Genomic DNA, 119537 nt, shown 5'->3' on the forward strand with positions numbered 1-119537 from the left:
CAGTCCTCAAATGCTGACAACTAGGATAGTCAGGAAACTTTATCCTAGGGACCCGAAGCACATCCGTAACAAGTTGCGGTGTGATAGGAATGCGTGTACCTCAAACGGGAGTGAAGAAAAGAGGTACTGAACGATTAATCCCATGCATGTTGGAGTAAAACTCCTAAATAAGCATGAGAGGACAGGTGACCGGGACGTCACACAGTGACTCCCATCCCTTACTGTGAATGACAGAGGGAAGGTCGGTGTTGGCAAAGTCCGACAGAATGACTTGGCGTTCCGAATGAATGCCTCGTCTAGAAATGTTTTGCGAAAATGCTTTAAAGGCATCATCATCACGGAACCGGATATGAGATAGAGTAGGATCAGATGATGAGGAAGCACCGGAATGAAGAGGGTTTCGTGCAGGAGTGGATTTACGCTTAGGTGCCATAGACACGACTAACGTAAACTAACAGAGAGGGAGAGAAAGAATGACAATCAGAAAAGTCCCACACAAAATCAAATATAACAAGTATATTGAAAAAGAGTACGTATGCATGGGAAATGCATGAACATGTGACATGCAAAAGAAATTGCATCATGGGCTCAGCCCAATCCAAACCTATCAGCACACAAACATATAACACATATCTAAATGCATGACAATATCATTATAATGCTAATGTGATGCAATGTATGAGGTTTTAAATTCATTTAAGTGAAAACCCATCCCAAAATTTCAATAATAACTCATCAATTTTGAAAAACCCTAAAATTTTTCAAGAAACCCCAAAACCTAGGTTTCAAAACATAAAATGCACGAATGTGAGAGGATTGGAAGCTTACCAAGGGAAGAAATTCTTGAAAAAGCTTGAAGAATCCTTGAAGAACAAAGTTTGGAGTGAGATGAGAGTGTTTTGGGAGAGAAAACAGAGAAGTATCGAGAGAGAGATTGATTGAAATGAGAACCGGATCGCACAGGGAGCTTAAATAGGACAAGCAGTAAATCTCGACAGATGCAGGTATCGAGGTATCTGTCGAGGAGGTATCGAGAAAATGCATGTCGACAGCTGAGGTGTCAAGGAGGTATCGAGGAACAACTCATCAGAATCAAGAACAGAAGCTCGATCGATCCACCAGGTATCGAGAAGCTATCAAGGATGCAGAACCATTCTCAATCGATCCACCAGGTATCGAGAAGCTGTCGGGATTGCAATTAGAAAAAGCTGAAGAAGCTCGACAGACAGCTAGGTATCGAGGAGGTATTGAGGAGGTGTCGAGCTGCATTTAAAAGCAGTTTCTCAAGATGAGAAAAACACAGACATGAATGCAATCCAACATGCAACTCAACCAATGATCCAAACAACATATTAAGCTCTCAAAATCATCTCTCAATTAAAAATTAAGCACATGGATCTTCAAAAAAAACACACACACACACACACTAAACACGTCTAACCAATTTTATATTTCAAAAACAAGTCCAGACAGTTTAGTGAGCGTACATCAACACATGTAAAACCTTTGTGATGGCCAAATCACATTGTACCTGCACATGTATCAAGAATAGCTAAGAATATTGCATGTTGTGTGTGAAAAATATCGCAAGATTGCATAAGTGTATACATGCTATGACGATTTGAGATATGAGAAAATCACTTTAACTCACACACAATCATAACTGCTTGATGGAGATTATCACTTTTGAGGTACATCTTATAACTCCCATATCTCCTAGAATACACGCTTGCAATCATATTTAAAGTATTTTTGATTTTTTTGCTTTTGATTTTTCTTTGCATATTTTTCTTTTAAGCATATCATGCATGGGCATATTAGAGAGTGAAAAGAAATACCCAATGATATTTGACATTTCAATTTTGCTATGCCTAAACACACGAATGTCATTGACACTGCACTTTTGCTATGCCGAAGCATACAGGTGTCATATTATTATTGGTGGGTAACAGTGGTGAGATGGTTATTTATGCCTATCTCTTAGGATTTTTTAGTCCTTCCCGTCAAAAAGAGTGGTATGAGTGTTAAGTATAAGAGACAACTTAATCTTACTCATCACAAACACGAGCCACAAAGCTCACTTGCTTAGTTGTGCATAGAGATGCTCATCTAAGCTACAGATGATACAAAGTTTAGAAGACTTTGTTTCAATGGCCATCCAAGGTACACAAGTACCAATGTACACAAAACACACACTGTTTTTGTATTTTTCTGATTTTTCAATTTTTTTTTATTTTTATATGAAAAAAAACAAAGCAAAATTGAAAAATAACCAAACAAAAACATATTAAACACCCAAAGCATAAAAACTAGACTGACTCAAAAATTGAAAGCAAAACACATAAGTAATGCACACACAAAAACAAGAAGAGAGAGAGAAAAATGAAGAAATCACTTGGAGCCCTTTTTCTTCCACACCTTGGAAGAACCTTTCCGTCTAGCAAACCCTTGAACCGGCGGTAAAGGGGAAGAATTAAAATTGTTCAAGTTCGCAAGGAACATGAGGGCTTTAAGAAGATCTCTAAGTGGAGCTAGAGAGGATTGAAGCTGATTTTGGTTCTCAGATGCTATCATGCTGTTGCTCTGTTGAGTGGCAAGCCACTTGTAGCAATTTGGTTGAGTATGACCGAAAGCTCCACAATGATGACAGAGATGCTGTTTCTTTTGTTTAGGCTTTTGAGAGTTAGCCTTCTTAGCCTTAGGGTTTTTAACATCTTTCTTCTCAAACTTAAGGGGTACTCTTAAGATAGATTTACCCTTATCTATGTTCTCACTAGCTAATTCAGTTTTAATCTCATTGTTCTCAGTTTTAACATTATTAGCAGGAGGAACAAGAACAGTAATACTAGAAGAAGCAGTATTAGAGGAAGAAAGTCCATACCCTAAAACTGTTCGATCTGAAGCAGATTTCTGAATGCTGAGCATTTCATCAAGCTTTGCACTTGAAGTCCTCTCCAATTGAGCTCTGACTTGAAATAGCTCCGCTTCAAGCTTCTTGGTCTTCTTAGCCAAGAAATTGTTCTCGAACCTCAGTGCTCCAATAGTTTGATTCGCTTCATCAAACTTTGTGGAAAGCTCCTCACAATCAAGTTCCACGTCACTGAGCTTCTTGGTGGTTAGCATATACAGTTTCTCATGCTTCTCAGAAAGCTTGTACAACTTTTCATAGGCTGTATGGATGTCATCTTGATCATCCATCTTCTCAAATTTTGATTCCACCAATTCCTCTTCTTCAACCACATCTTCAACAATCCCATCAGTAGGATCAACAGTGGCAGTGAAGGCATTCAAGATTCCGTCATCCTCAAGCTCGGTGTCACTTAGGGTAACAGTAAGTGCCTTGCTTTTCCCAATGATCTTGAGATATGTAGGACACTCATGCTTTATGTGACCGAAGCCTTGACACCCAAAGCACTTAGGTCCTCCAGGAACAATGTACTAACCACCCTCCTTAGCATCCTTCTTCCCTTTATCTTGGCCTTTAAACTGAGAAGAACTAGATTGCCTATGGTCCTTGTTAAAACCCTTTCCATTAGCGTTCTTCATAAACTTCTTGAACTGCCTGGTGATGTAGGACTTCATCTTGGAATCTTCATCATCAGAAGATTCGTCTGTTTCACTGCTCTTGGCCTTCAGTGCCATACTCTTGCTTTTACCTGTCTTGCCAATTCTAGTCAACCCTAGCTCGTAGGTTTGCAAGTTTCCAACCAGCTCAGTCAAAGGAATCTTATCAATATCCTTTGATTCCTCTATTGCCGTGATCTTGGCACGAAATCTCTCAGGTAGAGATCTGAGCACCTTCCTTACAATCTTGGGTTCAGGGATGGTTTCCCCAAGATTGAAGGCTGAGTTCACTATATCCTTTAGCTTGGCATAGAACTCATCGAAAGACTCATCCTCCTCCATTTTTATCTCTTTAAAGCTTGTAGTGAGCCTCTGAAACTTTGAATCTTTTACAGCCTTTGTACCCTCATAGATTGTCTGGAGGATGGTTCAAGCTTCCTTGGCAGTTTCAGTTGAGGATATCTTCTTGAACTTCTTATTGGTGACTACACTAAACAATGCATTCAATGCTCTGCTGTTGAAGTTTGCCGCCTTAATCTTGGCATCATCCCAGTCGGCTGGCGCTTCTGTAGGCTTAGTCCAGCCTATCTCCACAGCTTGCCACACTTTCTCATCTAAAGACTGCAAGAAAGCTCTCATGTGTACTTTCCAGTATGCATAGTTAGTGCCATCGAATAAAGGAGGTATGATTAATGACTGTCCTCTATCCATGACAAACAGGGGTTAACGGATCAACACAACAAATATTAAACCCTAATCAGAGTGTGCCTGCTCTGATACTACTTGATAGGCCACAAACTGAATGACCCCTTGTGATAGAAATTAATTAGCCAAGTTATTAATTAATCAATTTATCATGCAAACACGTGGTAGCACAAACAAATCACCAATAAACTAATTATGCAGCGGAAAATAAATAACACGGTGATTTGTTTATGAATGGGGAAAACCTAACGGCAAAAACCCCACCAGGTGATTTTCAGGTCACCACTCTCGAAACTCCACTATTATCACAACAAGCGGTTACAAGTAAAGGAATCCCAAGTACCTTACCAACTTATAGTTGAACCCTTACCCCAATACCCAATTGGACTTGTTCTGTAGTGACAGTTTCCCTTTCAGATGCACGACTCCTAAGTACATGACTAACCAATTGCGCGGATCCCAGTACGTGACTTCAATCACCAACTAAGAAGGTTGTTGGTTGCAAAGTTCTTTAGTTCATCCACACAATGAAGATCAAGAAGATGCTTGGTCACAAAACCCTACGGTGCACATACACAACAACTTCTTCAAGAGAAAGAGATGAACTAGCGCAAGAACTTCGTCTCCGGTCACAATTTGCTTGAACAGAGTTTACTCAATGCTTATACAACTTGTGAACACTTTGACGGCCCTTAAAACAATCCTTTTATATGTCTAGGGTTAGGAGAAAAGAAGGCCCAAAGACATATTCACGGATCCCAAGAAAATCACATTTGAATTCTGAAAATCTTAAACCTCGACAGATAGGAGATGTCAAGAAGCTGTCAAGAAGGTGTCGAGCACATCGAATCTTTGAACAGCTTTCTTAAGCTCGATAGATACAGCTGTCGAGCTTTAATGATTTTGCACTATGAACTTGTTTTCTTGGACAGACTTGAAAGCTTCAATACTTGATCTTGAAACATGGTTTCTTGAAGTATTTAAACACATCCTAAATCTACCCAAATACAAGCAAAGTGCGTTTTGTCAAAGGATAAGCCAATTACATAAAATCATGACATATGTTCTTAACATGTGAAACACATATGTCCTAACAAGCCACATAAATTTTTACCAATTATATGACTTGTTCAAATGATTTAATGAAGTAATTAAGCATATGTGGATGGTCATTTAAGTGCCACATAATTTGTTGGAAGAGATTCTTCAAAACTTTGTATAGGAAAACTTTGTCCTTTCTCTAGTATGTTCCAAATATTGAAAAAAATATTACACTTATTGGGACAGCACAAGGGTGTCAAATGAGTTGGGAGCAAGCCTTCCCAATCGGGCTAAGAATGCCATGGGTGTGAGTCTAAAGCTCTCTCTCCTTGTTGCAGTTATACTTGTTTTGGCTATTGGATTTGGTCACAAAACATGGGTTGATTTCTTCAGAGATAGTTCAAATATCATTAAGCAATTTACATGAATGATTCCTCTGCATTTGATTTCAATTTTCATTGATTCAGTGCTAGGTGTCGTATCAGGTATGAATCTTACAATTTTATATGCCACATCATTTCAATTATATATTCTTAGTTTCAATGCTATTGATTTTGATACTACAGGGGTGGCCAGAGGATGTGGCTGGCAGCACTTGGCTGTCTATGTTAACTTCGCAAACATCCACATGAACTTTGAAAAGAAAGTTCTTGGGTTGGGTAGAAGTACAAATTTAAATAAATTGTTAGGTTCTAAATGTTTAGGATTAAATATTTAGATTTCTATTTTTATGTGTATTGGCAAACCGCGATCAAAACATGTCTAGATTATGTATTAGACATTGCTCATGAACTTACAATCTGTAGAAAGGAGAAGTTAATTTCAATGAGGTTTGACTGATCGAAATTAAGCTTTAACCAATCGAAAATCGCAGTCAGGATTTTATCTACAGAATTTTATTTCAGCCTAGGCACTATAAAAATGTCTAGGGTTTTAAGTCAAACTTGGTATAAAAGGATAACCCTAACTACAATTTAGAGGTTCTTGGATGACTTTGGAGGTGCTCTTGTGGGATCTAAAAGGTACTATGCCTTCTCCTGTCAAAGTCACTACCAAAAATCATTCCTATACCATTAGAACTAGTAAATCTGAAGTTGCTGCAACAAAAATCATACATTTTTGACGATTTAAACCTTCAAGGGTGGTCTTGGAGTCACAAACTGAAGAGTTTGTGTTGCTAAACTTTTGAATAGGATCTCAGAGTCACAAATGGGGAGTTTGTGTTCAACAAATCTCAGATAGAAGAGTCCGTGGATTCGAAGCTGCATATGGTCGTATTAGTAAGTTTTACTTGAGGTAACTTTAGATTTAGGGTTTAAATCTATTGTAATCTTCCATTCTATCATAGTGGATTTGTTTACTTTGAGGATAACTAAGTTAAATTATCCCCAAGTTTTTACCTTGAAACGGTTGGTTTCATTGGTTTTCTTGAGTAATCATATTACTGTCTTCTTTATTTTTCCCCACTAAGTAATATGTTTGCATGTGTTTAACTTAGATATCATAATTAACCTAAGTAAATACTTGGCTAATTCATTAGGTTAAACAAATCTGGTTTGTAGGGATCTAAACAAACAAACATAAATGATTCAAAAGAAATATTTATTCAATTCTGCATAGTCCAACATGCCCAATTGTGGGGCAGACCATTAAATGGACCATCCTGAGCACAAGATGGGCTTGATATCAGAGAATCAATTACAAATTTGGCATCACCTTTAAAGAGAATGGATTTACATCCTTGATTTGCTACAATGGAGGCCAAGAGTAAGGCTACCCTTAGCTTTGGCTTGAGCAGGGGAAGATGTGGAAATCTTTTCAATGCATCTTTTATTTTAGGGACCCAAATGATGAAATCTTTAGATGGGGTTGATGGAATATGGATTTTTTGAATGTGGATGGCTGTATTGGTGTAAAAAAAAAATAAAACAAATAATTGCAAAGAAGTCATTGTTCCATTGCAATGAAGTAGGGAGGATGAGGTTTGCCAGATGGTTAGTTTCTAGGATTGGTTGGGACTTGGGAGGGTGGAGAATGGAGGTAGTTGTTGGGGATTATATGGACCCATGGATCAGTCCATATATAATATATTGGTATTTGAGCCTGATCCAATGCGGTGGTACAGACAAACCCTTTTTATTGTTAAGCAATGGAATTGAGTTGTGAATTCCTTTCTAGTTGGGAGATGAACCCACGTCTTGTCTGCATTAGAAGCTACAGATCAACCAAACTTAAAGATCAAGGCTTTATTTAGATCATCAGTTCTTTTGAGGCCAAGACCTTCAACTACTCTCGGGTATAGTTGCCTATCTGAATAGCTAAAACCCCAGAAAAGTATGCTGTCTATTTTGTGGTAGATGCTCTTTCAAATTAATAAGAATGTTCATTTGTTATTGGTAGGTGCCTGAGAAATTGCTATTGATACTCTTTGCAAATAATTAAACCCCTGCTAACCAATTTTAAGTCATAATCACTTTTACCCTAAATTAACCACTAATGCTTAATATAAGTGATTAACCAATTTTCATTAAATATAAAGTGCGGAATAAAAGAAGGGAAGGAAGCCAAAAATAACACCTGATGTGTTATTGAAGAGAAAATCAGAGTTCCTGATGACAAACCTCTTCTAAGCACCACCATTGAATCTCCACTAGTGAATAGTTGCAATGTTGGTTTCCTAAAGACCATCCAAGCCTAAAGTTCCCCTAGCACTTGAGCCCTCCAATTTCCAGCTATAACCAAATTTATCGTAGTCCTTTCTTCACCTAGTATTGGAGTCCATGCATTGAGAAGCCACAGTAAGCCACCAAGACCTCTTGGATATGTGGTGTAGCTTCTCTAATAATTTCCAGCACCAATCACTCAAGGAATATCACTCAAAGGTTACATGGAGTGTTTGGAAAATTACCTCTCAAGATATGGAAATGGTGAGAGGGAAAGAGAAGAAAAAAGGCTATGGATTCACTCAAGGAATATGGGTTTTCTCCCTCTCAAAAGATTAGCACAATAAACTCTCACAATGGTTCACAATCTGCTTTATAAGGTTTTCTCTCTAGCTCTCTTGCAGATTGGAATGGGTTGTTTTTTGGATAAGAATGATATGGCTGCAAATAAGAATGTAGTGCTGAAAGTCTGTCCTCGAGTAGGTTGCAACTTGCATAAATACAAATGCTTCCTTTTTTTTGCCACACGTCCACCTTACAACCTAGGATGCAGCTTGCAAGGGCAACTCGAACTACTCAACAACAGCAGCAAAGGCTCAGCCTCTAAAGTAAATCTACCCCAATAAATTGCAATCCCCCATCAAAATTAAGAAGATTTACAAATAAATTTGGTATGAAATAAAGCCAACAAAACATGGAATTTATAGGTGCTATAAAGTTAGCATTTTAAGTGTACCAAGAAGAGAATATGGTTTAATGGTTTTTTTTCTTCTTAGATTGGACTAACAGTGGGCATTGAAGAGGTAATAGAGAAGGCAGTATTTACACCATATGAGATTCTTAGGAAAGTGTGCAAAATGAATATAAAACCTCAAGATTATGATGTCAATAACAAATGCTATCTATCGACCTTGAATCATTGTAATTGTAACATTGTTAACTGAGCATTTTCTTTGGCTAAGTTTAGAGGACTCTGTATCTAACCCAATCTCCCTTTCAGTAAACGCTGGTTTCTTTGGATGGGGAAGATCAACAATCTCACTTTTAAGCATGGAAATTACAGTAGATGTAGTTGGCCTATCTTTGGCAAATTCTTGCACACACAATAAGCCAACATGTATGCATCTCAAAATCTCCATTTCATAGCATGGTTCAGATATCATTGGGTCTATTAAGGCCAAAATGTTGTCTGCTTTCCACAATTTCCATGCCTGGAAACATAAAAAGAGGATTGAAATTCTTAGCATCAATAATAAAACTTAAAAGAAACAAGCATTAGAGGTTGTAAACGGTAAAGGAATGAGATAAGGATGACTTACATGTCCTAAAAGGCTCATGGATTGCTCATCATGATAAAAGCTAGAGTTTTTTCTTCCACTAACTATCTCTAGTAACAACACTCCAAAGCTGAAGACGTCTGATTTCTCTGAAAATCGTCCTTCCATTGCATATTCAGGAGACATGTAGCCACTAAATTTCAACAAAACACAACCAAATCTTGTAATCTCTAATATTAGCATTAGTATCTAATCAAATTGGCAAATCTAAAAGGTACTTACTAAGTTCCAACAACCCTATTTGTATTGGCTTGGTCTTCATTACTTCTAAAAATCCGGGCCATACCGAAATCTGATATTTTTGGATTTAGATATTTATCCAACAAGATGTTACTTGCCTTTAGATCTCTATGAATAATTCTTAATCTAGAATCCCTATGAAGATATAGCAGACCTCTACCAATTCCTTCTATAATGTTGAAGCGTTTTCTCCAATCTAGCAGTATTTCTTTGTGTGAATCTATTGAAGTTGAACAAAAGAAACAAGAGAAAAAAAGTGAGGTTTAAACTTACAAGGTGAATGAACATGAAGAAGTTCATTTGGTTGAAATCATCAAAAAACTGTTTCAAGTGAAGTACCACAACAAAGAATATTGTTCGATTGTCTCAAAATACACTACTTTTGTCCACAATTTTATTTTTTTTTAAAAATAATGTAAAATATTTTTATAATAAGATATGATATCAAAATTAACTAACCAAAGAGAAATGCATCCAAACTTTTGTTTGGCATGTATTCATAGATTAACATCCTCTCTTCTCCTTCAACACAACAGCCAAGAAGCCTAACAAGATTCCGATGTTGGAGCTTAGAAATTACTACCACCTCATTCATAAACTCTTCCAACCCTTGTCCAGAAGTTTTGGAAAGTCTTTTTATTGCAATTTCTTGTGCATCTGAAAATTTTCCCTACAAACAAACATCAAATCGTTAAAATACATATTCACTATCTGACAAGAAACTCTATAAGAGCAACCATTACTCTGTATACGGGACCAAATCCACCCTGCCCAAGCATGTTAGATTCATGGAAGTTGTTTGTTGCACTTGCTAGCTTCACAAAATTGAATACTGGTAGTTCCTGGACTTTCACTTGGTTCAGATTGTCTCCAAGCATGTCTTCACTTGGAAATTTTTTACATGCTTCTCTATTGAACATTAAAATCTCCTTCTCTTTCTTTCTCCTTGCTGATTTCCGCTAACATTTGTGAGTATAATATATAGCAACATTTCCAAGTACATTGTTTAAGTTCTAGTTAGAATATTACCTTTGTGTTTAGCAATCCACCTCCACAATAAGTACATGAAGATTGAAATGAAAATTGTTCCTATGATAACTGTAATAGTGACAATTTTCCTCACATCTCCATTTGTATCTGTAAATCGTAAAATCATATTACACTAATTAAAAAAAAAAAAAAAAGATAACTAATTATGTTTTCTTTTCCATTTGGGGGTCAAATAAATTGTATTTTACAAGGATTTCATTAGGCTTTTTTTTTTTTTGGTGGTGGGGGGTGGGGGGTGTTCGTTATGGGTGCATGATTTGAAGCATAAGATAAATTTTTGACAGAGAGCAAAACAACTCACCAAGTTCCAAATGGGCAACACGAATATAAAGATCATCTCCGCTACCATTAGAGAATTTCTGTGTGTCAATTAAGGTTCGAGTCCATGTCATACAACCTATACCTGAATCAAATGCATAAGCTATACAAGAACAATTCTGCAAACACTGCTGCCTGCAATCATCTGCCTGAGCAGCTGACCATTCTGCAAAGTCAGGCACCTTCATCATGTTCAATTTTGAAAACCCATCCATTTTGCCAGCTTCACCACTAGTGTTCACCCTTCCACACTGCAACAGTGTCCTCCTCACACATCCACTAGTCCAATTTTGTCTATTCCATTCTTCTGTGTTCTTTGGCTCAAACCCCTCTAAACAACTGCAAATTGGGGAACTCATTGAATTACAGCTTCCAAATGCACCACACGTACCATAAACATCACACACACTGAGCATAGCTTTCCACACAACCTTCCAATCCTTCTTCTCACTATCCCAATATCTTGCCTCTGTATTTCCTTGCGTAGTCAGGACAGTGTGTGACAAAGAATCTTTGACAGAAGTAGTAGTTAAGTAAGAAGTCCCATCTTGATTATCTACAAGACTATATCTGTCGCGAAATACAGAATTTATTTGTGTTCCAATGAATGTCAGACCATTCCATGGACCACTGCGGAAATATGGTCTACCATCTTTCCAAATGAATGCCTGAGTAAGACTTTGACGAGAAATTCCAACAGAGAAGCTTCCAATTGATGGATTAGAAGGGCTTTTCCATGATGTCAACTGCACTTTCTCACCTGTTCTTTCATTAGTACTTAATTTCATCTCAGGTAAGCTTGTATCAGAAGGATTTTTGAAACTCTCCCATAGGATTGTCCCTATAGTGTTTTCTTTTAAGACAAGGTTCCCCGAATCTAAAAGCTGGGCACTTGAATTGGCAATAGAGTTGTTAACATTCGATGACCAAAGAATCTCCTTTTGTCCGTTTAATACTACAACGTTGCCGTCCTTAGATATAGTAAGAAGTCCAGAAGAATCGTTGAGGGGTTTCTGTCTATTCGCTACCCATACGATTGTGAATGCAGAAATGTTGTTATACCATATCCCTAGGTAGCGGTTGGTAGAATTCACTGGGCTGAAGAATCCCAGTTTGAAAACACTTCCATTGGAGATCATGTAGTCAGAGTCTTTGTCTTTGATGAATTGAGAAGATCTGATGGTGTCTACAGCAACAACGCCTAAGTTTAAACAAAGACCACAAAGGACAGACAACAAGATACTCCTGCTAAGACATCCCATAACTTCGTTTGAACCTACTTTGTGTGAGAATTTAGTAAAGGGATTGGGGAGGCCCTGTTTATCTAACTATTTATGGTGAATTTGCTTTCATTTCTTCTCTGCATCACAAAGTTCGAAATCATGATTTTTATGCAAAAGTGGCTTATGTGAAGTGTGTGTAACTAACATGCTACTCCAGACTTTCGTGAGTCTAACATCTTAAAAAATAAGTCAAGTCTTTGTCCCTAGTGTTAGGTGTCACATCCCAAATCCGATACCCGGATTCGTGACCATGATCGGCATACTAATATCAAGCCTAAACCTGATATTAACAAGAACCAACTTAACTTTTACAAAACTTTTACAAAAGCTTCCCTCTTTCTTTTCATTCTTGTTTTCTTACTTAAATGATATAACTTTTCATTTGACATTCAGAGCATCTACATTGTACTCCAAGAATAACATAAACCACCAATCATCCAATTTCCACACTTTCACAAAATACATCTCTTAGTACTTTAAGGTACACAACTTTCACTGGATCCTAAATGCACCATACTACAAATCTAAACATCATATTGCTAATTTAGGATCTATACATATAAAACTAAAACCAGCTCCTTCCAAAACTTGACTAAGGCTCCCTCTGCTCCAAAATAAAACCTGTTGACTAAAAGAGTGGAAGGGGTGAGCTACACAGCTCAGTAAAGGTAAGATACATGAGAATTTAATAAGGATGCATGTAAATCAAATCATTTCATTCTATGAATATTTAGATAGGAGAACATCTTTTCATGCATAGTATCTTATACTATTCATAATAATAACTTATATGCTTTTCATAGGTAAATAATTGTTCTCTTTTTTCTTATCAAAATAATATTACCAAAACCTTTCTAATTTAATTTCTTTCATTTCTTACAAAGTCACCAAATATAATATTGATTGTTTAAAATCAATATATATGCATTCTCATTACAAAATAATCATTTTAACTTAAATCAGGTAATTGGTAACTTTGTTTTAAACTAGAAACATCTTAAAGAATAACAAAACTTTTCTTCATAAATTTCTTCTCATAAAATATTATAACTTTCATAGTCATAAAACTTAATGTTTCATAAAGAACAGATATCTTATAACTTTTTAACATAAACTTGTACTTTCATCAAAAGTTTTATCTTTAAAGCGTAACAAAACTTCGGAAACTCTTATCTTTAAAGAACAACTTTTCTTTTCATCATAAACTTCTTTTCATGAGAACTTTTAACTTTTCATAATGCATTTAAATAAAATCATTCCATCATGATTAATAACATAGTATAGCTGTTCATAAATAACTTATTGGTTAGTTCATATCTGATAAGTCTGTACTTATTTGGGAGGCTTCTAGCACCACGGTGCTAGGCATCCAGCATTCCCTACAATGCCAAGTATTCTCGAGATCACATTATAATACATATATTCAACCATGGGGGTCGGTTGACTTCCTCCACAAGTTGGCCATAACCAACAAGGGCGAGTACAACAGAGCCAGTCCCACTTATAATGGCCAAACAGATAACATTTTCCATGGAAAGCTAGTAATTAACCCCTACTGACAGAGTTCAGATCATTAAAGGACATAACCTGAAAACATTTCATACTTATGCATCATACTGAAATTCATAGTTTGCATAGCATTTCATGATAAAAGCATTTCCATTATTTTCTTTAAACATCATGTTCGTGGAATTAGTAATAGCATCAATATGCTTAAATCATATACATAGGATTTCGAAAGCTCACGAACATATCTTTGTCTAAAACATGATTACATGCCATATCTCTAATCAAAAACCTTTTAATGCATAATATACTTTAAAATAACCTCTTGACTTACCAAATGCCCATATAACTTGTCCCTTACCTGAAAGCAGAGGAACCGAGAGCCTACAGTCGAAGGAGCTTAGACTTGGAAATTGGTAACACCTAAACCAAATATCAAAACTTATTACTTACTATCAATAATTATTCTCTATCATAAACTTACATGTTCATCTCAAAACCTATATCTTAAAATCAAGGAAATCCTAATCCCATCTCAATGAGGTTCCCACAAACACAACATACATTCATCAAACAACTTGATGTACCAAATCATAGACAAACCATTATTTTAATGTTCATATTTAGATCATGCCAATCATCTTTAAAATCAATTCAAAATATGTTTGAGAATGGAAGCAATGGTGCATGCATAAACTTACACAAGGCAACATACAACATGAATAAAACAACTTCATAAAAACAACAGTTGATGATTTAGAACCCCTCCTTTGAGTACTACACCTTGAACCAAGTTATACAAAATATATCTATGATCCAGACATACCAAATGATAAGCATAATAAATTATAGCTCAAATCATTCACCCAAACTTTAGAATTAAATCCTTAAACTTGGGCATATCCCTTACTGTTCACTGTTTTATTCCAGCAGCATATACTTCACTTATAAAATACAAATGGGCTATCAATTCACATCCAAACTTCATGAAATTTTAGAGAAACTCCTCTAGATGTTTAGTAAATACTATATCGATTTCGGAGTCAAAGCATAAAACTATAATTTACTAAAAATCATACAATATAGAATACTCAAATCTGTTCTGGCAGAATTTCATGCAAATTAGAAATTATACCATTATTTTTATATTAATCCAAATTCTGTGAGACCACTTTCATTACAACCATATATGTCTTAGATTTCATAGGAAATATCCTTAGAATCCAAATTCACTGTATACAATTTAATACATAATTTACCATGCGTAGACACAGAATCTGTTACAGAGGCAGCTCTGAAACATTTTCTTGTAAAATCATAAAATGATTGCAAATATTCTTATTATCATATGGGGATTTTTATACACTCATTAGACATGTTAGAAAACACTTATATACAGTCATTTAACCATTTATAGGAAAATTACATACAACAAAAATCCCAGCAGTAACATCAAAGTACTCATCTTAACTTTTTCTTACTTCCTTCATCATGTACAATCATTAATTAGTTAAAACCCTAATCTACCTTCAACAAACCATCATCATAGTTTCAAACCTTCTTAAAACAGCACATATATATAGACTTACAAATTCATGATTTCCTAATTTCACAAACCACAAATACCATTACTAAAATTCTTTAAAGAAATCATGGATTCTAAGATGAGAGTAGCTAAAACTCTTACCAAGTTTATGGTTCATGAGGGGAAATAGACATAGAATCACTCTTGCATGAAAGGATTTCCCTTTCCTAGTGGCTGAACCTGAGTATGAGAGGCAGAGAGCTTGAGAGTCTCTTTTCTTTCTTTTGGTGTTGGACCGTGGGTATGAAAGAGGGAGAGAGCTTCTTGAGTTTTCAGTTTCTTTGAGAGAGTGTGAAGAATAAATAAGATGGAGTCTTGTCTTTCTTTCAAAGTGTGGACCCGTGGGTTTGACAAAAGGGACATAAAAGAGTTCCTAGCTCTTTCCTTAAGAGAAAAGAGTGTAAAGTGAGGTGAGAATTCTGATTTTTTGCATGGACCCATGGGAATTGAGGGGTAAAGAGCTTCTTGGATGTTCTAGTTGCTTGAGAAAGTCAAAGAAGAGGTGAGGTGGAGCTTGTTCATTGGATGACCAAGTCTTGGTCTTTGGGGCTTATCAACATGCGTGGTTCTTTGGCTTTACATGTGTTGGATTTCAATTGGTTGCATGTGGGTGGAATTTCCACTATAACATCTCATGCATCATACTTAATTAAAACACCACCGACTATGCATCAAATAACTTAAACCACTTAAATATAGTTCTGTACATACTTAGTATATATATACATAATACAAATAGTCATTCAATTATTTATAATCTTTACAATTCTTATTCAATGACATTATATAATAATATGCTTATTAAATACTCTTATATTAATTTTAGAAAGTAAGCGACTCAAAATAATAATTAACCACTTAAATACATAGGTTAACTATAAAGTTGGGTCGGGGTGTTACATTAGGGGTGTGCAGAAAACTAGCCAACCCGCCAAACCCGACCTGACCCTACCCAACCCGCTGGGTTAGGTTAGTTTTTAAGGCTTGGTGGGTTGGGTTGGGTTGGGTTACAATTTTTTTTTAATAGCGGGTTGGGTTGGGTTTGGGTCATAAAATTACAAAACCGCCAAACCTAACCCGACCCACCCATATTTTAATATATGTTTAAAATTTATTATTTATTTAATAAATTAAAAAAAAAAAACAGCGGTAGAGCACTTCCTTGGTTCCTACTATCATATATAATATAAAATCCTATTATTTCTTTTAATATATATTTAAATATATTATATAATTAATAAAAAAATTTTAAAAATTTCAGATATATATTTTTTATAACTAAGTTAGAAACTCATGTATATTTTGTTTATAAGTGAATTAGGATACTAGTTCATTTATATTTTGTTTATCAACTCAGTTGGATACTTAAACATATTTTGTTTACAACTAAGTTGGAATATTAGTTTATATATTAATTTATATTCTATTTATCAACTCAGGTGGCAAAATGTAATATATTTTTTCCTGCTCAATTTAATAATAATAGTAATAAAAAAAAAATTGTTCAGCCCATGGGTTCCATCTGACCCAACCCAGCCCATGTGAGTTGGGTTGGGTTGGGTTGGGTTGAATTTTTTTTGACCAGCCATGGTGGGTTGGGTCAAAAAATCTCCTCAACCCGATCCATGCACACCCCTACCTAGTGTAGACTACAATTTGCATTTTTATTTTCGTAAAATGTGGAGGAGGAGGATTTAATTTAAAATTGAAATCTTTATGTAACAAAAACAAATTAGTTATAATGAACTAGAAAGCTCTTGACTAAATTGAAAAAAGAATACCGCTAATTATTTGGACTAGTCTATCTATATATTACTAAAAGCTGGAGTGTAGCATTTATTGTTGCTACGCTCTAGTTGAGCCACGACATCATCCATGTCATCTTTTTATTTTTATTTTTTTCCTTTTTTTTGTTAATTTATTACATTTTTTAAAAGAATGCAAAATATATGACGACTTTACATATTCTCATGACTTTACACATTCTAAATAGTCTTTATTCTTTTGCTTTGCTACATATTCTCATGACTTTACAATATATTATGACTTTACATATTCTCATGACTTTTTTGCATTAAATTATGCTCTCCTCCTGTAAATCAAACCCTCTTTTTTTTTTTTTAAAAAAAAAAAAAAAAAAAAAAAACCCAACTATCCATTGAATGTTTTCCTATTTTTCAACTTCCTCAATTTATTTATTTATTTTTGCATAGAATATGTAGAATCCTTTCTGTAAAGTTGAATTTATTCAACTATGTGTTGACTTTATTCCGTGTCAAATTTGCTTATAATTCATCATTTAGAAACCCTGTATTTAGGTGGGAACAATGTAAAGGTCGTGTGTGAGAGAGTGTGAAGATTTGATTAAGAGTGTGCAACGAGAAGGTGACTCGCGACTAACTCGCGAGTGGTGACTCTTCAAAATGAAGCATACGTGTGAAGCATGCAGAAAGATGAAGAGCCAGGACAGCTAAATCATTACAGGACAAAAAGTACAGTCTAGCCTAGTCTGATAACTGGCGACTGGAACTCGCAACTCATCCTAGTTGCGAATGACTTCGCTAGTGACTCGAATTTGTTGAAAAGTGACTTTTCACATTCTATCTCATACCCTACTATAAATACTCTTATACCCACGAAATGTATAGAGCTTCTAGAGAAAATTTTGAGAGAGAAAACCCTAGAGAAAAAAAAAAGATTGATTTATCCACAATTTTATACTCTTGATTCTCCAAATTCCTCTACTCTCATCCTCTCCATTGTCATACCCATGAAAGGATTATAATCCAAGTCCTTACCTCACCAAATTTAGAGCAACAAGAAGGTTCTTGGTGTTTGGGAAGCAGTTCAAGAGAGAACCAATTCATATTGGTTGATGCAATAGGCTAATTGTGTGATCTGGTAAGCTAGAGAAGACATGGTTCGGCGTGACCTTGTTAGAGCAAGAAGCTTGGAGGGCTTAGGTGCATTGGGTAAATTAGGCTTGGAGGGTCTATTGCTATTCGTGTATTCCAACTAATTTTCTACTAGATCATTTACCACTTAGAGGGCAGTGGAGAGGTTTTTCGCCGAGTTTTTCGATTTCCTCTTCGATAACACGTGTCAGTGTTATCTTGTGTTTGCATCTCTCTTTCCCTTACTCTTAGCTTTTAATTTCTACTAGTTGTGATTAATTAATGGCTTAAAGTAGTTTGCTAATTTGGGTATTGCTTATATTTCATATTCCGCACATATATTATTTGAATATAAGCTTGTATTGGAAATTTTGTAATTGGGGGTCTAAACATTCACAAGTGTTTTATACACTAAGTGAGTTTTCACTTTCCATAATGACTAAGTGCAACCCACTCATTTTCCTCATTTACTCCATTAAACCCAACCGGCTAACTATTCCAATTCTCAATTAATCGTCCTCCTTGGTCTCTCTCTCCATCAAGCAAAGGGATAACATCACCCCACTTTTCCACCACCTTATTAAATCCATTATAACCTCAATTCAACACTACTTCAATTGTTTGATCTCAACTCCTATTCTCTCTTTATTGATTTATTTTCTTTATATATTGCAGTTGCCCCTTCTCCACTTCTGCAGAAGCTGCTGAAACACCATCGGACTTGGTAATGCTACAAAATTTTTTGCAATTCTTCAATCAACCAGCCTTTACATTTTAATTGTCACCCATTCATTTTTTTTTATCCAGTGTGGAATGTCAATAATTTTATTTATTTATTATTGTTGCATGACATATACTTGATGAAATTTCTCTTAGATGTGTGGTAGCAGGTAATCAATAGGGAAAATACTTTTGAACACGATTTCTAAACTTGGGCACCCTATTCTCTTTTGAGCTTCAAATGTTTTTGTGGCATGTAATGGTTGGGAGAAGTTTCTTATGTTTACGTCCATAAATGCCATCAACATATTGCATGAATTACAGCTCCTTTAGGTGAGGGTTTTGATTTTAATATTTTTGTCTCTATTGCTTTTGTTTCTATTGGTCACATTTGCATATGCATTTTCTTTTTGTAAGGTTTGGCTTACCTCCAGTACTTTTTTAACTGGAGACCTCCTTTTGTTTTAAAGATACAATAGCAAGTAATTGCAAGAATAAGATTGAAGGGGAAAAAGACCTACTTTGTTAGTAGTCGAAATAAGATGTTCGATGTGGGTATGTGGGTTTGCAACGTTTGAAAGTTGTAAAACTATATTTTACACTTTTTGTATAATTTTATAGACATGACTTGAAAAGCTAAAAAACTATAAAAGTTTCTAATTATAAAAATAAAAAATGACCAAACCAAGAAAAATGACTAAACTATAAAAGTAATTTTTTTTGTTGATGAATTGCAAGATTTTATTGAAGGAAAAACACACACACACACACACAACAGGGGAACAATTAGCAACATCAAAAGAACCAAAAAAATCTGATTTGAAGCAACCAATGTTCCTTTTAAACTAATTTATAAATGTTTTGTTGTTGGAAACAATCAAGCTCAATCATTTATTGAAGCTTACAAATTTTTGTTGGCACTTATTATTATTCCAATTATCCTTATATCTAGCCCCTTAAATTAATTTTCGGGGGGGTTCAAGACTTCAAGTAGTAGCCTACTAGTAATGACATCCTTTGTGTTATCCTATTATTTACTTAAATATTTCATATATGAAATGCATATTTCATTTAACATTTTTGAATTAATATATATTTTTTCATTTTCCCATTTTAGTCTCTTTGCAAGTTTTGAAATTGCATAACTTCTATTACAACATTTAGCATTAGCTAAAGCATTGCACCACATAAGCTTCTCAATAGTGTTGGTTTCTATGATTAAGTCATTGGTATTTGTATTGCAAGCCTAAGTGGAGAATAAACTTTGAGATTCCATAACTATATACAACACATGGAACAAGAGGTTGAATTTATCTATACAACGTTTTGAATAATAATGTATTAAACAATTTTGCATAACTACTCTACAATTGTTGTAGTTTGTATATGCCAATGTCATCTTCATTTTGAAAGGTGAGAAATCAGGAAAATTAAAGAGAAAACTCGCATGGTTGACAATGATTAACTATTCCTTGATTAATTTCTCTTGGTTGAACATGTAAACTCTCTAGAAAAAAAAAATCTTGATCTCAATGTTGAGGGTAGTCTACTAGAATTCTCTATCATATGTTACCTTTTAAAGATCTTATCAGCTGTATAGATGGTACTTTTTGTTTATGAGACAAGATCAACAAAATGGTGGTTTTATATGATTATATTTAGATGACTTTACAATGCCATGATGGATGGGTTGGTCTTATTTTACCATATAATGCTAGTAATCATGTAATTTATGAATTTAAAGAGCAATATATTGTGGAATTTTTTCATATGTAGTAATTTAAAACACAATTTCAAATAACACGTATCGACTTTCTAAAAATATACATTCTATATTATATTAGTTCAATAATATTCCAATAAAAAGTAATTATATCAAATTTTCCTGCGCATTGCGTGGGTCTACGACTAGTTAAATATAATATTCTTGACATTTAAATAATAATAAAAAATAGATGGCCCAAAAGAGGCCTATGTACTATCCCTAATTGATACGAATAACTCGTACCACTATGTGTATTATCAAATGTTGTGTGAAATTCAGCACCCACAAAAAAAAAAAAAAAAAAAAGCTATCAAAACATTTGGTTGGTCTAAAATGAAAGGGAAGTAGTACTCGTGGGGCTGCAACCTTTACCCCTAAATCTCCATTCTCCATTTTTCCGCTGCCATTGACTTGACTCATTCTCACTTGGTTGTCTAAAATTTAATTCAATTTAGACTTTTGGCTAATACTTAATTGTGCATAAGAATTAGCAATTAGTAGGTTGGATATTTACTTAAATCCAACAAAAATTGTTGCTAATCATTACCCAAAGGCCATCTCTTATTAGTCTAAACAATTATTCAATACTCATGAATTATAGAGATGTGATATTTCTTCCACTTGCATAATAGAGGGTTTCACTCATTAAATTCCTGATGAGAGTCATCAATCATGTGAGAAATGGGAGTTCCCATATACTTTTAGTACCAAATAATAGGAGTTTCCATCTAAGTAATTTTGCTCATAGCTAGTTACTTAACCAGGTTTGTTTTTTATTTTGGCAAAATCTAAAACTGACCCTTTAACTTTTAGTTTTTGTCATTTCAATCCTTTAACTTTCAATTTTTTCATTTCAATCCTTTAAGTTTCAATTTTTGTCAATATAGTATTCTGTTAGGTGTTAGTTACCGTTGCTGTTAAGTTTGGCCTTTTTTTTTTTTGAAAAAAAAGGAAAAAAAAAAAAAGCTGTAAACAAAAAAGAAAAAGAAAACACTGAAGGTCCCCTTTAGTCTTCATAGCCTCCTCGTTCTCTGCTTTCTCTCTCTCTCTGTAGCATACTGGATTGTGAAAGGGAAGATCAGTGATCCAAAGTCAAAGTCAGAGCCACCGCTAACTCAGTACCCCTCTCTCTCTCTCTCTCAGATCAATTTCATTTCTCTCTCTCTCCGTTTGTTCCTCGATCTCTCTCAATCATGGCGATGGTGGTCGATCAGTGAGTGTGACCCATGGCCGATGCTCACTTTTAACTGGGTGGTCGATTGGTGAGGGTGTTGTGTTTGCTTTGGGGTTTGTTTGTGCATTATGGGTTGATTTGTTGAAATATTGAGGTTTGGTGGTTGTTGAAATATTGGATTGATTTGTTGAAATATGATGGTGGATTTGAGAGAGAGAGACTAATCTTTAGAGAGAGATCGACGTCTTGAGACTGATTTGTTGATTTATTGAAATATGATGGTTGTTGAAATTTTTCATTTACTGGTTTTGATTTTAGGGGAAGGGGAACGAAGTCGTTCCCTTTACATTTTTTTTTTTTTTTTACAGTTTTTTTTTAATTTTCTTTTAATTATGAAAATCATTTAAAAAAATAAAAAGCCAAACTTAATGGGAGGAGTAATTGATACTTAACAGAATACTCCATTGACAAAAATTGAAACTTAGAGGATTGAAATGACAAAACTAAAAGTTAGAGGACTGAAATGACAAAAGTTAAAAGTTAGAGGGTTAGTTTTGGATTTTTGCCTTTTATTTTTTATTTTTGAGTAAACTTAACTAGCTTTCTGTAAAACCATTATCAGTTTCTTTAAGATCTTCTCCTTTCTCCTTGTGTGTGTGTTAAAATACATAGTATTCTAAAAAAAAAATCATGATGATATCTCCAACACTCCAAAGAGTCTTGTATAAGGCAGTCGGTATATTAGCAAATTAACTCCCGTTAACGAGTCTCTGATTATGAACTCATCTTTGACACTTTCACAATTCCTTATCACTAAGTAACATATAGATGATATGAGGTGAAATCACTCAGTATGTTCTTGAGCGATAACCTCAATGTGGAAAGTTAAGGCATTGACTAACTCATATTAGTTGTTTAGGTAGTTGTTTGCAAGTTGAAGGAGATAATGAGGATGTAGGCCTGAGTAGTCTTTGTTATTGCAGAATTGAATGTATAGTATTTCTTTTACGTTTCAATTTTCAAACACAATCACTTTCAAGTTCTTATATTACAGACTAGGATCTTCTAGTAATAGTTCCAAACTCTTAATGATTTTAATTTAGGTAAGAAAACCCTAAGGGAATGGATTGAGAGTTCGACTTCTTAGGTTATTTGGTACACTTGTTCCTCAATTCATAGTGTGAACATACTGTATCATTTGGCAATTTGTTCACCTTGTCATTCCCTCAATTCCTACTGAAAATAAAGAATCTTAAAACACTTATAAATTTTAATATGGACTCTTTCTCCTGATCAATGCAATTTTTTATATACACAAACTTTCACTTCTTGTTTAAATTGATAGTTTTTTTAATTAATTAATTTTTTTATTAAAGAAAATGATAGCTGGAGAGGAAGAATTTGAACCATGTTTTCTTCATTAGAAGCACTAAGAAGTGTCATTAGAAAGTGCAAATTGAACTATAATGATGTTGGCATTTTAAAAAAAAAAAAAAAAAAATCCCCAAAAGATGCCTCTGAATTACCCCTCGTCAATGAGAATAACTTGTACAACTAAGTGTATTATCAAATGTTGTGTGAAATTCTAAAAAAAAAAAAAAAAAAGAAAAAAAGAAAAAAGAAAAAAAGCTATCAGAATATATACTTCGTCTAAAATAAAAGGGAAGTAATACTCGTGGGGCTGCCACCTTTACTCCTAAATCTTCATTCTCCATTTTTCCGCTGCCATTGACTTGACTCATTCTCACTTGGTTTTGTAGATTCTAATTCAATTTAAACAATGTAATTTAGACTTTTGGCTAATACTTAATTTTGCATAAGAATTAGCAATTAGTAGGTTGGATATTTACTTAAATCCACCCAAAATTGTTGCCAATCATTACCCAAAGGCCACGACTCTTATTAGTCTAAGTAATTATTCAATACTCATGAATTATAGAAATGTGATATTTCTTCCACTCGCATAATAGAGGGTTTCACTCATTAAATTCATGATGAGAGTCATCAATCATTTGAGAAATGGGAGTTCCCATATGATAGTTTTTAGACCCCTTAAACAATTGATTTAACCTAGGTAATTAGCCAAGTTGTTACTTAGTCCAATTAAACAAGTCTAGGTTATCACAATAACAAAGATCAAATCATGTAAAGCAACGGAAAATAAATAACACAAGACATGATCACCCAGGAAACCAAACCGGTAAAAACATGGGGAGGATTTAACCTAGCTATTCTCAAGGTAAACTTGAATCCACTATCTTGAAAGAATCGAAGTTCATACAATAAGACTTACAAGCCCCCACGCTCGACTTCTTATTGCTACCAACCAGTAGAACTTACTGACACGACCACGTGCAAGCTCCGAATCCACGGACTCCTTCTTTCTTGGATTCACCACCAGATACAAGCACACCCGCTTGTGTTTTCTTTAAGCTTCAATGGCAGCAACTGAATTGATCATCAAGGCGTAGATAAATCTTCTCCTTGAAAACCCTAAGTTTGTGTAAAGGAAAGCTCCTCTAGATCTCACAAGAGATTTACACAAACCGCAATTATGAGCAACACTAAAACGTGGCTAGGGTTTGCCTTTTATACTTAGGACAAATAAGAAACCCTAAAAACATTTTAAAACACTTAGAGCTGAGTTGGAAAAATCTGCAGAAAATCATTCTACCCGAGCTTCGATCGATCGAGCCTGTCTTTCGATCGATCGAGCCAGGTCGAAAGGCACAATGCTTTCCTGCTTTAACTCGATTCCAACTTTACATAAATGCACAACTTTGAGCTAGACTAAAACACTTCTAAACATATTGTTTTGATCATGGTTTGCCAACAATACAAATTAGAGTTCTAAATACATAAAATCCTAAGACTTTAGAACCTAACAAACTCCCCCTTTGGCAATCCGTGACAAAATACAACTAGAAGCTCAAAGTTTACAAAATAAAAAGCCCTTTACAAAATAATGCTCATAAAACAAATTCAATCATAACTACTATCCATCAGTTGCAAGTGTAGACAGCAGCTCAATTGAATCAACCTGTATATTTCCTGAAACAGTAAACAAAATGCATAACCGCATGTGTGGAAACAATACAAGTACAAAAATTAACTTCTTGATTTTAAACAACACACAAATAAAGACATATATCAATGAATAACTCATAAATATAAATCAATAAGCAGTTTGAAACAAGAAACATAGAAAGTACCAACAAAACATAAAACTCCCCCTAACATGAATATCCCATCAAAAACATGGCAAGAGCTAAAAATGTAAAGTACAAAGTGAAGCACCTAGATACAATCTAAACTCCACAAGCTCCAACCAAAAACATATACTCCCCCTGAAAGCAAAAACTCTACAAAGCACTCCCCCTTTTTGTGACGGAATGACAAAGGGCAAACAGAATCCATCATCAAAAGGGAGGTGGTCTAAATTGCGCCAACTCCGCACGCAAGGCACGGATCTCATCGAGCATGTCCACCAAAATCTGTCCATGAGCCGCCTAAACGGTCAAGACATGATCCAACGTGTGACGAATGTCTGAATCATCTGAAGCAGTCAGTGGATGAACATCATTATCAGCAGCAGCACCTGATGTCTCAGCAACATCAACACCTGTAGAAGAGGAGGAGGGGGAACACCACTAGATGACGCACCTCTAGGACGTGAAGGAGCAACTCGCAAGTGAGCAGCCCTCTGACGAAGAAAGGTGGCACCTATAAGAGCAACAACATGAACAGGCTCACTAGACGGAAAACCATCTAGACCTAAAAAGAGCAAAATCCTATGAATGAAAATAGGATGAATAAGCGCATGCCCTACGGCAGAATTCCTATGAACCTCGTACAAAGAACGAAGGAACAAGTGAGGAAAACTGATAGATGCTCCAGAAACAAAGGCATACAAAAACACATATCGCTTTAAAGGGATGATGTGGAAGTGAGAAATAGGCCACAATGAATGACACGCTATCCTAAAGAAAAGATAGGCAGTCTCGGTAAGCTCAGCGGACGTGATCCGAGGATCAGAACCCCACTGGATAGATGACCCAGTGATGTATGACATGACTACATCTAATGAGGGTGACTCATCATAGAGATAGTTAGGCTCCCGAACAACCGGAACCCCAAGAGCCTCAGCCACTACCCGATGGGCAATGGTGAACTCAACACCTCGTATCCAACTCCTAACAAGGGTGTTGGAATCATAGACATGGCAAGAGAGGTTCGAGAAGAACTCTCTAATCAAAGCGGTCGAGGGTGGATGATCTATCTCTAAGAGAGGCAACCAACCTCTAGACTCAAAATTGGCCCTAATGGCTGGATCAAGCTCATCTAAGACAACAGCTTGCTCAGCCCAAATCTTACGCTTATGGTTCAAATTCTCAAAGGCCTCTCTGCACTTATCATTCCTAAACTCCTCAACCCTAGAGGGAGACACAGAGGAAGTGGAACGGGTCCTATTGGCTCTAGTTTTCCTAGGCATGGTGCTAAGATAAGGACCAAAACACAGAGTAAAAGAACAAAACACAAAACCAAGATCAGACTGCAAGTTAGCACAAAAAAAATATAGAATTAAAATCTATATGATGCATGACAAATTTAAATGGTATGATGCATGTTCTAATGTAGTGAATTAAGTCCAAAAAGTTCAAATTCACAAAAATTGGCTTGAACATTGAGGTATTAACACAAAAACCCCAAAATTTGGAAAACCACTTGATCAATTCGAAAAATATTGACGAATTGATCATCACACATGGTATAATTCAAAAAATAATGACCAAATACATCAATTTGACAAGCCAATTTCATCAATTTAACCCAATTAGACAAAAACCCCAATTCAGATCAATTTCAAACCCTAGAATTTCCAATTTTTCAAAAACCACAAAATTGATCAAATTAAACTACAAGAAACATCATTATAGCATTCTAGAACAAAAACCCATTGATCAATTTCACAAAAACAGGTTTGAATCATCAAAAACCCCAATATATAGAAAGTGCCGAAAATACCCACAACAATGCATGAAAAATGCATGAAAACAAGAAATAAAATGCAAAAGGAAGGGAAAAAGAGACTTACCGGCCTTCAAGGACAAAAACCTTGCAAAAAACTTGGAGGAAAATGACAAAAAATCGATGGTGGAGCCTTAGCCAAGTCGGAGAGAGAGGAAAGTTTGAAATTTTTTTTGAAAAAGTGACTTTGAAAAGTCCAATCTGACTTTTTAAAAAACATGTTTCACGAGTTTCGATCGATCGAAAAACAGCCTCGATCGATTGAAACAGACAGAGACTCTATTAAAAAGATTTGAAAAGAGTTCGATCGATCGAAAAACAGTTTCAATCGATCAAAACAAACAGAGGCTCTCTCGAACATATTTAAAAATTTTCGATCGATCGAAAAACAGAATGGATCGATCGAAATGGGCAGAGGCTCACCAAATTTGAGGAAAAACACAGTTTTTTGAAAAAGACATTTAGAATCAACTCAAAGCATTGAAATTGAAGAACAATAATGCATGAGAATGAGATGATATCATTTTCAAAAACAATAATTTTAAGCCCAAAATCCCCAAAACAAAATTTCTTACATTCTCCACAAATTTTCAAGCAACAACTTAATTTTGCACAAAATTCAAAGTATTTGCAAAACTTGGTTGGTCAGACCATAAACACACACAATAACATGTACAAGGTTTAGCAAAGAGTGACTTGTGTAGTGTGTGCAACTAGCAAAAGCTTGAGATACATGTGAGGTGATATGTGAATAGCAATCAATCACAAAGTCTACAAAATTCATCCCAAAGAATTTAAAAGAGACTATTACCTAAAGAGTTACATCATATAACTCCCACATCTCCTAGATCATAAGCTTGCAATCATGTAAGTTTCTTGTATTTTTGCCTCATAATATACATACCAATTTTAAGTCATGCGAGTTTGGCATCAAGCCTAATAGTACACACCAATTTTAAGTATTAAGCAATTTAAATTGAGACTTCACCTTATGTTCTTTTTGTGCATGTGCTACACTTTCTCGAGCACAAAATCTTATGATATGCACTAAGGTGTTCATGATTGGCTAGTGAATAGTGATGAGATGGTTATTTATGCCTTTCTCTAAAAGTTCAAGTCAAACATTCAAAAACATGTGACTTCAAGATTAAGACAGAATAATCAAAAACCATAAACATCTTTCCCACACAACATGCACTACAAAGTTTTAACTAGTAAAGTGCAATAAGTAAGCTCATCAAAGCTAAACAAGGTACAAAAGACATGTTATGTGAAAATAAATTGATCAACCTTGTTCTCAAAAACCAAGAAGAATAGTACAAAACAAAATTTGCTTCCTTTTTCTTCCTTTTTTTTATTTTTTATTATTATTATAAAAAAAACACCTAGAATGAAATGCATGAATGTTATGCAATGCAAATCCTAGAAAAAAAAAAAAAAAAAAAAAAAAAAAACAAAACCAAAGAACAATGGTCACAAAGGGTAAAGCAATGAAGTACAAGGACCATGTCAGAAAGATTCAGTTAGTTCGAGTCTTTTGCATCCAAAAACCTTTTAAATGCACCATGAGCATTGGAGTTCTTATTCACATGAGAATGATTACCAACTCCATGATTGGAATAAAGGTTTAAATCCTTTATCAATTCACCAATAAGTACCATAGGATCTTGTGCTTAAAGCACAGGTACTTTTGGTTTGTTTGCTCTCTTAGCAGCTTGCAACTTGTAACAGTTTGGACGGATGTGTCCAGATTTTCCACAAAAGTGACAAACCCATGCAAGCTTATCATGTGTCTTGTCCTTAGATAGGGTAGGCTTCTTAGACTTAGAACTCTTTCAGATCAACCCTAATCTTCCTAGATGATGAACCTTCTAAGGGTTTAACAACCTCACTCACAAGGGGTTTTACAGTTTCACTCACTATCTTACTCAAGGAAGGTTCAGAAGAAGAAGATGAAGGAACAAACTTTGTGGAATGGGGAGCAGACACAGAGATGCTTTCAATATAACCTAATCCAGTTTTGTCAGAAGAAGACTTTTGAACACTCAGCATTTGATCAAGTTTAGAACTAGCAGATCTAGCAACAGATAAATCAAGTTCCAAATATTTAACTTTATCAAGCAAAAGCATGTTTTCAGTTTTCACATTGTTCAAAAGTTCATTAGCATTAAACAGTTTAACAAGTAAATTTTTCTTTTCAAGCTCAAGAGATTCAATTTTCTTCAAGCCAAGTTCAACATTCATAGCATCCTTTGCAGCAACTTTGCAAAGTTTATTATAGGCCTCTTGAAGATCTGCATCTTCAGAGAGTTCCCCATCAGATCAGAAGGGTTCTCTTCAACAGATATGCTCTCATCGACTACAGTAGTAGCGGTGAAAACAATGAAGTTTCCATCCTCATCACAATCAGACTCATTATCAGAAACTTCACCATCACTAAAAGTTACAGCCATAGCCTTACCCTTAGATTTCAAATAGGTAGGACATTCAGATTTCATGTGTCCATACCCTTGACATCCAAAACACTGAGAGCCCAAAGAATTATTGGAAGATTGACTTACTTTTTCTCTAGATTTATCATTATTGTTAACCTTAGTGGGATCATGCTTCCTAAAGTTTCTAGGTTCAGCAGTGTTTGTGCCTCTTGCCTTTCTTTTACTATTCCTGAGAAAGTTTCTAAAGTTCTTGGCAAGGTAGTCAATCTCTGTAGTAGATAGCTCATCATCAAATCCACCACCTTCAACATCATCAACTGACTTAAGAGCCATTGATTTGGATTTGGTAGTTTTGAGTAGATCCAACTCATAAGATTGAAGAGATCCTACAAGTTCATCAACAGGGATGGAGTCCACATCCTTGCTTTCAGTAATGGCAGTCACCTTGGGTCTAAAGTCTTCAGTTAAAGATCTAAGAATCTTCCTAACAATTTTAGGTTGATCATAGATTTCACCAAAGTTAAAAGCAGAATTAACAATATCATTCAATTTAGCATAGAATTCATCAAAAGATTCATCATCAGACATCCTAATGCTTTCAAATTTAGAAGTTAATTGTTGCAATTTATTGATTTTAACAGCCTTTGTGCCTTTATGCACAGTCTGGAGGATATTCCAATCAGTATGAGCAACCTCAACATTAGAGATTCTCTTAAATTTCTCCTAAATTCCTCTATAGAAACAGCGTTAAAGATAACATTCATAGCCTTGCTATTAAACGCAGCTGCTTCTTTTTGAGAAGTTTCCCACTCACTAACAGGAGTTGTGGGCTTCTCCCATTCGTATTCAACGGAGTTCCACACTCTCTCATCAATGGATTTCAGGAATGCTTTCATCCTTACTTTCCAATAAGCATAATTATTCCCATCAAAGTGAGGAGGAATAACTACAGAGTGTCTGTGTTCCATGACAACAGGGGTCAAGGATCAGCTCAATGATCAAAGGATCAACAACAAAAGAGCTACCCGCTCTGATACCACTTGATGGTTTTTAGACCCCTTAAATAATTGATTTAACCTAGGTAATTAGCCAAGTTGTTACTTAGTACAATTAAACAAGTCTAGGTTATCACAATAACAAAGATCAAATCATGCAAAGCAACGGAAAATAAATAACACAAGATATGATCACCCAGGAAACCAAACCGGTAAAAACCTGGGGAGGATTTGACCTAACTATCCTCAAGGTAAATTTGAATCCACTATCTTGAAAGAATCGAAGTTCATACAATAAGACTTACAAGCCCCCACGCTTGACTTCTTATTGCTACCAACCAGTAGAACTTACTGACACGACCACGTGCAAGCTCCGAATCCACGTACTTCTTCTTTCTTGGATTCACCACCAGATACAAGCACACCCACTTGTGTTTTCTTTAAGCTTCAATGGCAGCAACTGAATTGATCATCAAGGCGTAGATAAATCTTCTCCTTAAAAACCCTAAGTTTGTGTAAAGGAAAGCTCCTCTAGATCTCACAAGAGATTTACACAAACCGCAATTATGAGCAACACTAAAACGTGGCTAAAGTTTGCCTTTTATACTTAGGACAAATAAAAAACCCTAAAAATGTTTTAAAACACTTAGGGTTGAGTTGGAAAAATTTGCAGAAAATCATTCTGCCCGAGCTTCGATCGATCAAGCCTGTCTTTCAATCGATCGAGCCAGGCCGAAAGGCACAATGCTTTCCTACTTTAACTCGATTCCAACTTTACATAAATGCACAACTTTGAGCTAGACTAAAACACTTCTAAACACATTGTTTTGATCATGGTCTGCCAACAATACAAATTAGAGTTCTAAATACATAAAATCCTAAGACTTTAGAACCTAACACCATATACTTTGAGTACCATATAATAGGAGTTTCTATCTAAGTAATTTTGCTCGTAGCTAGTTACTTAACCAGGTTTTTTTTTTTTTTTTTTTTTTTTTTTTTTTTTTTTTTATAGTAAACTTAACCAGGTTTCTATAAGACCACTGTCAGTTTCTTTAAGATCTTCTCCCCTCTCCCTATGTGTGTGTGTTAAAATACTTAATATTAAAAAAAAAAAAAAAATCATGATATCTCCAACACTCCAAAGACTTTTGTATAAGTTAGTCGATATATTAGCAGATTAACTCCCGTTAACGAGTCTCTGATTATGAATTCATCTTTGACACTTTCATCATTCCTTATCACTAAGTAACATATAGATGATATAAGGTGAAATCACTTAGTACGTTATTGAGCAATAACCTCAATGTTGAAAGTTAAGGCACTGTGTAACACCCCATAACTTTGATACCTATTTAATTATTATATGTAAATTATAAAAGAGGCCTACAATTAAATGGATTAAATTGATTTGGGCCTAAGATATTAAAAATAAGATAAATACTATGGGATATGAAGCCCAAGTGAGGTGGGATAAGTAAATATATGGACCTTGAAAACCCTAGCCTTCTTCCTCTTTATTCACACGTGTATTTTACTAATGGGGCTTCCTTTTTGTTTTAGCCGACTATTGAACTTTGCCTTTCTTCACTGTGGCTTTGAGTTGGAGTCTTCAGGTATGATTTTCTCATGCTCTAGATTTAAGAAGTTTGAATAGTCAATAGCTAGCAATTGTTATGAACCTAGACTATCATTATACTAATAGAAAAGGGCTCCTATAATTGTATTATATTAGATAAGGATTGGTCAATATGTCAGGAAGGGCCACAGACTTTGAAATTGAACCAAATAGAGTAATAGGCTTGGACTTTGTCACCATGTTAAAGGGAAAAAAGTGCTTGTGGTTAATATGCATTCACACATAGCCTCAATTGTTGACCGATTTACCATCACACTTATATTATTGTCTAAATCCTTGTCCAGTGGCATTAAAGGGACAATAGGCAACTACATTGATAGTAAGGCTTGTACGTGGCTTCCCATGTTAGATTGAATATATATATATATATATATATATTAGAGTCAATGGACATCCAGTGGCATCAAGAGGGAATGCTAAGCAACAAATTAAGGCAATACGTGGCTTCCAATACTAAATTGGATAGATGTAATGTTAGAGTGAATGGATATGAATAAATAATATGATTGTTACATTCAGGTTGGTCGAATATTTATTATTCAGCCCTATTGAAGTTTCATGAATACCTATGATTACGTTAATGGAAAAATCTGATTAGGCAACAGTATTTTTTTTTTAGTCCAAATATTTGATCAAAGCTAAAAGTGAATTGGATAGTTAAGTGAATGAATGGAGGATTTTGGATATATCAATATTGCCTAGGGTAAAACCATTTAAGTATGAAAATAGATTTTTAAGTGGGAAATGGTGTATTGATGAACCTATTTCTGGTGTTGCTAGGTTCTAATTCTACTGAATTGTTGTGATTCAAGGGAGGTTGATTTCCTTTATTTTTGCAACTAAGAGGTAAGTGATATTTACTAATTTTGGGGGTTTTTCCCAAAACAGTGTTGATTATTAAACTATTTTATATCAAAGAAACATATTGATATTTTATATATGAATTGATATTTTAGAAATGTTTGATGTGCACATTGACTATTCGTTTTATGAAAAAACTTGTGGGACAACCTGAATTTATTTAAACTTGTATGCGTGAATATATCTTTATATTTTTGAGAATTATGAATGAATTATTTTTGTGAGCATATTGAAATGTGTTTTGAAAACCTATGGCAAGTCGTGATTAAAAGCTTAGTATTGTATTTAGTCCTTAGCAAGTGACGATCATACTACAGCTAGTCCTTAGCAAGGGACGATCCCAGAAAAGGGGACGGTGCACATTTGATAGCTCCTTAGCAAGGGAGTATACTATTAAGGATCCAAAAAGGAAGCTCCTTAGCAAGGGAGTGCACTTTTAGATCTGAAAGGAGCCATCCTTAAGAAAGAGGATGAAAAGGAGGTTCCAGTCCCAAAAAGGGGACAACACAACCCTGTTAACAGGGCGTACATATTGACCACGAGAAAAGCTTAGGAAATTGTTTATGTGATGGTATTAATCTATATATTATGATGGTTCACAATATAAAGATATTATTTTCTTTTACATGAAATATTTGATGACAAAATATTGATGAGTTACAAGTTGTGAATTTGTTTAAAGAATTATTTATTTGAAAGGTTTGTTCCCACCCCCCAATGTTAGTGAATTCCACTTATTGGGTTATCTCACCCCCCTTTATTTCCCCTTACAAATACATTAGAGGAATTATTGGAGTAGAGACTTGTAGAAGACAACATTTATGAATTATTTTGTGGAACTGAGGAGTTTATTATGATTTTTATGACACTAAACTCTGTACTGGAGAATTATTTTGGGGATGTTTTGTCTTTGGTGGATTAGAGCTCTGACATTTGTGATGAGATTTTAGATTGTTGATTTCTTTTATTTAATATTTTTTTATTATGGATTATTCAGATTAAATACACTTTTTTTGCTTATGATTTTGGGGCGTTACTCATTGACTGATTCGTATTAATTGTTTAGGTAGTTATTTGCAAGTTGAAGGAAATAATGAGGATGTAGGCCTGAGTAGTCTTTGTCATTGCAGAATTGAATGTATAGAATTACTTTTACGTTTCAATTTTCAAACACAATCACTTTCAAGTTCTTGTATTACAGACTAGTATCTTCTAGTAATAGTTCCAAACTCTTAATGATTTTAATTTAGGTATGAAAACACTAAGGGTATGGATTAAGAGTTCTACTTCTTAGGTTATTTGGTACACTTGTTCCTCAATTCGTAGTGTGAACCTGCTGTATCATCTTGCAATTCATTCACCTTGTCATTCCCTCAATTCCTACTAAAAATAATGAATCTTAAAACACTTATAAATTATAATAAGGACACTTTCTCCTGATCAATGCAGTTTTTTATATACACAAACTTTCACTTCTTCTTGTTTAAATTGATAAATTTTTTTAATTAATTAATTTTTTTTACTAAATAAAATGATAGCGGGGGAGGAAGAATTTGAACCATGTTTTCTTCATTAGAAGCACTAAAAATTGTCATCAGAAAGTGCCGATTGAACTATAAGGATCTTGGGATTTAAAAAATAAATAATAATAATTCCCCAAAAGATGCCTCTGAATTACCCTTAGTCGATGAGAATAACTTGTACAACTAAGTGTATTATCAAATGTTGTGTGAAATTCAAAAAGAAAAAAAAAAAAAAGAAAAAAAAGAAGCTATCAGAATATATACTTGGTGTAAAATAAAAGGGAAGTAATACTCGTGAGGCTGCCACCTTTACTCCCAAATCTTTATTCTTCATTTTTCCGCCGCCATTGACTTGACTCATTCTCACTTGGTTTTGTAGATTCTAATTCAATTTAAACAATGTAATTTAGACTTTTGGCTAATACTTAATTTTGCAGAAGAAATAGCAATTAGTAGGTTGGATATTTACTTAAATCCGCCCAAAATTGTTGCCAATCATTACCCAAAGGCCACGACTCTTATTAGTCTAAGTAATTATTCAATACTCATGAATTATAGAAATGTGATATTTCTTCCACTCGCATAATAGAGGGTTTCACTCATTAAATTCTTGATGAGAGTCATCAATCATGTGAGAAATGGGAGTTCCCTTATACTTTGAGTACCAAATAATGGGATTTCTATCTAAGTAATTTTGCTTGCAACTAGTTACTTAACCAAGTTTATTTTTTATTTTTTTATTTAGTAAACTTAACTAGTTTTCTGTAAGACCATTGTCAGTTTCTTTAAGACCTTCTTTCCTCTTCGTGTGTGTGTTAAAATACTTAGTATTCTAAAAAAAATCATGATTATATCTCTAACACTCCAAAGACTCTTTTATAAGGCAGTTAGTATATTAGCATATTAACTCCCGTTAACGAGTCTCTGATAATGAACTCATCTCTGACACTTTCATCATTCCTTATCACTACGTAACATATAGATGACGAGGTGAAATCACTCGGTACGTTCTTGAGCGATGACCTCAATGTGGAAAGTTAAGGCATTGATTGACTCATATTAATTGTTTAGGTAGTTGTTTGCAAGTTGAATGATGTAAAGTTGTTATTTACAACTATTTTGTGTTGGTTTTAATTTTGTGCCAAATTTGATTGTATTTTTGTTCAATCATATGTACCCTATATTTTACATGAGATTTTATTGTATGGGTTGTGTGTGAGAGAGAGTGTGAAGACTCAAACGCCTAATTGACGAAAGTGTGGATTTTGCAGGTATTTTGCGAGAAGCCTTCCTGCGAAGTGAGCCATGTGTAGAGCACATAATTGGAGTGCGAAGAGTCATGATAGCTGGTTTTCGTGAGTATTTTGCGGGTAAGGCCTTCCCGTGAGATACCTGCAAAACATTCTATTTTGCTATTTTGGCATATTTGCTACACCATATTTTCACCCACACTATATATACCCACATATTGGATGGAGTGCTTTTCAGAGAGAAAACCCTAGCCATAACCCTTGAGAGTTAGAAATTGTCGTACCCACAATCCTCTACACAATTTTTTGTGGTTTTCCTCAACTCCTACCTCTCTATATCCAAATCCTTGAGAGGCTGATAGCCCAAACACTTATTGCACCCATTCTGAGTGTAAAGTGAGCTTTTGGTGCTACTGGGAAGCATTGGAAGAAGCCATTTGTTTGGTGGATGCAATCGGGCTGAATTGCGTGATCTGAAAAGCTAGAGAAGACAAGGCTTTGTCAAGTCAGTTGGTAGCAGGAGCTTGGAGGGCTCAAGTACATGAGGTTGACTAGGCTTGGAGGGTCTTTTGTTATTCGTGTACTCCAACTTATTCTCTAGTGGATCGATTTACTGCTTGGAGGGCAGCGGAGGGATTTTTCTCCGAGTTCTTCAGTTTCCTCTTCAATAACACATCGTGGTGTTATCTTGTATTTGCAACCTTCTTCCCTACTCTTTTAGCTTTCATTTTATTGTTGATATTTGATGAATATAGCTTAGAGTAGTTATATTGTTTGTTCGCTCGCATTTACTCTATTCCACACTTAGTTTAAGTTAGAGTAAAATCAACTAAGCCGTAATTTTTAATTTGGCGATCTAATTAGCTCTTGTGTTTTCACACACATTCAAGCTTTCATTGGAAATAATGAGAATGTAGGCTTGCTCAATCTTTGTCATTGCAGAATTGGATGTTGTACCTTTTTAGACCCCTTAAAACACAACCAGATTAACCTAGTTAATTAGCCAAGTGATTACTTAGTCAAATTATTCAAATCTAGGTTAACGCAAATATATCATATCATGTATAGCAATGGAAAATAAATAACACAACGATATGATAACCCAAGAAAACCAAACCGGTAAAAAACCTGGGGAGAATTTAACCTAGCTATCCTCAAGGTAAAATAGATCCACTATAGAAAATTGAAGTTTACACAATAGCGACTTAGACCACTAACATCCTATTGCTATCTCAAGTAGGAAACTTACTACCACGACCACGTGACAGCTCCGAGTCCACGGACTACTTCTTTCTTGGATTCACAGCAAGCACAAGCACTCTCACTTGTGTATCTTTAAGCTCTTTATGCAGCAACCGAAATGATCATCAAGTTCTTGACATAATCTTGATTCTTGATAACCCTAAGTATATGTGAAGGCAAACACCTCTAGATCTCACAAGAGATTCACATACATAGCATAAACAACAACTACAAAACGTGGTTAGGGTTTTTCCTTTTATACTTGAGGCAAAACATAAAACCCTACACGTCAAACGGGCTTAGGCTGAGTTGGAAAATTTTGGAGAAAAATAATCTACACAAGCTTCGATCGATCGAGCCAGGCAAATTTACACAGTAAATCTTACAGTACACTCGATTCCAACTTTACACATAAACATACTTTGAGCAAGTCTAAAACAAGACTAAACGTTTTGATCATGGTTTGCCAACATTACAAAATGAAGTTCTAATACATTTAAACCTAAAATCTTAGAACCCAACAAACTCCCCTTTTGGCAATCCGTGACAAAACACAAACTAAACAAAATGCTCAAAGTTTACAAAAACAGCCCATTACAATAACATTGCCCAACAAAAACAAATTCAACCTAACTACTATCTATTAGTTGCAAGTGTAGAAACAGCACGATTGAATCAACCTGTAAATTCCTGTAACACTCAACAAACACATAAACGCATGTGTGGAAAATACAAGTAAAACAAAATAGATTCTTGATTTCACATAAGCATAAACTACAAGACATATATCATGAATAACCTCATAAATATAAATCAATAATCAATGTAGCACAATGTGAAACAAGAAACAGATATAAATGCATCAAAGTATCTCCCCCTATCATAGACAACTCAACTAAAACAAAATATATCAAGAGCCAAAAAATATAAATACAAGATGAAGCACCTAGATACAATCTAAAAGCTCCAAAACAACAAAAATCTCCTCTTATCAACAAAATCTCCTATCTAATGTACTCCCCCATTTTGTGATGAATTGCCAAATATAATAACAAAAAAATTGCCATTAAAAAAAAAAAAACCTATTGTTTAAAAAAATTATGAAAGTTTTTGTGTAACTAAACTCATTGGTAATGAAGTCCTAAAGGTTTTTTTTTTTTGAGAAACAAGACTATGTAGCATTATATTATTGAAAGTTGGCTAATCTAGCTTGGAATACAGGAAATACTTGTGATGAAACATCCTTCATCCAAACTACAAAATCTAAGATATGATGCAAGGCATATCGAGCTAGACAGTAATCGACCTTATTATCTTCTCTCCTTGTATGAGAGTAATGTAATTTTGTAAAACGCCTAGAATAGAGACGAATGTCATCAATCAAAAGCCCATTAGAGCCTAAATTTTTTTAATATCTGTACTCTCTTATAATAGGGTGTCACTTTAGTAACCAATTAACCACACTTGAGCATGACAATGTATTTTGACTCAACATCTAATATGTATTGTACATCAATGCACTTTTAGTTTTATGATTCTCATTATTTTCAATTTTTTATTTTTGTAGATTAAAGATGCAAAAACTATGTATAAAAGTAATATCGAAAATGCTTTTCAATTAGAACATTGTTGGAGAATTTTGAGGAATGAAGCTAAGTGGTTGAATGTAAGAGATAATGTGAAGGTCTACACAAGACAGCCAACCACACAATCTTGTCATACTTTTGCAAGCTCAATAAATCTAGATGAAGATAATGATGAGTTGAACTCCGACGAAACCTTGGAGAGACCCATAGGCAAGAAGGTTGAAAAGGAGAAATTAAAGAAAAGAAAGAATTGCGATGATGTGGTCCCAATACTTTCCTCCCAATTGGATGAAATCAAGGAAGAAAAGAGGAGAATGCATGAGGAGAAAAAGGAAAGTATGCATATTGTATTAGAAGAACGAAGAGAGTTAATGCGCATTGCATCCGAAGAACGAAGAGAGTTGATTCGTATCAAGGAAGAGAAGAATGAAGTAGAAAAGAGGAAAGTGGAAGATGAAGTTATGATGAAAGATACAAGAACCATGGATCCTGAGCAAAAAGAATATATTCGTCTACATCGTTTTGAAATCTTGGAAAGGTTAAGTTCTAAATTTCCATCATAATTTAAATATTATTATTGACAATATCTAATTAAGTAATTTTTTGTATAGTGCAAAGATACTAGCACATGGTTGACATAGATGATTTGATGTTAGACATCTCTTTTGTAGTATTTACTTATGCAGGGAACATGATTATTCAATCTCTAATCATGTTAGATATATTTTTGTAGTCTTCACTAGGGCTGTCCACGGGTCGGGTCGGGTCAGTTTTGGACCCAACCCGAACCCGACCCGCCGGCGTTGGGTGGAAGGCGAAGGGACCCGAAATCGACCGCCGGTGTCACTCGATCAAGTCGGTTTTCGGTTCGGGTGGTGTTCGGGTCGGTTCGGTCGGTGTTGAGAGTCGCCGGATCCTGCAAACGTCGCCGGAATCTTCAAAAAATTCGCCGGAATCTGCAAAAATCCAGTAGATTTGCACCAAAAATCACCGAAATCAGCCTGGATCTCCTTGAATCTTGCCGGATCTCACCAAATATGGTCGAGATCTCGCTTGAATCTCCTCAAATGTCGCCGGATCTCACCAAATCTTGCTTGAATGTCGCCGGATATTTCCAGATTTGTATATAACGTCGGTCGGGTCGGGTGGCTCGGGTTTTGGAGAAGAAAACCCGCCACTCAACCCGCCGGCGTCGGGTCTTGGGGTCAGAAATCCGTCACCGACCGTCGGAGTGGTCGGTTCGGACGGTTGCTGGTTCGGGTTCGGGCGGGTTGGTCGGATTTCAGGTTGGGTTGGACACCCCTAGTCTTCACTTGTGCAAGGAAAATAGCAATGTTGTAAATTTTGTATTGTGCACGGACAATAGCACTATTTAATTTGTGATTCTATTCTTGTCATTCTGTTTTGGGTGAAGCATTGTCTCTGTTTTTGTCATTCTGTACAAGATAATTTGTGCAAGGATAATAGCACTTGGATAATTTGTCATTCTCTTTGCTTGTTTTGCTTGTTGAAGTTGGCTGTAATTGTACTTGCTGCCATGGTTTATGGTTTGTGTATGTCTGACTGTACTTGTATGTTGGTTGGATTCTTGCAATTGAAGCCATTGATGAAGACTGTTTATTTTGCTTGTGTAGCCGTTGGGCAAGTGTCCTGGAGATTATCAAAATCTGCTAAGAAAATATAGTCCATGCAAATGAAGTTGACAACGCATAAGAGAACTTCAAAGGAATGCAATTTAAAAATTTTAGTCATGTCCTTTTTTTTTTTTTTTTTTTTTTTTTTTTTTTTTTTGATGTTGTTGATGGTTCCCTATGTTTCTTTAGAATTAATTAATGCTTCCCTTGATGAGGTGAGAAGTCTCCCCCAACTTGGAAGATCGATGGCTGAACTTTATTAGTATTTATTTTATTATTGTCGGCTTGGTGAGGTAATTAAACTTAGCTTCTCATGTTGAAGAATGAAGATAGAAACCTGCCCCGTCCCCAACTTGGAATAGGTGGCTATAACTATAGTGATTTTTCTCGTTGATGATTCCCTATGTTAATTTATTTAGAATTGATAACTTTTTTTTTTTTTTTGAATTTTTAATGCTATATATATATATATATATATATATCCAAGCCCCATTTCTTTTGTCCTAAACTCTTTATTTTCCAAATTCTCATTATTATTTTCAGCACCTAATCCACCTTTGCATTGCTGTGTCTCCTCGCAACCTCTTCGATAAGGGTTGGATCGTGGGGGTAGACAGCTCGAACCAGTGCAAGTTGGTTCATCGCCTTTTGTTATAGTTCCATATTGAATAAATTCAGCATTTGTAGCTTCAATGAAGATCATTGAGTAAAGCAAGAGAGTGGCAATGATGATAACCAATGCTTTGGACATGGCCATGTCTTTGAAGCAAATTGGTTTAGGACCTCGCTATTAATGAGAATAAAGTGCCAGCTAGAGAGGAGATGGTTGTGAGAGTAGGACTGGTTAAAGATGGGTTTAAATGAAGCTTAAATTTAATGTGGGAGTTTCAATTAACATGAGAAATTAAGATTAAGTTTCAATTATTAATTCTCTTTAATTACAATAAAAGTAACTTCACCCGGCAACATATTTATTATATATGAAAAGGCTAAGTTAACGAGATTTTTTTTTTCTTCTAATTTTATGTTTTTAAGAAGAAAATTAACATGAATTCTGATTGAACCACTAATGTGGTATCTAAGAAATGAAATCTTAACCGTGAAATAAACTCCCTCTATTTCAATTAGAATAGAGTCATTGTGTTTCGTTTTGGTAATTTCATCTTCAATTTTCTTCAAAATTAAGTCTTAAATTACCAAAATAAGTAGTTATCAAAAAAATTACCAAAATAAGTCAAATTAACAAATTCAAATAAATTTTCAAAACCCAAAAAACACATATATTTGGTTGAAAGTTTTATCAACATTATTTTCATCATTTTAAGCTTTAATAAGAAAAATGTAGAATCCAACTCAACCCAAAAAAAAAAAAAAAAAATTCAAGGTATTGTGTTTGTTTTGACGAAGCAACAACCTTAACAACAGTTCATTCTCGTACTCTTCTACGACAACCGTTTTTCACACGAAGACAAGGGGGTAATAAGGTATTTTCAAAACCTTGTTCCCAAAAATTTGCAAAAAGTCAGAAGAGTCGTATAAAAAATTGCAGAGATGAAGGTTGCTCTATTTGCAAAGCCAATTACAGCCTTAGCAATCACTCTGAGTAGCACCATTGGGTTTGTGCTACTATCCCACTCACACCAACAACTATATTCTCTAAAATCAAAGACCCACACACATTCAATGGCTAACAATCGAAGCTTTATTGTTTGGCTACATGGATTAGGGGACTCAGGCCCAGCCAATGAACCCATCAAATCCCTTTTCACTTCCCCAGAATTCAAAAACACAACTTGGTCTTTCCCTTCTGCTCCTTCCAATTCAGTCACTTGTAACAGTAAGTTTGAATCTTTGTTTTTGTTTTTGTTTTTTTTTATTTTTTATTGATTTGATAATAAAGTTGTTGACTTTAATTATGACTCTGCAATTGCATGCTCAACCCAATTGAAATTGAAATTTGTATATGTTAAATGTATTGGTTTTTTTATTTATTTATTTTTATAATGGGTTGGACTCAAAGGGGAATTTAAGTGGTAGTATACTGATGGATTCAAAATTCGAACCAAATTCAGAAAACACTTTAATGGTAGTAGTATACAATACACAAACACAAACTACCTATATAATGATTACAAATTTAGTTTTGTATTGCACCAACTAAACAATGAACATGGCTTCTTCTTTTAATCCTTCTACGTTGTCTTTTTTGTCTTTTTTAAGTTGTGTTTCTATGATTTCTTGGTTCAAAAAACTTTTTATGCTGCTTTTAGTGTTTGAAATTTTGAGCCGGGCAACTTTAAAAGATGTTGGAAGGTGTGGGCTAGTTTCAAAAGCCTGGAACTTGCTAACTTATGATACAAGTTTCAAGCAAGAACATTCTAAAAAGACAAAAACGATTTCTGGATTTTTCATTCGGGGTTATGCAAGAAAACCCGTTTCCAAGTTTGTTTCCATCAATGCTTTGGATTGTGACTCTAAACTCTCTCTTAACTTCTTGCCCAGTCCTGTACAAATTGAAGCCTCCACTGAACAAGGTATTCTATTGTGCGTGAAGAGTTCTGAAACAAGAATTTTGGGAGTACCTGAGTATTTTGTTTGTAAGCCGAGCACAAAACAATGGCAGCAGATACCAAATCCTAAATATTACATCAATCTTTCAAATTACAATGCTCTTTTTTTTTTTTTTTTTTTGATACAAGATAGAATTCTACTCTAGCCTAATCTAAGTGTATATGTGCGTGAAGTTCCTTCTTGGAGACTCGAACCCCGGCCCTTGCCCCCCACACCCCACAAGCACTTATACTTGTGGAATGACCATCCCTAGTTCAAGCCTTCGCGTGGTTTTTTAACTGATCAGTGGCTTAGTGGTATGCTCCTTGCATTTTGGCTAACTGATCCCTAGTACAATGCTCTAACATATCTAATAAATTAGAGATATTTGCCTAGCAATTAGAGCATCTATCATTCTACTGTAGTCCAGGGGTCTCAAGGCCATTATAGTTTCTGACTTAATCAAATTTTTTATTTGGATTATTCAAAGGATACTGTAAAGGGAGCATAAAGGTATGCTAATAACAACAAATTGAAATGAAAAAGTATAATTTCTTTTTTAGTCACTAATGCACTGTGATATGTGCCACCTTGACTTTCAAGACATGAGATTCATAGCTTATAGAGTAGCAAGAAGTCAACCTAAAGAAACTGATGTAATGACACAATAAATCAGACTTTCAGAATTATGATTCTTAGTGGTACTTGTTCATGTAAATTCTTCTATTCATACAATTTTTGCTGAAAACTTCAAATTAAAAGAAATAAAGACATAGATGCCATTTTCATTTGGTTTGTTGATGGTCATTGTATTCTTAAAATATTCAATCCTGATTAACTTCTGATGTTGCATGTTGTAAATGGCGATAAAATAATTTTCTGGCTATGGCCTTTTCCCTTTGTGAAAACATGAATTATTGATCTGTCTCTGGCTACTGTTTCATGACTAGAGGGATAAAATTTTTGTTTCATTATCATAAAGTATAATTTTTTTGCTTGTGTTTCATCATTCTGGGTTGAATTTGTTGGTCCATGGGTATCCTTTATGTTTTTTCCTCGTTGGTTCTTCTAGAAGACGTATTCAGGGAGTTCAAGGTTTTCTGCATGGCTTGTAAATGCAAAATTTTCACATCAAAGTAGAATAGCAGATATAAGGTCATCCCTGGAAAATGCCCTTTGGTCTATGAATTAAAATGATATTAATAAAAAAGATATTGTTCCATATATTCAGAGTAATTTCTAACCACTACAAATTTATATAATCATTTCAAGTCTTTGGGATGTCCAATTATGCTGTATTGTCCAATTGAAGTGTTGCTTTTTCATTATTCATTAGTTCCCTTCAATTATCTCTGGGCCTTATCATAGGGAGTATTGCTTTCTTGGTGTGGCTTCCTTGATTTGTATGTTAATAATGAGTAAGATCAAGCTATAGAGCATGTATCAACATTGGCATAACAAGTTAAAGATTTACTCATTCTGATGAAGATGTTTTAATATTTTCTTCATCTTAATGCATTCTATCTTTGCTTCTCCTTGTAGATGGTGCTGTGATGCCTTCATGGTTTGACATTCATGAGATTCCTGTGACAGCTGTAAGTTATGCTTCCCTCCTTTTCTTTTTTGGTTTATATGGTGAGTTACATGCATATACTGTGGGTCTTGAACCTACAAGCTACAACCCCACCTTCCACCATACTCTTACAAGGGAAGGAGGTGTTATTTAGCTAGAGCTCATTAGCTTGTTTTTTACCGCTTAAATCTCTCTGAGTTCAGTTTGCATGATGATATATGTATATGAAATCAGTAAGTCTAAGTACACAAAGAAGGGTTTGGCTTACCCACAATACTTTTTTAACTGGAATTTCTTTTTGTTTTAATGAGAAACTGCTACATCACCCACTAACTAAATAAAAAGTGGAAATTGAAACCTTTTACCACTTACTATTATATATTTAAAACAAAAGAAGATGTCTAATTAAAAAAAGTACTAGAGGTAAGCCAAACCCCACAAGAATTTTACTACAAATTTCACATCTGTTGAGGTGGCAGTTTGTGATTGGTGTGCAATAAAGTGATGATAGTGGTGGTCCCATGTGGGAATAATGTTGCACCAATTATAATCTGCCACCGCAGCAGCTTTTGAAAAAAAGTTGTGATATTAATTATGTCTATAGCATTGTTTGAACCAAAAATTTACTTTTTTTTTTTTTTTTTTTTTTTTTTTTGGTTTTGTTGGAAACAAGAAGCTCCTGATAAGGGATTTATTGGTAATTCTTGTATGAAGTAGAATTCTGTTCGATGGGTTGCTATTTATGTTGTGATAGTAGAATGGTAATTGACTACTTTTAATAAGCAGAGCCTCGTTTATGATGGCTTTACTTATAAATTCATCTGATGCTAATGCTTGATGATTGGCATCAGTCAAATTGACTTGGCACTTATTTATGCACGATCAAGTGGAACAAGGGTCTTAATAGGAGTAGAGCCCAGCTAGCTTAAAGTGGTTCGGTCAACCTTCTGTCAAAGGTGCCACAATCTTCTGATACAGTACTGTTAACTTCAGAAAAATATTAAATAATGTCTTGAGATTTTCTGAAGGTCATACCATTGATGTTAGATTGCATTGTTGGCTTTTACTAGTCTCAATCTGACACTGAACCAGATATGTCACACCACTAGTGCAAATGTACATCTCCACTTGAATCTTTTATGGATTATCAGTTATTAGAATTTGTCAGTTGCTCTTTCTATAGTTAAAGTGATGTAGCAAGGCTTAAAGAATCTCCAGGAGGGGATTGTGAATTGCTTTGGTACAATACTAGTTGATATGCTAATTTGTTGCATTTATTGAAGACTATTTTTCTGACATGAATCAGAATTCTCCAAAAGATGAAAGTGGTGTGCTTAAAGCGGTTCAGAATGTGCATGCAATGATAGATAAGGAAATAGCTGCTGGCACAGATCCTAATAATGTCTTTGTGTGTGGATTCAGTCAAGGAGGTCTCCCTTTTCTCATTGCTCTTCAATACCCCCCCCCCCCCCCCCCAATAAAAAAACATAAATAAATGGACACAGAAAAATATTGTTTACATCATTGATTTTATATAGTGCTTATAATATGAAAATTTAAAAAACTCTTTTGCAGGTGCGTTGACATTGGCAAGTGTTTTGCTGTACCCAAAAACTCTAGGAGGAGGTGCAGTCTTCAGCGGATGGGTTCCTTTTAGTTCGTCTATAGTAGAAAAAATTTCATCAAATGCGAAGAGGGTACCTTTCTTCAAAAACACTGTGACGTGGTTTTAGACTTAGGGTGTGTTTGGATACTGCTTATTTTGCTTAAACTGAAAAATTATTGCTGAAAGTACTGTAAATAAAAATCAAAGTTATTTGAAATAATAAAGTAGGGCCTATGAATAATGCCAAAAAGTGCAGTAGGACCATGAATAATAGCAAAAATAAGCTGAATAGTGAAATAATTTTAATTTTTCATTCTTACCCAAACGCACGCTTAGTTTAAAAACTTTATCTTTTCTTTATATATTTTTTAGTATCTTCTTGACTTGCCATTTGGATGCATATGAAACAAAGATCTTAGCAAACATATTACCATTCCAAATACAATTTCTCGAACCGTTCCTGGAGCCTCTTTTTATTGTGCTTTAGGGATTACATTAAGGCACAATTACATCCCATAAAATCCTCAATGAATTAAAGCCTAAATTCAAAATTCATATATGAAATCGAAAATAATAAATTCTGAAATAAAAAATTGATTATGCTTCTTGCATCGGTGGTGTAATACATTTGGTTCAATATTCACTTTGTCCTCGGGGGGGGGGGGGGCGGGGTTTGAGTGTAGAATTTCTAACCTTAAAAAAGGAAAAAAAGAAAAGAAAAGAAAGAAACCCTCACTCTGTCCTCCATCTTGACATATTCATCTCCTAGTTTAGCTATGGATTGTTGTGCATTTTCTTTTTAAATCAAATGTAATCTTGTTATTTGTAATGAGAATAATTGCACATCTACAAGTTTCTCTAGTGCATCAACCATGGTTTGGTGGCATAGATTTTAATTTGGTGATAGGTTGCAGTTAAATAGTGTTGGATTGCTTGAAACTCGTTCACTAAAACAACTTGTATGCATTTACACTAACAACTCTGTAGACAGAGTTCAATTCCTGATGTTTGCAAGAGTTTACTTAGGTCTGAGGATCTACATGGCACCCTACTAGCACATTCTAGTCCAAGTAGCAGATCTTGCTAGAATCACCCGACTGTATTTGCTAATTCATCTCACTGTTATAGATAATCCCCTTTTTTTAATATTCTTAGTCATTCATGTGTACCAGTAGGCCCATCTGATTTAGATTCAACTGGTCATATCTGATAATAGGCCCCACTGCCATAGACGCATGTCTGGATCATTTGGAAACTAACACTTTTGAGTTAGAAGGCTGTAAGACAAATTTGTATTAATTCTATATTTAGATTTGCATGTAACTCTTCAATTTACTTGTGTTTTGGTTATGAATCTGAATGTATGTGCAGACACCTATTTTGTGGTCCCATGGAATGGCTGACACAACTGTATTGTTTGAAGCTGGACAAGCTGGTCCTCCTTTCCTTGTAGACGTTGGTGTTAGCTGTGAGTTTAAGGTAATACATCCTGATATTGCAATATTTTTCTTAAATTCTTGCTTGATTTGTTTAGGACTCTTGAAAATCCTTTATTCACAGGCTTATCCTGGTCTTGGCCATTCAATAAGCAACGAAGAGCTGCGGTACTTGGAATCGTGGATAAAGACACGTATGCCGGGTTCTTCTTAAAGACTTGGGTGGAACAAGTCCTGTTATATGCATTGGTCTTTGATTTTCGAGTTGTCATACAATTCTTACATAACGAAACTTGAATTTTCAAGTTACTTCACATATTATGATGAACCTAAATCTAATTATCTAAAAGCTATTTGAAATTACTTTTAAAATATGCAAAGCTCCTTACTTTAAGCCCACTCATTAAGCTTGGCAAGTATTCATGTACTAATTTTAGCATTACTGTGGTGGAGAAAATTATTTTATACTTTAAGAGCCATGTTTCCTCATCTTACATGGATGATAGATCTCATATTAAAAATCCAAATTTGGTAATACTAGGTCCAATCTGTGTTTGGATTTAATCATATTTTTTGCTTGTTCCCTTTTTAGGAGAAATTATAAGGTCCTGGTAGACAAGTGACGTGGTTCACCATTTCACGAAAAGAGTTTAAAATTGCTAAGTTAAATTTTTTTTTTTTTTTTTAAAACAGAAATTAATTACTGACTTAGCAATTTTAAATAAATGAGAGTTTTTTAGTTTTTAAATAAATGAGAGTTTTTTAGTGGAATGGTGAACAAGTGACGTAGTTTACCAGAGGACCGTATAATTTCTTCATTTTCAAGTCCCCAACAAAAAAAAAAAAAAGACCTGATTGGATAGTGGCCTTATGTTTTGAACATGTGTACATAAGACATGCTCTCAAATTTTTCTACCTAGATGAAATGTCTAGATTCTGTTGAATGGTACCGGGTTTAATACTGAGCTACATGCATTCATTAGAGTGAGAGGTAAGTGGTTGAAACTTGAAAGTTCTTTGGTTTAATTTAATATAATTTAATCACCTTGTTTTTAAGTAGTCAATTAAATTATTATTATGTGCTAATAAATGTATGTTTTCTCTTCATCTTCGTACAGGTATTAGAGAACTTCAAGCATGAAACAAACACCTTTAAAAAAAAAAAAAAAAAAAAGGATCCTCAAAAAAAACAAAAAAAAAAAAAAAAAAAAAAACATGAACAACCATTTCAATTAGGACAACTACCAACAGAAGATGCAATGCTCATGGTATCATCATCATCATCATCATCATTAGCCCTTAAGTTTCCTGCAATAGAACCATTGTCTTCCCCATCTGCATCAATTATACAACTCTCATCACAACTTGTAGTGGCATTGGGCCTCTGAACTTTCTTGAGAGGAGAAAAATCAAGACATGGGGTTCTTTTAGCACATGGACAAGACCAAATCTTTCTCAAGAACTCAGCACTACCTTGTTTGTGAGTCCTGTCCTGATCAAAAAATTGGTTTTGAAGGACGCCCCCCTTTTCATTTCTCCAATCCTGTGGCACCCTTAAATTAGACCTATGGATGGTGAATTCCTTAAAGTCTCCACCAAGTTGCCTAACCTTGAAGTTGTCATCACCTAGAGACTCCAACAATGTTGTTGCTATCCAATCATTGTCGACACAATACTCAGCAAGATCACCAATTTCCATATCACCCACAAACTCCATAAGTGGTGGACAAGGTCTAACAATGCAAATTGGAACCATCTTCTCCACCTTTCCACTACTGTATTTGACAGTAAACCAATGCCCTTTTTCATCTTCTACCTTTGTTATTTCAGCAAGGCACCATGCGCCTACTGGCTTAGCCACCCTACTGTTCAATACCTCAACTTTGCTCCCAACATTGTATTTCTTTGTGGGTGTAACTTAATTTGATAAATTCATGGGTGTAAACTCAACAATGCAATCACACGCAAGAATATAAGAGAGTTTGAAGCTGTTTTTCTGTTATTATAAAGCTCTCCAAAGACCGATCATTAAGAAAATTTCACAACAATATATCTGCAGGGCATTGGAGGATTAAAGATTCTCTAGAGTTTGTATTTAACTCAATTACACAGTTCTTAATATCTCAACCATTTATCGTAAGAATTAATCAGTATGTATTAAAATGTAAAGGGAGTGGCATAATATACAGCCATTTGTTTAAACTTGAATGGTTGAGATTTTAAGCATAGAGTAGAATTAGATTAGAACTCTGTGTAGCTTAAACATCTTATTCCGGATGAAGCGATGGTGATCAACTTTTTTTGCTCTCTCTTTTACGGGTTTACCATAAATTTAACGAAAAAAAGCAATACGTGTATATATATGTTACGTGGTGGATTCAAATGGGTGGATTCAAATTATTCAATCCAGGATTTTCTCCTTGTTAGCCGATTTTACTTATCTCTCTATATCTCTCTATATACGTTTTTTTATTTATTTTATTTTATTATTTTATATGTTGTGTTGTTTTGTTCTCTAAGTAATTTGTGTCCTTTTTAAGATTCAGTTTGTCTCACTCTCAGGAGTACATCTATTTTCTTATTTATTTATATATATATATATATATATCAGTGGCGACTCCAGGAATTTTTCCCAGGATGTTCCTAAAAATTTTTCCCAGGAAATTTTTTTTTTGGGCACGTGATTTTCTTATCAAATATTTGTCCATAATTCTAACAAAAAAATAAACAATAAACTATAAGTTCATTTGAAATATTAATAAAATTATTAATTATTGTTGTTTAGTTGTTTCATTAATTTGTTTGTCTTTTATAAACTATAATTTGTCATATTGTTGTTTCATTATTTATAAAATTATTAATTATTGTTTAGCTTAACATAATTTAATTTGTTTGTCTTTTATAATGTATTGGTTAATTATACTGCTTTAATTATTGTTGTTTAGCCTAACAATAAACTATATTGCTTTAATTTATCTGTCATTAATTATATTGCTTTAATTTGTTATATTGTTTAGCCCCATGTGCACATTACACATGTAACACATCCCATGTGCAACACAAAGGCACAATAATTAAAACACTAAAGTAGTGTAATGTGCAGCCCGGCCCCCCATGTGCCCATCTACCCCCACCCCACTCAACAAACAAGCACGCCTCATGCCTAATGAGTGATGCCCCCTACCAATCAGAAAATTTCACAATCACACATTACATTAAAAGACAATTAATATCTCACCAACACCAACACACTACACACACCAACACCAACGGATAAGATAAACTGATAAAAGCCAAATTCAAAAAGTTAAAAACAGATAAAATGACAAAACATTAATAAAGCTAAAGTTTGGCCAATCAAAAGAGAGAGAGAGAGAGTTAGTCTTATTAAAGAATAAAGAGAGAGAGAGTTTAATTCATTTCAGTTCAGATAGAGAGAGAGAGAGAGAGTGTGTGAGAGACTGAGAGAGAGAAAATGAAATACCTTGAGGGAGGGAGCATCGGAGCAGCCGAGCAGGGACGCCTGAAGGCTGAGGCAGTGACGAGGCGACGTCACGACGAGCAATCTGCTGATCTCCATCCTCCGATGAGGGTTAGCGACGAGCAACGACGACTTGTAGGTCCGACGAGCGAGCTATGACTGATCCGATCTTCGACGAGCGAGCTGTGACCGATCTGATCTTCGTCTGTTGGCTTGAGGCTCAAGCGACGTTGCTCTGAGGGACTGAGTTTAGGTTTGCTTTAGGCCTTTAGTGGTTTCCTTTTTTTTTTTTTTTTTTTTTTTGATAAAGCCTTTAGTGATTTCTGATTTAGACCTTTAGGGACTGAGGCGTTGCTCTGTTTTTTTTTTTGGAGAATCTGTGGGTTTGTAATCTGTTGGGCTTGTCGTGGGCTTGGCTGTGTTACAATTTTTTTTTTTTTTTTTTTTTTTTTGGCTTGAAAGTAGAACATATAAATTTTTTATTTTATTTTTATAATTTGAGGGTGTTTCTAATTCTATGATTGAGGGTGTTCCTAATACAGAGTAAATATAAATATTTTTTTTTTTTTTTTTTTTTCAGGTCAGGGTGTTCCTAGGAACACCCTGAGTTGCACGTGGCGTCGCCACTAATATATGTGTATATATATATATATATATATTATGTATCAATCATACTAATATACTAATACTATGGGTTCAATTAAAAAAAAATCATACTAATATATAACTTTTTTTACTAACGTGTTATTTTTAACAAATTATTATTTTTGGACAACTACTAGGTTGTTATTGGTAAAATATTTCTTTCATATAAAAATTAAACATGTGACATTCACCATCTTTATTATGCATCAATTACATTATGCATAATAAATCAATTACATCGCTTGTGTTGCATGGTGTGCATGTGTTTATAACCAACTTCGCGACTCTAATTGCCGCTAGCAGTTTTGAAGTTGGCGTGTTGGTTTGAATGTGTGTTTTATTATTAAAAAAAAAAAAAAAAAAAAAACATTATGCTACTTTCAACAAGTCTTTTTTTTTTGGTTCCTCAAAAAGAAAAAAGAAAAAAGAAAATAAAAAGGAATTCTTTTGTTTTGCGAATTAATATAGGAAGCCACATTCCACATACACCATCTTTATTATATAACAATTACAACATTCCATTTATTTAAAAATGATAACAAAAACAACTCTCAAAAAAAAAAAAAAAAAACAATTGTTTAAAAAAATTATGAAAGTTTTTGTGTAACTAAACTTATTGGTAATGAAGTCCCAATTTTTTTTTTTTTTTTTTGAGAAACAAGACTGTGCAGCACTATATTATTGAAAGTTGGCTAATCTAGCTTGGAATACAGGAAATGCTTGTGGTGAAACATCCTTCATCCATACTACAAAATATGAGATATGCAAGACATATCGAGCTAGACAGTAAGCTACCTTATTACCTTCTCTCCTTTTATGAGAGTGATGTAATTTTGTAAAATGCCTAGAATAGAACTGATTGTCATCAATCAAAAGCCCATTAGAGGCTAAATTTTTTTAATATCCGTACTCTCTTATAATAGGGCGTCACTTTAGTAACCAATTAACCACACTTGAGCATGACAAGGTATTTCGACTCAACATCTAATATGTATTGTACATCAATGCACTTTTAGTTTTATGATTCTCATTATTTTCAATTTTTTTTACTTTTGTAGATTAATGATGCAAAAACTATGTATAAAAATAATAGTGAAAATGCATTTCAATTGGAACATTGTTGGAGAATTTTGAGGAATGAAGCTAAGTGGTTGAAGCTAAGAGATAATGTGAAGGTCCGCACAAGACAGCCAGTCACACAATCTTGTCATACTTTTGCAAGCTCAATAAATCTAGATGAAGATAATGATGAGTTGAACTCCAACGAAACCTTGGAGAGACTCAAAGGCAAGAAGGCCGAAAATGAGAAATTAAAGAAAAGAAAGAATTGCGATGATGTGGTCCCAATACTTTCCTCCCAATTGGATGAAATTAAGGAAGAAAAGAGGAGAATGCATGAGGAGAAAAAGGAAAGTATGCGCATTGCATTAGAAGAATGAAGAGAGTTAATGCGCACTGCACCCGAAGAACGAAGAGAGTTGATTCGTATCAAGGAAGAGAATAATGAAGTAGAAAAGAGGAAAGTGGAAGATGAAATTATGATGAAAGATACAAGAACCATGGATACTGAGCAAAAAGAATATATTCGTCTACATCGTTTGGAAATCTTGGAGAGGTTAAGGTCTAAATTTCCATCATAATTGAATATTATTATTGACAATATCTAATTAAGTAATTTTTTGTATAGTGCAAAGATACTAGCACATAGTTGACATAGATGATTTGATGTTAGACATCTCTTTTGTTGTATTTACTTGTGCAGGGAACATGATTATTCAATCTCTAATCATGTTAGATATATATTTGTAGTCTTCACTTGTGCAAGGAAAATAGCAATGTTGTAAATTTTGTATTGTGCACGGACAATAGCACTTTGATTATTCAATTTAATCTGTGATTCTGTTGTTGTCATTTTGTTTTGGGTGAAGCAATGTCTCTGTTTTTGTCATTCTATACAAGATAATTTGTGCAAGGATAATAGCACTCAGATAATTTGTCATTCTCTTTGCTTGTTTTGCTTGTTGAAGGTGGCTGTACTTGTACTTGTTGCCATGGTTTATGGTTTGTGTATGTCTGGCTGTACTTGCATGTTGGCTGGATTCTTGCAATTGAAGCCATTGATGAAGACTGTTTGTTTTGCTTATGTAGCCGTTGGGCAAGTGCCCTAGAGATTATCAAAATCTGCTAAGCAGATATATTCCATGCAAATGAAGATGACAATGCATAAGAGAACTTCAAAGGAATGCAATTTGAAAATTTTAGTCATGTCTAACTTTAGTCATGTCTTTTTTTTTTTTATAGTTCCCTATGTTTCTTTAGAATTAATTAATAATTCCCTTGGTGAGGTGAGGTAATGAAACTTGGCTTCGTGTTGAAGGTCAGCTTGTTTAATTTCTAATATCATTGACTAATAGCCAGGTGGTGTCTTGAGGATATATATAAGAAATAATGTTCGGGAAAAATAGCATTTTGCATGCATGTATGGAATAAACACTGCCCATAATGTTTCTTCACAAGTCTGTTTAAAAGTGAGAAGTCTCCCCCAACTTGGAAGATCGGTGGCTGAACTTTATTAGTCATGTCTTTTATTAATTTGTTAATGGTTCCCTGTGTTTCTTTAGAACTAATGATTCCCTGTATTTCTTTTATTATTGCTGGCTTGGTGAGGTAATTAAACTTAGCTTCTCATGTTGAAGAATAAAGATAGAAACCTGCCTTGTCCCCAACTTGGAAGAGGTGGCTATAACTTTAGTGATTTTTCTCTCTGATGATTCCCTATATTAATTTATTTGGAATTGATAACTTTTTTTTTTTTTTTTTTTTAAATTTTAATGCTATATATATATATATATATATATATATATCCTGGCGGTCGTCGAAGCCACTATTCTGGCAGTTCGGTCATCGATTCTAGTAGTATGGTGGTTGAAGACATCGATTCGACGACGGTCATCAGAGTCACTATTACAACAGTCGGCCCACCAATGATGGCAGTACAATGGTCGGAGACACCAATCTGCCGGTAGTCACCAAAGCCATTATTTTGGTAGTTTGGGCACTGGTAGCGTTTGTCGAAGCCACTATTTTAACAATCCTCCCACTGTTGGGTCACTATTCGGCGGTACGGTGGGCGGTAAGACCAATCCGGCGGCATTCGTTAGAGCCACTATTTTGGTGGTTCGGCCATCAGACCTCCACCACAAGCGACTCCATTGGTCGAGCCACCATTGTTGGTAGTTTACTTAAAATATAAGTTTAAATTAAAAAAGTATGACCATTAGGGGAAAAAAATTTGATGAAGAATGAATATTTTATTGAAATATCTTGTAAAATAGATTAACTAATGTAGGTGTTTTATAAAAGTGATGATGTAAAATAGAAAAAGTAGGTTTTTGTGTGTGTGTGTGTGTGTGTAAAATAGACAGAATCTTTTAGAAGAGCTGATGCGGTTGCTCTTAAGGTGAAAAAAAAAAAAAAAAAGATTGCCAATTTTGTGAATTACAACAATAGATCTTTATTATCTAATGAGAAATTTCATTGTGTACAATGGGAAGCAAAAAAAGAAACGCAGTCCCCAATCTCCTGACTAGTGGCAACACACCCCTCTTGTTTCATTACAAAATTGCAATGCTATTTGAAAAGACATACCAATTATTCAAGCTTCTAAACTGTAAACTGCATTGCAATTTAAGAGGGGAAAAAATTAGTTCTTGCAATGCTATTTGAAAAGACATACCAATTATTCAAGCTTCTAAACTGTAAACTGCATTGCAATTTAAGAGGGGAAAAAATTAGTTCATTGTATATGCAAATTTCTTCTTCTTCTTCTTTCTTCTTTTTTCTTTTTGGTAAACAATTTCTTCTTCTTTGTTATTATATATATAGGTAGAGCCTATAAATATGTGAATTCCACATGTTACAAGCGAACAACATATGCAAGTGCTCTATAAGATAATTTTGCTTGTTTGATTTGAGCCTCTGACGTTGACAGGTGGAGTTGTGAATTAATAATTTATGTTGTAGTGGTGCTTTATTTTTTTAGGCCATTAGGGTGTATCATTTCTTATGGGATCTTTGGGGGAGGGGGATGGATAAAGACTGGGGTTCTAGTCTCTAAGAAGAAATTTCACACATATACATTTAGATTATATTAAAGTAAAATTCTATCTCAAAAATAATAATAATGATAATATCAACAATTAATACAAAGTCTACCCAAAAAAAAAAAAAAAAAATGAAGACTATTAGGGATTATTATTAATTGAAATATAGAGAGAGTCTATTTCACGATTAAGATTTTATTCCTTGGATATCACTACACTACTATTAATCTTTAACTAGAAAATGGTGAAATCTATGCCTATACTTTCAGGATCTTCCTCAACAAGTATTGAGAATTAATTTCAAGGCCCACTTGGCGAATTAGGTGATGGTGAATTTATTTCAAGCCCCATTTGCTTTGTCCTTAACTCTTTATTTTCCAAATTCTCATTATTATTTTCAGCACCTAATCCACCTCTGCATTGCTCTATCTCCTCGCAACCTCTTCGATAAGGGTTGGACGGTGGAGGCAGACAGCTCGAACCAGTGCAAGTTGGTCCATCGCCTTTTGTTATAGTTCCATATTGAATAAATTCAGCATTTGCAGCTTCAATGAAGATCATTGAGCAAAGCAAGAGAGTGGCAATGATGATAACCAATGCTTTGGGCATGGCCATGTCTTTGAAGCAAATTGGTTTAGGAATTAGGACCTCACTGTTAATGAGAATAAAGTGCAAGCTAGAGAGGAGATGGTGTTGAGAGTAGGACAGGTTCAAGATGGGTTTAAATGAAGCTTGAATTTAATGTGGGAGTTTCAATTAATATGAGAAATTAAGATTAAGTTTCAATTATTAATTCTCTTTAATTACAATAAAAGTAACTTCACCCGACAACATATTTATTATATATGAATAGGCTAAGTTAACAAGATTTTTTTTTTCTAATTTTATTTTTTGAGAAGAAAATTATCATGAATTTTGATTGAATCACTAATGTAGTATCTAAAAAATAAAATCTTAACCGTGAAATAGACTCTCTCTATTTCAATTAAAATAAGAGACATTGTGTTTTGTTTTGCTAGAAACTAAGAATTAAGTAAAAAAAAATTAAATAAATTAAATAAAAAAAAACTTAGATCCATTTAGGCCTAATATTTCATCTTCAATTTTCATCAAAATTAAGCCTTAAATTACCAAAATAAGTAGTTATCAAAAAATTACCAAAATAAGTCAAATTAACAAATTCAAATAAGGTTTCAAAACCCAAAAACACGTATATTTGGTTGAAAGTTTTGTCAACATTATTTTCATCAATTTAAGCTTTGATAAGAAAAATGTAGAACCCAACTCAACCCAAAAAAAAAAAAAAAAAAAAACCAATTCAAGGTATTGTGTTTGTTTTGACGAAGCAACAACCTAAAAACAATTCATTCTCGTACTCTTGTATGACAACCGTTTTTCACACGAAGACAAGGGGGTAAGAAGGAATTTTCAAAACCTTGTTCCCAAAAATTTGGAAATTTATTTTTTTTATTTTTTTATTTTTTTATTTTTTTTTTTGCGTTTAACATTTTTTGTTTTAATATTTTCATTACTTGTCAAGTTTGCAAAACTATATAAGAAACTAGCATCTCAAGACTTTAAAACTCGGGTTTAATGTAAAACTTGAGTTTCTAACACTCGAGATTGAAGGAATGGTCTTGGAACTCGAGTTCCTGCATAGTTCACCAGCTTCCCCTTTTTTCTTCTTCTTTGGCATTCTACATGTTCTCCAAATCCAGATCTTTTTCTTCCTTAGATCCAGTTTTGATCTTCTTCAGTGTTCTACATCATCTGCGTTCTCCATCTCCAGATTTTCTACTTTAGATCCAGTTTTCTCTTGGTCGTCTTCTTTTGATTTGGATCTTCTTTTCCTTCTCTTCCACTCCTTTTCTCCTTCTCCATCTTCAAATCTGCTTCTATGGAACTCAAGTCTCTCCAACTCGAGTTCCACAGGGCTAAATTGCTCCACGCCAGCAGTAGAATTCGAGTTTGAAAGCCTCAATTTTGTCATCAATCTCAGTTTGAAAAACGCAAGATGCTAGTTTGCAAAATTGTTTCAAAGGCATATTAACTTAATATATTCTTTCCCCTCACTGTGCTAGCCTGCAAATTACCTCCAAAAATTTGCAAAAAAAATTAAAATACAAAAAGTCAAAAGGGCCGTATAAAATTGCAGAGATGAAGGTTGCTCTATTTGCAAAGCCAATTACAGCCTTAGCAATCACTCTGAGTAGCACCATTGGGTTTGTGTTACTATCCCCTGCACTCACACCAACAACTATCTTCTCTAAAGTCAAAGACCCACACACATTCAATGGCTAACAATCGAAGCTTTATTGTTTGGCTACATGGATTAGGGGACTCAGGCCCAGCCAATGAATCCATCAAATCCCTTTTCACTTCCCCAGAATTCAAAAACACAACTTGGTCTTTCCCTTCTGCTCCTTCCAATTCAGTCACTTGTAACAGTAAGTTTGAATCTTTGTTTTTGTTTTTTTTTTTTAATTGGTTTGATAATAAAGTTGTCGACTTTAATTATGAACCTGCAATTGCATGCTCAACCCAATTGAAATTGAAATTTGTAAATGTTAAACGTATTAGTTTTTTTTTTTTTTTTTTTAATGGATTGGACTCAAAGAGGAATTTAAGTGGTAGTATACTGATGGATTCAAAATTCGAACCAAATTCGGAAAACACCTTAATAGTAGTAGTATACAAATACACAAACACGAACTACCTATAAAATGATTACAAATTTAGTTTTGCATTTCACCAACTAAACAATGAACATAGCTTCTTCTTTTACTCCTTCTACGTTGACTTTTTAAAATTGTGTTTCTATGATTTCTTGGTTCAAAAAACATTTTTTGCTGCTGAAGAAAAGGGGAGTCTACTGCTCTTACTCGGATTTAGTGTTTGAGATTTTGAGCCGGTCAACTTTAAAAGATATTGGGAGGTGCAGGCTAGTTTCAAAAGCCTGGAACATTCTAACAAGACAAAAACGATTTCTGAATTTTTCATTCGGGGTTATGCAAGAAAACCCGTTTCCGAGTTTGTTTCCATCAATGCTTTGGATTGTGATTCTAAACTCTCTCTTTACTTCTTGCCCGGTCCTGTACAAATCGAAGCCTCCACTAAACAAGGTATTCTATTGTGCGTGAAGAGTTCTGAAACAAGAATTTTGGGAGTAACTGAGTATTTTGTTTGTAAGCCGAGCACAAAACAATGGCAGCAGATACCAAATCCTAAAACACGGAACGAAACCAAAAGATTTGCGATGGTGGTGCTTAGATCAAATCCATTGCGCTATAAAATTGTTCGGTTTTCAGAACCCAAGTTCTCAGGCATCAGGGACAACTCATGCTATTCTCTTTGGTGTGAGATATTTGATTCGGCAACATGGGCATGGAAAAAATTAGAAGATAGGATAAGATTTCCCGAGTACGAGTTCTTGAGACTTGAGCCTGCTGTGTCTGTTTGTGGTTCTTTTTATTGGCTTATGACTAATAACCAGGTATTCGCGTTTCATGAAGATACGGTTTGCAAGAGAAATTATTTTAGTTACATGAAACTTGTAGAGTACCAAGGGAACCTTGGGACGGTTTGCAAGGATATTGATTTTATACAACTTTGGGTGATGGAGACAAAAACAATAAAATGGAGTGAGAGAAAAACAGTGAGCACTGGAGTGGTGGAATGGAGTACTTATTCCACAGCCTTCTACACTACAGTACTGACATTGCAGTCATGAAGGGCTGTTACAGTGTAATATTCTGCTGGGATGCATGGACGCGGCTCCGGACCCAGCGCACCCGCGTCCGACGCGGTGGGACGCGGCGACGCAGGAGGGACGCCGCAGACCGCGCGTCCGTGCCGCGTCGTGCCACGTGGATTTCCCGACTTGCGCCGACACGGCTCAAATCAGCGCCGACTCTCGCCGATTCGGCTCCGACGCACGCCGATTCACGCCGAACCGGACGGATTTGCGCCGATTCGGGCCGAATCGGATCGTATCGGCAGAATATCGGCGTGTTTCGGCCGGAAAAAGGAAATCGGCCGGTGAGGAAAAAAAAAAAAAAAAAAAACCTTCTAGACTGGACTGGATCTTTGCTTCTTCGTGTTCTACTGAGTTGTTCTCTGTTTTTTTTTTTTTTTTTTTTTGAAGTGTTCTGTAACTTCTGTTTCTCTTTTTTTGGTAAGTACAAAAACTCCTTCTTTGTTTTTAGTGCCTCTCTGACCAAATGTGAGAGCCACATCTTCCTTTCTTTTTTTCTTTTTCTTCTTTTTTAATGGGAAGCTACACGTGAGAGCCTCCTACTTTTTTTTGTTTTACTTATTATTATCTATTTATTTTATTATTTTTATTTCTATACTATTATTATTATTATAATATGAGTTTTCTATTATTATTATATAAAAAAGCATGCTTAGTAATATATTAAAAATATTTTTAATAACTTTTTAATCGCCGAGTCCCGCCGCACCCGCACCCACCTTTTTCAAAAATTGCCGAGTCCCGCACCTGTATCCGCACCCGCACCCGAGTCCTGAAACGCACCCGTGCTTCATAGATATTCTGCAACTTTAAACGGTGCAGTTCGAACGTGTTTTTTGTAGAACGTTTTTCTTTTTTTGGTGGTTTTGTCACGTTTTCTTATCTGTATCAATCCTTGTTCAAAAAACATTGTTTAAAGGCCACAATGCTATAGAGCCAATCTACTATCTCAAGGTGGTAGACTCGCCTTGATCAAATCTGTGCAGCCTTGCCTGTAGTTGGATAGTACAACCTAGCAAGTGCTGATATTTGCCTAGCAATTTTTGTCTTTTGATAAGTAACGAAATTTTATTGATCAAAAAAGAGAATTTCCAGGTATACCAGCGGTGTACTTGAGAAGCAGTACATCAATCTCTCAAATTACAATGCTCTAACATATCTAATAAATTAGAGATATTTGCCTAGCAATTAGAGCACCTATCATCCTACTGTAGTCCAGGGGTCTCAAGGCCATTATAGTTTCTGACTTAATCAAATTTTTATTTGGATTATTCGAAGGATACTGTAAAGGGAGCATAAAGGTAAGCTAATAACAACAAATTGAAATGGAAAAGTATAATTTCTTTTTTAGTCACTACTGCACTGTGATATGTGCCATCTTGACTTTCAAGACATGAGATTCATAGCTTATAGAGTAGCAAGAAGTCACCCTAAAAAAACTGATGTAATGGCACAATATATTAGACTTTCAGAATTATGATTCTTTGCGGTACTTGTTCATGTAAATTCTTCTATTCATACAATTTTTTCTGAAAACTTCAAATTAAAAGAAATAAAGACATAGATGCCATTTTCATTTGGTTTGTTGATGGTCATTGTATTCTTAAAATATTCAATCCTGATTAACTTCTGATGTTGCATGTTGTAAATGGCGATAAAATAATTTTCTGGCTATGGCCTTTTTCCTTTGTGAAAACATGGATTATTGATCTGTCTTTGGCTACCGTTTCATTACTAGAGGGATAAACATTTTGCTTCATTATCATAAAGTATAATTTTTTCGTTTGTGTTTCATCATTCTGGGTTGAATTTGTTGGTCCATGGGTATCCTTTATGATTTTTCCTCATTGGTTCTTCTAGAAGACATATTCAGGGAGTTCAAGGTTTTCTGCATGGCTTGTAAATGCAAAATTTTCACATCAAAGTAGAATAGCAGATATAAGGTCATCCCTGGAAAATGCCCTTTGGTCTATGAATTAAAATGATATTAATAAAAAAGATATTGTTCCATATATTCAGAGTAATTTCTAACCACTACAAATTTATATAATCGTTTCAAGTCTTTGGGATGTCCGATTGAAGTGTTGCTTTTTCATTATTCATTAGTTCTCTTCAATTATCTCTGGGCCTTATCATAGGGAGTATTACTTTCTTGGTGTGGCTTCCTTGATTTGTATGTTAATAATGAGTAACATCAAGCTATAGAGCATGTATCAGCATCGGCATAACAAGTTAAAGATTTACTCCTGATGAAGAGATACTTTTAATATTTTCTTCATCTTAATGCCATTCTGTCTTTGCTTCTCCTTGTAGATGGTGCTGTGATGCCTTCATGGTTTGACGTTCATGAGCTTCCTGTGACAGCTGTAAGTTATGCTTCCCTCTCTCTTTTTTGGTTTATATGGTGAGTTACATGCATACACTGTGGGTCTTGAACCTACAAGCTACAACCCCACCTTCCACCATACTCTTACAAGGGAAGGAAGTGTTATTTAGCTAGATTTCATTAGCTTGTTTTTAACTGCTTAAATCTCTATGTGAGTTCAGTTGGCACGATGATATATGTATATGAAATCAGTAAGTCTAAGTACACAAAGAAGGGTTTGGCTTACCCACAGTACTTTTTTAGCTGCAATTTCCTTTTGTTTTAATAAGAAATTGTCATGTCACCCAATAACTAAATAAAAGGTGGAGATTGAAACTCACTACCACTTACCATTGTATATTTAAAAGAAAATGAGATGTTTAATTTTAAAAAGTACCGGAGGTAAACCAAACTCTACAAGAATTTTACTACAAATTTCACATTTGTTGAGATAGCAGTTTGTGATTGGTGTGCAAATCATTGTATATTTAAAAGAAAATGAGATGTCTAATTAAAAAAAGTACTAGAGGTAAACCAAACCCTACAAGAACTTTACTACAAATTTCACATTTGTTGAGATGGCAGTTTGTGATTGGTGTGCCATAAAGTGATGATAGTGGTGGTCCCATGTGGGAATAATGTTGCACCAATTATAATCTGCCACCGCAACAGGTTTTGAAAAAAAGTTGTGAAATTAATTATGTCTATAGCATTGTTTGAACCAAAAATTGACTTTTTTTTTTGGTTTTGTTGGAAACAAGAAGCTCCTGATAAGGGATTTACTGGTAATTCTCGTATGAAGTTGAATTCTGTTCGATGGGTTGCTATTTATGTTGTGATAGTAGAATGGTAATTGACTACTTTTAATATGTAGAGCCTCGTTTATGATGGCTTTACTTATAAGTTCATCTGATGCTAATGCTTGATGATTGGCATCAGTCAAATTGACTTGGCACTTATTTATGCATGATCAAGTGGAACAAGGGTCTTAATAGGAGTAGAGCCCAGCTAGCTTAAAGTGGTTCAGTCAACCTTCTGTCAGAGGTGCCACAATCTTCTGATACACTGTTAACTTCAGAAAAATATTAAATAATGTCTTTAGATTTCTGAAGGTCATACCATTGATGTTTGATTGCATTGCTGGCTTTTACTAGTCTCAATCTGACACTGAACCAAATATGTCACACCACTAGTGCAAACGTACATCTCCACTTGAATCTTATCAGTTATTAGAATTTGTCAGTTGCTCTTGCTATAGTTAAAGTGATGTAGCAAGGCTTAAAGAATCTCTAGGAGGGGATTGTGAATTGCTTTGGTACAATACTAGTTGATATGCTAATTTGTTGCATTTATTGAAGACTATTTTTCTGACATGAATCAGAATTCTCCAAAAGATGAAAGTGGTGTGCTTAAAGCGGTTCAGACTGTGCATGCAATAATAGATAAGGAAATAGCTGCTGGCACAGATCCTAATAATGTCTTTGTGTGTGGATTCAGTCAAGGAGGTCTCCCTCTTCTCATTGCTCTTCAATACGATCCCCCTTGCCAACCTCCTCCCCCCACGACACCCCCCCAAAATAAATAAATAAATGGACACAGAAAAATATTGTATACATCATTGATTTTAGTTAGTTCTTATAATATGCAAATTTAAAAAACTCTTTTGCAGGTGCCTTGACATTGGCAAGTGTTCTGCTGTACCCAAAAACTCTAGGAGGAGGTGCAGTCTTTTGGTGGATTTGTTCCTTTTAGTTCGTCTATAGTAGAAAAAATTTCACCAAATGCGAAGGGGGTACCTTTCTTCAAAAACACTGTGATGTGGTTTTAGACTTAGTTTAAAAACTTTATCTTTTCTTTATATTTATTTTAGTATCTGTTAAATTACTGATTGTCCCAAAAGCTTAAACTGTTAGGAAATGATGAATTTAATCACTTAACCATAAGTCTAACACTCCCCCTCACTTATGGGCCTAAACTTTCCCTTTATAAGTGGGGGCCCAACAAGTGAGAATTTAACATTTTAAATGGGAGCTAGAGTAAAACCAGGGATCGAACTTAGGATCTCCCGCTCTGATACCATGTTAAATTACCGATTGTCCCAAAAATTTAAGCTGTTAGGAAATGATGAATTTAATCACTTAACCATAAGTCTAACAGTATCTTCTTGACTTGCCATTTGGATGCATATGAAACAAAGATCTTAGCAAACATTTTGTGGATAGGTTCTCAATCATATCATTGAGGGATGGTCGAGCAACAGGATAGTGGTTGATGCATAACGCATTTGAAAGAAAATAGGAATTAAAAGGATAGGATAGGAAACCCTTGGCTTCACTATGTAGGGGCATGGAATCACCACCAAGCCGAAGAAATTTTCATCAGAAGATTACCATTCCAAATACAATTTCTCAAACCATTCCTAGAGCCTCTTTTTATTGAACTTTAGGGATTACATTAATGCGCAATTACATCCCATAAAATTCTCAATGAATTAAAGCCTAAATTCAAAATTCATATATGAAATCAAAAATAATAAATTCTGAAAATAAAAAATTGATTATGCTTCTTGCATCAGTGGTGTAATACATTTGGTTCAATACTCACTTTGTCCTCCCTGGGGGTTGGGGGGGGGGGGGGGGGTGGGAATGGGTTTGAGTATTAGTGTAGAATCTGAATTTCTAACATTAAAAAAAAAAAAAAAAAAAAAAAAAGAAGAAAAAGAAAAAGAAAAAGAAAGAAACCCTCACTCTGTCCTCCATCTTGTCATATTCATCTCCTAGTTTAGCTATGGATTGTCGTGCATTTTCTTTATAAATCAAAAGTAATCTTGTTATTTGTAATGAGAATAATTGCTCATCTACAAGTTTCTCTAGTGCATCAACTATGGTTTGGTGGCATAGATTTTAATTTGGTGATAGGTTGCAGTTAAATAGTGTTGGATTGCTTGGAAATCGTTCACTAAGTGTGTGTTTGTATAGAGCGTTGCGCGTCTACGTTTCACGTTTTCTGCGTTTTTTTTTTTTTTTTTATTCTCCCCAGCAGCAATTGTTGACCCGGTCCTCTGTGAACAGTGCACTTGTGCACTGTTCACGGGTCCCACAAACTCCACTTTTATCAACTTTTTCATTAAAAATGGGTCCCACAGCACTATTCACACATTTAAAAATTATTTTGCTACAGTGTTTTCAGTTTTAAGTTTTCAGTTTCAGCAAAATAAGTTCTATCCAAACAGACTCTAAAACAACTTGTATGCATTGACATTAACAACTCTGTAGCAGAGTTCAATGCCTGATGTTTGCAAGAGTTTACTTAGGTCTGAGGATCTACATGGCACCTACTAGCACATTCTAGTCCAAGTAGCAGATCTTACTAGAGTCACCCAACTGTATTTGCTAATTCATCTCACTGTCATAGATAATCCCCCTTTTTTTAATATTCTTAGTCATTTATGTGTACCAGTAGGCCCATCTGATTTAGATTCAACTAGTCATATCTGATAATAGGCCCCACTGCCATCGACGCATATCTGATCATTTGGAAACTAACAATTTGAGTTAGAAGGCTGTAAGACAAATTTGTATTCTATATTAAGATTTGCATGTAACTCTTCAATTTACTTGTGTTTTGGTTATGAATCTGAATGTATGTGCAGACACCTATTTTGTGGTCCCATGGAATGGCTGACACAACTGTATTGTTTGAAGCTGGACAAGCTGGTCTTCCTTTCCTTGCACACGTTGGTGTTAGCTGTGAGTTTAAGGTAATACATCCTAATATTGCAATATTTTTCTTAAATTCTTTCTTGATTTGCTTAGGACTCTTGAAAATCTTTTTTTCACAGGCTTATCCTGGTCTTGACCATTCAATAAGCAACGAAGAGCTGCGGTACTTGGAATCGTGGATAAAGACATGTATGCCGGGTTCTTCTTAAAGACTTGGGTGGAACAAGTCCTGTTATATGCATTGGTCTTTGATTTTCTGATTTGTCATACAATTTTTACATAACGAAACTTGAACTTTCAAGTTACTTCACATGTTATGATGAAACTAAATCTAAAAGCTATTTGAAATTACTTTTAAAATATGCAAAGGTCCTTACCTTAAGCCCACTCATTAAGCTTGGCAAGTATTCATGTACTAATTTTAGAATAACTATGGTGGAGAAAATTATTTTATACTTTAAGAGCCATTTTTCATCATCTTACATGATGATAGATCCGATATCAAAAAACCAAATATGGTAATACTAGGTTCAATCCGTGTTTGGATTTAATCATATTTTTTGCTTGTTCCCTTTTTAGGTCCCCAACAAAAAAAAGAAGAAGACTTGATTGGATATTGGCCCTATCTTTTGAACACGTATATAAGATATATGCTCTCAAATTTTTCTACCTCTGTGAAATGTCTAGATTTTGTTGAATGGTACCGGGTTTAAATCTGAGCTACATGCATTCATTAGAGTGAGAGGTAAGTGGTTGAAACTTGAAAGTTCTTTGATTTAATTTAATTTAATTTAATTTAATCACTGATAAGGGTAAAATTGTGAATGTGAATATTCATGAATATAGTATCATGAAGCGACGTTCAAAATAGACCCGTCGGCCTCACTTGTCATAAATGGCAGTCGAACAACTTTAGGACGTCTACAACTTTAGGAAGACGGGGTTAACTTGTCATAAATGGAAAGCTAACACTACTAAGCTGAAGGGAGTAGTGTCAGCTGATGACCCTAACGAGGCTGACGACCCCAACGAGGGAGTAGGCGAAACTGACTATCTTAACGAGGCTGACGACCCTGACAAGGGAGTAGGCAAAGCTAATGACCCTAACGAGGCTGACAACCCCGACAAGGGAGTAGGCGAAACTAACGACCCCGACGAGGGGGTAGGCGAAGCTGACGACCCTGACAAGGCTGACAACCCTGACAAGGAAATAGGCGAAGCTGACGACCCTAACGAGGCTGACGACCCCGACGAGGGAGTAGGCGAAACTGACGACCCCGACGAGGGGGTAGGCGAAGCTGACGACCCTGACGAGGCTGACGACCTCGACGAGGGAGTAGGCGAAGCTGACGACCCCGACGAGGGGGTAGGTGAAGCTGACGACCCTGACGAGGCTGACGACCCTGACAAGGGAGTAGGCGAAGCTGACGACCTTAACAAGGCTGACGACCTCGACGAGGGGGTAGGCGAAGCTGACGACCCTGACGAGACTGACGACCTCGACGAGGGAGTAGGCGAAGCTGACGACCCCGACAAAGGGGTAGGCGAAGCTGACGACCCTGACGAGGCTGACGATCCTAACAAGGGAGTAGGCGAAGCTGACGACCCTAACGAGGCTGACGACCCCGACGAGGGAGTAGGCGAAGCTGACGACCCCGATGAGGGAGTAGGCAAAGCTAACGACCCTAATGAGGCTGACGACCCCGACGAGGGAGTAGGCGAAGCTGACGACCCCGACGAGGGGTAGGCAAAGCTGACGATCCTGACGTGGCCTTGCTTGGTCTCCACGTTTGCATATATAAAGAAATATCTTATGCCCCACGCTTGGTGTTAAATAAAAAGACTCCTACAAGGAAATGATCTCGCAAAATACGTCTAAAGAGACTCTTATAAGGAAAAGACTTCTAATCCAATAAGGAGAGGTCAATCCTCTACCACTATAAAAACCCCAATACTCTCACCAACCAAGGTACGCATAATTTACACTCTCTAACACTTTAGAGTTGTGAGAAGTTCTAACTTGACCTTCGGAGGGTATTTGGCCGGCACCACACCGGTGCTCTCTGCGAGGTCTTCTCTTTTTGTGTTGTGCAGGCGTTGTTTCGAGCACGTGAGTGCCGTGTAGCTCACTGACGATTTTTCGGCATCATCAGTTGGCGCCGTCTGTGGGAACGAAGCGTACTTTAGCCTATCGCTTCCCGGACAAAGAGTTGCATGGTACTTACTCACTCAATGGCAACTACCAACAACGTTCAGGGAGACGAGCTGCGACCCACTACCCTGGAGAGGCAGGTCCAAACCCTCATGGCAACAGTGGAACGTCTCACCAAACAGAATCAGGACCTTGAAGAACAGCTACGGCAAAAGAACGCCGCTATGGGTACCCAAGGGGAAAATCAAGAAGGTACCAGTGCCGAGCGAAGAGACCAAGAGGGGCCGGAAGGTAGTAATGCCCCAAGCAGACCCAAGCGACAAGATATGAGCTGTCCATCCGTCACTAATATGGCTCAACCCCACATTGTCGCGAAGATGCAGGCGATGAAGGAACAGATGGACGTCATGATGAACGCCCTCAAAGGACGGGTGTCCAGCGACCTTGATGATCTGGTCCACCGAACCAACTCGCCGTTCACCGCGTCCGTCAACTCCTTCCCCCTTCCACCAAAGTTCCGTATGCCGCAAGTGGAAAACTACGACGGAAACAAAGACCCTCTAGATCATTTGGAGTCCTTCAAGACCCTGATGCACCTTCAGGGGGTACCTGACGAGATCATATGCAGAGCTTTCCCCACCACGCTGAAGGGTCCTGCAAGGATATGGTTTAGCAGGCTGACGCCTAACTCCATTAGTACTTTCAAGGAGCTAAGCGCACAGTTTGCTTCGCACTTCATCGGAGGACACAGGTATAAGAAGTCTACAGCTTGCTTGATAAGCATCAAGCAGCGGGAAGATGAGACGCTAAGGTCTTACATAGCACGCTTCAACAAAGAGGCGCTTTCAATTGATGAAGCTAACGACAAGATACTTGTAGCCGCTTTCACAAATGGGATGCGGAAGGGTAAGTTCCTATTTTCACTATATAAGAACGACCCGAAGACTATGTCGGACGTGCTTTATAGGGCAACCAAGTATATGAATGCTGAGGACGCGCTTCTGACTCGAGAGAAGAGAGAAAGGCAAGAGAATATGCGACAGGACAGAGGGCAGAAGATGGCAAGTACTGGAGACGCTGAACGGATAGAAGCTACACCGCCCGTGGAACACCAAGCACCTACGGAAGTACTACCAGTAAAAAGGATGGCATGAAGAGCAACAACCCTTTATTTCTAGTTTACCTTAGTGAATTTTAGCTATACTCCTCAGTTTTTCTATTTACTTTAGTTTTTGCTACAATAACTCTTTTAAAGCCCAAAGGGCAGGTCTTCGTTTTCTTTTTAAGAACTACTTTTTCTATGAATGCATGATTTATTTTACTAAGAGGAGTTTATTCACGCATGGCCAAAGTCGCCTACGGGTGGACGGTCACTACGCTAAGTTACCTACGGGTAGACGCATGACCAAAGTCGCCTACGGGTGGACAGTCACTACGCTAAGTTACCTACGGGTAGATGCATGGCCAACGCCTACGGGTGGACGGTCACTACGCTAAGTTACCTACGGGTAGACGCATGACCAAAGTCGCCTACAGGTGGACGGTCACTATGCTAAGTTACCTACGGGTAGACGCATGGCCAAAGTCGCCTATGGGTGGACGGTCACTACGCTAAGTTACCTATAGGTAGACGCATGGCCAACGCCTACGGGTGGACGGTCACTACTCTAAGTTACCTACCGATAGACGCATGGCCAACGCCTACGGGTGGACGGTCACTACGCTAAGTCACCTACGGGTAGACGCATGGCCAAAGTCGCCTACGGGTGGACGGTCACTACGCTAATTTACCTACGGGTAGACGCATGGCCAAAGTCGCCTACGGGTGAACGGTCACTATGCTAAGTCACCTACGGGTAGACGCATGGCCAAAGTCGCCTGCGGGTGGACGGTCACTACGCTAAGTCACCGTCACCTCAATTAGTCCACGACTCCAAGTGGACAACTCACAAGGTGACGAGGTACCAACACTTAGTCATCTCAACAAGTCCACAAAGTGGAGGAATCCAAGTCTACAAAATAGACGACCCTAATATGCAGTCCATTAAGTGGACAACCTCATCTCGAGAGGATGAAATGTTATCAAGTCCATAAAATGGACAAGCTTATTAAGTCCACAAGATGGACGATTTCATCCTAGGAGTATGAAAAAATTATGAAGTCCATAAAATGGACACAAAGTGGACAACCATGTCTTATTAAGTCCACAAGCTGGACGACCTTATTAAGTCCACAAGCTGGACGACCCTACTAAATCCACAAAGCGGACGACATTGCTAAGTCCAAAGTAGACGACCCAATCCTAAGAGAATGAAAAATTATTAAGTCCACAAGTGGACGAGTTTATCATTAAGCCTACAGATTGGACGAGTCACTTAGTAATACCCACGAAATGGACAATTGCGCCAAGTCCCCAAAGCGGACGAGCCCATAAAGTTGACGAGTTCGTCCACTAAAGGATATGACTAATATTACAAGACGATGGTTTTAACATAAAAGATAACGAGAGGAACAAGTCTACTAAAGAGACGAGTTGGAATTATCCAAATGAAAAGGACTTAAACTCCATGAACCTGTCAGTTTAAGCTGACGAGATCATGGAGTGGGGGGCAGCTGATAAGGGTAAAATTGTGAATGTGAATATTCATGAATATAGTATCATGAAGCGACGTTCAAAATAGACCCGTCGGCCTCACTTGTCATAAATGGCAGTCGAACAACTTTAGGATGTCTACAGCTTTAGGAAGACGGGGTTAACTTGTCATAAATGGAAAGCTGACACTACTAAGCTGAAGGGAGTAGTGTCAGCTGACGACCCTAACGAGGCTGACAACCCCAACGAGGGAGTAGGCGAAACTGACTATCTTAACGAGGCTGACGACCCCAACGAGGGAGTAGGCGAAGCTGATGACCCTAACGAGGCTGACGACCCCGACGAGGGAGTAGGCGAAGCAGACGACCCCGACGAGGGGGTAGGTGAAGCTGACGACCCCGACGAGGCTGACAACCCTGACAAGGAAGTAGGCGAAGCTGACGACCCTAACGAGGCTGATGACCTCGACGAGGGAGTAGGCGAAGCTGACGACCCTAACGAGGCTGACGACCTCGACGAGGGAGTAGGCGAAGCTGACGACCCCGACGAGGGGGTAGGCGAAGCTGACGACCCTGACGAGGCTGACGACCCTAACAAGGGAGTAGGCGAAGCTGACGACCTTAACGAGGCTGACGACCTCGACGAGGGGGTAGGCGAAGCTGACGACCCTGACGAGGCTGACGACCCCGACGAGGGAGTAGGCGAAGCTGACGACCCCGACGAGGGGGTAGGCAAAGCTGATGACCCTGACGAGGCTGACGACCCTAACAAGGGAGTAGGCGAAGCTGACGACCCTAACGAGGCTGACGACCCCGATGAGGGAGTAGGCGAAGTTGACGACCCCGACGAGGGAGTAGGCGAAACTAACGACCCTAACGAGGCTGACGACCCCGACGAGGGAGTAGGCGAAGCTGACGACCCCGACAAGGGGGTAGGCAAAGCTGACGACCCTGATATGGCCTTGCTTGGTCTCCACGTTTGCATATATAAAGAAATATCTTGCGCCCCACGCTTGGTGTTAAATAAAAAGACTCCTACAAGGAAATGATCTCGCAAAATACGTCTAAAGAGACTCCTATAAGGAAAAAACTTCTAATCCAATAAGGAGAGGTCAACCCTCTACCACTATAAAAACCCCAATACCCTTACCAACCAAGGTACGCATAATTTACCCTCTCTAACACTTTAGAGTTGTGAGAAGTTCTAACTTGACCTTCGAAGGGTATTTGGCCGGCATCACACCGGTGCTCTCTGCGAGGTCTTCTCTTTTTGTGTTGTGCAGGCGTTGTTTCGAGCACGTGAGTGCCATGTAGCTCACTGACGATTTTTCGGCATCATCAATCACCTTGTTTTTAAGTAGTCAATTAAATTATTATTATGTGCTAATAAAAGTATGTTTTCTCTTCATCTTCCTATAGGTATTAGACAACTTCAATCTGATTTTTTTTTTTTTAAAAAGAACCTAAACATCAACTAATGGTACTCTCCGGGCCTGCTAACAACGAACTCTTAGGCTAGCTAATCAGTTGAGTGTCTTTAGGAGAGAACACCTTTAGGAGAGAACTATTGAGTGTCTTTTTTTGGATTCTCTTTTGGATTCTCTTTCTAGAGTGGCTCAAAAGTTACAATTATACAAGCGCTAACTTATATCTGATTTTCCTCTAGTTGCGTTTGGTATTGAAATTGGTAGCATTCACACTGCGGCTTGCACTAGCGTGTCACCATCTTGAAGTTGTTTAGACTTGGAAGAGACCCCATTTGCAAAATACCTTTGGAAAGAAAAGAGTTTAATGAGTAACTTTGTGGATTCTTTCCACGCTGAAGGAATTTTTTCTGCTTAATAAGAAATATAGAGCTACTCTAGCATTTGACCACTTGTAGGACATTTACGTTTTGCTTTTTGCTTAATACAAATTGCACTTGATTATGAATACAAAGTTAAGAGAAAGAAAACCAGAAAAGGAAAAGCCACTCTGCCAGCAAGGAGAAAGATTCACTTAACCTGCTAACCAAAGCCATAAAGAATATGCTTAAAAGAGAGAAAATTTCACCATGTACCAGCAATTGCTTCAACAGATGTATCTTATTTCCATCGATAGCTCATAGAGGCATTTCAACAGATAGTTAATTGCATTTCAATTAGAGTCACTTCAAAGACAGGAAGACACCCACAAAATTAAATGAGATTCAGAGGAACTCATGGATAAGTCACACAAAAATACAAAACCCACAAACAAACCCATACAATTTCATTGAAGTTTTGTTCATGTAAAATTTGGCCACACCTGACAAAAAGGGAAAACACACCGACACATTAGAAAACTCCAAAAATTTAAATACAACTTACAGTGGTCTGATATTGGCATCTATCCCTCACAGCAGCGACATCAACTTCATGGTGGATAGACTCTCATAGCCAAGAGAATCACAGTGATAAGAGTTGTTCCAGAGTGTTTGTATCACTTTGTCAGAATAAAAGCTATTTCAAAGAGTTTGTGTATCAGATGCTTCGCATAAATTGGGGTAATTGGTGGTAGATTTAAAATTTAAGAGCTTGAGGACGAACTTGGGGTATTGATGAGGAAGAAGTCGAGGGCATTGATGAGGAAGAAAAGGAAGATCTTCTTGTAAGATATGGCTAAAAAGAAATGTCAGATTCAAAAACTAACCGTTGCTAAACGCACTGTTTTGTCAAAAATAAGCTGAGTTTTTTTTTCTTTCAGCTATGAGCCCCATGAATAGTGAAAATGGACCCACAAATTTAAGCAAAACGCAGAAACATAGTCAATTTTCAGCATGCCAAACGCACGCCTAGTGTGCATTTGGATGCACTTTGTTAATTTCTTATTTATATATTGAAGGTTAAGTAAAAATTACAGGAAGCTTTTATGTCTTTGTTTTTGTGTGGGACTGCCAAAATAAGCTCAAAATGCTAAAAAGAAAAACCAACTTTATTTGCCAAAGCACTATTAAAATCAAAAGACTTTTAGCAGACGTCCTAACCTTAATACAACTTGAACCAACTTAGCCATTCACAACATCATTCTTGGCAGTAAACATAGTAGCACGAAAATTGTGTAGGAAGTAGGGAAAGAGAAATTTCACTTTAGTAATTATGCTAAAACTTTGTTATTTGAGATATATGTGACGGTGAATGAATTAACTACTGCAGTTTGTTGCTGTGAAATCCTTTGACTAAATAAAACCATAGTTTTAGTTATATATATATATATATATATATAGGATAACTATGAGTAAAATATATTATTATAGAAAAGATGACTATGAGCGAGATATATTATTATCAACAGAATAAAGTATAAGCTGAAAACACCCTAGTACAACACAACTACTGCTTGTAATAGAACTCTAATAACATTAGAGAACAAAGGAGTCAAATACATTATAGCCTACCAAACTCAATCCAACACTGGGCAAGGGGATTACTCAACAACTCACTTTTGAGTTTTGATCAAATACAAAAGCAACAATTAACCAAGGAACTTGGTTTAGGTCCAGTGCATCTAGTGCACTGGACTTGGTCAGATGGTGACACGTGTCCAAAAGTGGACACATGTCATCATCTCAACGGGTCTAATGACCCTTAACCAAGAGAGAACAAAAGAATAATATCCAACACCGGAGTCTACTCACTCAAACAACTCACCAAACACAAAAGCAAGCAAGACTCACTCCTAGCTAATCAATTAAGCTACATTCTGTTTCTCAAATAAATAAAAACTACATTCTAAAACTGTAGAAACAACAAAGAGTAGCCTTAAAGTTCAAACCTCAAAACTCTCCCTCTTAAAATTTTGAAGTCCTAACCAACAAACTTCCCTCCAATTAGCTTTTTATGTTTATATATCAATTAAAATATGTACCAATTATCTTTATGTTTGTGGTAGCTTTTTTCATGCAATTTACACTGGAAAGTGATTCTTTAAGAATGTGGGTGCCAGTTGCTTAGTAGTTATCATATGGAGCTAATCATCATGAATTGAACTACATTTTGAAACGCATCCTTATTTTTAGAATGGATGCAAATGGACAATAGTTGCAATCAAGACTGTCAAGTTTGTTTAAGATTTATATGCTTCCTTCTTCAATCAGTGACTCATTTGATGTAGTCTTATTGATCTGCTATAAACTGTGTTCCATTCTATATATTGAAAAATAATATTGTAGGTTCAACAACCATAATAAAGTAACAAAAGATTCATTCTTTTCAATTTTTCTTTTATTTATTTTTTTACCACTAGTTTTATTATGATTCTCTTGTTCTCAATCTAGTTTCCTAAGTATGTGGTGCTGGCAATTTGGGTTTGAATTAGATTTTTCTGTTGATGCAATAGATCCTTAAGTTTTGCAGTTCAGCTACTAAAGTTATCTGAGCGTGATTAAAAATGTTTAGCTTGGAATTATTGATGCTAATTTATTTTGGGAATCATTATAAGTTTAACTCTGGTGTATCACTGTATTTTGGACATGAAACTTACTTTGCAAATCGTCTATATGGTTGGGTTTTGGCTTTTACTTATGTTTTTAATTTCTCTTTTAAGTTTATTATCCCCTAGATTCACGAGTACAAGAAATAAAAGTGCCATTCTCTTTTATCATACAACTCATATGTGTTATGATACGTTGGAATGTACTATGTTCCTTTCCTTTATATTTACAAGAGGAAGATTCTGCATGTTGGGAAAGTTTGAGGAAAGAATTTTTATATGGAATAGGTAAAACTTGGAATTTGGATGTATCATTTCTATTTTCTGTTCATCTTTATGATTTCATCATTTCCATGGGTATCAAATGAAGTGATTTTAACTCTGATTTCTGACCATGTGGGCATTGATTTTGCATCTAAGAGTTTTAGTTGCTCCTTCAATGACTTCAAGAATGTGTAAAAGGGTGGTTAAGCTTTCATAAGAATAATAATAAAACAATTTTCGCCCATTTTCTCAAAATTGGAATTTTGATGCTGAGAAAGGTTAGCTTGAGTTGCTCCACGTAGGAATTAGCTTACATTTAAGGTACATTTTTTTTTCTTCACAGATTTTGTTTCTTATTATTTCTTCCAAGTTCTGGGATGGCTTCATTAGGAAGGCAGCCTTTTGTTTGTTTTGCTTTCTGTTATTTTTCCATAGATGTTTGCTTCCTTATTCTATATGCATTATAAATTTGATTTGTCTACCTGGTGGTCTCAAGTGCTATATATTGTCAGTCTACCTCTGAATTCTATAATTTTAATTCAAAATAAACATTGAAATTATGTATAAAGAGATCTGTCAAATATACAACATTCATCTAAAAACTAAAATAATACAGTTCAAGCCTGTTTCCAATGAAAAAGCATTTCACATAATTACAATATATCATTCTTCTTCTTTTTTGCCAACTCTTTCTTTTTCTTCTAGAAAGAAACTTCATCCCCAAGGAATAATAATGAGCTATCTGTATTGAACATTATATTACTTTTTCTTTGTCATACCTACATGATAAATAATATTGATAAAAATAATTTCACAACAAAAAAGCAACTATAAACTTTATGATAATGAGACTTGTGAGAGAATAATATATTCAAGGAAGGAGAACAACCACTTAAAAGCTACCCACGGTTTAACTAAGATAATTCGCCTATGTATCAAAGAAAATTAAAAATGTGCTACCCTTAATGGTTAGGAGAATATCGATAAGGAATTGTATAGATGAATTGCTAATTTAATGGACACAACTAACCGAAAGTTTAAAAAAGTAGTGAGAAAACAGTCAATCAACTAAAGAATGCCTATTGAAAAAAAAAAAAAAAAAAAAAATCATTGGCACCACTTAAATCAGTCAAGAAAATCTTATTCAAACCCACACCATCAAAATAAAGATTAAAGAATTCCCACAAGATGGGTTTAAAGGTAGCTAGAGGAGCTAGTGTAGGACTGGTTCAAGATGGGTTTAAAGGAAGCGTAAATTTAGTGTGCGTTTGGCATTGATGAAATTTGTCAGCTTATTTTTGCTACTATTCATAGGTCTCACTACACTTTTTGGTACTATTTATGAGCCTCACTATACTATTTCAGCTAACTTTTACCTTTATCTACAGTACTTTCAGCAAAATTAAACAAACCCTTAGTGTCGGAGTTTCAATTAATATGGGGAATTAAGATTAAGTTTTAATTATTAATTCCCTTTAATGACAATAAATATAACTTAACCAAGTAACATATTATTTATGAAAGAGAAATGTTATGTCCACAACATTTTCACAACAAATCCTATGTGGTAGATTGTTATTGGAGGGTAGAAAAATAATTTTAATAGTAGATTTAAATTAGAACTAATAACAACTAATCACTTATAATTTGTTGTGAACATAACACTTCTCTTTATGAAAAGGCCAAATTAACAAGAATTTTTTTTTCATGATTTTAAAAACCGGATTAGACTGGGCGGTCTAATCAGGAACTGGCTACTAGTTTGGTCTGGTAAAAATGTCCAAAACAAGGAACTGGAGGCAAATTTAGTTTTGCCCTAGTCCGGTTTTTAAAACCATACTTTTTTCTTTTTTCTTTTTTTTAATGAAAAAAAAAATTAACAAGAATTTTGATTGAACGAGGTATCCAGAAAATGAAATTTTAACCGTGAAATGAACTCTTTCTATCTAAAGTAAAATAGAGACATCATGTTCTTTTTTTTTTTTTTTAAATTAAACATAAATTATTGTAATTTATTCTTGTAAAAAAAGTTGTAATTAACACATTTAGGTATTTCATCATCATTAAAATTAAGTCTTAAATTACCAAAATAAATCAAATCAACAAATTCAAAAAGAAAAAAAAAAGTTTCAAAACACAACAAATACGTATATTTGGTTGAAATTTTTATCAACTTTATTTCCGTCCATTTAAGCTTTGATAATAAGAAAAATGTAGTAGAACCCAACTCAATCCACAAAAACCAATTCAAGGTATCGTGTTGTTAAAACCAGTGGGCTAAAAAAAAAAAAAAAAAGAAACCCTCACTTTGTCCTCCATCTTGACATTTTCATCACCTAGTTTAGTTATGGATTGTTGTGCATTTTCTTTATAAATCAAATGTAATCTTATTGTTTGTAATGAGAATAATTGCTCATCTACAAGCTTCTCTAGTGCATCAACTATGGTGTGGTGGCATAGATTTTAATTTGGTGATAGGTTGCTGTTAAATAGTGCTGGATTGCTTGAAACTTGTTCACTAAAACAACTTGTATGCATTGACAATAACAACTCTGTCGACAGAGTTCAATGCCTGATGTTTGCAAGAGTTTACTTAGGCCTGAGGATCTACATGGCACCCTAGTAGCACATTGTAGTCCAAGTAGCCGATCTTACTACAATCACCCGACTGTATTTGCTAATTCATCTCACTGTTATAGATAATCCCTTTTTTTAATATTCTTAGTATTTTATGTGTACCAGTAGGCCCATCTGATTTAGATTCAACTAGTCATTTCTGCTACGTGGCCCCCCTGCTACGTGGCACCCATCTGATTTAGAAGGCTGTATGACAAATTTGTATTAATTCTATATTTAGATTTTCATGTAACCCTTCAATTTACTTGTGTTTTGGTTATGAATCTGAATGTATGTGCAGACACCCATTTTGTAGTCCCATGGAACGGCTGACGGAATTGTATTGTTTGAAGCTGGACAAGCTGGTCGTCCTTTCCTTGTAAAAGTTGGTGTTAGCTGTGAGTTTAAGTTAATGCATCCTAATGTTGCAATATTTTCTTAAATTCTTTCATGATTTGTTTAGGACTCTTGAAAATCTTTTATTCACAGGCTTATCCTGGTCTTGGCCATTCAATAATCAACAAAGAGCTGCGGTACTTGGAATCGTGGATAAAGACACGTATGCCGGGTTCTTAAAGACTTGGGTGGAACTAGTCCTGTTATGTGCATTGGTCTTTGATTTTCGAGTTGTCATATTACATAACGAAACTTGAAATTTCAAGTTACTTCACAATTCACATATTATGATGAACCTAAATCTAAAAGTTATTTTAAATTACTTTTGTTAAGGCAAATTCAGTCTGTTGAAATTGATGGTGGAGAAAAACAGAAGATCCTATTTATTATGCTACCATGGACCTTGCGATTCGCCAATGTTACTGTGGAAGTGTGTGTCTGTGTGGCATTGTTAACAGAGACATTATTTTGTCATTAAATTTAATTGGAACTAAATAAATTTGTCGAAGTCTTATGGAAATCGACTTGATTAGCAATAATTATCTTCCAAAGAAGAATAAAGGGAATTAAGAACACAGCCTAGACAGAAAGTAGAGGAATTTGCATCAATGTTAAAAGTATCAATGTGTTAACATGGTTGCCTAGTATTTATACTAGGATTCTTCCAAGTCTAGTTTCAAGAAAAGCTCAAAATTTGGTTCTCTAATCAATTAGCCATTTGACAACAATTTGTAAATTGACTTGTCTAATTGTCTTGCGCTTGGTTCTTGATACTAGTTTTAGTTATATGTATGATTATCCATGCGGGTATTCTTCTCTATTGGGCTGGTCTTGGGCTATGTTGCTGCTTTGGGCTCATTATAGTTGTGTAAACCTTGTCATATTGTACGTGTTAGAACTCCTTTGCTATGAAAATGTATTTTATATCAAATGATATTACGTCATCCATATCAAAATTTAATAAAAAAGAGACATGTGTGCCAAAATAATTACTCCACTAACACATGTCTTTCATTTATTTTCATTTATTAGTGAGTTGATATTTTTTACTCACACGTCTTACATTTATTGGATTTTTATACTGCTGATATGGTATCATTTGATATCAAATATCTTCTCCTTAGGTATAATTTATTTCTATTGATTGACTTTGTTTAAAAATAAAGCTAAGCAAAGATATTATCCTACCTAAAAAAAAATCTGAGGATTTAAAAATCTGAAAATTCTCTTTTTTAGGATGAAAAAAAAAGTTAAACCCTAGGATGTTTGAGTTTTGGATGATTTTTTTTTTTTTTTTTTTTTTTTTGGTGACGAATTTTTGTTGTTGTTTCAATTCTACTAAAGTCATATAATATACTATACTATACTATATAATAAAGGCTTGGCTTAAAAGCCGTGGTTGTTACAAGTGGCTAATCTCACTAATTAGTAAATTAATTATATATTTTTTGTTATGATATATTTACTCAATTAAGGGATAATATTTAACAACTGTCTAATTTAAGGAAAACTTTATCATTTAAATTTCGACAAATTTAAATTCTATTCAAAATAAAAGTGTATTATAAAAAATTTATAAACTTAAATACCACATAACAACCCACATTTTCTTCCTATCCAAAAAAAAAAAAAAAAACTCACGTTTTGACTAAGAGATAAGATTTTACATTAATTTAAAACAAATTTAAATTATATTCAAACTAAGTTTATTATAAAAAAATTTCTAAACTAAATCCCACATAACCCGCGCTTTTGTTTTTGTTTTTTTTTTTTTCCTCAAGTTGCACCTTATTAACTTAATATTTTATTAGGATATTATGCTATAAAACTCTTGACTAAGGGATAAGATTTAATAGTAATTTAATTTAGATAAAACTTTATCATCTAAAATTTAGAAATTTAAATTCTACTCCGACTAAAAGTCTATTATCAAAATTTTCAAAACTTATATATTCACCCATGACTTTTCGATATAATTCCTCTTAACCAATAAGCTATTCCTATAATTAAATCTCACACAATACACCCTATATTGTTTTTTTTTTTTTTTTTTTCTTTTTCAAAATGCAACTTACGCTTATATTTTAATCTAATAAATTTATCTTACTTATTGTTCTTTCATCTTTGCTTTTGAATTTGTGTGCAAGATATTATGCCAAAGGAAGTTTACTATATAGAAGCAAAACAATGGACACCCATTTAAGTTATTAATTCTCTTATGTAAGTTTTTTTTTTTTTTTTTTATTCTCAAATTTTGAACTCTTTTGTGTATATTTTAATTTTCGGTTTTGGTTATGTATTTAATTTGTGAGTGTGTTGATTTTTTCAATTAGACTATCACTAAGAAAAAATTGGTATTGAGAAACTATTTTATTTATTATTGTTTATGCTGGCTAGGGGATAAATTAAATATAATTCAAATAGGAATGATCAAACTCATTCCATATCTCATATTAAGAAATTAACAAATAGCACAAAGAGAATTTAAAAATATTATAAAAGATAAACATTGATAAAGTCTAAACTCTAAACAATCAGAACTTAAAATAAATTTTTTATTAAAATTATTTACTTATTTTATAATTTACTATTACTATTTATATTTAATAATTTAGTTTTAATTATTTTAAAATTTTTGGGCTTATATATAAATTCAATTGTGTTTGATTCCCATGAGTTTCTTCAAGAGGGCAGGGTAGACTGTATTAGGTTTTAATTTGCCCAACATTATCATAATCATGGGGTCTAAAAGGATAAAGGAAGGCTGAAAAAAGGTTAGGGAGCCTTTCCCATTCTACTTTGTATTACTTTTTGTGTATATATAAAAATAAATAAAAAATAAAAAATTATCCCATAATTGAACGAATACATGGCTTTATGCCTTCTCTTTTGTTTTTATTTATTTGTCGCATAATTATTGTTTTGATGTTTCTTGATTGTGTGTGTGAGAGAGAGAGAACCTAACTACTTGTAAGTTTCTTTCCCTTTTTATGAAGATTTGAACTCTCCGTCTATGATTTGTATAGTGAGTTTTGTTACTGTTTGTTACTCTTTGACAGTCATGCAATTTGCATCCATTTCTTTCCTAGTGTGATTTGCATGTTGCTCAACCACCGAGACTAGCTTGTACAGTCAATAAAGCAAATAAGACAATTCTTTCTAGCAGTCTAATATATTTGCTCTACTCTCAATCTCTTTAAGAGTGAGTAAACAATTGTTTGTGTCAATGTTGTATGTGAGAATTGAAGGCAATTCTCAGTGTTGTATGTGAGAATTGAAGACAACTAAATGGATTGGCATTGTTGACTGCTTTCTATTTGGTTTCCTCTAATAAAGCAAATTAAATCATTCCAGGGCATAACAATATATCTAAACAATTGATCAATTTTAAAAGAAAGACTAGCCAACTGCATAATTTGACAAGGTTTTCAATAAATATCATATATATTAAATTGCACTGATTAACATATTCAAAATAGTAACATTAAATAACCTATAGTAGTAATTCTCGAACTATTTCAAACAATAACAAAAAAATATCAAAGTGTTCTTCAATTTCAAAATACACATTAGCTCCACAAGCACCTCATTTTGCACATTTAACCACAAGAAATGTCATTCACTTTTGCACTAGTGCATTCTTATAAAATTTTGTAATTCTTCTAGATGTCTTACTTGCAGCAATCATTGTCTCTACTAACACTCAAAAACTGTAACTTCTTGTAACTTCATTGAGTCCAACCTAAAAAAGTGCATAAGGATATTAATCTACTAGAAACAAGAGCAAGGAATTTACAGTTAAAAACTGACTTTCCAAAGGGCTGAATTATTTTTTTTAAAAGTTATTCTATAATTTCAATACATATTAAGGAATAAAATAAAGAGTCATCATTTCAGCTTTAAAGTTATTTTTGTGTATGCAAGCCATTCTGTTGGATACTTTAAGGGATAAAAATTGAACCACGTTAAAATTTGCCTTCTAAGTCCTAATATTCACAACTGGTTATAGTTAGACAAAACCAAGTTAGACTTGCCAAGTGATACGGGTAAAACAAAGACAAAACCAACTTAAGTTCGGCTGGATTCCAGCTTCATGAAGGCAATTTGCAGTCTACAATCAAGTCATTAATCTAAAGTTTTATATGTAAATTGTAGTCAGAAAAGGGGAAATGATTATTTAACCTCATTTGGATACCCTTTCATATTTCTACTCAACATTGTCTACAAATTAGGTGCTCCGACCACCATGACCTGATCTGACTGGTTGGCAAACAGTAGCATTCTAAATCATGTTTTAAAATATGTTTGATATCTGCATTCAAGTAATTAATCTAAAGTTTTCATGTGCACAATTTTGCAGGCCCCTTGCATTCTAAATCATGTTTTAAAATATATTTGATACTAGCCAGTACCAATAGCTGCATATAGTTCATATGCAGAGCTAAAAAACAAGATAATACAGACGACAAAGTCATAGTTACACTGACCTGGTATATAGAAACAATTTATTTATGTTTGCTTCTAATTGTAATTGTCATGGATTGCAAGAGTTTTCATAGCCTGTGAATATTTTTTGCAAAAGAGCGAAAGGGTCATACAAAAGCATGAAAAGAAGAAGAAGAAGAAGATAAGAAAGCATAGCATAAATGAAAGAAAGTTTTAATCTTTATGACTAATATTGTTATCAAAAACCCAACTCAATTCCATAACAGTCATAAATTTGGCTCAATTGAGTAGAGTTTGTTGGTTCCGAAATGAGAAACCCGTTTTTTCAAATGGGGAACAACATTTTCAGTAAAACTGTTATCACAAACCAAGGCTAAAGTTATGTCATATTTGTGAAATAAAATCCAAATGACTATCACGTTTAGCTATGAAATAAATTGTATATTCAAAGTAGCTGACTACAACATTAACATGAAAGAAACAATATTAAGGACATATAACTTGAAGTAATACCTTTTGGCTAGATAACGTTGCTTCACTTGCTAAGGCAGACTCTTAGCTTTTCTAGTGATTCATCTTTATCATTGTAGTCACATAAATCCAATCTTTTATTTCATCGGCAAATCTAAAATAAGCATGCCTCCAAGTCCTATTAAAGAAGAGAGCTCCACAAATTGCCCAAAAGCCAGTTGTGAATCCAGCTCCAAATCCAACTCCCATACCAATGTAGAAGCTGGAGTTTTTAGAATCATCTTCAACACTACCAATTGGTGATCTATTCAAAGATTGTTCCTCAATTGTGCAGCTTTTTGGAAGAGGATCACCACATAATTGAGGATTTCCAATGTACCTAAGAGCATCAAATGATTGAAGCTGGGTGCTTGAAGGAATTCTACCTGAGAGGTTGTTGTATGACAAGTCCAAGAGACTAAGAAATGTCAAATTAGACATGCTTGGAGGAATTTTACCCGATAAATGATTTCTTGAGAGATCAACTGACTCTTAACTCTTTCATACTCCCAATTTTTTTCTGGTATCTTTCCCATCAAATGATTTCGAGACAAATTCAAAAAACATAATTCGGAAAGATCTGAAATTTCAACAAGGATTGATCCAGACAAGTTGTTGCTTGAAAGGTCTATAAGCCTAACTAATTTAAGGTTCTCTTGGTATTCCATTTCGTTCCCTTTGGGAACCAACTGAACATTCTCAGCATATATATTCAAATACATAAATGAAATAACATTGGAATCTGCTAATGTCATGGCACTAATATTTTTCAAGCAGTTTGGTATGGATCCTAATAGGCTATTATTGGCAAGATCCAATACTCTAAGAGAAGAAAATTGACATATTTGTTGAGATATATAACCCTTGAATTCACTTGATCTTAGATGGAGAACTGTAAGATTTGTCATTTCTCCAATCCATAGTGGTATGATGGACAAATGATTATCACCCATATCAATAAGCCTCATATTTGAGCACTTTTTCAACGATGAAGGAATATCTCCATAGACGCTATTGTTTTGTAAACGCAATGCCTGGAGGTTAACTAAAGCCCCCATGGAGTAGGGAATTCTACCTACCAGATTATTGCTCCCTAAGTTTAAATGGATCAAAGACTGCCAATACTTCCAGCAGTGAGAAAGTTCTCCTGAAAAGAGATTGTTTGATGCATCTAAAACCTCTAATTCATTCTTTCTAATTTTCTTTTGGCATAAGAAAGTAGAAATGGGTCCATAAAATGAGTTGTTAGCTATATTGAGCAATTTGAGAGAAGAACTCAGAAAAATGTCTGATACATCACATTCTATGTGGTTGTTAGAGAGATAGATAACTGTAATGTTTGAAGTCCAATTCCAGAACCAACCCGAAGCTTTGCTTGAAATTCCTGACATAGACATATCTAAAAAACTGAGGGATCTTTGTGATTGTAGCCATGAAGGAAAATTAGGACCTATCTTAATTGAGCTCAGGGAGGCAGAGTCAAGTTGGAAGGGGGGAACCCAATTGGAATTGACATTAAAGAACAAATGTGCTTTAGACATAGAGAAGGTCTTTAATTTTGAGAGTTTTCTAAAATGTCTTTCATCTACAGTACCTGTTAAAGAATTTTTTCCAATAAACAACGTCTCTAACTTAGAGAGAAGCCCAAGACTCTTTGGAATGGTGCCATTCAACTGATTTTGGTTGAGCCATAATAATCTCATATGAGACAAATTCCCAACGGAAGAAGGTATAGGACCATTTAAAGAATTAAGTCCGAGATCAAGACATTCTAATTTCTCTAAATTGAAAATGCTAGGTGGTATATTGCCTTTCAAAGAATTGTTGTACAGGTAAAGCTCTATGAGGCTTGTACTGAGATTAGAGAACCAATTAGGTATCTCATGATTGAAATGATTTTTAGAAAGATCAAGGAATCCAAGAGACGTGAAATTGAAAAATCCAAGAGATGGATTCAGGCTATCAAGCTGACAATAGGACAAATATAGGTCTGAAAGAGATGGGAACTTACTCATTATTTGAAGCCAATCAACTTCTTTGTGAAGGTCAGCTGAGTTCAGGTCAAGGTATTGAATGGCAGAGAGACCAGACATCCAACGAAGTTTACCTACATAGAGGTCAGAATTAGATCCAAGAGACAGATAGCGAAGGCTTGAAAGGTTCCCAAGCTGATGAGTCCACAGAAGTTAGCGCGTGAGAGGTCAAGATGTGTGAGACTGAACATTGAACCAAGGAAAGTTAGGATCGGAGTACAATTAAAGTCATTGCCACTCAAATCCAAGTAATTCAAATGTTCTAATTGGAGCAACGAACCACTAATCTCACCACCTAACCCCAAATCATAGAGGTCGAGCTCAGTGACTCGGCCAGTTTTCTTGTCGCAGAGAACTCCGTCCCATATACAGCAATCTTTGTGGTCAGACCAGGATGAGAGGTCGTGTCCATGATCAGTGAGACCACGTTTGAAGGTTAGAAGGGCTTGCTTGTCTTTTTCATTGCAAGAGACATTTGACATTGGCTCTGCTTTGAAGAAGAAGAAGCTTAAACTGAAGGCAGCGAGAAGGAACCATACCAAGAAAAGCACATGATGAGTTGCAAAAGAGGCACCCATAGTTTTAAAGTAAGAGAAGCTGAAAGGTGAGTAGTGGAGGTGATGCAATTGGATGTTACAGCAGCTCTTGATAATATACAGGGATTCTTCAACTACTTTTCATTATTATTGTATTATTTTAAGGCGGAAATCACATTTTCGTCCCTACATTTTCAGGCGATTCCCACTTTGGTCCCTAGATTTTATTTTTACCACTTTTAGTCCCTATCTTGAAAAACGCTTCCCGTTTTGGTCTCTGCCGTTACATCAAAGACGGAAAATGCACACGTAGCAAACGGCAGAATTAAAAAAATATTAAAAATATTTTATTTTATTTTAAAATAAAATAAAATTTTAGTTATCAATAATTTTAAAATAAAAATATTAAAAATTTTAGTTAAAAATAATTGTTGTTCTTCCCCAAGAACATGGTTGCCTAGAAAAAGAAATTTTTCTGCTTATCATCATCTTCATCCTCCACCTCCCCATCCTCCTCTTCGTCCTTATCATCATCTCTCAATCTCACTCTCTCAAAACCTTCGATACCCACAAATTGGCAAGGCCTCCCTTTATCTTTCTCTGTTTTCTCCGCCCAGATCTCTCTTCCTTGATCATCGCCACTCAACACCATCGCCTATCCAAGCGGTGCTTCCCTCGTTTCTCACTACCAAACCCCACCGCCCTCTCTCTCCTTGATCTGAACATTCCCAGATCTCGCTTCTCTCTCTGTTTTCTTTCTCTCGCTTCGATCTATCCCTAGATCTCCCTCAAATCTCTAGTTCAACCAAAGCCAAACCCCACGAGCACCGCCACCATCCACAACAGGCACCACGACACCAAAGCCAAACCCATGACATCTCGGTTTACTTTGTTAGGTTTGCTTTGTTGCTATTTGTGGTTTAAATCTTTGAAGGTCCTTTGTGTTTGTAGTGAGATAGTGAAAAATTGGCTGAGTAATTGTTGAAATCTTTGCAAAATAATCGGTTTTCATCGAACCTTGAGACACACATGGATGTGGTTTGTGAAAGAATTGGTTTTCATCTGAGTGAAAGAATCTTTAAAGGTTTTTGTGTTTGATTTTTGTGGAAGAACATATACAAATCTTGGAATAGAAATTCCTTGAATTTTCATTCATTCTTAGTTATTCATTCTCCCTGTTAGTATTTTATTTTTTCATTTTTTTTTCGTTTGCATTTTGTGTTCTTCTGATCTGGGTTTCTTTTTCTGGTGGAAATGAATGTGGGAGTTGTTGGGAAAGAGAGGTCGAGGGTGAAAACTTGGCACAATGTGTTGATCACTATGCAAAAGAAGACCAAGGCATTGGTGGCGGAGCATGAAGGGAAATGACTTTTGTATATGCTTTTGCTTGTTTGGATGCCAAGAAAATGAAATAAAAGAGAAGAAAATCTTTCTGGGCAACCATGTCCTTGGGAGAAGAACATGAATAACAATTATTTTTAACTAAAATTTTTAATATTTTTATTTTAAAATTATTGATAACTAAAATTTTATTTTATTTTATTTTAAAATAAAATAAAATATTTTTAATATTTTTTTAATTCTGCCGTTTGCCACGTGTGCATTTTCCGTCTTTGATGTAACGGCAAGGACTAAAACGGGAAGTGTTTTTCAGGATAGGGACTAAAAGCGGTAAAAATAAAATTTAGGGACCAAAGTGAGAATTGTCTGAAAATATAGTGATGAAAATGTGATTTCCACCCTATTTTAAAGAAGACTTTGACTTGTTGACTTAAGCCCAATGCCAAAGACCAATGCTCGAGTTTGTCTCATGAAACTTCGTTCGTAGTAATTGCACTTCAAGTCTTCAACTACTTTTCGTTTTATTATATGGAATTTGTTAACAAGCACTGAACTGGTGCTTGTTAAGGTGAAAAAGGACCCAAAAAAAAAATGTTAGAAAAAAAGAATATCATATAATACTAAAAAATAAAAAAAAAATTGAAAACTTGACACAAAGGTGAATAAAAACAAAAGCTTTTGTCAAAAAAATACAAAAATATTGCTGTTAGAGCACTAGCATTGAAAAATGCTATCCTATACTATTATACCATCTCAAAAAATCACTTTATTACTTATACCATCCCATTTTACAATACCTCTTACATCAAAAAACTCTATTTTTATTAAAATATTATTTTTTAATCTTTCTTTATCATTTATTTCTAACCGTTTTTTTGTGATTGAATCACATTTTCCTGGGCTTTCCCAACATTTTTTTTTTCTCTCTTTCTTCCTTAACCTCTGGCACTGGTTCAACACACAAATTTCTCCCTTAACCTCTGGCACAAATTTCTCCCATGATGCACCGATCAGCCAATCCAAACCCATCACACACACACACAGCTCTGGTTCAACACACAAAGCCACACACACACACACAGACCCATGATGAACCGATCAACCAATCCAAACCTATCACACACACACACACACACACACACACACACACACACACACACACACACCGAGCCACACACAAACCACACCGATCAGAGCAACGGCCATAAACCGATCGGAGCAAATGGCAATCAGAGAGAGGAAAGATCAACCCACACACACACACACACACACATCGAGACACACACAAACCACACAGATCGGAGCAATGGCCATACACCGATCGGAGCAAACGGCAATCAGAGAGAGGAAAGATCAACCCACACACACACACACACACACCGAGACACACACAAACCACACCGATCGGAGCAACGGCCATACACCGATCGGAGCAAACGGCAATCAGAGAGAGGAAAGATCAACCCAAATCCAAAACCCAAAACCCATAACCCACGACTCACCATGCCGATCCACCATTTGACCCATGATACACCGATCGGAGCAAACCAGACCCACATCGGAACAAACCCATCGAACCCATCGGAGCAAACGGTAATCAGAGAGAGGAAAGATCAACCCAAATCCAAAACCCATAAACCATAACCCACCGCCCACCATGCCGATCCACCACTTGACCCGTGATACACCGATCGGAGCAAATCAGACCCACATCGGAACAAACCCATCGAACCTAGTGGAGCAAACGGCAATCAGAGAGAGGAAAGGGCGAGGGAGAATGAGAGAGACGAGGACGGTTGAGAGACGAGGAGAGAGTGGAGCTCAACAGAATATAATATGTTTATATGTTTTAGAATAGTGCTACAGTACTATTCTAAAGTTAGAATAGTACTGTAGCACTATTGCAAAAAAATTTGCAATAGTGAGCTTTACCATTCTTTGATGCAACCGGTTTTAAGCCTTAAAATGTTAAATTGTCCTTAGATTTAGCATTAGCATTTTTCAATGCTAATGCTCTAAGTGACTGTTAACACAACCCTTATTATATTATTTTAGAAAAAACTTTGACTTGGTCACTTAAGCCAAATTCCGAAGACCAATACCCGTGTTTGTTTCATGAAACTTCGTTTGTAGTAATTGCACTTCAAGACAGGGGCCGTGGCACCTTAAGGTCTGGTGGTCCTGAAATTTTTTTTTTATATATATAATAATTTAAAAAATTTTATTTGTCTACCTGCAAAAAAATTTTGGGAAAACTACTATTTTTTTATGCCAATAAAATTAAATTTTGCTCCATAATTTGTTCTATATTCAGTGAATTAATGATTACTTGGTTATGTACATTGAAAGAAATGTAGCTTGTAGCATTGATAATAAGACTATTATGTAACAATTTCAAAATATGAAAACTCGTAGAAGACAATTGTAAACTTTATATATTTAGGTGTTTTTTTTTTTTGTTATTATTGTCAATATATGAATTTTTCTTTTTATTAGAATGTATAATTTATACTTCTTGAGAAACACCTTGAGAAAAATTCATGGAGGCGCCACTTCTTCAACACTTTGATTTGTTGACTACTTTTTTGTTTCTTTTGTTCCATGACTTATGGTGTGAGGTTTATTTGACAACCATCTTTCACCTAGTAGAAATTTTTTATCAGTATCTAAGGCTCCGTTTGGTAGAGTTATTAAACAACTTATTTTCAGTTTTTAAACAATATTACACATTTTTTTACCCACACGTATTTCAAAAAATTACAAATAATATTACTCAAACTCCTCTACCAAACGGGCCCTAAATCATCAAGAATATGACTTGCTGATATTTTTTGTATTTTTGTTAGGTGACTTGTTGACCTTTAATTCATTATGCAATATTTTAATATTTTTTACTGTGCACCATAATTTTCATTATGGCTAGAAATTCATGTTAAGGACATTTGTCAGGCACTTAAAGCTCATGATTGAGTAAAATCTGCTCTTAATGAAATTATTCCATTAGTGATAATATAGGTGCCAAACTCCCAAAGCTCGATACTCACCACACGTGATGAGATCTGATAGGTTCATCTGACAAAATAAAAATCCCAGTTTGAAACTAAATCAGATAGAAAAACCAGCAAAAATGGAAATGATTTTAACAAGAAAAATATAATTTCTTTGTTTGGTTTTAGTTTTTAACTAAACTAATCACTAGCTCATGCGATGCACAGAAAAATTCAAAAAATAAAATGTTTAAGAAATTCATTTTTTTTTAATTCATCTTCCTCTAGATTAATGAAAGCTATAAGATTAATTCTTAATATTCATGTACTTAAACGTCAAATTGAAATGGTTAAATGTTGCTAGTTTGATGAATTCATAATCATAACTTTAAAAATAGTTCATTCCAAACTTACAAAAGTAAATTTATGAATCTTTACTCCTCCTTCGGCAAGCACAATTATTTTCCAATTAAATCTCCTTTCAAATAGTGTTTCTCAGTATTGGTACATTTTGTAGTTGGAAAAGAGATACGCAAGTCTAATGTTTAGTTCATATTACAAAGTTACATGCTACTTATAACTTATATCCCAAAAAGACATTTCTTATTAACTTATATCCCAAAATTTTAAGGAACATCTCAAGTAGTTTAGTAGCTAAACATAACTTTTAGAAACTATAGCATTCAGCAAGAACTTTCAATATCTAGCCTAATTTACTTTTTTTTTTCAATAATTAACCTAATTTACATACATGATAGCTTAGCAACTGAGAGAAGACTTCCACTGAAACTTCTATGATAGCATCAAACACTAAACTTGTCAACATGTGCTAATCCAAAATGGTTCCTCTTTCCTTTTGATTCAATTTTTCCACCATGTTCTATAATAAGTTACATACAATTCAAACTCCTAATCATAACTTGAGGCAAGTTTTCAAGAACTCCATAGAACTCCAGTTTATGGTTTTCTTCCACTCTATGTGTGGGAGTACACCATCAAGTACACAATTCAATGTAAACATTCGTCTCTAGTCTAAAAAAAAGGGTACATAATCATTAGTTGAATTATTTCCATTTAAAACAGATTTTGGATGCATGTTTGATTCAATAACTCAATAAAAAAATAATGAATAGGAGTTTCTTTGAATATATTATGTTGAACCTGTGACTATAAATAGAATCTATATAAGATTTCAAAAAAAATTATTACGCATTTACAGCTTAATATAAAGGAAAGACAAAAACCTTGAAATAGAAAACAGGTAGCTCATTATCTTCGTCTAAGTCCCCCCACATCACCATTCACATCCAGCAAATCAATACGAACTACAAAACACAAACATAGAAAACTCATAAAATTTTCCCCACAAGTAAAACAATAGTACAAATACAAAATAAGTTTGTCACTGAATCCTTAACATTGAAACAGTAAACAACGGAAATTAATAAATCAGAGAGAGCTTTAAAAAAGAGCATCAAGAACTCTCATTTCCACCATCATGTTTGTGTATTGAATTGATGTTAGTTGCATTGAAAACTACACATAAAATAAAAACTCATAAACAATTTCATCTAGAATAAGAAAATTGTGTTATTTCAATTTCAACTAACAAAACAAATGGCAAAGCTATATTTGGGGAGGGAAAAGAATTGAAACAAAAACATGCCTATAGACTACTTGGATGTTCATGGCCTTCATGTTGGACTTAAGTTGTTCGTGGCTTTCTTTTTAGACTCAAGTTGGATTCCTAGGTAGTAAAAGTTTATAAAATTTTCACACTATTACATTCCCCAAAATTCACCAAATTTGACACAATATTCTAACTGCAAAATTTATGAACTAAAAACCCCAATAACTTGCTCAAAATTTTAAAATTAACAAAATCAAAATTCTTTCATTTAAAAAAAAAAACCTTTCTGGGTAAACTCTATAAAATAAGCAAATTTAAGAGGAAGAGAGAGAGATTTATCATGCACAAAATCCCTAAGAAACTCGAGCCCTGTGGAACTTATAGCTAAAAATTATAAAAATTGAAACCCCAAAAAAAACATAGAAGTAAAAATCTCATTTAACTAAGCATAACATAATATTTAACTTCTCCAATTAACATACTACATATATAGTAGTACATTCTTTTGAAGCAAACAAAAAAAAAAACATAAGAAAGAACGAAGGAGGAAAAAAACTTCAAATGCAGTAATTAAATTATGCTTACTACCAAAAAAAAAAAACAATAAATAAAGAATCATATGTAACCCTTGCTTAATGATGTACAGCTACAAACATGAAAAAAAATTCAAGCATCTGCAACAAAAGAAGAAGTTATTAAGGTGTTCATCCCTTGTTTGAACAACTCTTGGCCTTTTCTATTAGTTTATCTACTCTATTATCAATTTATCATAGCTGAATGTGGCAATACCTAATTACTTGACAATTAAATCAATTAGACATTTAAATACATCCAATCAATGCAAAATAATCTATATAAAATAGGAAATTTGTATTATTGATTAAGGTACGGATAAAGGCTTTGGTACAATCCATAATGACCCCCCCACACAACTTAGCAAGTAGCAAAACTACCAAATTGACACAGGAGATAGACGTACATGTAACAAAGTCACATGTATTATGGCTACAATCTAAGGTTCAGATCATAAACTATCCACTATAGCATGGCAAGAATAATCTAAACCACATATGAAGATTGACCTGCAGGTTGCAGCTATTCAAAAACAATGAACCTTGATATATTCCTTCTTCACAATGCTAGCTTTCACAAGAAAGGTGGAAACATTCTTCCTCTGATCCCCCTGAAGTTGTATAACCTCAACTTGATATAAGCCTAATAAAAATAATCATAGATTGGGGTAATTTTCCTTATCCTAATTTCTATGCTTTTCTCTACAACCAATGGCAACAACTAAAAATACAAAAAATTGCAGACCATAAACTCAATACCCAAACAAGAAAACACAGAAGAATTAACCCTAAAAATTTTAAATATACATAGAAAATAAAATTTAAGTATACCTCCACGGCTCGTACAGAGGAGGCAACTAACAACTCCTTGCCATTAAAGTTGATGGTGGCCTTGAACCTGGGCCTGTGGTTGAACCAATTTGCCTCTTGCAAAAGGATACGAATAGGAAATGGAGTGTTGATTGAATTATTGAGATACAAAAGAGAGAGCAATGCATCCAATAATTGAAATTAGCAAAACCCACTACAGGGCTCCAAACCCATCAATCTAAGCAAATCATTTAGAAGAAACACTCCCAAACGAAACATGAACAAAGGTGAAATACCTGAAGTGAATACCTGAAGTGAATCATCCACATTCTGTTAGTATTTCTGAGCTCTTCTTTAAATATGTTGTTTTTTGATTCAATTAAATGAGGAGTTTTGAAACCGTGAAAGATAGGAAGAGCAAAAGGACGGGAGATAGTGATGAGGTATGAAGGAGTGATTCACTTAAATAAGGAGAGGAAGAGACGAAGAGGGGAAGAGAGAGGTTGGAGTTAGAAAGCCGAAGGTCTGAAGTATTGAATCTGTCTTGGGAAGAGAGAGAGGTTTGCGTCAGTCATGCTAAAGATTTGAAGAAGAAGAAGAAAGGGTTGGCGTTTAAAAGAATAGAGGGTTGGATTTGGGCTTAACGATGGACAACAACGTAATATTCATTTTTTGGGCTTTATGGTTAACATAATTAAAGCTATAAAGATTGGGCTTTATGGTGGAGATATAGTTGGAAATCATTTTCTTTTTAATAGTATTTCAAAATTAGGGAAAATTTTAGTAAAAGTATTTTAAAATTATAGGAAAAATTCAAGAAAAAAATTAGAAATGACATGGCGACTGATGTGGCTCAACAGGAGCGAAACAACATTAAATGTTATGCTTTAGCTTTTAGTAATATATAGATTTGGACACCACAATAATGGTAATCATTGTGCACTAGTTCAAACAAATTGAATGATCTGATGTAGTTTGAATTAATCAAGCTATCAAGCATTGACTAGCAAGCTGTTAAACTTTGTGCTTATTTCTAGAAAGTAAACACAATTTAGAAAAAAAAAATTGCAAAACCAAATGTAATCTTTTGAATTTAGTTACAAATATCTATTTAAAATTATTAATAAATAGAAGCGCTCCCTTGCATAGAACACCCACACAAAATGACAATACACCAGTGAAGCCAAAAAAAAAGCAATACTTATGAGGGTTTTCAATGAGATTAGGAGGAGCGGCGAAAGCGAGGTATCGGTGGCTGTGCTAGCATGAAGACACACTAGTGGCTGAGAAGGACACGTAGCTTGGAGGAAAGAGGTCACCGTCACCAGCAGAGGAAGGCGGCATCTAGGGTTCTTTCTCTCTCTCTCTCTCTCTCTCTCTCTCTCTCTCTCTCTCTCTCTCTCTCTCTCTCTCTCTCTCTCTCTCTCATATCGTCATGCTTTTTTTAAACAAAAATCAGATTTGTTTTCAATCAGGTAAGTTTAACTTAGATTTGATTTCAACCCCATTAGTTTACTTTAGATTTGATCTAATGTGGAAACTAGTTATTTCAATTTTTTTTAATTAAAAAAATGCCACGTCATTAAAAAAATGCCAAGTCATTGTTCCATTTGCCATGTAAGTAATAGTACTATTAATAAATAGTAGTGTTACAAATATCTATTTAAAATTATTAATAAATAGAAGATAGAAGCACTTCCTTGCATAGAACACCCACACAACATGACAACACACCAATGAAGCCAAAAAATAGCAATACCTAAGAGGGTTTTCAATGAGATGAGGAGGAGCGGCGAGGGTGAGGTATCGGTGGCTATGCTAGCACCAAGACACACTAGTGGCCGAGAAGGACACAGCTTGGAGGCAAGAGGTCACCGTCGCCAACAAAGGAAGGCGGCATTTAGGGTTTGTCAATCTCTCTCTCCCCCTTCTCTCCCTCTCATGCCGTCGTGCTTTTGTTAAACAAAAATCAAATTTGTTTTCAACCAAGTAAGTTTAACTTAGATTTGATTTCAACCCTGTCAGTTTAGGGATGAAAATTTTGCCCCACCCCGCTTAACCCGCCCCTCTCTGCTTCGCCCCGCACGGGTTTTCCCCGCCCCGCAAAGGTGGTGGGGTGGGGATGGGTTTAGACTTTTTAGACCCACCTCGCCCCACTTTGCTAAGGGTTATAATTGTAATCTTTTTCATACCCTAAAACCCTACTATTTAAACAAACATATCAATATTAACTTTAAAAAAATTGATTTGATTTGATGGGATAAATTTTGTTGCAATTTCAAGTATATTTTTATTAATGAAATAGGTTTCATTAAAAAAATTGTACTAGTTGTAAGGCAAATTAATAGAAAGTAGAGTTTTACGGGGTGAGACGAGGCTTCGCGAGGCCCCAAGGGGCGGGGATGGGGCAAGACAAAACCATGTGGAGCGGGAATGAAGACCCCATCCTTCGGCTCCGCCCCGCCCCATTGTCATCCCTACGTCAGTTTGCTTTAGATTTGATCTAACGTGGAAACTAGTTATTTTAATTTTTTTTTAATTAAAAAAATGCCATGTCATTAAAAAATACCAAGTAATTGTTCCATTAGCCACGTAAATAACATTACTAACAGTAATTAGTAAAAGGACTAATACAACTCATTTTTTTAAACTTGAGAGACCAACTGTGCTCTGAGTGTAAATTTGAGGAATCAACATTGTAGTTTCGCCTAAAAAAACTCCACAAGATGGGTTAAAGGAAGCTAGAGGAGCTAGTGTAGGGCTGGTTCAATATGGGTTTAAAGGAAGCTTGAATTTAATGTGGGAGTTTCAATTAATATGCGGAATTAAGGTTAAGTTTCAATTATAAATTCCCTTTATTGAAAATAAAAGTAATTTAACCAAGTAACATATTTATTATTTATGAAAAGGCCAAATTAACAAGACTTGTTTTTATTTTTTTGGTTTTATGAAAAGAAAATTAACAGGAATTTTGATTGAACAAAGTATCCAAAAAAATGAAATCTTAACTGTACATCATGTTCTATTTCGTTAGAATTAATTAAAAAAATTCAAACATAAATGATTGTAATTTATTCTTGTAAAAAAATTGTAATTAACACATTTAGGTATTTCATCTTCATCAAAATTAAGTCTTAAATTACCAAAATAAATCAAATCAACAAATTCAAAAAAAAAAAAAAAAAAAAAAAAGGGTTTCAAAACACGACAAATACATATATTTGGTTGAATGTTTTGTCAACTTTATTTCCATCAATTTAAGCTTTAATAATAAGAAAAATGTGTAACCCCACCTCAACCCACAAAAGTCAATTCACGGTAATCCGTAATTGTGTTGTTAAAATCTGTGGGCTAAAATTTAAAAAGCCTTATTTGAGGAAGCAACAACCTTTTTTTTTTTTTTTTTAGAGAAACGACGAAGCAACAATCTAAACGACAATTCATTCTCGTACTCTACTACGTACGACTACCATTTTTCACACAAAGACAAATTTGCGGGAAAAAAACAAAACACTCATAAAATTGCAGAGATGAAGGTTGTGCTATTAGCAAAGCCAATTGCAGCCATAGCAATCACCCTGAGTAGCACCGTTGGGTTTGTGCTACTATCCCACTCACACCACCAACAATCTTCTCTAAAATCAAAGACCCATATACATTCAGTGGCTAACAATCGAAGCTTTATTGTTTGGCCACATGGTTTAGGGAGCTCAGGCCCAGCCGCAGCCAATGGACCCATCAAATCCCATTTCACTTCCCCAGAATTCAAAAACACAGTCCGGTCTTTCCCTTCTGCTCCTTCCAAACCAGTCACTTGTTACCGTAAGTTCTTCTCCATTTTACATTTACTCAATCTTTCTTTGTTTTTTTTTTTTTACTTTTTTAATTTATTGTTTTTGGTTTGATAATAAAGTTTTTGACTTTAATTTCCTTTAAAAAAAAAAAGTTTTTGACTTTAATTGTGACTCTACTTGTCTAGTATTACCGATACAACATGGATTAGGATTCCAAATTCGAATCAAGTTCGGAAAACATTTTATTTAGTATGGAGTATTATACGACAGGGATTAGGATTCCAAATTCGAACCAAGCTCGGAAAAAATTTATTAGTATTACGTAGAATAGAACTGGAATTCAAACTAACTATATAATAATCACAACTCATAACCTTTGTCTTATCAATAAACATGGCTTCTTACTCTTCTTCTCCTATGTTGTCGTTTCTGAAGTGTTCCTTCATTGTTTGTATGATTTCTTGGTTCAAAAAACTCTTTACGCTGCCGAAGAAAAAGGAGTCTCCTGCTATTACTTGGGAGTTAGTGTTTGAGATTTTGAGTCGGACAACTTTGAAAGATATTGGAAGGTGCAGGCTAGTTTCAAAAGACTGGAACTTGCTAACTTATGATACAAGTTTCATGCAAGAACATTCTAAAAAAACAAAAACGATTTCTGGATTTTTCATTCAGGGTTACACAAGAAAACCCGTTTCCGTGTTTGTTTCCATCAATGCTTTGGATTGTGACTCTAAACTCTCCCTTGACTTCTTGCCTGGTCCAGTACAGATTGAAGCCTCCACTAAACAAGGTATTCTGTTGTGCATGAAGAGTTCTGAAACAAGAAATTTGGGAGTACCTGAGTATTTTGTTTGCAAGCCGAGCACAAAACAATGGCAGCAGATACCAAATCCTAAAACACGGTACAAAACCAAAAGATGTGCAATGGTGGTGCTTAGATCAAATCCAATGCACTATAAAATTGTTCGGTTTTCAGAACCCAAGTTCTCAGGCATCAGAGACAACTCATGCTATTCTCTTTGGTGTGAGATTTTTGACTCGGCAACATGGGCATGGAAAAAATTAGAAGATACGGTAAGGTTTCCTGAGTACGAGTTCTTGAGACTTGAGCCTGCTGTGTCTGTTTGTGGTTCGTTTTATTGGCTTATGACTAACAACCAGGTATTCGCGTTTCATGAAGATACGGAAAATTGGACCATATTTGATATCCCTAAAAGTTTGTGCAAGAGAAATTATTTTAGTTACATGAAACTTGTAGAGTACCAAGGGAACCTTGGGATGGTTTGCAAGGGTATTGATTTTATACAACTTTGGGTGATGGAGACAAAAACAATAAAATGGAGTGAGAGAAAAACAGTGAGCACTGAAGTGGAGGAATGGAGTACTTGTCCCACAGCGTTCTACAGTACTGACATTGCAGTCATGAAGGGCTGTTACAGTGTAATATTCTGCAACTTTAAACAGTGCAATTCGAACGTGTTCAACATGCAGAGCTATCCAATAGAAATCCATCCGTTAGAAGTTTTCCCCTTTCAATCTGACTTAGAACCTGTTAGTTTGAAGATCAATGGTCGGAAGGAATATTTATCTATAGTTCTTTGTTGGATTTTCTTGTTTAGTATTAATTTTATTTTGTTGTTTCTTTTTTAGATGAGTAAAATTTTTATAAATCTATCGATGTGGTGGATATTTTTAATGTTCTTTGTTTGAGTTTAAATTTGGATTTTAATTATCATTCATATTTGTAGAACTTTTTTTTTTTTTGGGTGGTTTTGTCACGTTTGCTTATCTATATCAATCCTTGCTCAAAAAACGTTGTTAAAAGGCCTCAATGCTATCGAGTCAATCTACTATCTCAAGGTGGTGGACTTGCCTAGCTCAAATCTGTGCAGCCTTGCCTGTAGTTGGATAGTGCAATCTAGCAAGTGCTGATATTTGCGTAGCAATTTTTAATAAATAAGGGAATTTTATTGATAAAAAAAACAGAATTCCCAGGTATACCGGTGGTGTACTTGAGAAGCAGTACATCAACCTCTCAAATTGCAATGCTCTAACATATCTGATAAATTAGAGATATTTGCAATTAGAGAATCTATCATCCTGTTGTCCAGGGGTCTCAAGGCCATTATAGTTTCTGACTTAGTCAAATTTTTTATTTGGATTATTCAATGGATACTGTAAAGGGAGCATTGAGGTACGCTAATAACAACAAATTGAAATTAAAAAGTACAATTTGTTTTTAGTCACTAATGCACTTGTCAAGACATGAGATTCATCGCTTATAGAGTAGCAAGAAGTCACCCTAAGGAAACTGATGTAATGGCACAGTAAATTAGACTTTCAGAATTATGATTCTTGGTGGTACTGTTCATGTAAATTCTTCTATTCATACAATTTTTGCTGAAAACTTCAAATGAAAAGAAATAAAGACATAGATGCCATTTTCATTTGGTTTGTTGGTGGTCATTGTATTCTTAAAATATTCAATTCTGATTAACTTCTGATGTTGCATGTTGTAAATAGCGATAAAATAATTTTCTGGCAATGGCCTTTTCCTTTGCGAAAACATGGATTATTGATCTGTACGTCTTTGGCAACCGTTTTATTACTAGAGGGATAAACATTTTGCTTCATTATCATAAAGTATAATTTTCATTTGTGTTTCATCGTCTTGGGTTGAATTTGTTGGCCTGTTGGTATCCTTTATGTTTTTTCCTCATTGGTTCTTCTAGAAGACATATTCAGGGAGTTCAAGGTTTTCTGCATGGCATGTAAACCAAGTTTAGATGCAAAATTTTCACATCAAAGTTGAATAGCTGCTATAAGGTCATCCCTGGAAAATGCCCTTTGGTCTATGAATTAAAATGATGTTACTAAAAAAGATATTGTAACATAAATTCAGAGAAATGTCTAACCACTAAAAAGTTAAATAATCATTTCAAGTCTTTGGGATGTCCAACCATGCTGTTATTGTCCAATTGAAGTGTTGCTTTTTCATTATTCATTAGTTCCCTTCGATTATCTTTTGGCCTTATCATAGGGAGTATTACTTTCTTGGTGTGGCTTCCTTGCTTTGTATGTTAATAATGAGTAACATCAAGCTATAGAGCATGTATCAACATCGGCATAACAAGTCAAAGATTTACTCATTCTGATGAAGATGTTTTAATATTTTCTTCATTCTGTCTTTGCTTCTCCTTGTAGATGGTGCTGTGATGCCTTCATGGTTTGACATTCATCAGCTTCCTGTGACAGCTGTAAGTTGTGCTTCCCTCTTTCTCTCTTTTTGTTTAAATGGTAAGTTACACGCATACGCTCAGGGTCTTGACTCTTGAACCTAAAAGCTACAACCCCACCTTCCACCATACTCTTACAAGGGAAGGTGATGTTATTTTGCTAGAGCTCATTAGCTTGTTTTTTACTGCTTAAATCTCTCATTGAGTTCAGTTTGCAGAATGATATATGCATATGAAATCAGTAAGTCTAAGTACACAAAGAATTTCACAACAAATTTCACATTTGTTGAGGTGGCAGTTCGTGATTGGTGTGCAATAAAGCGATGATAGTGGTGGTCCCATGTGGAAATAATGTTGCACCAACTATAATCTGCCACCGCAACAGGTTGTGAAATTAATTATGTCTATGGCATTGTTGATATCAAATTGAATTGAACCCAAGAACTTTTTTTTTTGGTTTTGTTGGAAACAAGAGGCTCCTGATAAGGGATTTACTGGTAATTCTTTTATGAGGTAGAATTCTGTTCAATGGATTACTATTTACGTTGTGATAGTAGAATGGTAATTGTCTACTTGTAATATGCAGAACCTCGTTTATGATGGCTTTACTTATAAGTTCATCTGATGCTAATGCTTGATGATTGGCATCAGTCAAATTGACTTGGCACTTATTTATGCATGATCAAATGGACCAAGGGTGGTCTTAATAGGAGTAGAGCCCAGCTAGCTTAACATCAGTCAGAGGTGCCCCAATCTTCTGATACAGTACTGTTAACTGAGTCAGAAAAATATTAAATGATGTCTTGAGATTTTCTGAAGGTCATACCATTCATGTTTGATTGCATTGTTGGCCTTCACTAGTACCAATCTGACACTGAACCAAATATATCGCACCACTAGTGCAAACGTACATCTCCACTTGAATCTTTTATGGATTGTCAGTTACTAGAATTTTTCAGTTGCTCTTGCTATGGTTAAAGTGATGTTGCAAGGCTTAAGGAATCTCCAGGAGAGGATTGTGAATTGCTTTGGTACAATACTAGTTGATATGTTAATTTGTTGCATTTATTGCAGACTTTTTTGCTGACAGGAATTAGAATTCTCGAAAATATGAAAGTGATGTGCTTAAAGTGATTCAGAATGTGCATGCAGTGATAGATAAGGAAATAGCTGCCGGCACAGATCCTAAATAATGTCTTTGTGTGTGGATTCAGTCAAGGAAGTCTCCCTCTTCTCTCCTTGCTCTTCAATACGGCCCCCCTTGCCACCCTCCTCTTCCACCACCACCACCCCCCCCCCCCCCCCACCCCCCCACCCCCGGGTCCCCATTCCAGAAAAATGCATAAATAAATAATTAAATAAATGCACACAGCAAAACATCTTTACATCATTGATTTTAGTTAGTACTTATAATATGCAAATTTAAAAAACTCTTTTGCAAGTGCCTTGACATTGGCAAGTGTTCTGCAGTATTCAGTGGATGGGTTCCTTTTAGTTCGTCTATAGTAGAAAAAATTTCACCAAATGCAAAGAGGTTACTTTTCTTCAAAAAAAACTATGTTGCACGGACACGGACACGGGAATACAGCAATTTTTGAAAAATAAGGACACGACACGGCAAGGACACGGCAGTTAAATAATTAATTATAGTTTATATTTAGGCATATTTTTAGACATAAAATATGTTTATGTGTAGAATTTAAATTATGTAAGAACTACAAATAAGTAAACTAACACCCAAAGTAGTACAACAATACACAATATTTAACTTTAATAAATAAATAAAACTATAGCAGGACACATTAAAACAAAAATCACTAAATTCGTAATAAATATTATAATTTATAAGGCAAAACAAAAGGCTAACTAAAGAAATACATTAACTGTGAGAGTGGGATTAAAAAAAAAAAAAAAACGCGTTATAACTTATAACTAAGTGAGTAACAGTACTGTGTACCACCATTACCATTCAATCACCAAAATTGGTATTCAAAAAAAAAAAAAAAAAAAAAAAAAGAGAGAGAGAGGAGGTTGGAGTCGTCGAACCTGTTGTCCACACCGAGAGAGAGAGATCGCTGGAAGGGACAGGGCACGGCGTCACTCGACGTCTATGGAGCTCGTCGATTGGCCCAATCTAGCTCCGGCGAGGGACAGAGGGCAGCGGCAAAAAAAAAAAAAACAGAGAGAGGAGGTCGGAGTCGTCGGACTTGTTGTCCACTCCGAGAGAGAGAGATCGCTGGAAGGGATAGGGCACGGCGTCACTTGACGTCTATGGAGCTCGCCGTTCGGCCCAATCTAGCTCCAGCGAGGGACAGAGGGCAGCAGCAGGGAGGGGGGGTTGAGAACTTGAGAGGTGGGTTTTTCAAAATGACTTCTCAGACTCAAAATCTGTGATTTCTTTTTTTTTTTTTCTTCATTGCTGGCGTGTCGAACGCATCGGAGCCACGTCGGCGCGTGTCAGAGAAACAAAAAAAAAAAAAAAAAAAAAAAAAAAAAAAAAAAAAAAAAAAAAAAAAAGAAGAAGAAGAAGACACTCGCTAGACATTGGAATCCGGCAAGTCGTACCCGTTCCGGTGTCCGACATCGACACGACGCCAAAAATGGCGTGTCCGTGCAACCTAGTCAAAAAACACTATGATGTGGTTTTAGACTCTTTTCTTTATATAAATTTTTAGTATCTTCTTGACTTGCCATTTGGATGCATATGAAACAAAGATCTTAGCAAACATTTTGTAGATAGGTTCTCAATCATATCATTGAGGGATGGTCAAGCAATGGGATAGTGGTTGATGCATAGCGCATTTGAAAGAAAATAGGAAATAAAAGGATGGGATAGGAAACCCTGGGCTTCACTATGTAGGGGCATGGAATCACCACCAAGCCAAAGAAATTTTCATCGGAAGATTACCATTCCAAACACAATTTCGCAAACCATTCTTGGAGCCTCCTTTTAAAGATTGATTATGCTCCTTGCATCAGAGGTGTAATACATATGGTTCAATACTCACTTTGTCATCTTGGCTGGGGGGGGGGGGGGGGTGTTGTGGGGCAGGTGGTGGGAAACGGGTTTGAGTAGTAGTGTAGGATTTCTAACCATAAAAAATATAAATATAAATATAAAAAATATAAAAAGAAGAAGAAGAAAGAAATCCTCACTGTCCTCCATCTTGACATATTCATCTCCTAGTTTAGTTATGGATTGTTGTGCATTTCTTTATAAATCAAATGTAATCTTGTTATTTGTAATGAGAATAATTGCTCATCTACAAGTTTCTCTACTGCATCAACTATGGTGTGGTGGTATAGATTTTAATTTGGTGATAGGTTGCAGATAAATAGTGCTGGATTGCTTGAAACTCATTCACTAAAACAACTTGTATGCATTGGCACTAACAACTTTGTAGACAAAGTTCAATGCCTGATGTTTGCAAGAGTTTACTTAGGTCTGAGGATCTACATGGCACCCTACTAGGACATTCTAGTCCAAGTAGTAGATCTTACTAGAATCACCCAACTGTATTTGCTAATTCTTCTCACTGTTATAGACAATCCCCTTTTTTAATATTCTTGGTGTTTTATGTGTACCAGTAGGCCCATCTGATTTAGATTCAACTAGTCATATCTACCACTAGGCCTATAACACCCCATAATTTTGATACCAATTTAATTATTATGTGTAGATTATAAAGGAGGTCTACAATTAAATGGATTAAATTGATTTGGGCCGAAGATATTAAAAATAAAATAAATACTATGGGATATGAAGCCCAAGTGAGGTGGTATAAGTAAATATATGGGCCTTGATAATCCTAGCATTTTATCTTTTAAGTTACACGTGTATGTACATAAGAAGTTCTTTTTTGTTTTCAGCCGCAACATAAGAGTGAGCTATTTCTTTTCTTCTCTACGGCTATGCACAAGTATTTCAGGTATGGTTTGTGATGATGCCGAAAAATCAACAGTAAGTCACACTGCCTCATGTGCTCGAAACAATACCTGCAAAATGAAAAGAAAAGACCTCACAGAGAGCACCGATGTGATGCCTGCCAAATACCCACCAAAAGTCAAGTAAGAACTTCTCACAACTCTAGAGTGCCAGAGCCGAGGTGAATTATGCGTACCTTCGTTTATGAGAGTTTTGAGTTTTTATAGTAGTAAAGGGTTGACCTCTCTTCCTTGGCTTAGAAGTCTTTTCCTTACAGAAGTCTCTATGAGTGTATTTTGTGGAACCCTTTCCTTGTAGGAGTCCTTTTGATTAGCACTGAGCGTTGGGCACAAGATATTTCCATATACAACATACATGGAGGCCAAGTAGGGCCACGTCAGAACCATCAGGCTCGCATAACCCCTTCTGCCTATTGGCGTCAGCTTTCTATCTTCGCCCCAAGTTGACGCCGTCAGCTTGGAGCCGTAGACTCCATACTATTGCCATATGTCAGTGGATACAAGGTCGATAGGTTTGTCTAGAACATCGCTCTATGCCTCTACATCAGTGGGTATATTTATAATTTTATCCTTATCAGTTTGTCTTGCTGTAATTTTAGAAGTTGAAAGATTTAGAGAGTTGGAATTATTCTATGGCTAACAATTGTCCCCATGCTTATAGGAAGACATGGGTCTGTGCATCTATTATGTTGGTACCAAGTAAAACAATTGGCATTGGGTTCATGAATCTAAACCTATCACTGTATTGATGGGAAAGCCGACCATAATGATTACAATATTATAATAGGAATCATTTATATATAGTCGTATGGTCCTCCATAGGCTTTGAAATTGATTACGTAAAAATAGTATGTCTCCATATGGTCCTCCACAGGCTTTAAGATTGATTTGACAGTACTATAATATGTGGCTTCTACTTTGATTAATAGATATAAATATTAGGTTGATCAGATAGGTTTATATATCATGTGGCTTTTAAGGAATAGTAGAATATATGATGGCTTGACCTTTAGTGAAATGCTAGAGTTCTATAGAGTTGTAGTACAATCATGCCTATTAATGGATAGTAAAAATACGTGAAACAGAACAATTAGATTAAAGCTGAAAGTGAATTGGAGAGTTACGTAAATAAATGTAAAATTTTGAAAATATCAGTGTTGTCTAAGTATGAAAACAAATTTTAGTGGGAAATTCGTGTATTGATGGACCTATTTTTGGTGTTGTTAGACTCTAATTCTACTGAATTGTGATTCAAGGGAGGTTGATTTCCTTTATTTTTGCAAGAGGTAAGTAGTGTTTACTAATTTTGGGGGTTTTTCCAAAATAGTGTTGATTATTAAACTATTCTCTATCAAAGAAATATGTTGATATTCTATATATAAATTGATATTTTATAAATGTTTGAAGTGCACATTGACTATTCGTTTTATGAAAAACTTGTGGGACAACTTAAACTTATTTAAACTTGTATATGTGAATATACCTTTATATTGTTGAGAATTATGAATGGATTATTTTTGTAAGCATATTGAATATGTTTTGAAAACCTATGGCAAGTCATGATTAGAAGTTCAGTATGGTATTTAGTCATTAGTAAGGGACAATCATATTGCAGTTAGTCCTTAACAAGGGACGGTCCCTGGAAAAGAGGACAATACATATTTGATAGCTCCTTAGCAAGGGAGTATACTATTGAGGATCCAAAAAGGAAGCTTCTTAGCAAGGGAGTGCACCTTTAGGTTCTAAAAGAGCCATCCTTAAGAAAATGGATGAAAATGAGGTTCTAGTCCTAAAAGGAGACAACACAACCCTATCAACGGGGCGTAAACGTTAACTACAAGAAAAGCCTAGAGATTTGTTTATATGATGGTATTGAAATATATATATTATGATGGCTCACAATGTAAAGATTTTTTTTTTTTTTTTTTTTATGTGAAATATTTGATGATAAAATATTGATGAGTTACAAGTTATGAATTTGTTGTAAGAATTATTTATTTGAAATGTTTGTTCCCACACCCTGATATTAGTGAATTCCATTTATTGAGTTATCTCACCTCCCTTTATTTCCTCTTACAGATATATTAGAGGAATTATTGGAGTAAAGACTCTTGGAAGACAACAGTTATGAAGTATTTTGTGGAACTAAGGATTTTATCATGATTTTTATGGCATTAAACATTGTATTGGAGAATTATTTTGAGGATGTTTTGTTTTTAGTGGATTAGAGCTCTAATATTTGTGAAGAGGTTTTAGGTTGCTGGTTTCTATTATTTAATATTTTTTTATGGATTATTCAGATTAAATAGACTTTTATTACTTATGATTTTGGGGCGTTACAAGGCCCCACTGCCATTGACACATAACTGGATCATTTGGAAACTAACACTTTAAGTTAGAAGGCTGTAAGACAAATTTGTATTAATTCTATATTTAGATTTGCATGTAACTCTTCAATTTACTTGTGTTTTGGTTATGAATCTGAATGTATGTGCAGACACCTATTTTGTGGTCCCATGGAATGGCTGACAGAATTGTATTGTTTGACGCTGGACAAGCTGGTCCTCCTTTCCTTGTAGAAGTTGGTGTTAGCTGTGAGTTTAATGTAATTCATCCTACTATTGCAATATTTTCTTAAATTCTTTCTTGATTTTGTTTAGGACTCTTGAAAATCTTTTATTCACAGGCTTATCCTGGTCTTGGCCATTCAATAATCAACGAAGAGCTGCAGTACTTGGAATCATGGATAAAGACACGTATTTCGGGTTCTTCTTAAAGACTTGGGTGGAACTAGTCCTGTTATATGCATTGGTCTTTGATTTTTGATTTGTCATATTACATAACGAAACTTGAAAATTTTCAAGTTACTTCACAATTCACATATTATGATGAACCTAAATCTAAAAGCTATTTTAAATTACTTTTGTTTAAGGCAAATTCTGACTGCTGAAATTGATGGTGGAGAAAAACAGAAGATGCGATTTAACCGAGACATTAGTTCGTCATTAAATTAAGTGGCACTAAAATAAATTTTTCCAAGGAAGTCTCATGGAAATTGACTTGATTCACAGTAGTTATCTTCCAAAGAAGAAGAAAGGGGATTAAGAACACAGACTAGGGAGAAAGTAGAGGAATTTGCATCAATGTTAAAAGTACCAATATGTTAACATGGTTTCCTAGTATTTATACTAGGATTCTTCTAAGTCTAGTTTCAAGAAAAGCTCAAAATTTGGTTCTCTAATCAATTAACCATTTGTACAACAATTTGTAAATTGACTTGTCAAATTATCTTGCACTTGGTTCTTGATCCTACTTTCATTTATACAAGCGGCCAGTAGTAGTACAAGAATTTGATTCTGGATTTCATAGCAGTTCCGTTTGAGAAAAGAACCTAAAAGAACTGATATTGGAACTTTTGATTCTCTCCTTGTAGACGTTGAGAAGATGTACATTAGTCAAATATACAAGTGTTCAGGCAATCTTTTCCTATCAGTATAATAACATTTTCATAATTTAAAAAAAAAAAATTAATTCCTTTTTCTTTTTTTTAGAAACATTAATTCATACGGGAACTTACTGGTCGAGTAGAACTGATATAGGTGGCTGACTACAAAACTTGACTTGTAAACTTTTACATGCCTCCTTTGGAAGTATTAATTCGTAAATCGATGGAAGCTTAATGAGAACATTGAGGTGACTGTAAAAAACCCAATCAGACAGAATTATGAGCATCCCAAGAAATCCTTTATTATTTTTCTCATCTTAGTTTTAATATTATTTTCAATATTTACAAAGAAAAATCATTTTCAAAATTAATATAAAATTCTTTTTATTAATTTAGAATAAAAATTATCTGTCACCAAAAATTAAATTAAAAAGAAATGCAAGTAAAATCAAGAGCTAGTCAAGTAGAACAAATACCTGATTATCAAAGGGGTGCATAGCCTCTAGACCTTTGGCTTAGGGAATGAGTTCACCATCAATTTCTATGCAGGGGATGTGAGCAATCTTGCTTAACTCCTTCTTCCTTTGCATTCATATTGTCAATGTAGGGCATTCTTTGATCCGTAGGTGAGAAATGGAGGCAGGCAACCCCTCCTCTGGCATGTGCTTCAGCTCAGGGCAGTCTATGATCCCCAATCATTGAAGAGAGGTAAGATGTTGAAGCCCTTTCTTGTCCAATGATCTCAAATTTTGAAATCTAACAATGCTAAGTTGTGTAAGACTTGTTGGCAGTAAATCCTCATCTGGAAAGGACTCCACATCCCGGCAATCACCAGCAATATTAGACAATAATAATGATGTAAGCTTGAGAAAATACATGCAACGGAAACAGCATATACCACCTCGTCAAGCTCAACTTGGCCTTCCAACAACTGGCAATTCGGTGAATGACCAATACCATAAAATAACCCCTTTGCCTCAAACACAGATTTTGTAGTAAAATTCCAGACATCTGGCCTTTTGTATTGCTAACAATATCCATGGTCTCTGTATTGAAGTGCCCGGTGATATTTGGATTGTTGTACAGTCTGAAACATTCAAGATAATCAACCTGTTAAGCAAACATTCAGGTCAGGGAGTTGAAAGCTCACCTACAAGTTGTTCATTAGTACATAATTCACCAGCAAAAAGGCAGCCAACAGAAGAAAAAAAAAAATATGACCATCACTAACTGAAACTTTTTAGCCACTACTAAGAAATTGACAGTGGCATTATAATTAGTGTTAAGGCAGAGGGTCATTGCAAGTCCCACAAGACACTTGTAGGTTTAAACAATGGCATAAATGAGATTTAACATTCTTTGAAGTGGCGTTTAGTAGAAAATTTAAATGATAGAAATTATAGCATGGCAATTGAGGTAAAAATATGAACGTTCTATGGTGAGCATCACTATAAAGTTTGTGTAAGAAAGACTACCTTCCTACACTTTACAATGCACTATCATCTGCTACATGCGATATTAATAATTTAGAAAGGATCAAAATCAATCATGTCAACAATAGAGAAATTCAAGGATGAGATACTATAATCTAATTGGCGTTATTTGATACCCCCAACCGCATAGGTATCAATAAGCCACAATGTCCCTCTTTTTATAATCCTTGCACCCAGTAGCACAATTATCGATGGGTACACTTAAATCCAAAATTGTCAAATTTGATCTCTATCCAAAAAAAAAGTGTCAAATTTGATCTCACAATTTTTTTTTTTTTTTCTTTGCTAACAATGGACCGAAATGTACGAGAGAAAGGGATTCTCAGAAGACATGCAAGACCCAATTCATCAAGACCAAAATGTAAATAGAAAGTATGTCATGTTCTTCAAAATCCATTTAAAACAACACCTTCCCAAATTTTTACTACAAATTGATCATTTAATATCATACGAATCTATTTAAAAACTTATACAATTCAATTTCAAGTATATATATATATATATATATATATATATTATACATAGATAAATCAAGCTCTCATATTCATGAACAAATTATTATGTTTGAGCTTGATTCATTTAATAATTGAATCTAAACTTAGGCTTGAGTTTGACTCGTTTGCTAAACAAACGAATTTAAATAAGCATTTTTCTTAGCTGAGTTCAAACTGTTCATAAATAACTTAGTTCATAAACAACCCTGCCATTAATCTCTAAATTAATCAAAATAGTTTCAAACATATAGGGTGCAAAATCAAAATAAATACAAATATAGAAAGATGTCCTTGGGTTGCGAATCTCATACTTAATTTTGTAACTTTGTAAGGGAGCAGCAAATCGTAATGAAACATAACATTTAGGGATCTATATATTAAAAAAAATGAAACTTAAGAAGATAAAATCAAAATTTTAGGTTGTTGTAATTATTACTAGCTGCAAACCCGCGTGTTGCGCATGATAATTATTTTTATGATTGTTTTATTTAAATTTTTTTTACAATTTAAACTAATCTAATAATGAGTAATGTATTTCGTAATTATATTTTTATTTATTATAGGAACAATCATAAATGTAATATAGGAACAATCTAAAACACCAAAAAAACGTAAACTAAAAAAAATTAATAAAACTTAACAATGATTAATTCAACCAATATTAGGATGAAATTTTGTTTTTGATAATCTATTAAGGTTATTTTCTTTATAGAAATTATAATTTCGACCGCCCAAAACATATTATCAAATAAAAATTTATTAGCAAAATCTAAGAATTAAATTTCTATACATGCATTGTTATACAATAATAATAAAAAAAATAAAATTGCAAAAGTTAAAATTTGTCACCTATCCAATTATTTTCGTTTGGCTAACCTTTGCTTTTCTTTAAATAATGGCATTATAGAGTACTTCTAATACAACTATTAAGAGTACTTTGTCCACCACAAAGGATTAGAAAATAAAAAATAAAAAAAAATTAGTAAAGTCTCATAGTTTAACATCTAAATTGAGCACTATAAAAAATTATGTTATGTAACAGAATAAATACCAAATTATCCAAATCATACTATGTCATAGAATAATATTATATTTTAATATGCTATATTTAATTCTTTAGAACGCAATAGGATAACATTAAAAAAAAAAAAAAAAAAAAAAAAAAAAAAAAAAAAACAACAACAACAACAACAACAATTTAAAAAGCAAAACTAAATCACAATTTTAAAAACAAAACTAAATCGCATTAACCCAAAATAGAGTTTTAAAGAATATAATAAATTATCAACCTAAAGTAGAGATGCAAGAAAAATAAAAAAAAATCCACCAAAAAATTTAGAGAGAGAGAGAGAGAGAAAGGGGACCTTTTTTTTTTTTGTGTGAGGAAAAACTATGCATAGAATAGAAGAAATAGTGACAAATTTATAGTAAGAGGGTGTGAATTAGAAGAGACAAAAATAAAGGAAGATGAAGAGAGAGAGGAAGAGTGATATTAATGTATAGGGTAGTAGGGAGATGAAAAGGTAAGGGAGGGAGAAAGATTGAAGTAGTGGGGAGATGAAATGGTAAGGGAGAGAGAAAGGTTGGAGAAGTATAAATATTAAAAAAATAAATGTTAAAAACAATTATAAGAAAATTGGGAAAAAAAAAAAAAAAAAAACCTTAAAGCTTGAAAGTGAAAAGGCTTTGGGTTGGGTTTGATTGTGGAACTAAATAAATAAGAGGTGGGCTGGATTAATTATACAGATTTATTATAGGGTGATAGTGGAAGTAAATAAATAAGTAGTGGACTGGATTTATTAAAGGGTGATAGTGGAAGTAAATAAATAAGTAATGGACTATATTTATAGAGCTGAAAATTGTAAAAACCATTTTAAAATTGTAGGACAAATTATATTTTAAAAAAGAAAAGAAAAAAAAGAATGACATGACAACTGATGTGGCACAACGTGAAAGTAGCAGCATTAAACAGCTTTTAGTAATATATAGATGAATGATTATCCATACGGGTATTCTTCACTATTGGGCTGGTCTTGATTGGTCTTGTTGCAATTTTGGGCTCATTATAGAAGTTACATATATTGTACGTGTTAGAGCCCCTTTGGTATAATTTATTTCTATTGGTGTATTTTGTTTAAAAATAAAGCTAAGCAAAGATATTATTCTACATAAAAAAAAAAAAAAAAAAAAAAAAAAAAAAAAAAAAAAAACTGAGGATTTAAAAAGCTGAAATTTCTCCTTTTTATGATGAAAAAAAAAAATTAAACACTACACTATACTATACTAGATAATAAAATTTTGGCTTAAAAGGCATGGTTGCGACAAATGGCTACTTTTATTAATTAGTAAATTAATTATATATTTTTTGTGAGGCCCGGCCCAAAACAATGGGCTAGTTAAATACAGGCCTATCCGAGAAGCATCGTGTCCGAGGAGAAGTCATAGCCAAAACATTATTCAAGCCCAACTACCGTAAAAGAAACCTGTCCGAGGAGTAACACCTCCTCGGACACCACGAAGTCCAGATCAAAAAGCTCGCCCCAACCACTGTAGCTCATCCTCCAAGCATATAAAAAAGAATAAAACCCAAAATATCTCATGGAAAGCTGCTACCACCACATTAAATGTATCACAACCACCCTCTTGGCCGCATTAATGAGGAAAAGACCCCTGAACAGTACTACCTTGGCCACTGCAACTCACAAGGGAGTGATAAAAGTGTCTGATAGGACAGGTGCTCAAGTGGGGGCTTAGATGATCAACAAGTGTAAGGTTCAGATAAGAATGAGAGAGCTATATAATGTAATGGAGTCCCTCAAAGAAGAGGACGGAAAAAATGTATTCAGCACTCAGGAAATAGAATCTTCTGTGGAGTATCCATTCTAGTGTTTTTATTCCTGCAACAACATTTTCCATACCTCAGACCGACTAAGCTCACTGAGGCTAAGTTCTTTGACCCATCCTCTACAAGTATTTATTGTGTGTTGCGCCTTGGGCCAGGGCCTGCTCAATAGGGTTTGGGCCAGGAAAATTGTGCAACTACAATTGGCGCCGCCTGTGGGAAGAACTAGAGCATCAGCCAGCACAACGGTCGAGTATGGCAGAACTAGGCGCACACCAGGAGAATCCTCACCAGGCAAACTCCCAACAGACACAACCCGCCGAGTCCTAGAGGCAAAATAACCCCACCAACCCAGGCGGCAGGGGGAATCATGAGGGAAGTGTGCATACTATCCGGACGAGCCAGAGTCACACTCAGACAGGTAGTCACGTGTCCTAGAGGCGAAATAGTCATCATGCCATGCAACGGGAAATAGATGACCTGAAAAGGGAGTTACGACGTGTGCGGCGAAAACGGTCCCCCTCTAACTCAGACGAGTCTTCTAATGCGGAGGATGCAAGTTACCGACGGAGGTCAGGGACCCCCCCAAGTGAAACCTTTTCCTACGAAAGGGAACCACGCCTTGTACGGAAATATATGAACCCATCCAGCAAGGGTTCAGGGAATGATGTTATGAAGAAGGCGCTGGACCAGGTTTCAAGATCACCCTTCACGTATAGAATTGAAGGGGCTAAGCTGCCTCGACGCTTCAACCAACCGGCGTTTGCCATCTATAATGGCCGAGCAGACCCGGTAGAGCATGTGAGCTAGTTTAACCAGAAAATGACAATCTATTCCCAAAATGAAGCCCTAATGTGCAAAATCTTCCCATCCAGCTTGGGATCAATGGCGATGAGGTGGTTTAACAGCTTGAAGACAAATTCCATAGGCTCCTACAAGCAGCTCACTCAGGCTTTCTGCTCCCGTTTTATCACAAACACCATAGTCCCTTGACCCCTTAGTTCATTATTGTCCTTATCCATGCACGAAGGAGAAACCCTGAAAGCATACTCGGATAGATATTGGGAGGTGTATAACGACTTAGATGACAACCATGATGATGTTGCTATCAGCACGTTCAAAAGCGGCCTCCCCACCGAGCATGGCTTGAGGAAATCCCTCACTGGTAAATCAGTTGTCGACGTTCATCAGCTGATGGATAGGATCGACAAGTACAAAAGGGTGGAGGAAGATCAGCTACAAGGAAAGGGAAAGGAGAAGGCCATTCCCCCCAAAGCAAATGACTTTAGGTCGAAACGGTATAACCCTAGCCAGCCGATGAGAGATTTCTCGCGACAAGCTGGACAGAGCCACCCACAAACAGTGAATACCGTGTTCAGGGAGCCAGTACAACAGATGCTGGAGAAAGTAAGGAACGAGCCCTATTTTAGATGGCCAGGAAAGATGGCCGGAGACCCTTCCAAACGTAACTAGGACCTATACTGTCACTACCATCAGGACCATGGGCATACCATTGAGGATTGCAGGAATCTATGGAATCACCTAGATCAGTTGGTCCGAGAAGGGAAGTTACGTCACCTTCTGCACCCCTCGAGCGGACATCCCGGTCAAGCAATACCAGAGTCTCGAAAGGATGTGTCCTTAAGACCCCCTACTGGAACGATACATGTCATCCTCGCTACACCAGGAAGAACTGGGCCACCCATCCCCAGGGTACTGGCTGTTGATCAGCTCCACTCCGAGGACAGGCATAGGGAACCCAAAAGGTCGAAAAAGCGAAGCTCTTTGATACTGGGATTCTCGGACGAGGATAAGAGGGGAACTATTCAACCTCACGACAATGCCTTGGTGGTTACGTTAAGAATTGGAGGCTTCGATATGAGAAGGGTGTTAGTAGACTCAGGAAGTGCGGTAGAAATAATGTACCCTGATCTATATAAGGGGCTGAACCTGAAGCCGGAAGATTTGGCAGCTTATGATTCCCCCATTCTCAGCTTCGAAGGGAGGATTGTTACACCGAAATGGCAGATCAGTCCCCATGCAGACTGGGTCGGAGGTGGTGGAGGTAAATTTTATCGTGGTCGATGCTTACTCCCCATACACCGCAATAGTTGCCAGGCCATGGATTCACGCCCTAGAAGCCGTATCCTCCACACTCCACCAAAAAGTAAAATACCCATCCAGAGGACAAGTAGAAGAAATCCAAGGAGATCAGGCCGTAGCCAGGAAGTGTATGGTTGCCGCCATCTTACATTGGCCCGTTGCCGAGTCCTCGGCCCCACAGAGCTCATAGCAACCAGCCTCCTCGGTCGGGCAAGGGGACGGGCTAGCCGAGAAGATCAGGTGTGAAAGTTTAGATAAGATCGCTGTCAACAACGACCCGGACAAATTTTTTCAGATCGACTCTGAGTTGCCTTCTCAAGAAAAAGAGGAACTGGTCAGATTTCTCAGAGGAAATGTCGACGTGTTTGCATGGGACGCCTACGATGCCCCGGGAGTTGATCCTAGCCTTATTTGTCACCACCTGAACGTCAACCCCTCTTCCACTCCGAAGAAGCAGCCACCCCGACGCCCTTCAAAGGAACATGCTAGTGCCGTGAGAGACGAGGTGGCAAAACTGAAAAAAGCAGGGGCTATTAAAGAGGTCTTTTACCCCGAATGGTTGGCAAACACGGTGGTGGTAAGAAAGAAGACAGGGAAGTGGAGGGTCTGCGTGGACTTCACGGGCCTGAACAAGGCGTGCCCAAAGGACCCATTCCCCCTACCCCGAATAGACAGGTTGGTGGATGCAACCGTGGGTCATCCTCGGATGAGCTTCCTGGACACCTTCCAGGGCTATCATCAGATCCCCCTTGCGCCAGAAGACCAGGAGAAAACGGCTTTCATGACGCCCATCGGAAATTATCACTATAAGGTGATGCCGTTTGGGCTGAAAAACGTAGGCTCAACCTACCAAAGGATGATGACTAGGATGTTCGAACCACAACTGGGCAAGATCATAGAGGTTTACATAGACGATATGGTTGTAAAGAGTAAAAGGGTGTCCGAGCACGTGAAAGACCTCGAAAAAGTCTTCGCTATCTTAAGGGAACACCAGTTGCGATTGAACGCTTCCAAATGTTCATTCGGGGTCGGGTCGGGGAGATTTTTAGGGTACATGGTGACCCATAGGGGAATAGAAGTGAGCCCCAATCAAATCAAAGCAATAAACAGCCTACAGGCTCCTCGGAACCCGAAGGAAGTACATAAACTCACTGGTATGATTGCAGCATTAAACCGGTTCATATCGCGGTCAGCAGATCGATGCCGACCTTTTTACCTCCTGATAAATAAGTGGAAAGGGTTTGAATGGTCAGAGGATTGTGTTCGGGCTTTCCAGCAGCTTAAGGAATATTTGTCACGACCCCCCATCATGTCCAGCCCTGAGGCAGACGAGGTGTTGTTTGCAAACATCGCTGTAGCTCCCCATGCCGTAAGCTTGGTACTGATACGGGATGATAATGGGGTGTAGCGACCGGTGTACTATGTGAGCAAATCACTACATGAGGCCGAGGTGCGATACCTACCTCTAGAAAAGGCAATTCTGGCAGTAGTACATGCCACCCGGAAGCTCCCTCATTACTTTCAGGCGCATACGGTCATCGTTCTAACTCAGCTTCCCCTCCGAGCAGTGCTTCAAAGCGCTGACTACATAGGAAGGATCGCCATGTGGAGTGTGCTTTTGGGAGCCTTTGATATTAAATATATGCCCAGATCCTCCATCAAAGGTCAGGTCCTCGCAGACCTGGTAGCAGAGTTTGCTGAACCCTCTATAGAAACAATAACCGAGAAGAAAGACATGGATGGAAAATCGGTTGGCGTAATTTCAGCAGGGGGGACCTTGCATTGGAAGGTCTACGTGGATGGCGCGGCCAACCAGAGAGGATCTGGAGTTGGGATAGTTTTAATATCACCAGACGATGCCGCCATTGAAAAATCGCTGAGGCTCGGATTTTCGGCTACGAACAATGAAGCCGAATACCTACCTCTAGAAAAGGCAATTCTGGCGGTAGTACATGCCACCCGGAAGCTCCCTCATTACTTTCAGGCGCATACGGTCATCGTTCTAACTCAGCTTCCCCTCCGAGCAGTGCTTCAAAGCGCTGACTACACAGGAAGGATCGCCATGTGGAGTGCGCTTTTGGGAGCCTTTGATATTAAATATATGCCCAGATCCTCCATCAAAGGTCAGGTCCTCGCAGACCTGGTAGCAGAGTTTGCTGAACCCTCTATAGAAACAATAACCGAGAAGAAAGACATGGATGGAAAATCGGTTGGCGTAATTTCAGCAGGGAGGACCTTGCATTGGAAGGTCTACGTGGATGGCGCGGCCAACCAGAGAGGATCTGGAGTTGGGATAGTTTTAATATCACCAGACGGTGCCGCCATTGAAAAATCGTTGAGGCTCGGATTTTCGGCTACGAACAATGAAGCCGAATACGAGGCCTTACTCCAAGGGATGACAATGGTTCAAAAATTGGGCGAGAGAGTAATAGAAGCATTCTCGGACTCCAGGTTGGTCGTCGGACAAGTGATGGGTGAGCTGGAAGCCAGAGATGTTAGGATGCAAGAGTATCTAGGACAAGTCAAACGCCTGCAGACGAGTTTTGAGTCATTCAATCTGACGCACGTTTCCAGAAGTGTAAACACTCATGCAGACTCGCTGGCCACTCTTGCCACGTCCTCGGCGCATAATCTGCCACGAATGATCCTTGTAGAAGATCTAGTCAGGGTGAGTCCCATCAGCAGAAACCCGACCCAAGTCCATTAGATCAGACAGAGACCCAGCTGGATGGACCCCATAAAGAAATTCCTCCAAGACGATATCCTACCGGAAGAAAAACTAGAGGCCGAGAAGGTACGTAGAAATGCTCCTCGGTTCTGCCTATCAGACGACCACAAACTATATCGATGCTCCTACTCTGGACCGTACCTACTCTGCGTACATCTAGAAGAATCTGAGTCTCTACTTGAGTAGTTACATGAGGGAATATGTGGAAGTCACACCGGAGGAAGGTCGCTGGCGCACAGGGCACTTACCCAAGGATACTGGTGGCCGAACATGCAAAGAGAGGCCCAAGAATACGCTAAAAAGTGCGATCAGTGCCAAAGATTTGCCCCGAATATCCACCAACCCGGAGGGGTTCTCAACCCACTCTCTAGCCCATGGCCGTTCGCACAATGGGGTCTTGATATTGTCGGACCTTTCCCCAAAGCTGCGAGGAACAAGCGATACATAATAGTCGGAACTGATTACTTCACTAAATGGGTGGAAGCTGAACCTTTGGCCAACATTAGGGACGTGAATGCCTAGAAATTCATCTGGAAGAACATTATCACCCGCTTCGGAACTCCACGTACACTCATTTCCGACAATAGTCTTCAGTTCGACAGTAAGAGCTTTAGGGAGTATTGCTGCGAGTTTGGGATCATTAATCGATATTCCACCCCCGCATACCCCTAAGGAAATGGGCAAGTCGAGGCCGTGAACAAGGTCATAGTGAACGGACTGAAGAAAAGACTGGATGAGGCAAAGGGAAGATGGGTAGAAGAGCTCCCGCACGTCTTATGGGCCTATCGAACAACGCCGCGACGTTCAACCGGTGAGACCCCCTTTTCAATGACTTATGGGGCTGAGGCCGTGCTCCCAATTGAGAATAACTTCCCCACACTGAGGTCTAACTCATTTACCCCAAACAGTAACGACGAGTTATTGGGAAGTAGTCTAGACCTAGCCGAGGAAAGAAGGGAAAAGCCACGATTCATATGGCCTATTATCACCAGAAGCTGAGACAAGGGTATGATGCCAATGTTAAGCTGCGACCTCTAGGTCCAGGTGATCTCGTGATAAGAAAGATTCTCGGCAGCGCGAAAAACCCCTCTTGGGGCAAGTTGGGGCCTAATTGGGAAGGACCATACCGTGTCACATCCGTGGCCGGGATTGGCGCTTACTACCTAGAAGATCTGGATGAAAAAACCGTACCTCGACCATGGAATGTAAATAACCTCAGAAGATATTGTTATTAATGAAAATGGCTTCGCCCATGTTTTGTTTCGTGATTATCCTCTGCCTGCTAATCTATCTACGACTATTCATAGTTTTAAACAGAACCTAAGTCCTGCATGGCTCCTCGGACCACAGACTTAGGGGAAATTATTACTCATGACAATTTATACAAGTTTTAAACAGAACCTAAGTCCTGCATGGATCCTCGGACCACAGACTTAGCGGAAATTATTACTTATGGTGACTACTTATAGTTTTAAACAGAACCTAAGTCCTGCATGGCTCCTCGGACCACAGACTTAGGGGAAATTATTACTCATGACAATTTATACAAGTTTTAAACAGAACCTAAGTCCTGCATGGATCCTCGGACCACAGACTTAGGGGAAATTATTACTTATGGCGACTACTCATAGTTTTAAACAGAACCTAAGTCCTGCATGGCTCCTCAGACCACAGACTTAGGAGAAATTATTACTCATGACAATTTATACAAGTTTTAAACAGAACCTAAGTCCTGCATGGATCCTCGGACCACAGGCTTAGGGAAAATTATTACTTATGGCGACAACTCATAGTTTTAAACAGAATCTAAGTCCTGCATGGCTCCTCGGGCCACAGACTTAGGGGAAATTATTACTCATGGCAATTTATATAAGTTTTAAATAGAACCTAAGTCCTGCATGGATCCTCGGACCACAGACTTAGGGAAAATTATTATTTATGGCGACTACTCATAGTTTTAAATAGAACCTAAGTCCTGCATGGATCCTCGAACCACAGACTTGGGGGAAATTATTACTCATGGCAATTTGGGAGACTATTACCTAAAGGAAATCATTTTAAGGCATGCGCGCAGTCTAGCACCATTGCAACCCTCATTCAAATTCGCTACAAGACATCCTCTTCACCTTGACCGTTTATATCGTTATCAACGTTAAATAAAAGGATGGTGCTAACATAAATCCATGAAAATGAAGGAAACATTCTATATTAATATTCTGAGATCAATACAAAAAGAGAGGTCCTTACAAAAGAGCGCAAAAGCAGGACGACTCTCGTTCAAAAAAAAAATAATAATAATAATAAAGAGAGGAAGGAAATATAAAAATTAAGAAGCCTAAAAGCTAAGCCTTGGCAGGAGGGTCTTCTTTCTGTTCTGACTGAGGAGGAGGAACCTCGATGGTAGGGTCCGCAGCCGGATCCTTCGAGTTGTCAGGCATGGGGACAGCATCTAGCACCGTCAAATCCTGCTCAGAAGCTGCTTGGACGCTGTCAGGATTCTCTCGGATCTCCTGAGGGTAGAAGACATTCTCAGGCAGTCTTAGCACCGAATCCGCAGGAACTCCTGCAGCATCAAGGGCCTAAGCCCATGAGATGCTGCAGTAGTCCCTGCACACCTCGGGGATCTCCTCGGATAGCCTGGCCTCCGTTTCTTGGACCCCAAGCTGGCGAGCAGCATTCTTTTCAGCCTCCGTAGCCTCTCGGATCAGCTGAGCCTCCTCTTTGACCCTCCGTAGCTCACCCTCGACTTTTTGCAGAGCAGTCTTGAGATCCAGCACTGCCTGCTTCTCGGTGGCGAGGCTGATTTGGGTCAAATATAGCTCTTTGCGCTGGTCCTCCGCCTAGGTCTCG

At 35.8% G+C, this 119537-nt stretch overlaps 2 protein-coding genes and 2 pseudogenes across 8 annotated transcripts; 3 read left to right on the forward strand and 1 right to left on the reverse strand.

Moving 5' to 3' along the window:
- Nucleotides 1–8722: 8722 nt before the first annotated feature.
- Nucleotides 8723–15582, reverse strand: LOC126726973 (G-type lectin S-receptor-like serine/threonine-protein kinase At1g11330). Of its 5 annotated transcripts, none has more exons than XM_050432417.1 (9): nucleotides 15395–15582; nucleotides 10902–14130; nucleotides 10580–10687; nucleotides 10294–10499; nucleotides 10010–10220; nucleotides 9705–9770; nucleotides 9533–9602; nucleotides 9293–9443; nucleotides 8723–9184 (listed from the first exon to the last, which is right to left on the reverse strand). In XM_050432417.1, the coding sequence occupies exons 2-9, from the start codon at nucleotides 12178–12180 to the stop codon at nucleotides 8876–8878; spliced, it is 2400 nt and encodes a 799-aa protein (XP_050288374.1). In that variant the 5' UTR covers nucleotides 12181–14130; nucleotides 15395–15582; the 3' UTR covers nucleotides 8723–8875. The 5 variants fall into 5 exon arrangements, with proteins under 5 accessions (XP_050288374.1, XP_050288373.1, XP_050288371.1 ...); XM_050432416.1 differs by having other exon boundaries at nucleotides 9533–9770; nucleotides 10902–12822; nucleotides 14069–14130; nucleotides 15395–15581; XM_050432414.1 differs by having other exon boundaries at nucleotides 9533–9770; nucleotides 10902–12829; nucleotides 14069–14130; nucleotides 15395–15581.
- Nucleotides 15583–41576: 25994 nt separating this feature from the next.
- LOC126726974 (carboxylesterase SOBER1-like) lies at nucleotides 41577–106507 on the forward strand. Of its 3 annotated transcripts, none has more exons than XR_007656109.1 (7): nucleotides 41577–41875; nucleotides 44131–44183; nucleotides 45468–45591; nucleotides 45737–45858; nucleotides 47139–47246; nucleotides 47328–47532; nucleotides 106477–106507. XR_007656109.1 is itself a non-coding variant. In XM_050432418.1 (6 exons), exons 1-6 carry the CDS (start codon nucleotides 41590–41592, stop codon nucleotides 47415–47417), a joined length of 783 nt encoding a protein of 260 aa, XP_050288375.1. In that variant the 5' UTR covers nucleotides 41577–41589; the 3' UTR covers nucleotides 47418–47575. The 3 variants fall into 3 exon arrangements, 1 of the variants encoding a protein (XP_050288375.1); XR_007656108.1 differs by lacking the exon at nucleotides 106477–106507 and adding an exon at nucleotides 65599–65635; XM_050432418.1 differs by lacking the exon at nucleotides 106477–106507 and having other exon boundaries at nucleotides 47328–47575.
- On the forward strand, nucleotides 57260–65635 carry LOC126726977 (probable carboxylesterase SOBER1-like; annotated as a pseudogene).
- Nucleotides 96129–106358, forward strand: LOC126726976 (carboxylesterase SOBER1-like; annotated as a pseudogene).
- Nucleotides 106508–119537: the final 13030 nt, after the last annotated feature.

Source organism: Quercus robur, chromosome 5, assembly GCF_932294415.1.
Source record: "Quercus robur chromosome 5, dhQueRobu3.1, whole genome shotgun sequence".
NCBI classification, from domain to species: domain Eukaryota; kingdom Viridiplantae; phylum Streptophyta; class Magnoliopsida; order Fagales; family Fagaceae; genus Quercus; species Quercus robur.

Excerpts from the sequence above, each read along its gene's own strand:
- LOC126726973 (XM_050432416.1), bottom strand. The coding sequence starts at position 12,180 with ATGGGATGTCTTAGCAGGAGTATCTTGTTGTCTGTCCTTTGTGGTCTT. Across the intron at positions 9,771-10,009 it reads TTTGGATGCATTTCTCTTTG|ATTCACACAAAGAAATACTG; the intron begins GTTAGTTAATTT and ends CAACTTCAATAG. Across the intron at positions 9,185-9,292 it reads CCATGAGCCTTTTAGGACAT|GCATGGAAATTGTGGAAAGC; the intron begins GTAAGTCATCCT and ends TTATGTTTCCAG.
- LOC126726974 (XM_050432418.1), top strand. The coding sequence starts at position 41,590 with ATGAAGGTTGCTCTATTTGCAAAGCCAATTACAGCCTTAGCAATCACT. Across the intron at positions 41,876-44,130 it reads CAATTCAGTCACTTGTAACA|ATGGTGCTGTGATGCCTTCA; the intron begins GTAAGTTTGAAT and ends TTCTCCTTGTAG. Across the intron at positions 45,859-47,138 it reads TTTCATCAAATGCGAAGAGG|ACACCTATTTTGTGGTCCCA; the intron begins GTACCTTTCTTC and ends ATGTATGTGCAG.